The 124,511-nt window shown below is 54.2% G+C and overlaps 2 protein-coding genes across 3 annotated transcripts; one reads left to right on the top strand and one right to left on the bottom strand.

Moving 5' to 3' along the window:
* Window positions 1–33,895: 33,895 nt before the first annotated feature.
* Window positions 33,896–90,633, top strand: PTPN1 (protein tyrosine phosphatase non-receptor type 1). Of its 2 annotated transcripts, none has more exons than XM_056106940.1 (9): window positions 33,896–34,010; window positions 75,995–76,085; window positions 78,185–78,285; window positions 80,811–80,909; window positions 83,785–83,922; window positions 85,685–85,894; window positions 86,199–86,360; window positions 86,810–87,033; window positions 87,662–90,633. In XM_056106940.1, exons 1-9 carry the CDS (start codon window positions 33,948–33,950, stop codon window positions 87,846–87,848), a joined length of 1,275 nt encoding a protein of 424 aa, XP_055962915.1. In that variant the 5' UTR covers window positions 33,896–33,947; the 3' UTR covers window positions 87,849–90,633. The 2 variants fall into 2 exon arrangements, with proteins under 2 accessions (XP_055962915.1, XP_055962916.1); XM_056106941.1 differs by having other exon boundaries at window positions 33,904–34,010; window positions 75,995–76,065.
* A 1,668-nt stretch (window positions 90,634–92,301) lies between these two features.
* On the bottom strand, window positions 92,302–117,567 carry RIPOR3 (RIPOR family member 3). The gene is made up of 22 exons (XM_056106942.1): window positions 117,458–117,567; window positions 115,072–115,086; window positions 109,677–109,808; window positions 108,739–108,817; window positions 106,159–106,182; window positions 105,578–105,631; window positions 104,991–105,140; window positions 104,320–104,383; window positions 104,020–104,063; window positions 103,777–103,902; window positions 103,448–103,593; window positions 102,422–102,554; window positions 99,894–100,418; window positions 97,790–97,881; window positions 97,425–97,584; window positions 96,730–96,865; window positions 96,240–96,401; window positions 95,759–95,920; window positions 95,432–95,634; window positions 94,024–94,107; window positions 92,718–92,808; window positions 92,302–92,405 (listed from the first exon to the last, which is right to left on the bottom strand). Exons 1-22 carry the CDS (start codon window positions 117,565–117,567, stop codon window positions 92,302–92,304), a joined length of 2,796 nt encoding a protein of 931 aa, XP_055962917.1.
* Window positions 117,568–124,511: the final 6,944 nt, after the last annotated feature.

Below are 124,511 nucleotides of genomic sequence, written 5' to 3'. Positions count from 1 at the left end.
CCCTCTCTCTCTCCCTCCCTTTTTTTCCTTCCTTCCTTCCTTCTTCCCTCCCTCCCTCCCTCTCCCTCCCTTCCTTCCTTCCTCCCTCCCTCCCTCCCTCCCTCCTCCCTCCCTTCCTTCCTTCCTTCCTCCCTCCCTCCCTCCCTCCCTCCCTCCCTCCCTCCCTATTCTTCTGCAGAGGCAAGAATTGCTGCAGCTCGAACAACAGCCCTCAAAACAAGTTTCCTGCTCCAAGGCTGGGCAGGCTTTACTTTATTTGTTTGTTTGTTTTGATCAGTTTGGGGGCCACACCTGGGGTGCTCAGGGCTTACTCCTGACTCTGTGCTCAGGGATCACGCCTGGCGGTTCTCGGGGGACCACCGAGGTGCGGGATCAAACCTGGGTGTGCCGCGTGGGAGGTCGGCGCCCTCCCCGCTGTGCTACAGCTTCAGCTCGGGCTGGAGCTATTTAAAAGGCAACTCGAGCGAGGGCCACCCGGCAGCCTTGCAAACATAGCATCTGTCCCCTGGATATTTTAGGAGTGTCCTGGGGCAGAGCAGGGCGGGAACCACGGGCGGGCAGGCGGGCGTGTGTGGGCACTTCTTGGAGGGCATACCTGAGAAATGCCTCACTGGCCGCCCCGTGACCCCCGGCCCCACCCGGCCCCGAGCTGTGTCAGCAGCTGTATAAATGGGGCAGAGATAAAGATATTTAAACGCCCAGAAATCGTCTTCTAATTAAGGAACAGAGCTGCAAAGTAGCTTTCCCCCTTAACACAGCAAGCCGGGAATTCAGAGTTGGCATCTTCGCTTTTTGCCAAGCAGTCGGACGTCTTCGTGTATTAATAGGGAGCACGCGCCAGGCCTCGCCAGGCCTCGGGGAAGGAGGGCTGCTGGCCACGGGGGTCTCCGCACTCCAACTCGCACCCTCCCTCCATCACAGGCCGCCCTGCTTGCTCCTGACCTGGTCTTATCAGCGCCTCAAACGAGCTGCTTTGGTTGCCGTAATTATCAAGCACTTTAACCCTTGCCAGGGCCTGGACCATTCCTTCATTACCTTTCTCCCTGCATCACTGTCGGGAGTGAGCTGGGATTGTTCTCCCTGTTCTGCACAAAAGAAAATGAAGGCCTGGGTGAGGGAGCAGATGTGAGGTCAAAAAAGTGTCAGCGTGGGGAAAAAGAAGGTGGGGAGGGCTGGAGCCATAGCACAGCGGGTAGGGCGTTTGCCTTGCACGCGGCTGACCTGGGTTCAATTCCCAGCATCCCATAGGGTTCCCTGAGCACCGCCAGGAGTAACTCCTGAGTGCAGAGCCAGGAGTCACACCCTGCACATCGCTGGGTGTGACCCAAAAAGAAAAAAGGAAGTATCAGAGTTGGGGAGTCGGCAGGGCGTGGGGGGGGGGAGGAGCAGGCAGGCACGGGTTCTGGAAGCGCTCGCAAGTCTAAATTCCATTCTTGAAGCTCCTTGGGCGTAAACCCCTATTTTTCACTGTCACTGTCACTGTCCTCCCGTTGTTCATCGATTTGCTCGAGCGGGCCCAGTAACGTCTCCATCGTGAGACTTGTTGTTACTGTGTTTGGCATCTCGAATACGTCACGGGGAGCTTGCCAGGCTCTGCCGTGCGGGGCGAGATACTCTCGGTAGCTTGCCGGGCTCTCCGAGAGGGGCGGAGGAATCGAACTCGGGTCGGCCATGTTGGCTGCGTGCAAGGCAAACGCCCTACCGCTGTGCTATCACTCCAGCCGTAAACCCCCATTTAAAGAAAATAAAAACCGGAAGGGTCCGAGTGATAGCACAGGGATTGAGTCAATTGCACCCCACCAAATCCAGTTCTTTCCCCAAAACCACGTATTGTTCCCCCAAGCACCACCAGGGGTCACTCCTGAGCACAGAGCCAGGATCAGCCCCTGAGCATCACCAGGTGAGGCCCAAATCAGGCCCTTCCAAAAGACTGAGTGATCGGTTATTTATATTTTTTTTTTCTGGGGGGCGCACACCTGACGGTGCTCAGGGCTGACTCCTGGCTCTGCACTCAGGAGAGTGGGGTTGGGGGACCCTAATGGGTACCAGGGAGCGGACCCAGGCCCAACACGTGCAGGGCCAACACCCTCCTCGCTGTACCCATTGCTTCGACGCCCCCAGGCAGCCGCTTTTCAAAGATGGGACGTTGCAGATGAAATTCTGGATTTCCAGGGGGCTGGAGTGAGCACAGCGGATAAGGCATTTGCCTTGCACACAGCCCACCTGGGTTCGATTCCTAACTTCCCCTATGGCCCCCCGAGCACTGCCAAGAGCAATTCCTGAGTGCATGAGCCAGGAGTAACCCCTGAGCATCGCTGGGTGTAACTCAAGAAGAATTAAAAAATGATCTGGATTTCCAGATTTTCCTGGAAATAGTCAGCTGGAGCGATAGTACAGTGAGTAAGGTATCCGCCTTGTACGTGGCCGACCCAGGTTCAGTGCCCTGAGCACCGCCAGAAGGGATCCCCGCCTGCAGAGCCATTGGTAAGCCCTGAGCGTCTCCAGGTGTGGCCCAGAAAACTAAAACAAACAAAACAGAAGTTCCAGGAACACAGACCCCAGTGCCCTGGGGAAGAAGGCCGGGAAGGTCCTGGCCTGCCAGGGTCCACCCTCCCCTGTTACCCCCCCAGGGTCCACCCTCCCCTGTTTACCCTCCCCCCCCCCGCCCCCAGACTATTCTCCCCACGGCCCACCTGTGCCTCAGTTTCACCCTCCCCCCCAGGAACTCCCACGTCGTCACATCTCCAGCTTCTCCTGACTCTAAGTTCCCTGGGTGTTTCTCACCGAAGCAACTTTGACCCCCAGAGAACATTGGTCTGAGAGTTTGGGTCCCCTCTGGGGCTGGGGGAGGACTACTGACCTCTAGTGGACAGAGGCAGGGCTGCCGCTCTGCAGCCTGAGAAGCCCAGGGGCCCAGAGCACTGTTCAGGCCGAGTCTGAGTGTCTCTAGAGCCCAGGCGGAAGGGACAACCTTTGGAGGTAAGAGTTGATGGGGCCGGTCACTCGGCCCCAACTGTGGTGCCAATGATGAGAGCAGCGTCCAGCAGCCAGAGAGGCCTGTGCTGGGCAGAGCGGTTGAAGGACGATGCTTGCTAGTGGCCAGCCCCATCCTGGCTCGTCGCTCCTGCCCCACGGGCCCGATCCCGGGGCCTGCCTGGCAGCGTGGGCCCCAAAGTCAGGCCTCAGTCCAACGCCACACAAAGGAGCCAGACGGGCCACTGTCCCCGGAGGGAGGAGGCTTGGAGCTGTGGGCTTGCGGGAGAAAGAAAATGCAGCAAGACGGTGCCGGGTGGGACAGACAGAGCGAGGGACCAACTGGGATGGGCACATGGGAAGCAGACACCGCCGTGGGCACCTTCCATTTTTCCAGGAGTTGGAGGAAGTGTACCTGAACTACACGGAGAGAGGGACGAAGGGACACTGCCTTCTCGGACAAGAGCTGAGGGGACAGAAACTATTCTGACACCCCATGAAATCAGGTGGCAGAATAGGGGTTCTTTTTTCCTTTTTGGGTCATACCTGACAACTCACAGGGGTTCCTCCTGGCTCTGCATACAGGAGTTACTCCTGGCAGTGCTCAGGGGACCCTATGGGATGCTGGAAACCGAACCCAGTTCAGCCGCGTGCAAGGCAAACGCCCTACCCGCTGTGCTATCGCTCCAGACCCCAGAATAATTTTTAAAAATTGTTATTCCTTTCTTGGGTTTGGGGGGGGTCACACCCAGCGGTGCTCGGGGCTTACTCTTGGCTCTGTGCTCAGGGATCACTCTGGGGGGTGCGTTAGGGGACTCTCTGAGGGGTTGGGAATCAAACTCTGATCAACCACATGCAAGGCAAAAGCCCTCCCGGCTGTGCTGTGACTCAGGTACCTCCAAATTCTCTGTTATCTCCTCCAGACTCGACAAAAATGCTACAGGATCTGAGGGGGGGGGGGGGGGGAGCTTCTGCCTCCTTCGCTGTGGGGGTGCTGAGCTCTGCGAAGGAATTCAGGAATTCAAGCTTTTCCCTCCTGTCTCTGGACGCTCGGCTCAGAGATGACACTGGCTCCTCCCCGCGGACAGTTAGCTTTACTCATACTCATAAACTTTGAGTTTTAAAAGTCAACTTTGGGGGGCTGGAGAGATAGCACAGCAGGTAGGGGCGTTTGCCTTGCACGCGGCCGACCGGGTTCGAATCCCAGCATCCCATATGGTCCCTTGAGCACCGCCAGGAGTAATTCCTGAGTGCAGAGCCAGGAGTAACCCCTGTGCATCTCTGGGTGTGACCCAAAAGAAGCTAAATAAATAAATAAATAAAAATAAAAGTCAACTTTGTCTTGTTTAAAAAGAGAAAAACACTCAAGAGATAGAACATAAGGACATAAGGAGTCCACCTTGTATCCAGCTGACCGCACTCTGTGATCCCCGGTACCACATGGTCCTCCAGGCCACGACTCGGAGTGACTCACCCCCAAGTACCACCAGGGCTACACCCCCCCAAAGAAATTCATTTTTTTTCATTTCATCATCCTGTTATTCGTCGATTGCCTCGAGCAGGCCCCAGTAACGTCTCCTTCATCCTAGCCCTGAGATTATATTCAAGGCTCTTTAGGAGAATGAGACCCATCATTGTTACTGGTATTTGGCATATTGGGTACGCCACGGGGAGTTTGCCAGACTCTGCCGTGTGGGCAGGCTACATTCGATAGCCTGCAAGTTTGTCCAAAGTAGGAATGAGACATGTCTCATTCCCCCCAAAGAAAAGGTGAAGCTAAATAAAAAGTGGGGTTATAGGTCAGCAAAAGGCGGGTTTGAGACTTTTGAGTGGGTTAGTTCTCTCAACATGCCTGCTTCTCCAGAAGTTAATTGTAAGGTCTGGGGCTGGAGTGATAGCACAGCAGGTAGGGCATTTGCCTTGCACGCGGCCAACCCGGTTCGATTCCCAGCATCCCATATGGTCCCCTGAGCACTGCCAGGGGTAATTCCTGAGTGCAGGGCCAGGAGTGACCCCTGTGCATCACCAGGTGTGATCCAAAAAGGAAAAAAAAAAGTGAAGTTTGATGGACATCCTTGGAATTTAAGAGGACATTTCAGAAGTAAAATTCTTTTTTTTTTTTTTGTGGGGTGGGGTGGGGCCACACCCAGCAGTGCTCAGGGCTTACTCCTGGGATCTGTGCTCAGGGCTCACTCTTTGCAGGGTTCAGAGGACCGTATGTGGAAATGAAATTCCCAGTGAAGCAAACAAACAAACAGGAAGGAAATGGAATATCCCCAACATCAGAGAACCACCTCGCTGGCCCCTAGGAATGCCGACTTCCTGTCTGCTTCATTTTTGTGTTTTGTCTGAATGGAGGTCGACGCAGAACATTGTACTAGTTTCAAGTGTACAATGTAATGATTCGATTCTGGATATATCATGACCCACGATCCCAGTGATAAGTCTGGCCAGATTCTATTAGCTCATTCACTTAAGTTTTTTTTTCTTTCAATACGAAGTGAAATTTTCTTTTTAAATTTTTATTAATTCACCGTGAGATACAGGAACAAAACTTTCATGTTTGAACTTCGATCATACGGTCATCAAACACCATCCCTTCACCAGTGCACATTTCCCACCACCAAAATCCCCAGTGTTCCCTGTCCTACCCCCCCCACCCCCAAATTCCACACGTCCTGACGAAGGGAACTTTTCTTGGGGCCAGAGAGATAGTACAGCAGGTAAAGAGCTTGCTTTGCATGAGGCTGACCTGGGCTCCATCCCTGAGCACCGACAGGAGTAATTCCTCTGTGCAGAGTCAGGAATAAGCCCTGAGCATCGCTGGGCATGGCCCAGGAACAAAAGCATGAACCAGAGGGGAAGTTTTCTTGCAAGGAAGCTTTGACAGGCTTCTCGCTTAGACACTTCCACACATGCCACCAGTCTCATGAGCCAGATTCCTCTGCCGCACATGCCATCCCGGTGACTCACTGGTTTTATTCTGGAACTTTCTACCTTGTGACTCCTTCACCCATTTTCCTTCCACCTCCTCTTCTGCCTCTGTCACCCCCAGTCTATGCTTCATACGTGTGTCTGAGCTTAGAGGAACGGAGGGGGGCTTGTTTGGAGTCCCCATGTATAAGTGACAACTGGGCCTGGGTGAAAGAGACATATCTCTAAGAGAAAACGACTCTAATAAATATTTGCTTAAGCCACTGGGATATATCCAGCCAAGTGCAGTTTCCTAATAATTTTTGTCTGTGCCCTGTTCCTAGTCTAGCTGGAAAAGAAAAGAGGGATTAAAGGGGTTCTTGTTTAAAGAAAATTAGAGAGCCAGAAAGGGAGAGGAGAGGAGAGGAGAGGGGAGGGGAGGGGAGGGGAGGGGAGAGGAGGGGAGGGGGAGGGCAGGATGGGGGGAGGAGACAGAAAGAGAGAGAGAGTAATAGTAGTTAAGGTGTTCACCTTATACACAGTTAAGTCTGGAACCATCCTCGGCACCACATATGGTCCCCCAGCACTGTCAAAAGTGTTCCTTCAGCCAGGACTAAGCCTGAGCAACTCTGGGTGTGAGAGAAAGAGAGAGAGAGAGAGAGAGAGAGAGAGAGAGAGAGAGAGAGATAAAGGCAGGAAAAGGATACAGGACAAAGCCTGTATCCTTCCGGCCGTGACCCCCTCCCAGTGCTCTCATTTATCCACCCCTGTGGGGACTGCGGCTACAGTTCCTGGACCAGAACAACCTCTCACTGTAAAGAGGAGGAACTGAGCCCCCCTCCCACCCTGAGCATGACCTGCAGGGAGGCTAAGTCACCTTCAGAGGGAGCAGTGGTAGGCTCCTCCTCTTGTCAAGAGTCTAGACCCAGGGAGTAGGCCCAGGCCTGGTCCAAGGAGACAGGCCTGCCTTGTCTTCAAACAGCAGACAACTGGTCTACCAGCCCTGCGCCTATAGGCAGACCCTATTCTCTGCCTCTCACCTCTGACCTTCCGCCTCATCTCTGAAGCGTGAGGGATCCCCACCAATCAGGATGAAAGGGAGATTGACAAAGGCGTGGCTGGGACCCTCCTGATGACTCCAACCACGGAGTGCTAAAGAAAAGCATCTCACCCCTCCCTAACAACCAGCAACTAGGTGTTCTCCCCCTAGGCCTGGGGGACAGAGAAGGGGAAGGGCTAGAGAGAGAAAAGGGTCCCCTGGGAGTGACTGCCTGGGGGGAGCTGGGACCTTCCTGTGAGGTACACAGTGGCCACGGAGACCCGAGCCAAACCAGGGCATCAATGCCCACAGCTCCCGACTCCCTGCTCCCTCCAGATCTCCTACCAGGATCTCTCAGACCCAAGCCAGGAGAAGTCTCCTATCCTTTGCCTAGTACTCCAAGGACCCCTTCAACGTGGAGAACGTGGAGGATCTGTGCTTGCAGCGATGTCTGTGACAGCCAACACCTGGCTCGGATCATCAGGAGGAACCAGAATGCCTGCTCTCACCACTAACCCTCATCCCGTGGGCAAGAAGGAATATAGACATGATGGCAGGAGCAAAGCAGCCCCTTTAGACCACACACGGAAGCTACACTGGCTGGGGGCAGGGAAGGGTGATGGCAAGATAGCAGGAGACTGAGTCCCAGATACGGTGGGGTACCATGACTGACAAACATGACTTTTTCATATGAAAGAATCAGGCTTGGGCTGGAGCCATAGCACAGCAGGGAGGCCATTTGCCTTGCACGCAGCCAACCCGGGTTCGAATCCCAGCATCCCAGATGGTTCCCTGAGCACCACCAGGAGTAATTACTGAGTGCAGAGCCAGGAGTAACCCCTAGGTGTGACCCAAAAAGAAAAAAAAAAATAAAAAGAAAGAAAGAACCAAGTTAAGGCTAGTTTTTTTGTTTACCTGTTTTGTTGTTGTTGTTGTTTGTTAAGTTGTTTGTTTTGCAGTGGTTTTGTTTGTTTTTTGGGTTGGGTTTTTTGTTTGGTTGTTTGGTTGGTTGGTTGGTTTTTATTACAGCAGGTCACCAGATATCCTGCCCAGTGCAAGATTTAAATCTGATATTTGCTTCAATTTGGGAACTCGTTGGGGCTGAAATTTTAGAAATGAGCGAAAGTGAGTGGTGTTACAAACGGCTTAAAAGAACTTCGGAGGAATCTGCTCTCCAAGGAGCTTCGGCAAAACACAGCAGGGAGCAGTGTTCGGTTTCAAGAACAAACCCGTGAAACAAAAAACGGGTTGCAGAGCTGGACCAGAGGGAAGGCGCCTGCCTCGTGCGCAGCCAGCCCTGGTGCCCACCCAGCACCCTGTGCTGGTCCCCAAGCACCCCCCAGAGCGATTCCTGACATCGCAGGGCGTGGCCCTAAAAGAGGAAAACAAAGAACTAACAAACACAGCTGAGGTGTCAAACACACAACATCAGCTCACACCAGGACAACTGACCGCGTGTCCTCCCGGCAGCTGCTGATTGGACCCATCTAAACTCCCAGAACCAACCATTGTGCAGCCGTTGCACATCGGGAACTCTGATTGGCTGGTGTTAAGTCCCATCTCTCCGTTGACGTCACCAGAAGCTCCCAAAGAATTTCTGGAAACGGTGTCTCCCCAGTGGGCATGCAGAGGGTTTGGTTCAGAAGAGAATGGGATCAGTGTAGGAGCACCCCAACCCAGCAGTCCTGAGACCCAGCGGTATGAAGTCAAAGACATCTTAGAAATAGTCAAGTAGTGGGGCTGGAGTGATGGCACAGCGGGTAGGGCGTTTGCCTTGCACGTGGCCGACCCGGGGTTCGATTCCCAGCATCCCATATGGTCCCCGGAGCACCGCCAGGAGTGATTCCTGAGTGCAGAGCCAGGAGGAACCCCTGTGCCTTGCTGGGTGTGACCCAAAAAGCAAAAAAAAAAAAATAGTAAAGTAGTATTATTACATATAAGTGTAACTGTAAAATAATAAAGTATTATTATATATTATCATTTATTATTATTATCACCATCATCATCATCCTGGGGCTAGTTGCTGTGGGATTTCCCACCAGCCGCTCAGCAAAATTCCTTTCAGGTAGATGCAGGTTTTGACTCTTCCCTGCTCACGTTCGGCATAGATGACAAGCCCCCAAAATGGCAAGATTAAAATCACCACAAGGGACGGCCCCGAGCTGGAGATCCAAGGAATGTTTCCTGAGCTCCCAAAAGAGCACCCTCTGTTTTGGGCACTTTCTGTGAAACCCAACAAAAGGTTCAGCGAAATGTAGTGGGTGATTCTGTAGCCAAGGGTGGGGTGGGAAGCTTCTTAAGGCCGGGAAAGGAGAGTCCATCCACGTGGCAACTGAGGCCAGAGGCCTCCTCTGACTCCTGATGGGAGGGAAAGCTGAAGAACGCATGCTCCGACTTGGATTCTTGGCGGGGGGCATTGAGAGCAAGACTGTTTGCCGTGAATCTCACTGATAGTTCCATTGGGAAATTCCCAATATCAGACTTTGTCTCTTGGCTCGTGTTTCCCAAGAAGCAGACCAAAGAGCCAAAGATCGAAGCACGGGTAGTTTGTTTAGAAGGGAAAGGAAAGATTGACAGGGATGCAGCGAGCACGAAAGAGCCAACAACCAGAATGAAGCCAGTTATGTGGCCAGTTAGGGGAGGACAAAGGGGACCAGTGTCCCCCCCTCCTGGAGGGGCTGGAGAGCCCCTGGGCAGTCACAAGTCACCTACTTCCCTGCGTTGCTTCATGTCTGCTGAGGGGAAGGAGGAACCATTGATGGTCCAGTTCCCCTAGTCTCTACTTGTTTCCAACGGGGGGTGGGGCGGGGAGTTGTAAAAGTCAGTGCAAAATAAATAAATAAATAAACGCCATTACCAGCAGCTTGGGACTGGGCGAATGGCCAAGCCCGAGGGACACAGACCACAAGGTAACTAGCTTTTGTTAGCCCGGGTAGTTCATTTGGGAGGAATTCAGGAAGGAGGATGGAGGGCGTGGGAACGGCAGGAGGCCAAGCGATAAAGGGTGTGTGAGGCTGTTTACCTGCGGGGGTGACTGGAGCTCCAGCCCAGTAGGGCCCCTGGGAAGTGATATGGAGTAGCTTCAGAATTTCTCGGGGGGTGAGGGTTCTGCCTGGGTACAGCGAGCACCCCTGCCTGGGGAGAGGCAGATATGTTGGGGGTACCAGGGCAAGTACACAGCTGCCCACAGTGCTTCAGGGAACCCACGAGGAGGAAGGAGGGAGGGAGGCACAGAACTAGCAGAGAACTTGACATCCGTGAGCGCGTTCGCTCTCATCCCTGTAATTCCCATTTTACAGCTGAGCAAGCTGGGGTCCAAAGAGCGGGTACATCTCGCTCTTAGTTACTTGGCAAGTGTCTCTGCTAGGAATCCACCTGGTGTTGACTCAGCAAGAAACACATTCTCTCTCTCTCTCTCTCTCTCTCTCTCTCTCTCTCTCTCTCTCTCTCCCTCCCTCCCTCCTTCCTCCTCCCCTTTTCTGTCTCATTCACATGCATTTAATTAGAAGAGTTGGTTTGGTCCACACTCAGTGGCGTTTAGTTGGGACTTACTCCTGGCTCTGTGCTCAGAGGTCATTTCCGGCAGCAGTGCTCAGGGGACCCTCTGAGGGGCTTGGGGATCGAACCTGGGTAGACCACATGTGAGGCAAGTGCCTTAACCCCGTCCTCTCTCTCCAACCCTCACATGCATTTAATTCTCCCCAAATCTTTAAGACTCGTCAAGAGATACCCCCTGCTGTCCTCAAATTTTTAGAAGATGCTTGATGAAAGATGGTTTTCATTTGCTTTTTTTTTTTATCTTTCAACACATTTTATTCTATGCAAGAGAGAACAAGAGAGACAAAATCCTTTCCCTCATAGCTGAGAAAGCCCAAAGGGGGAGTGCTTGGGGATAAAGAGCTAGGACAGCCCATTTAATGATGCCCTAAGGTGCCAGAGAGGACCACAGTACAGTAGGTCGGACATTTGCCTTGCACTCAGCTGACCTGGGTTCCATCCCTGGCCCCTCCCATAGTCCTCCTAGCACTGCCAGGAGTGATTCCTAACTACAGGGCCAGGAGTAGCTCCTGAACATTGCTGGGTGTGGAATTAGAAAAAAAAATATATAGGGGCTGGAGCAATAGTACAGTGGGTAGGGCTATTGTCTTGCACGCGGCCAACTTGGGTTCAATTCCCAGCATCCCATAGGGTCCCCCGAGCACCGCCGGGAGTAATTCCTGAGTGCAGAGCCAGGAGTAACCCCTGAGCATTGCTGGGAGTGACCCAAAATGCAAAATGCAAAAACTGTATATATATATATATATATATATATATATATATATATATATATATATAGTGTCCTTGAAGTCAGGATACACACTCAACAAGATCCAGCCAGTTCTCCAAATGAGCTGACCTGTCCAAACCTGAAGCAAATCAGGGTTTCATCCTTTCCAATGAGCCCGGTACTAATTAAGACTAATGAGTCACTGACCCTGGCCATTTCCAAACTGTGGTTTTCATCTTAAGGCTGCAGGACACTTCCACAGAATCACGGCGTCAATGCAGTTGCAGTACAGAGACCTGGACCAATGTCCGTGTGTATTGACACAAGCGTGAATAAGCCATGTCGTAGTAGGATTTGATGAGTACAACCTTAAGTGGCAGGGCCAGCCTTGGTCCCTGGCCTGTCCCCAGCTCTGCCTTTTATAGCTGTGTGGCCAGAGGAAGTGCTTTCAACCCTCTGAGCACCAGCTTCCTCGTTTCTAAACTAGAGTCAATAATATTCCCTGCCTTACAGGGTTAGTATAAGAAGAAAAAGATTGGGGGCCTGCCGGAGTGGTAGTACAGTGGGTAGAGCATTTGCCTGGCACGCAGCTGATCAGGGTTCAACTCCCAGCACCCCATATAGTTCCCTAAGATTGTCATAAGTGATTCCTGAGTGCAGAGCCAGGAGTAACCCCGAGCATCACCGGGTGTGACCCAAAAATTATGTAAAATACTCAATAAAGTCCTTTCCTAAGGTTGCCATAACCAATTCTGACAAATGTAGTGGTTTAAAAGCAACTTTTAAAACTAAGTCTTTTTATTTTTTAATGTATATGCTCATCTTTATTTATTTATTTATTTATTTTTCTTTTTGGGTCACACCCAACGATGTTCAGGGGTTCCTCCTGGCTCTGCATTCAGGAATCACTCCTGGCGGTGCTTGGAGGACCCTATGGGATGCCAGGGATCGAAGCCAGGTCGCCCACATGCAAGGCAAACGCCCTCCCTGCTGTACTATCACTCCGGCCCTAAAATTAAGTCTTACTGGGGCTGGAGCAATAGCACAGTGGGTAGGGCACTTGCCTTGCACGTGGCCGATCCGAGTTCAATTCCCAGCATCCTATATGGTCCCCGAGCACCGCCAGGAGTAATTCCTGATTGTATGAGCCAGGAGTAACCCCTGTGCATTGCCGCATGTGATCCCCCAAAAAAAAGCAAAAAAAAAAAAGAAATTAAGTCTTATTGTTCTGGGTATCAGAAAACAAACGCTGGGTCTTGGTTGGGAAGAGGACTCCAAGGGCTAAGCTTGTTTTGCGGCTGTTGCAGGTTCAATTTCTACCTCTGAAGGGTCCTGTAAGCATCAGCCTGGCAGTAGCCCTGAATTTGATGGCTGGGAGCCCTCCCTGACAAGCAAAGAAAAATCATAAGCAAGCTGGAGCTTCTGGGGCGAACATTCTGGCATTGGCAGAGCAGCGTTCTTCTGGAAGCTGGAGGAGAGAAGGGCCACCCTTGCTAGCTTCTGGTGGCCGCAGAGGACGTGGCTCATGGCTCAACCCCCCTGCCCGCCCCCTCCGTGGCCCCGCCAGCATGTGGCTCTACTGTCCTTCACTGACTGCTCTGTTCGTCCATCACCGTCTCTGACTTTGACCCTCAGATAATCCAGGGTAACCTCCCCCCATCTCCAAAGCCCACCCAAGTCCACCTGCAAGCTCAGCTTGCCACGCATGGATGGATTCAGGGAATCACAGTCCAGATGTCGTTGGAGACAGTTCTGAGCTATACATCAAGTAGCTATTTATAGCATTATTAGTGTATTTTTCTAGTTCCAGAAACCCTCTAGCCATGTGGAACACTAATGATGACATCATGGTGAAGAAATCCCACTCAAGTTTCTGTGTGGAAAGTACACACAGCAAAGAGGGGAGAAAAAAATTCAAAAGCTAATTGTGGGCTGGAGAGATCATAGAGCGGGTTAGGCACTAGCCTTGGATGTGACAGGCCCAGATTTGTCACCCCCCCCCCCAAAGTCCCATGAATCCCACCCTGATTGATTCCTGAGCACAGAGCCAGGATCAAGTCCTGAGTATCACTGGGTGTGACCTCTAAACAAACAAAAAGCTGATTATTGGGGCTGGAGCAATAGCTCAGTGAGTAGGGCATTTGCCTTGCGTGCATCAGACCTGGGTTCGATTCCCAGCATCCCATATGATCCCCCAAGCACCGCTGGGAGTAATTCCTGAGTGCAAAGCCAGGAATAACCCCTGTGCATCGCCAGGTGGGACCCAAAAAGGAAAAAAAAAGCTGATTATGAAAGCTGATTATTATTTTGATTAAAGTTGAATCTGTGCGAGTAGGAACCATTTGTCCTCCATTTCCATAAGACTTTCTACTTTTATAAGAAGAAATTGGGGGGTGGCGGGAACACACCCAAGTAGTATCCTGAAAACTTCTTTATGGCTCTGTGCTTGGGGATTGCTCAGGGTACTTTGTGATGCTGAGGCTCAAACCCGGATCGTCTGCATTCAGGGCGACACTTAACCCCTGTGTCATTTCTCCAGCCTTAAAATAGTCTTTTAGTGAAAATATGAATAAGATCAGATTGTCCCAGCAATGTGTGAGCCCCTGGGTTCAATGATCAGCACTTCCCCTTTCTGAGAGAGTAGAGAGGAAACTAGAAAGTCCCTCATGATACAAAACATATTTATATATTTCCCTGGCTGGCAATCATAAACCCAAAACTAACTGGTCATAAAAGAACTTGCCCAAGGTACCATAAGTCAAGTGTTTTTTTTATAATTAATTAAAACTGTATTTGTATAACTCACAGCTCTGTGAGAGGACAGAGCTGAGATGTGTTGCCTGGTCACTCACGGGAAGTTGCAGATGGATGACTGCTGGGGTTGATGCCATCTTGACTGGAACTGAACATCCAAGATGGCTTCCCAGGGTCAACCAGTGAAAATAGCCTGAATTCTTTCCATACTGTTACCAGGTTACATGGGGCAGGTAGCCCAGAACATATCCAACATTACTGCCATCATGTTCTGTTAGTCAGAATAAATGCAAGGTCAAAACCATCCTAGAGGGGCTGGAGCGATAACACAGTGGGTAGGTCATTTGCCTTGCAAGCAGCCAGCCCAGGTTCGATTCCCAGCATCCCATATGGTCCCCTGAGCACCGCCAGGGGTAATTCCTGAGTGCAGAGCCAGGAGAAACCCCTGAGCATCGCCGGGTGCGACCCCCCAAAAAAAAATTTAAAAAAAAAGAGAAGAGCTTGATGACAATTATCTTTTGCTGTGTGTGTGGGGTTAGGGCCTCACCCCAGTAAGGCAAGTGCTCTCTTGCTGAGCCAACGCTCACCCAACAGCCACCTTGGTAGTCAAGCTAAGGCGTGTCTTACTCTTCTTCTACCTGACCTTCCTCCCCATCACCCTAGAATGCATTCCACTTCCTTTCCATCATTCCGGGATCTCTTTATTTCTTGAAAGGTGGTATCATTGACAAAATCACAGTTTCACGGGTTTCCGTTAGAACATAAAACTTATCCCCTCAAGAGTGGATTTTTTTTTTCTTTTTGGGTCACATCTGGAGATGCACAGGGGTTCCTCCTGGCTCTGCACTCAGGAACTACTCCTGGTGGTGCTTGGGGGACCATATGGGATGCTGGGAATCGAACCCGGGTCGGCTGCGTGCAAGGCAAACGCCCTACCCGCTGTTCTATCGCTCCAGCCCCCTTAAGAGTGGATTTTCTTAGAGACGCTGAGGTGGATTTGGCTTGGTTTGCTGACAACTTTCCCACTCCCTGTGTTCTCCTCCAACTTCCTGTGGAAGAAACCACCGGTCAACCGTGGTACCTGAAACTCTCAGCCTCCGGGTGGGCAAGGGAGACGGGCCAAACCAAACAAACTCAGAAATTCGAATCTCCCATGGAGAGATTTTCTTAAAAATCTGAAAAAAATACAGTTTGCAGTGGGTGCTGTGATTCCACATCGTCTCTTGAAATCCTGATTTAGCCTAAAGCCTAAATCAAGGTCTCTCGACCTCTACACCACTGTCACTTGGGAATAGGTGGTTTTCGGGTGTGTGAGGTGGGGTGGCGTTGTCATGGGCATCGTAGGGGGTAGAGCTGCAGGCCTGACGTTTCACCTTTGCTGCCCCCCACACCTTCATTGTCAGACCCCCAAATCCCTCCTGACCTTGGCAGCTGCTATCTGGGGAAGCCGTGTACCCCCTGTGCTTCGTGCTAATGACTGGTTCCGTTTGACCAATGACACAGCAAGATCAAAACCCAATGGGGTATTGGCGGCAAAATTTTAGAGTCCAGGGCCAGCCACTCTCTCCCCCTCCGCCACCGGATGGCAAGAATCTTCTAGCATGATTTCGACTGGCGGCCCCCGTGCAGCCGCAGAGGAAACCAGCTCTCAGATGCCGCCCATATGCGGGCGGCAGAGGGAATCCGAGAGGTAACCTGGGTTCTCGGTGACATTCTTGAACCTCTGAGTCAACCAACCTTGACGTCCTCAGAACAACCAGCTCCCCAAGTGCTGACTCTGGTTTCTGTGGCATTTTCTGTTACTCGCAGCCGAAGGAGCCAAAGTGGGTGTCACCGCGAAGCTGCAGAGAAGTTCGCTGGTTACTTGATGGAGCCAAGATCCCCCGGATATTCCGTTTCCAACCAAACCTGCTTGGGGGCTCTCCCTCACCGCGGCTGTGAGGTGCCCTTCCCTGGTCACAAATCTCCCTTCTTTCTCTCTTGGCCAGAACCAGTTTTTTGTGTTTTTGTGATTTGCAGTGGGTGAATTCTCTCACCTCAGTTGACCTCTCACTTCGGCCGGAGAAGCCCCAGCGTTTTCAGACACCTCACATCTGCCTGCGGGCTCCAAGCCACTCCCCTCCGCTCTCCCACAGACCCACAAGCAGGCCCGGGCCGTGTGTGCACAGGCCAACGGGAAACCAGCACTGAAAACATTCCAGTAAGTTCCAAAGGCAGCAGCACATGGGGTGAGAGGTCACGCCAAGGGGTAACCTCATGGGGATAGTTCTGGGGTCGGCCAGTTCCTGCAGATGAGTACTAGGCAAAGGGCCAAGAGAGGAGGAGGAGGAGCCTGTGGTCAGAGGGGCCTCAGCTTCCCATAACTGGCTCTGTGACCCTGAGGGGGTGGGTTCTCCCTGCAAACCTCAGTTGCTTCATCTGTCAAATGGGCATTTTCTTACTGACTTCTTTAGCGTGCTCACCAGAGATGACGCACGCCTAACCGGTTCCATGATCCGTCCCAACTCGTTGAGGTGTCATGCTGGAATCATTTTATTTTTCTCCCAACAACTACCACCTCGTCGCTGTCGAAATCTGCTTTTCCCCTCTGGGTAAGAATAAACTGATGAAGTTGTGCTAGAGCCAGTCACTGGGGCAGGGGGAGGGGTAGCCATGAGTGCTCCTGTGGTGCTCCTCGAGTCCTCCCACCCTGACACCGCCAAGATGACTGTGATTACCCCCATGGGACTGAAGCAAGAAGTGAAGTCATTGGCCCAAAAGTTCTGCCCTGGTTCAGCGGCTCGCCAGAGGCAACAAAGGGGTTAACTGCCACACCCACAAAGCTGAGTATTGGGGTCACCATGTTGACCAAAGAAGGGGTACACAGCATGCATGAAACCATGCATGAAACTTTGATACATCTACACAATGGAGTACTATGTAGCTGTTAGAAAAGATAAAGTCATGAAATTTCCATGCAAGTGGTACTACATGGAAAGTATCATGCTGAACGAAATATGTCAGAAAGAGAGGGACAGACATAGAAAGATTGCATTCATCTGGGGGATATAAAGTAACAAAATAGGAGATTAATACCCAAGAATAGCTGAGATCAGCACCAGGAGGATTACTCCATATCTTAGAGGCCAGCCGGGCATTCTAGAGGAAAGGGCAGCTCAGACAGAGAAGGGAGCACCAAATAAAGGGTGTTTGGAGGATCCTCCCAGGATGGGACATGCGTGATGAGAGTAGACTATGGACCGAACATGATTGCCACTCAATGCCTCTTTTGCAAACCACAGCACCCAAAAGGAGAGAGAGAACAAAAGGGAATGCCCTGCCACAGAGGTGGGGCGGGGTGGGGGGACGGGGGGTCTGGGGGGTGGGAGGGATACTGGGATCCGTGGTGGTGGAAAATGGACACTGGTGGAGGGATGGGTACTCGATCATTGTATAATTGAAACTCAAGCACAAATGTTTGTAAGTCTACAACTGCACCTCATGGTGTTTCACTAATAAAAATTTAAAAAAGAAAAGAAACCATACATGGTTTCACTTACATGAAGTGAACCTCCACACTGGAGGTTAGATCTTGGGACGCGACTCTCCTGGAGGAGGGAGTGTGATGGCCTTTGGGGGGCTGCTGGGGTTCCCTAGGCTCATGGTGGGTTCCCTGAGCATGCTCGGCTGTGGGGATTCTGAAGACTGTCCTCATTATGTGCTTGTTGTTCTCTATGTCTGTGACATGCTACAATAAAAATGTACGGGAAAGAAATATTCCACCCGTAGATTGGGGGTGTCACTCTGTGGGAGGGATCATGCTTCCTTCACCGCCCCCCCCAAATCAAAGCACAAACAAGCTTCTGTCTTGGATCTGATTAGGGTTCTTGCGTATACTGCCATCCTTCCAGACCCGAGGCTCAAGGACAATGGCAGCTGGGGGTCAGAGTGGAATGGGGTGCCATTCTGTTGACCTGCGCCCCAGAGACTGGCGCTGGTCCCCGATGCTGGGTGACCTCGGAACTAAGAGCAACCCAGAGGGCCCGACCCTCGGTGGAAAGCAGCAGGGCACTGGCTCATTCTTGGTTTCTGGTTTCTTTTGCAGTACCAGGAATTGAACCCAGGTCTCCCGTGTGAAAGCGTGCGCTTAACCGCAGAAATAGGTGCTTCCGGGCCAGAAATGAGCGCTCACAATAAAATGGTATTTTATTTATTTCTCAAATAAGCCTCAGACATTTTTCTTTGTCTCTGAAGATTGTTGTTGGCTGAATTTTATCATATATATTAGAAACATATATATACATAACAAATAGATTACAAACTATATACATAAATACTGAGAGATGACACTAAAGCAAATGATGCCATCTTAGCTAAAGAAATTTAGATGCTAAATTTCTTTCTTTTTTGTGGGGGGGAGGTCACATCTGGAGATGCACAGGGGTTACTCCTGGCTCTGCACTCAGGAATTATTCCTGGCAGTGTTCGGGGAACCATATGGGATGCTGGGAATTGAACCTGGGTCGGCTGCGTGCAAAGCAAACACCCTACCCGCTGTGCTGCTATTGCTCCAGCCCCTAAAGGAAATTTCTTCTTTCACCAAAATTTTTCTCGAAATTTCCTGCATTTGAAGGTAAGCATGATCCAAGTCATTCAATAATTGAGCTGAAACATGCCCCGGAGATCATTTCTTTCATGCTCGAGTGATCTTTCGTTTCCTTTCGTGTTTCAGTGACACTTGCTAGGCTGAGACCCAACATTCTTGACAGCCGGAGGACTGGAAGTTGGGCAGCCGTGCTCGTGAGAGGAAGCCATTGGCCTGTGGATTCGTGGATGGTTGGAGACTTTGAAGTCTTTCAGACAAGAGGAAGCGCCGAGGGGCTGGAGCAATAGCACAGCGGGTAGGGCGTTTGCCTTGCACGCGGCCGACCCGGGTTCGATTCCCAGCATCCCATATGGTCCCCTGAGCACCGCCATGGGTAATTCCTGAGCACAGAGCCAGGAGTGACCCCTGTGCATTGCGGGGTGTGACCCAAAAAGCAAAAAAAAAAAAAAAAAGAGGAAGCGCCAAAGCCTGGTGCCTGGCAGGAGTTCCCCTGAGCTCAGGATCTGGAAGTCGCAGCTCTGAGAGGGGGTCTTCTGAGGCAGCCCTGCACAAGGCAGCGACGAGAGGAAGGAAGAGCAAGACCAGCTGGGCAGGTTGCCCCTGGAGACAAGTAGGGTGCCGCTCCTCTTGGGGACCCTGGGGAGACTGTATAGGCACCCCCGAGTTGCCTACCTGAGGAGCCAGGATGAGATATTCTTCTGCCGGTGCCTATTTGTCAGTGGTTGAGGCTGTCACTAACACCCAGTCTTGCTCCCAGGCCCTCTCTCTGTCCTTCACTCCTCACTCTCACTCCTTCATCCCTCTGTCCTTCTCTCACTCCAGGCCTCCACTCCCTCAGCCCTGGTACTCACTCCCTACTCCAGGCCTTAATTCCCTCCCTCTCCCACTCCCTCATTCTATGTTTTTATTCCTTACTCCTTTCTTCTCTCACTCTGTTACTTCCTCGTTCTATGCCTCCCTTACTCTCTCTCATTCCCTCACTCTATTTTTTTATTTTTTGGCTTTTTGGGTCACACCCAGAGATGCTCAGGGCTTACTCCTGGCTCGTGCACTCAGGAATTACTCCTGGCTGTGCTCGGGGGACCATCTGGGATGCTGGGAATCGAACCCAGGTCAGCCGCGTGCAAGGCAAACACCCTCCCTGCTGTGCTATCGCTCCAGCCCCCCTATGTTTTTACTCCTGATTCCCTTACTCTCTTACTCCCTCACTCTGTTTTAACTCCTTAATCCCTTATTCTCTCACCCTCTCACTCCAGACCTTTTCTCCCTCACTTCCTGTCCTCACTCCCTCACTCCCGAATCCCTCATCCTCTGCTCACCTCCACCCCCACCCCTGCCCCCCCCCCCACAACACACACACACTCCCATCTCTGTCTCCCCAGACCTCCAGGCACCAAGGTGAACCGAGGGGCTGTGGGCAGTCCTCTGTTAGACCAGGACTCACCTACGCTCAACTCCTTCTGTGGGGGAAATAAACGCTGATCTGCTGGAGCCTCCTTTGAAGTTTGAACGGAAGCTCCGTGGCCAAGAGTGACACTTGAGGAGCGCAAGAGATGGCGAGGACAGGTCGGGGCGACAGAGGCTCAGGCCTGGGACTTCTGCAGAAAGCAGTGTCAGGGAGAGGGAACTTCTGTTCCAGCAACTTCTTAAGAGGGGGCCAGGCTGGGTGGTGAGGTGAGCACAGGGTGGTGACATCCTGAGGGTGAGAACTTTGACAGAAAAGGAGACAGAGGATCCAGAGACAGACACTGGCAAGCGAAGGGCTGAGGTCAAAGCCAGAATGGCACCAGGGGGCCGGAGCAATAGTATAGCAGGTAGGGCGTTTGCCTTGCATGCGGCCGATCCGGGTTCGATTCCCAGCATCCCATTGGGTCCCCGAGCACCGCCAGGAGTAATTCCTGAGTGCAAAGCCAGGAGTAAGCCCTGGGCATAGCTGGGTGTGACCCAAAAAGTGGAAAAATAAATAAATAAATAAATAAATAAAAAGAATGGAACCAAGTGGAAGAGGCAAAGAGTGAGGAACTGTGCAAAAACCGAAAATAATGCAAGGGCTGGGGACAGAGCACAGCGGTGGAGGCCCTGCCCTACATCTGACTAACCCCGGTTCGAATCCCTGGAACCACATCTGGTCCCCCAAGCACTGCCAAGACTGACCCTGCGCGCAGAGCCAGGAGAGATACCTGAGCTCTGGCAGGTGGGGCCGAAAAACCGAAGAAGTGTGGAAAGAGCTCTGTGTCACCCATCCGAAGTGACCATCACAAGGGGTGTGGCAATAAGCCTATTTTGTTTCGCTCATACCCACCTCCAATTTTGTTTTGTTTTCCTTTGGGGCCACACCTGGCAATGCTTAGGGATTACCCCTGGATTTGCACTCAGGAAATCACTCCTGGCAGTGCTCAGGGACCCTATGGGATGCCGGGGATTGAACCCAGGTTGGCTGCATGCAAGGCGAACGCCCTCCCCGCTGCACTAGAATTCTCACCTCTACACCTACAATTTTTTAAAAAAATGTATTCTTAAAGTTTAGGTTACATGTTTGCAATAGTATTAACATACGTGATCTTGATGTACCGAGTGACCGCATGTCAACTGTCATGTAATTTTTAAAGGTGCTTTTCGCTGATGTGTTACTTTCGTGGTTAGAAAGAGGATTAAGAAGAATAAAATTGCTTCCTCTCCCAGAACTTACAACCCTGAAGAGAATGTCCATTCTGAATGTCTCTCTCTCTCCTCCCTCTCCTCTCTCTCTCACCCTCTCTCTCTTTTTCTCACTCTCTCTCCATCTCTGCTTCTCTTTCTCTCTCACTTCACTCTCTCCTCTCTCTCTCTGTTTCTCCCTCTCTTTAAGTTTTTTTTTTATTTATTTTCTTTTGGGGATTTGGGCCATCCCCCGACTGTGCTCAGGGATCATTTTTGCCTGTACTCAGGGGAGGGTTTGTGAGGCTGGGATGGAATTCAGAACAGCTGCCTCCAAGGCAAGAAACTGGACCCTCTGTCTGGGCCTTCAAGGTTTTCTGAAATAAGTTAGAGATATTTAAATTATTTTAGAAGGGAGCTTTCTTCTTGCCCTCCTTTCTTCTTCCTTTTTTTTTTTTTTTATTTTGAGCTGCCCTAGATCAGAACCTTAGATGAGGCTGGTGGGTGGATGAAAGGTAATTCAAGGAGAAGGATTAGAAGCAGCTTTGGAAACGAGAATTGGATTAGCTCCTTCCTGCCCCTCACTCTGCAAGAACTGGCTTGTCCTGAGTCATGTCACAGGGCGAGAGGGGAGGGACATGGGCTCTGTTTAGGGAGGTGGAAAAAAATTGGGTTTAGATGATTCATTATTTCATAAAGTCACTCAACAAACATCCAGGGAGCACCCGGGCTACCCCGACCTGAGCCCTGTGGACACACACAGGGCACGCCCATGTGGCCACCTCAGAGGCCGGAGAAAGGACATGAAGACCAGGACACCTCTCCAGGGGGATCAGCTCAGGCCAAAGGGAGCACTGCTCGGATGCCAACCTCGGCTCACCACTCAGACACAGGTCTTGCTCCTGAGAAGTAAGGGGCGGCCAGGGAGATTCTCGCTCAACTTGCCCCTGACCTCGGTGGTTTTCTGAAGCACTTGACTTCCAAAGCAGTTGGGCTCCAACGAAGGGAAGGGAGGGAGTGAAAGTTTACACTCAGAGGGCCGCAGGAAGGCGGGGATGGCTGGGTGTCAGTATGGGTCTGTCTGAAGTCACAAAGATGCAACCCCAAGTGATCTCCCTCACGAAACCCAAGGATGAGTTTTGCAAAGCGGTTCAGATAGAGGGGTCCTGGAAGACGGATCAGGCCCCCAGTGCTGTCTGTGGCCCAGTCTCCACTCTGCAGGAGAAGAAGAGCAGCCCCTCCCCCTCCTTCCTATGTCCCTGTCAACAGCCAACTCTTTCCCACTCTGCCTCCTGCCCACTGGCCAGGACTGAGTCCTCTCAGAGCAGGAAGTGCAGAGGAGGCCGGGGGAAACATCTGGGGCTTCTCCAATCTCTCGGAGAATCAGGGGGCTCCCTGGACCATGAAGAAAGGGGAAGGGAATGACAGGAAGTAGGTAACCAGTTCCCTGGAAGGGGGATTAACATCCCCCCCCCCCCCCGCACCCTTTATGACTGCCGCCATCCCCCAAATTTCCAGCTTCCCCTTTGCTATCTCACGAGAGGACCCCGTGACTCTAAGACCAGCTTCTTTCTTTCCTCCTCACCCAAGAAGATCAACTGTTCTCAGGTTCTTTCTACAGGCTCCTACTCAGACCTGCTGGGGGACATTCACACGTCCCATGAACTGTCCTTACAGTTGCTTGGCATCGAAAGTAAAGCAGCTCTTCCAGGACTTCAGCCTGGGACTGCCAGCTTTTATTTATTTATTTATTTATTTATTTTTTGCTTTTTGGGTCACAACCAGTGGGAGATGCACAGGGGTTACTCCTGGCTCATGCACTCAGGAATTACTCCTGGCGGTGCTCGGGGGACCCTATGGGATGCTGCGACTCGAACCCAGTTCAACTGCGTGCAAGGCAAACGCCCTCTCCACTGTGCTATTGCTCCAATCCAGTTTACCAGCTTTTAAATCTGACACCAGGCCATCAACCCTGCCCCTGCCCCTAATACCATTTTCCCTGGAGGTGGCCTTATTTCTGAACAGCCCCTGCATAAATGCTTGGGTTCATTTGCGTATAATTCAGTGACGGTAACGGAGACAGCTGCACTAACAGTGGTTTCAAGACAGCACTGTTCGTGTCTCACACTTAGATTCTCCTTCTCAGAAGGATGCCTCGGAGTGGGGGAGCTGGGTCTGTGCAGATCAGTAAAATGATGGTTGGCTGGCTTATTATTTATTTATTTATTTATTTATTTTATTTTTTGCTCTTTGGGTCACACCCGGCGATGCAAAGGGATTACTCCTGGCTCAGCACTCAGGAATTACTCCTGGCGGTGCTGGGGCACCCTATGTAGGATGCTGGGATTCGAACCCGGGTCAGTTGCATGCAAGGCAAACACACTACCCGCTGTGCTATCGCTCCAGCCCCACATGGCCTTTTTAATAGCCCCCACGTAATAGCCAGTGTGGTCAGTCTGGAGTCAGGGGCTGAAGTTCCTTCGCGTTTGCCTCCATCCTGAGCCTGCAGCCCTCGTCCCCTACAGTTCAGGGTGAGGTTCACCTTCCAAGCAGCGGGACGGAGAGGGTGAGAGGAGGATCTTCCTTTGCGCCCCCTCCTCAGCTCTTCACCCCTCACGTCCACGGGCCAAGACTTAAAGGCCTGACTTGGAATGGGCCCCATCACTTCCTTCCTCCTTCCCCTGAGTGTGGTGGGTTGACAGACCTAGCTGCAAGGGAAGCTGGGAAATGTAGTCTTCACTGGGCAGCTAGCCACACAGGGGACTACGATCCTATTCCTACGAAAAGAGAAGAAAATTGGCTCCTTTTAGATAGTACACTCAGATCTTGTCCAGCGTGATAATTCCCAGCTGTAATGGTCATACTGGTCTCTTCCCCATCTACCCTCCTCCGCCCCACACACACTTGTAGTTGATTCCAACTTTCAGTGTCAATATTGCAAACCACAATGGCCAAAGAGGAGGGGGGGGGTGGAGAGAGAGAGACAGAGAGAGAGACAGAGAGAGACAGAGAGAGACAGAGGCAGAAGAAAAGCCCCTGCCATAGAGGCAGGCTGGGGGGCAGAGGGATGGAGGATGATGGAAGGGAACCTGGGAACATCGGTGCTGGAAATGTACACTGGTAGAGGGATGGGTGTTGGAATACTGTGTGACGCAAATCTAATCCTGAACAGCTTTGTAAGGGTCTCTCTCACAGTGATTCAATTAAAAAATTTTTTTAAATAAAAAAATATAATTTTTTTAAAAAGTTAATTTTCTTTCAAAAAAAAAAAAGAGGAAAATTGGTATCTGAGGATGGAGCCTCAAACAGCCTCAGGGGCAGTGAGAAAGTCTAGATGCTTCCAAGGAGAGCTGTCTCCTGGCAGCCAGCCCCGAGATGAGGCTAGGGCGGAATGGAAGGGTCGGGATGGAAGGTCGTTTGCGTGACTTCAAGTACTACGACTAAGGCAGTTACCATGCGACCAGAAGATGCACATCTCTCCCCAGGCCTTCAGAACACTTCCACGGAAACGTCAACCCAGGAGTTGGTTCTTCCTCTCTAGAAGGCTCCCGACCAGCTGTTCCCCCACCTCAGTTCGGACCAGACAGGAATGCAACAGGGCAGCAGTGGCCAGGCCTTCCAGACCTGGTCCCTGGCCTGGGAAGTGGCCCTAATGACAGACTGTCTCTCAGCATCCTCGGGATGCTGTGAAGTGCTGACTTAAGTGCTGACTTAAGTGCTCCTGGAGCCTGGCCCCTACCTCCTGCCCTAGATGCAGAGATCCAGTTACCATTACTTAATAAGTCACCCTTTGCTGTTGGCAACCAGGGCCGGCCACCTGGCTCCGGATAATGTCACCACTCTAGGACCTCCCAGGAACTGTGGTTTCTTCCAGAATAAGGAGGGGCCCAAGGGGGAAAACTATTTTTTTTCCATTAAAAAAATTCATTATATGATTTACCAAGTCGTTCATAAGACAATTGTTTCAGACGTTCAATGTCCCAGCACCAATCCCACCACCAGTGTCAAGAGAGAAAGATGTTCTGTGTCTTCCCAGATGTGAACTACTTCCGATCCCCTTGAAGAATTTAAAAACACCCACCTTATGTTTGGAACCGGCTTCCTCATTTGTGGAGCCCAAGATAGACTGAAAACTCCAGCCTCATTGCCAGAGCAACAGCACAGCGGGGAGGGCGTTTGCCTTGCACACGGCCAACCCGGGTTCGATCCCCGGCATCCCATAGGGTCCCCCAAGCACCAGCAGGAGTAACTCCTGAGTCCAGAACCAAGAGTAACCCCTGAGCATCACTGGGTGTGGCCCCAAAAGCAAAAAAAAAAAAAAACACCAAAAAACCAAAAAACTCCAGCCTCTTGTTAAATACATTACTATCTGGGCCAGCAGGGTGGCACAATGGGTAGAGCACATACCCAACAGGTGCAAGGCCCTGAATTCTGCAGTTGGTTCGGTTTCCGGGCCACACCCGAAGGCACTCAGGGCTTGCTCCTGCCTTTGTGCTTAGGAATCACTCCTGCCGAGCTCCGGGGGAGACCCTCTGGGGTGCCGGAAACCAAACCTGGGCTGGCCGTGTGCAAGGCAAGCACCCTCCTGCCCCAAGACCCTGAACTCGATCCCCAAAACTAGACGGCCCCTGAGCACAGCCGGGTGTGGCCCCGTGGCCCCTGAGCACTGCTGCACGTGGCCGCTATTAACATACATGTGTGTGGGTACGTCAGAGAAGAGTTTCTGGAGGAGCTGATTGCGAAAGCCGGGGCGCGCGAGTGATTGCACCGCGCGGCCCACGCAGCTGGCCCCGCGCCCCTCCAGACACGTGACAGGGACGGAGAGGAGCGAGTTGCAGCAGGTACCACGAAAACATCTGGAGTCAGGCTGGAGGTGGCTGGGAGCTGCAGCCCGGGACACTTCCTGCAGCTTCCTGCAGTGAGCCAGAGCCCAGCTCCACGTGGCCTTCTGGGCACCAGGGGAGAAGGAGCACTGGAGGATAGAGGACCCCCAGCCCGGGTCAGCTCCCAGGAACCCTGGGGAGGGCCCAAGAGCGTCCTCCAGGGGCCGGAGCAATAGCGCAGCCGGGACGGCGGTTTCCTTGCACGCAGCCCACCCAAGTTCAATCCCCGCCATCCCATATGGTCCCCAGAGCACCGCCAGGAGTAATTCCTGAGCAGAGAGCCAGGAGCAACCCCTGTGCATCACTGGGTGTGACCCAAAAAAGCAAAAAAAAAAAAAAAAGCATCCTCCATCCTCTAAATCGGAGGGTGCAGGGGTCTCTGCACAGCCCACCTGGCTCTTTGGATGCAGCCTATGAGGGCCCCGTCTTGCTCCCACCCTTGGGTCTAAGTTCCCTCCTCCTGTTGCCCCCCCCTTCTCCTGCTCTCCTTTCTCAGAACCCCTGTGCTTCCCCCCCTGGCTCCCACCAGCCCGCCCTTTCCGCCTGGCCCCACAGGACAGCCAGCTCCAAATTCCCCATGTGTGTTCATTTCTACTTGAGTCCAGTGGTTTGGCACAAGAGTTAAAGATATTTTCTGCGGGTAGAGTGGCAGTGCGGGGTGGGTCTTGGGGGACGGGGAAAGAGGCCAGTGGAGATATGAAGAGGAGGGACTGGACGGCTGCCTGCCCACAGTTCCCACGCAGCACAGACCACCCCCCAGGTCGGTGCAGAATTTCAGAGCCGGAAACAGAGCCTGGGGGTTGACTCCTGACTCTCCCCGGTTTGGGAGCTGGGTGACTCTGGTCGAGTGGCTTCACCTTCCCGTGGCTGAGTTCGGACCGGTTAGTCCCCATCACAGGAGGTAGTTGGCAGTGACAGTCTCCTCATTCTTAGTGTTTGTGCAGAGCTCCTGAAAGTTCTCACAGAGACCCCCCTGGCATCAGGCGGGAATGCTCGAGGCTGAAGCCAGATCGCCCAGCTCAAAATCCCATTCCAACCCTTGTGCCTGGATGACACGCAGTTCCAAAATCACCTCCTCGACACCCCCACCCCGTTACCACAGAGTAACCGGCCTAGAGCTGGCCCCTGAGATTCAACCAGATCTAGGAGGTCAATACAGGCTCACTGGCCACAGCTACCCATTGGGGTCACAGAGCTGCAAGGGTGAGCTTGTCCCATGGACACTCTGCCCAGGAAGCGGGTGAGAGAAGTGCAGAGTCAGAGTGACAGTGCTTGGGCCCCTGGCAGAGCTACCCATGGTAAACCACCTTTATTTATTTTTTTACTCCTGGTGGTGCTCGAGGAACTATATGAGATGCTGGGAATCGAACCCGGGTTGGCCACGTGCAACGCAAATGCTCTACCTGCTGGTGCTATAGCTCCAGCCCCAGTAAACCACCCTTAATGCCCCCTTCTCATGCCAGGAAACTTCGTGCATGAAAAGCCACTTGAGTTTTGAATCCAGGACATAGAAAAGAGCCCCATTATCTCAATTTCTAGAACCTTCCAAGGACTTGTGGGCACACAGGACAGCATCAGACAAAGTCAACTCCGTCTCTTTCCTTTGTAGATTTTTACATTAGTGGTGGAGATACGAGATTACCGCCTAAAGCAAACAGATAACATCATGACACGTGGGAGCAGCTGGGAGAAAATGTGTCCCCAGACGCTTGGTCAGGACAGGGCACTATTCATTTGCAGAGTCAGAGGGTCACTCCCAGGAAGTGACATTTCATCAGTTTGGCGGCTTGGGCTCCGAGTCCCAAGCGCTGAGCACTGGGCACGCTCCTACGAAAGAGTGCCAGGTGGTGTCCCCAGGAACCTCGCTGACGTTGCTAAGTGATGGGAGAGACCCATGGAGACTCGGTAATGAGCCACTCTTCTCCGCTGGCGACTCTTTGGGGCCTGTCACAAAGTTTACTGGGTCACTGACTTCCTCTGTCAGCCAAGGAGAGACCAGAGGAACGGCAGTAGCTAATGAGACACGTGCCCATTGGTTCCGCTCGAAGCTGTCATCACTCCAAGACCACCTTCCCCAATAACCACCTTCCCATGTCGGGACACCTGAGCTTGGCTGGGTGCAGGCCAGGCCTTGGCAAGAATGCTACAGCGAATCACAAAGGACGATCAGGCCCTGCGGCCTGGGCCACAGAGGGACCCTGCTCCCACCCTGGGCCAGCTGCCGGGGGCAGAGACCAGCCGGCGAGGGGACTTTATGGTGAGGGGCAGGGTGAAGAGAACAGACAACAAGTGATACACACAGGACTTTGGTCTCGGGATGAGGGGTGGCATTTGAGGCCACACCCAACTGTGCTCAGGGCTTACTCCTGGCTCTGTGCTCAGGGATCACTCCTGCCGGGCTCAGGGAACTTACCCCGCTGTAGTATCTCCTTGGCCTTATTTTATATTAAAAGGAAAGTGGGGCGGAGAGATAGCACCGCAATGAAGGCATTTGCCTGGCACAAGGCCCACGTGGGTTGAATCCCTGGCACCCTCCATAGTCCCCCAAGCCCCGCCAGGAGTGATCCCAGAAGTGAGAGCCAGGAGTAAGTCCTGACCACTGCCAGGTGTGGCCCAAAACACAAATAAAATAGAAAAAAAAATTTTTTTTTTTTGCAGTGGGAAGGCTTGAACCTGGGGACTAACACATGCAAGGCAAGTACTGCCTGAAGTACACTCCCAGCCAGAACAATATTTGCGTGTGTGTTGCAGGGGGGTGTTGAGGGGGGGGGCCTTACTCTTCCTGGCAATGCTTTGGAACTACACAGTGTCAGGCCTCGGACCCAGGTCTTCCACATGCAGAGAGACAAAATCACCTTTCCTGGATAGCATTGTAGCTTGGTATAGACGCTAGGATCCAAAGCCAGGGTTTGAAGTCCAGGAAGGGCTTGCTTTGGAGCTATCTCCCTGTCCCTCGCATCGAGGCTTTTAGATACGAGAGGACTGTGAGACAAAAATCAAGGTCTGTAGGAGCCAGAGCCATGGTACACCTGCTAGAGCACGTGACTGCCCTGGGTTCGATCCCCGGCACCCCTTAAGGTCCCATGAGCCTGACAGAAGTGATCCCTGTGAACAGAGCCAGAACCCAGTCCTGAGCACCTCTGGGTGTGGTCCCAAAAGCAATAAAGAAGTCAATCAAGGTCTGCAACCAAGTGACATGGACAACTTTAGAGGTGTTGGGAGAGGACCTGCTTGCAGGTGTGACCTTGGACTCAGGCCTGAAAGGGGAGAAGGTCTTGAAAGAATCTGGTCCCAGGGGCTGGAGAGAGAGCACAGTGGGTAAGGCGTTTACTTTGCACACAGCCGACCTGGGATCGATTTCCAGCATCTCATATGGTCCCCTGAGCACCGCCAGGAGTAACGCCTGAGTGCAGAGCCAGAAGTAACCCCTGTGCATCGCCAGGTGTGACCCAAAAAGAAAAAAGAAAAGAATCTGGTCCCAGCAGAAGGCCCAGATGGAACCTTCCTGCAGTGGAAATCTGTGCTGTTTAGAATGGCAGGCGTACAAGGAAGAAAGGGAGGCTGGGGACATGGGTTGGAAGCAGGGTCTAGACCGAATTTCATTCTGAGGTGGTTGGGAAGGCGTCGGCCTCAAACTTTCCAGGAAAGAATCTGACTGTCCTTGTGCTTCTCCACATAGCAGGGAGGAAATGGGAAATGGGTCAAGCTCTGGCATGAGGGCCTTTCCTCAGGATCAATGTTTGGGACAAAGTTTCACCATCTGCATTATCTGACCGAGTTCCTGTCCAACTAGACGCTTTCCTATCGGAACCCCCTGTCCCTGGACGACAACCTTAGTCTGGGGAAGAGTCTTTACTGATGGAATTCATTCCAGGACATCCAAGTGAGCTCATCCAGGTTTACCTGTATCACTGTTATCACTGTTCACTGCCATCCCATTGTTCATCAATTCACTCAAGCGGGTGCTAGTAACATCTCCATTGGTCCCTGTCACATGCTAGTGTAGCCCAATGGCATATTGGGGGCTCTTTCAGGGTCAGGGGAATGAGGACCATCATTGTTAACTGTGTTTGGCATATCGAGTACGCCACGGGGAGCTTGCCAGGCTCTGCTGTGCAGGCGGGATACTCTTGGTAGCTTGCTGAGCTCTCCAAGAGGGACGGGCGTTCCAGGAAATATTGCCTGGTTTACCTGGGATTGTCAAATCCTCCCAGAACAGTGAGCTGTTCTGATTGGAGTGAAGCAGAGGGAACTCAGAGCCATGGTGGCGGAGGAGATTGGGGGAGACACCCCACAAAGACAGGGGCAGACACGTGATGCAGGCCACTAACTTTGTGGTAATGTGTCCTGCCTAGAAACATCTTGAAGTCTACTTCAAGTCTCCTGCAGCTCCCCAAGAGCCTGGACACAGACCTGGCCCCACCCCAAACTGGCTGCACCCCTGCTGGCACTCCCGGATTCCATACGGCATCTGACTGATTTACTCACTGGCCCTAGCCCTCAGGCTTACAAATGAACCAAGCCTGCTCTCTGCTTCCCCCAAAGAGTTCTCAGTTCTGGGGCCTTCAGACAGACACACAGATCAATGAGCGCAGGGAGAGAGGAAGAGTCGGAAGTCTGGAGAGTCATGGGAAAGGATAAAAGCTGCTAGCAGGGGCTGGAGCGATAGCACAGTGGGTACGGCGTTTGCCTTGCATGTGACGGGCCTGGGTTCAATTCCCAGCATCCTATATGGTCCCCTGAGCACCGCTAGGCGTAATTCCTGAGTGCAGAGCCAGAAGGAACCCCTGAGCATCGCCAGGTGTGACCCAAAAAGCAAAAAAAAGAAAAAGAGAAAAACCTGCTAGCCACAGGGTCAAGATGCATAGGTAAGTAAGCCCTGAGCACCTCCAGGTAAGGCCTTAAAAACAAAGCAAAAACCAAACCCAAACAAAAAGTTCAAACAACCAAAAAAACATTAAAAACAACCTGCTAGCTGGCTTCTTAGGGTGGGCTGCCAAACTTTCCACAACTCTGGGCGATTGTCAATATCCTCTCCCTTGGACAGTCCATTGAGAAGCTCTCTCTAGTGAGTTTCACCTCTTCCACACAGAATTCATTCACCATCCCATCTGCTGTTATTTGGAGACAGAGTGCAGTGACGCTAATATTTCTTGATCGACTATACTAAAACATTGGGCTGGAGTGATAGCACAGCGGGTAGGGCGTTTGCCTTGCACGTGGCCGACCCGGGTTCGATTCCTTCATCCCTCTCGGAGAGCCTGGCAAGCTACCGAGAGTATCCCGCTCGCATGGTAGAGCCTGGCAAGCTTCCCGTGGCGTATTCAGATATGCCAAAAACAGTAACAAGAAGTCTCACAATGAAGACGTCACTGGTGCCCGCTCGAGCAAATTGATGAACGACGGGAGGACAGTGCAACAGTGGTACTCTACTAAAATATTATAGAGGCAGAGCGGTAGTTCAAAGGTCAGGACTATGTGCCTTGTATGCACGAGGACCTGTGTTTGATTCCCAGAACCACATCATCTTCTATCCCCTGCAGTGCCTCTGGGGATAGCACCAGGGGCCCCTGAGAGACACTGGCAATGCCAGTAGTCCTGGTGGTCCCCCCAAATGCTGAGCCACACCTCACCAGGTCCTAATGTTAAACAACGACCAACTTAGCCAAGTACCACTAGGACTCCCTGCCACCCCTGAGCACCACTAAGGAGCCCCTCCCTCAAATAAGTTTTACGTCCTTTCAGTCTTCACACCACCTCTATGAGGCAGCAACGGTCTTTTGGTCCTTATTTTACAAAGGAGGGAATGGACGGAGGCAGAGAGAGATTACGTGTGTGGCCCAAAGTTGCACCGCTAGTATTAATAGTTGGAATTTGGACCCAGGTAGCCTGGCTCCAAAGCAAGTCTTCCCCGGACTTAAACCCTGGCTTTGCACCCTGGCTTCCACACTAATACACTGCTACTCTGGACAGGTGATTGTGGCTCCTGGTGACTCAGTTTCCTCCCTCATAAAATGGGAACATTAACAGAGCTAACAGTGTAGTGATATTGTATAAGTGAAATGAGAATATATCCTTAGAATGCCTGGCGGTGTGTACTGCAAGAATTCAAGGAATAAACTGGAACTTAATGAATAACTGTAGGATGTAGCTTTTGCCATTTTATAAGCGATAGCACAGCGGTAGGGTGTTTGCCTTGCACACAGCTGGCCGGCAGAGCCAGGTTCGATTCCTCCGCCCCTCTTGGAGAGCCCGGCAAGCTACTGAGAGTATCTCGCTTACATGGCAAAGCCTGGCAAGCTCCCCATGACGTATTCGATATGCCAAACACAGTAACAACAAAATCTCCAATGGAAATGTTACTGGGCCCGCTCGAGCAAATTGATGAACAACGGGAGGACAGTGCTACAGTAATTTATTTATTTTGGTTTTGGGGCCAGAACTATTGGCGCTGAGGGCTTACCTCTGGCTCTGTGCTAAGGGATCACTCCTGGCAGGGCATGACAGACCGTATGCAGTGCCAGATAGATTGAACTGGAGTCAGCCACATGCAAGGCAAATGCCTTCATCATTCTTCGACTTTTCTGGCCCTGCTAAGTTACTGTTTTGAACAAGTTGAGATGGAAACAGGGGACACAGAGAATTAGGTCCTCTGTGCTCTCTGACCCCATGAGTTCATGCTCTCTGTTTAATGTGCCAGAGAGAAATGGGGGCTTACTAGAGCCACAGGCAGGCAGGCACCCCCTGCCTTCCCCTTCATGTTTCAAGGATCAGGTATAGAATTAGCTGCGGCTATTGGTTAAAAGAAAAGAAAAATACAGGTTCCTGATAGTGAGTCTTTGGTAGGTGGGCCCAGAAAACTGCAGCGTTCAACACCCTAACGCAGCCTGTACTTCACGCTCCCTCCAAGCCCATCCTGAGTTGTCCTTGATCACTCTGGAAAACGCAGAAAACGATTCCAGAGCCTACTCCCTTTATTCCTGCAGGGAACAAAATCGGAAATTTCAAATGGGCTTCTTGCAATATCAGACGAGAACAGCTCACTCGGAGAGCGGTGGGCCTGCACCCGGAGGGGCGGTACAGTGGGTAGGGCACTGATTGCTTGCACATATGTGGCTGGCCAGGGTTCCATCCCTGGCTCCCCATATGGGGACCCGAGCCCGCCGGGAAGTGATCCCTGAGTGCAGAGCCAGGAGTGAGCCCTGAGCATCACCAGGTGTGACCTTAAAACAAAAACCAAAACTGAAGAGCAAGTGGGCTTGCCCTGGCCAGCAGACTGGAGAATCAAGTTTGCCGATTCATGAAAAATGGGTGGACAGGATCAGGCCCTCAAGCCCATTGTTCCGGTTCGGATCACTGAGGCCAAGAGCCCGGTGCTGCCGAAGGTTTTGGATGGCTTCAAGGTCAACCAGTGCCTCAATCACGCGGATCGGGACTCGAACTCCGCTCCGCGGTGGGGGGGAGGAGGAAAACCACGTGCTGTGGGCGGGGCGCCCCGGGGTCGCCTAGGCAACGGCTCCCGCCACGCCCATCCGGGAGCCGCGCGGGGAGGCGCGAGCGAGCGCGGTCCCAGCTCTCGCGGGGCTGCGTCCGCTTCCCGCCCCGCCTCCCTGCGGCCCCGCCCCGCGGAAGTGCCCGCGGAGGCCGCTCGGGCGCTGATTGGCCGTCGCGGCGTGGGGGGCGGAGCCCGCCGCGGAGCGGTGCGTATTTCCGGCTGCCGGCTTGACATGAAGAAGCAACGGCTGCTCGGGCGGCGGTAGCGGCGCGCGGGTTCGGCTGGCGGCGGCGGGTCTCGGGGCCGAGCGCTCGTCTCGACGCGGCCTAGGGCGGCAGCCGCGCGGCACTGCCGGGGGGCGCCGCGGAGGGGGGCGCAGCAGCCGGGCCGAGCTCGCCGCCATGGAGATGGAGAAGGAGTTCGAGCAGATCGACCGGGCCGGGAGCTGGGCGGCCATTTACCAGGTGCGGGAGCGCCCCGGAGCGCGTCGGGGCCGTCGGCTTAGGCCGCGCGTCGCGTCTCCTCAGAGCCGGGCCGGGCCGGGCCGCGGGGGCGCGCAGCGTCTCCTCAGAGCGGGGCCCGGCCGTGCCTCAGGGGCGCTCAGCGTCTCCTCAGCCGGGCCCGGCCGTGCCTCAGGGCGCTCAGCGTCTCCTCAGAGCGGGCCGGGCCGTGCCTCAGGGGCGCTCAGCGTCTCCTCAGAGCGGGGCCCGGCCGTGCCTCAGGGGCGCGTTCTGTCTGTCTCCTCAGAGCTGGACCCGCCGTGCTTCAGGCGCGCAGCTTCTCCTCAGCCGGTCCGGGCCGTGCCTCAGGGGCGCGCAGCGTCTCCTCAGAGCCGGATCAGCCGTGCCTCAGGGGCGCGTCGCGTCTCCTCAGCCCGGCCCGGCCGTGCCTCAGGGGGCGCGTCGCGCACCTCGGGCCTGCACCCGGGGCCGCCCGCCCCTTCCCCGGCGCAACGCCTTTGTCCGGCGGGTGGGCCTCGCACCCCGCGCGCCCGCCCCCCACCCCCACCGGCCGGCCTCGCCTCCCTTTGTCCCCGGGGGTCGCCGCTTCCTTTCCTCGAGGACCACCCCAGGCAGCGCGGAGGCTCCCTTTGTCTCCCAGGAGGAAAGGGTCGCCCCCCACCCCCACCCCCACCCCCGCTTGCGACGACGCTTCCTCTCCCCGCCGTCGCGCGAGCGTGACAGTCCCCGTCCCCCTTCCTGTTCATTCATTGAACGGCCCCGCGTCGGCGCCGCTTGGGGCCACGGTGGGGGTGGGGGTGGGGGGGGGTCGTGGCGTCCGGACTGGACCGGACCGGACCCCACCCCCGCCCGGTCCCTGCGGGGCGCCCCGGGCTCGCGTGGGTGGGCGGGTGGGTGGGCTCCCGCGGTGTGAGGGGGCCGAGGACCGCGGTGCGACCCCCAGCCGGCATCGCCCTTCGCCTGGCCCTGGTGCCTGAGCGCTCGGGACCCCCAGCTGCAGCGTGAGCGCGACCCCCGGGGTTGCCCACCCGGGGAGGACGGACGGACGCGCGCTCCCCGGGGCAGTGTCCGCGCGGGTTTGCGGGCATCGGCTGGCCGCAGCCGCACCCGGGTGGAGGGGGCTCCTCCGAGGCGCCCCCTGAGTCCCGCAGCTGGTGGCGTTCAAGGTCTGTTCTGAGCCCCCCCTTGCAAAGAGCCTCGGCAGCTCTTTGGTAGATGCTTGACTAACAAAAGCCTCTCGGCGGGCCGGCCCGGGTGCTGGGGGCTTCCCCGGCTGGCTGGGGGGCTTCGATCCCCGGGGCCGCAGTGCCTGGCGGTGTGGCCGGTGATCGCACCCTGGCAGCTTTCTGTCCGCCTTCTGTCACCGGTGCCTCCGCCTCCGCCTCGGCCGAGGGACCCCAGGGGTGACCCGGAGCCCATCCTGAGGCTGGTCGCGCTCACGCTGCAGCCCGGGGATCCCAGCAGGGGCGGCCCCCCGGGAGGGAGCGCCTTTTCCTAAGGGAGCGGAGCTGGCGACGACATTCATTCGTTCACAGTTCTTGGTTGAATTTGATTTTTCTTTCTGATTTAGACCAGAAGTGTCCCCGAGTGAGCCCAGCGCAGGGAAAATGTAGTCAGCTGTCACCCACAGGGAGCTCGTTTGTACCCCCCCCCCCTTTTTTTTTTCTTCCTCCTTCTTTGGTTCTTTGGGTCTTGGGAGTGTGATTGACTCCCAAGAATTAGGCCAGATGGCTGCACGCAGTGTGAGTGGATTTCCACATTTTTGGAGGTGATTGCTTTAGAGCTCAAGAGAATTGTGCCCCGGGACTTTCTTATGTGCACCTTACCGGTAGTTTTCTTTCCTAACATTGAAATCAGAAGCACTTTTTCTTTTAAGTTTATAAAGTGGCTTTGTATTAGTCAACTGAGGCATTGAAAAAAAACACCGGAGTTTGAATGACTTGAGTGTAATGTGGCCAATTTTCCACAGTGTGTCAGTTTACCAAAACCACTGTTTTTCAAGAATTCACAGAAATGTGTTTGTTTATAGTGGGTAGGAAATGAACCTCAAAAAAGCTAATCCTTTATAGCATGTCACAAGAAGTGAGTACTTTACACAAAGTCATCTTGTGATGAATACTGTGATTACAAAAATAATGTACAATTTTTGTTTAAAATGTGTAACATGGTAGTGCAGTTATTTCTTACTGTACTGACTTCTAACAGGAACAGACAGATGCACAAGCTAGGGAACAGTTGGGAAAAGAAGTAGACTTTTGAGTGCTGAGGAGTGTGGTCCCTTAAAGAAAAGTATCAGCCAAAGATTCTGCCAGCTCAAGTGATAGTGTTTTTAAGGATTGATATTAATAAACAGCACGGATATCAAAAAACATTTTTCCCCCTCTTTGGTTTTTGGCCATACCCAGTGGTGCTCAGGGGTTTATCCCTGACTCTGCGCTCAGGGATCAGTCTTGACAGTGCTGGAGGACCGTAGAGGATGCCTGGGCTAGAACCTGGGTTGGCCATGTGCAAAGCAAATCCCCCCGAACCATTCAGGACTATACAACGTCTGCTTTAGGTGATAGAGACAGATGACTTTAAAAAGTGTTTTCTGTCGTTTAAACAGTTGTGCTGTCTGGTTTGAGAAGTAAGAAATACTTAGTCTGGAGTTTGGAATTAATTCCTGACTGTTCCGAAGGGGAGGGAGAGGGAACAAAGCACAGAAGAATTGGTTTTTGGAGCTAGAACGGAAGAAGAGTTAGTGGGCCTGAATGAGGGAGAGTAATTGGCACGTACCCTCCATCAGGATTGGGGTTTGATCTTTTGCTGTGTCTCTGACTCTTAAGTTCTTTTGATTTCTCTGACATTTCAATATGTGTCAGTGTGGATGGCTTGGTTGTTTCAGATCAAGAGATTGCAACACTGGCTTGTGAGTTGAAGGCAAGATTTATTCCATGTTCGAGGCAGGCTTTGTGAAATGAACCACTCTTCCAAATTGACATTTGTTTTTATAGCTGCTTTCATGATGAAATACGATCTGATGCCTGATATGGTTACAAGCCATGTTCACTGTAGTTCACTAAAATCTCTCACTACCATATACTGCTTATGCTGTTGGAGCTCAGGAAGGAGAAAATGAACGTTTCCCTATTATTTTCGTCCAGTATCATCCTCTGCATTTTGAGTAGCAGAATCCAGACCTATACACTGTGACTCAGATTATTGGGGTGGGGGTGGGTGGCGAAAATGGGAAATGGCATAGAGAGATTGGGAAGTTCGGGTCATCCTGAGTGCACCCAGTCTGTTGGGGTGTTCTTCTTTAGCCTTGGTTCAAAGGAACTAAATTTAGGTGTCTGGTCACCACTTTGGAAATGGTTTAAAGACTTGTAATTGTTTGTACTCAAATTACCTGGGAGCACAAGTAGAAGTAGTGGCAGGAAGATAGTTTTGGGTTACACCAGGAGGTGCTGGGATGGGGAACTCCCAGAAGGTGTTCGGGCTTGGGGGAGAAGGGAATTGAACTGGGGACCTCCTGGATGCAAAGCAGGGACTCAGTTCTTGAAAGTTCCTCAGCAACCCCATGAGGAGGAATTTTTGCCATTGGTGTTTGTTTGACATCCCTGGCATATTTATAGGAATGCTTTGGGACTTTTAGATGTAAATAAAACCTTATCAGATGGGCTTTATGGCCTCTGTCTTGCCCTTTTCTTTTTAGTAACAATGTTCCCCCTCTCACCCCCCAAAATTGATCACAGTAACCGATATTGAATAATGAAATTAGTGTGTCCTGATGATCATCTTGATTGCAATGAATCAGAAATTTTCTGCTAAAGTACCAATTTCTTTCTCTTCCTTTTGCTTTTCCCCTAATTTTTGAGCTGTTCTTCATGATGACCGGAAGCTGTCCTTTTGGATGACAGGATCTTTATTTGGCAGTTTGAGACCGAGTTGTGCTTTGAATTGCAGGTACTTTCTCGAGGCCTTTCTGAGCACATTTTGCACAGTCTGACTTGCCTCCCCTCAGAGTCTATGTAAATTAATATGTAAATTAATTGGGTTACCAATTAGTCCTGACAAATGGGCAGGGGCCTCTTTCTTTCTCCTATCCCCCCTTAATGACAATGAATGGGAAATCGGCTGGGCCCTTGTTTCTGAGACTGAGAAATGTGGCACCAGTCTCTTTGCAAAGAACACTTCTGAGTATCCACAGTGGTAGGAATTTGAGAAGTTGCTCTGGTTTGCCTCCACCTCGTGTCACTAATGGATATCATCAGAGCCCACTTCAGAGCCCCAGTTCTTCAATTTTGCCTGTAATGTTGCTCTTGGTTTTAGTTGCACGCTAGAAAATGAATGAACCAGGGACTGGAGAGATAGCACAGCGAGTAGGGCGTTTGCCTTGCACACAGCGGACCCGGGTTCAATTCCCAGCATCCCATATGGTCCCTGAGCACCGCCAGGAGTAACTCCTGAGTGCAGAGCCAGGAGTAACCCCTGTGCATCGCCACATGTGACCCCAAAAAAAGCAAAAAAGAAAATGAATGAACCAGTTATATGGGACATGGTTCCTCAGTAGTTTCTCTACCTGCCTCCGAACGTGTATATCCTTCATGTTATCGCAGGAGTAATATTGTTGAATGCAGACCTGAGCCGGTGACTCCTCGCTGCCTTCTCGTGCTTTCTTGGTATTGGCGGGTCCAGCCTCCTTAGCACGGCAGCCGGGTTCCAGCCGTTGTCTCCTGTGTCCCTTTGGTTCCAGCCACTCTGGGAGAGGTGTCATAGTCCAGACATGTCCTTCTCTTTCATCCCTAGCACCAGTGCTTTGCTCAGATCTTTTCTGCTCCCTCGACCCAGACATGTGCCTTTCGCCGTGGAGTTTTCTTTCCCCTCTGTGCCTGTGCACCACCATGCATGTCTCCTGGAAGCCCTGCAATTGTCCTCTCTGGAGGTCAGCCACACACACTACCTCTCCCTCTGAGTGGTGCTCTGCTCCTGGGACGAGACTGAGTGCCTGAGATTAAGACTGGGCTGGAGGCTTGCTCTTCAAGCCTGATGATCCTCCTCGTCTTTGCTTGCTCTTTTCTGCTCTGGAGAAGCCCTGCTCACTCTCATTGCACTTCTCCTTTATTTTCTGCACATCCTTCTAAATAAGTTTCATTTAAAATTGTTTTGCTTCACACATACACATGAACAAAAAGACAGGAATTGAATTGCTTGTCCACACTAGCTAGGTTCTGATGATACCATGTGCCTTAGACATAGTCCCCAGTTATCATTTTAGCAGGGAGGAATGATAGAAACAGAACAGCACAAATGAGTATGAGTAGCAGAGAGCTCTCTTGGAGGAAGCCCCCACAATTTTAGTTCTGATCACGAGGAAATTTTTTTTAGTATTGTCCAGTGTGGTGGCTTGAAAGAAAGGCTTGGATTCTTTTTGTTGTTTTGTTGTTGTTTTGTTTTGGTTTGGGGCTATGCCTGGCAGTGCTCGGGGGTTACTCCTGGCTCTGTGCTCAGGGATCACTCCTGACAAGGCTAGTGGGACCATATATGGTGCTGGGGTTTGAATCCTGAGTAGTTGCATGCAAGGTGAGCATTTTGCCTCCCGTACTATCTCTCCTGGGCTGGAGCGATAGCACATCGGGTCGGGTGTTTGCCTTGCACACGGCTGACCTGGGTTCAATTCTTCCATCCCTCTCGGAGAGCCCGGCAAGCTACAGAGAGTATTCTGCCTGCACGGCAGAGCCTGGCAAGCTCCAGTAGCATATTCGATATGCCAAAAACAGTAACAACAAGTCTCACAATGGTGCCCGCTCTAGCAAATCAGTGAACAACGGGAGGACAGTGCTACAGTGTTACTATCTCTCTGGTCTCAGGTTTAAATTCTTAAACCCAGTGGAAACCATTAAACCTTTTTGGGAACTGTATTACCAACAAATTTGTCCTTGGCTGGGGTGATCTTAATAGGAAACTTGTGGGCTGTGATCTACCTGTTAAGAATTGTTGAATTGGGGCTGGAACAGTAATACAGCATGTAGAATGTTTGACTTGCATGCGGCCATATGGTCCCCCGAGCACCATCAGGAATGATTCCTGAGTGCAAAGCCAGGAGTAATCCCTGAGTATCAGGGGGTGTGACCCAAAAAGCCAAAATCAAACAAAATTATTGTATTACTCTATCATCCTGGTTCTTACATACCTTCTTCTAGAAGGGCTTGGCATGCCATGGATTTGTCAAATACAAAGGCTGAGGTTCTTTTCTAAGTGCAAGGGTAAAGATGAGTCTCTTGCGGTTTTGAACAGACCACCCACAGACGAGGAGAATATCTTCACCTGGCATTTCCTCTAGCCTTGGTGTGGCCACTGGCAACAGAACAAGACCCTTTCCGTTTTTGGTGGGCCATGATAAAAACAATCCCAGATTAAGTGATCACTAAGTTCAGGTCAGTAATAAAAGTCTTGAGTGTCCTCACCATAGAAGTTCACGTTCCTAAACAGATCCTTGCAAATATGGCATCGTCAACCAGTTTTCCAAGGGGTGTGGGTGTTGGTGGGTAAAATGAGGCATTTGGTGGGTAGAGTTAAAGGGTCACTCTCTTTGCACTGAGAGGAACTACCTTTTCAGTAAGTGGGGTTGGTGATGTGGGAGAAGGAAGCAGCTTTCAAGTTGCCTGAGTGACACTTGGTTTTTGCTCAGTAGAGATTGGGTGGTTTTTCCTGTAAAAGATAGAGGAACTGATTCTTGAGAATTTACGAATGATTCAGCCAAAGCAAGGTACATGCAGAGTAGCTGGCCTTTATGTTGTAATTTTAGAAAGGGACCTAGGCTGGCCCAATCTTCATTTGAATGCTGTGACCCTTTACACTTCTGCCCTCTTGGATAGGAAAGTACCCAAGTCTCCAGCATCTTACAGAGAATGCTGGACTTTGTGTGGAGGTGGCCTTCCTCTGTGGTCCTGCCTCCCCGCCCCCCCCTTGTGAAAAAGCAGCTGCCTGCAGTCATGGCATCAGCCTGAAGTTTGTCTGAAAGCTAGAAACAAGACTGACGTCACATGAAAGGCATTTTCCCCTCCCAAATCAATAGTTGAAGAAAAATCTAGCTTCTCTGATCACTTGATCTTTGGGTTATATTACAGGTCACATAACAGCGAAAATAATGCTTGCGTGATTTTTTATTTCAAAAGGTGATCATGATAGGATTTAGTTTGCAGCCTGATTGCTAATGATTCTATCAAGGCCCTCAAATTGTATGGGACCCCTGGAATGTTGCCTAGAAGCACCTTTGGGTGCTTTAAGAAATTAATTCACTTTAGACACTCCTGAAGGACCCAGGGCTTAGACGTTAAGTGACACCTAAGATCTGTGCGTTCTCTGGAGAATAACCATATTCAGGTCTGTTCATAAGCTAGTACTGTGCTCAGGAAGTCCGCAGCCCTGGCTCTGGGGTCGGCCCTGGTGGGCTCATGTCCTGGGCTGCTTCTCTTCTGCTTGTTGGAGGTTCCCCCCTACAGAAGAAGGAGAAGCGTCTTCTGTTTTTGTGGCTTTTGTGGTTGAGCGACACCTCTTGCAAAGATAAGATGAGCTTAGCAAAACGAGGTTTCCAAAATTGTGTCTTAAGTGCATTAGTGAGCGATTAGAGAAGGAAAACTTGCCTGTATCTTTGTTGCTCAATTTTGAAACATCCCTCTCCCTCCCCCCCTTTTTTCTTTCTTCCTGGCTCTGTTCTTGGCACATCTCTTCCTTTTAGAGAATCTTACTTCAAAATTGCCACACTAGGTTCCAGCAAATAGCTTCATAACTTTTCACTCTGATGAGCATAGGTTACTGAGAGGATTATACTTCTGTGAACTGCTTACAGTAAAGTGAATAGCAGGTAGTCTGAGATTGGCATTCACTTAGGAAGATGGGGTACCAGCTCTGCAGGTGAAAGCACTTTTGACTGTGACTTCGCTCCAGAATGAGCATTGAGAGTGATACACTCAGCTTGTGATTCTCCTGCTGGTTCGATGCTGGTCACTGCTGCTTTTCTCCTTTTTTTGATGACATGTTCATTATTGAGACACAGTGGTGCTTGTGCTTCTACAGGGTCCTTACAGTCAAAAATGTTGGGGTGACTTCCTTTTGCCCGCTAAGAGAGTATTCCCCGGGCATTGCAGGGGTACAGGGAGGTGTTTTGCTTCATTATGGTGTTACTGTTCATTTTTACCTGAATTGAACTACTACATGTTTGCAACATGTAGAGGAATGAGGGGCATGGCCAGTACCACCTGGACACCACCCATTGCTAGAGTCTCTTGGGGTGAAGGGGTGAAGCAGAATGATGCCACCTGGGTTTCCAGATACGATGTCACATTTTTGGAGCAGTCCCTGTAGACCAGCTGAGAACTGGAACCCCACATGGCACCCCTTGTTCATTCCTTAAGAATCATCCCGTGAAGTGTGATCTTGACGGCCCCTTGGTTTTCGATCCTGGTACCATTTGGAAGTACTGCGGTATTTCATGGCTCCCCACAGATTTCCTCCTGTACCCTCAGGGTGTGTGTGTCAGGGTGGTTTTTCTGTTCTCCCTAGAACCCAGGTGGACTTGCTCTCATTTTTCTACCAGCTAGTCTGGTAAAAATCACTTATGCATCCGTAGGTTCTATACTTCCCTTTATTTCACCACTGGTTCTCATCCTTTCACCCTTAATTTTCTCTAGAAAACATATCAAGACCTAGTTCTGCAGAGGGCAAATCACTGTAAAGTCACTGGAAGTTTAACAAACCTAGTTTTCTTTCTCATGAATGCCTGTGTCAACTAAACTTCCTTTGACATCTTGTTCTTTTACTTGGTGTTACAAATGCTGGCATTTCTCAACAGACCTTGTTGTTAGAAGTTGCTTTTGAAAGTAGGAAATGAATGACCCCAAGGCTTGCATGAGCAGGCATCTGCTCTGTCTCTCCACACTTCGTGAGCCCAGCTGGGGATGGGTGTGGTCCCATGGGCTAACATTTCCTAGCTTTAGTTTGAGGAGGTGGTTACCATTCTAACCACTTTAGAACTGCGTGGTACATGCTGTTTTATTCACCAGCCAAAGCTGGTGCTACGGTTTCTCTTGTATATGTCTTCAAATGAACAAAATGCCTTTTTGAGGTAAGGGCCGGCTGTTTATGTGCCAGTCACATTTTGGAAGTAGGGAAGAATCCCGCAGAAGTTAAAGGATTTAGTTGGCATCACCTTTAGTTTTGTAGATGTCTCTAATGTTTGATTTTTGTAGGTCAGTTATAAGGAAATAAGAAGTGTGTTATTTGGTTTGAGCTAATTTTAGTCGCCTGTTCACAGCTGGCTTTCTATCCTTTGACATTAAGACATGCTTTCTAGAAAGCCATATTTTGAATGTAGGACACAACCTATATTCTACTTTTGGCTGTATTTCAAAAACAATTTACTTAGTTGGACAGTTTGAATCGAAACATTTTTCTAAAATCATTGATCCCGACTGGAGCAGTCATATAGCAGCTTGTACACAACTGACCTGCATCCCATTTTCAGCACCAGATATGTCCCCTGAGCCCCTCCAGGAGAAATTCCTGCACACAAAGCCAAGAGTAAGCCATGAGCACCCCTGGCCCAAAATAATAAAATCATTGATTCCTTACTTGGGGAAGGAAAGTAATTCCTTTACTTATCTACAAAGTAAATTAGCTTATATCATACAGATCTGGAATTCCTGCCCCAAAACTAGGGTCTCAAAGGGCAGAGCTGATACCAGAGATTTTTTTTTTTAAGATTCTGCCTGACCCTGATTTAATTTTTTTTTTTAAAATATTTGTTAAACCATTGCATCCAGAGATGGTTTTGAAGCGAGGAATTGAATAGGAAACCTGAGTATTTCGCTTCTGAGGGCTGGGCCTTCTCTGTATCCACTTCTGGATAGCGTCCACACAACTGTTTGGTTTCAAAATGTTCCCCCAAGCTTCCCTGCTGCCCTCGCCAGCCTGGTGCACATGGTTTCCTACCAGGGGCTCATGAAGTCATGGTAAAGGGGACTCTACAAATGGGATTGGGGTTCTCAGTCTGCCCTGAATTGTTGGGTCTCGAAGGATCTGTCTGGTGTGATCAGACCCGGAGCCGGTGGTATAGTGTGAGTCTCACCAGCTCCAGCTACCGGTCAGTCACCACAGGGAGCCAGAGTGGAGCAACTTTTCTGGGAAAGTCAGGCTCAGGGCCAACTCAGACTGGATTTGGGAACCTTGTGTTTTCTTTCTTTTTCTTTTTTCTTTTTCCTTTTTGTGTCACATCCAGCAATGCTCAGGGTTTACTTCTTTTTCTGCACTCAGGAATTATCCCTGACTGTGCTCAGGGAACCATATGGGATGCTGAGGATTGAACCTGGATTGGCTGCATGAAAGGCAAACATCCTATCCACTGTACTATCTCTCTGGCCCCAAGAAGCTGTTGAGTGCTCTCTCTGGCACATTTTCCCCGCCTTGAAGGAGTGATAGCACAGTGGCAGGGTGTTTGCCTTGCGCGCAGCCAGCCCGGCTGAGCCAGGTTCAATTCCTCTGCCCCTCTTGGAAAGCCGGCAAGCTACTAAGAGTATCTTGCCCACATGGCAGAGTCTGGCAAGCTACCCGTGACGTATTCAATATGCCAAACACAGTAACAACAAGTCTCACGATGGAGATGTTACTGGGCCCACTCGAGAAAATTGTTGAACAACGGGAGGACAGTGAGTGTTTTCTGGAATCCCTCTTCTATGCAAGTTGGCCAGCGCTTTAAAAATTTTGTATTAGCTCCAGTTAAAACTACATATATTACCGTGCTCTGAAAACTGAACCATCCAGTGAGGGCATAACTCTGATAATTTGGAAAAAGCACGGATACCGTTGCCTTTGCCATTCCTCTCCTATCTAACGAAGATCACTGTGCTTTGTGACATTTTGTTGTTGTCATTATTTTGGTCGGTAGTGCTCAGGCTCTGCACTTGTGGATCACTCCTTAATGCCAGGGATGGAATCCGGTTTTCCCGGGTCAGGTGCGTGCAAGGCAAACGCCCTATCCTCTATTGTATCGCTCTGGCCCCTATTATGTTATGTAATTGGACTGAAATCTCCCATTCGAGTGAGTGTGATGCTGCGTGATCCTTCTCCCTGTGCTCCCCCTTTCACTATTTAATCCATTGGTGATGCGCAGTGATTGAATTGTTCTGTGCCCTGGGCACTGTGCAGAGTGCTTTACCTGCCATGGCATTTATTATGGCCCCATAAATTGGTCTTTAATAGCAGGAAATGGGCCAGGACAGTTATGTGTTCAACCTTGGTGCACTTCCCAGCCTGAGTTGAGTCTCGTGCCCTTTGTCCGATGGAGGACAGCTTCCCAGCTGCAGGGGACTCAGGCTAGCGAGCTCCGATGGTCAGGACAAAGAGGGTTTGTTGTAGAGTTTGACCTTTGCCCAGTTTTCTAACCTCTCACCTAGATGTCATACACTGGTCACCCACAGGCAGATTTCTCTTGGTCCTCACAGTATTTTAAAAATGATGAGTTTAACTTTTGCCATTGTTTATAAATCATAAGGTCACACACCAGTCTAGGCTTCTGCCTCTTTTTGAGAGCTCTGAAGGTCCTGCGGTTGGTGCCCACCACTGCAGTCTGAGCTGAGGGCACCATTCTTGTTGGCTGGACACACATACTTCATACTGGGCCAGCTGTTCCTGGTCCCCTGAAGTGTCCCCTGTTTTAAGCTGTGTTTGTTTCTTGGAGTTTGGTATGACTGTTAGAATTAATGTGGATATGGGGGTTGTGGGTGGCGGGGGCCACACCTGGCAGTTCTAAGTATATACTCTTTCCTCTGCACTTGGAAATCACTCCTGATGGGCTCAGGGGACCTTATGGAGTGCTCGGGATCAAACCTGGGTTGACCACCTGCAAGACAGGAGCCCTTCCCACTGTGCTATTGCTCCTGCCCAGAATTAAGGTGGTTTAAAAAACCTACTTGGCTGGGGCTGGAGCAATAGCACAGTGGGTAGGGCTCTTGCACGCAGCCGACCCAGGTTCGATTCCCAGCATCCCAGATGGTCACCTGAGCACCACCAGGGGTAATTCCTGAGTGCAGAGCCAGGAGTAACCCCTGTGTATGTGCATCATCAGGTGTGACCCAAAACGCAAAAAAAAAAAAAAAAAAAAAGATTTAGCCGGTGTCATTTCATTGCATAAAATCAAAGCAGCCAAAGGAAGATCGGGATTTGGTGGCTAGTATAAAAATACCTGAGGGCAGGCCCCAGACTTTCTAATCCTGGATAAAGTTACTGTCTTTCTCCAGCTGCTGCTTTCCTCCCTGCCCTTCCCTGTTCATTCCCTTCTCATCTGCAGTGACACTATCACTGTGTTTTTCCACCATAAGCCACTGAGAGTTATTGTGCTTTGTCCCGTGTCCAGTTATTTCCATGAACTATTTTTAATGGCCAACTTGGAAATTCTATTGGGTGCCTCTGGGAATTGATTTTAAAAGAATGACTTCCTCAAAGATACTTGTGCTGACACATCCAAGAGGCGTTGTTTTGAATGACTTGCTCTGTGCCGTGGTTAGCTAGAATGATACCATTTGTCATGTGGCTGAGCTCATGATTTGATGGTTTCTCTACTAAAGAGAGGAAATAAATGATAGCCATGATTCAGATAAACCATAGAGGCTGAAGGGAATACGTGCTGCTTCCGGTCTGCCCCCCTGTCTGGTAACACAAGTTCATATTGATCCTTCTTGAACATCTGGTGTTTTGGTTTTGGTTCTTTGGGGGCTCTCCCCAGTGGTTGCTCAGGGGCTACTCCTGACCCTTGAGGGTGACTCAGGTTGTGATACTGGGGGGGAACCATGTGATGCCAAGGATCAAACCCAGGCCTTCCTGCATGCAATCCTTTGAGCTGTTACTCCCAAACATTTGTTATTTTATAGAGGCAGATTGTATAGGACAAATAAGAACAAGCAGTAGATAAGGGAAGATTCTTTGTCATTATGTCAAACAGTCAAGGTCTTTGTTCTATACTTTTTTACCCGCTCCCTAAGTCCCCCAAGGCTGAATCCCAAAAGCACAAAGCCAGCTCAGTGACTAATGTGACAGGATGGAATTATCACTTAATACTGAAAATCAGTAACTGGAGACCAGTTTCTCCATGGAGCTTATCATCCTCCTTCATCTGTTGTGTTGTAAATCTCAGTCTCTTGCAGGCCCAACTTCATCCCTTCAGGCAATACCGAATAACTCTTCTAGGAGTGTCAGGCTCTATTCAGTGGACCACACCAGCTTGGCTATTTTCTCTAGGAAATCTAAGAGCCTAGCCAGTGTTCACAAACCTTTTGATACCTGTGGACTGGCCAGTTCATGGACCAGCAATTAATAACCACGGTGGTAGGCCGCTGATTTTTAACTTTGCAATTCCTGTGGGCCAGCACCTGTCCACAGACTAGAGGTTGAAGACCACCACTAGCCAGCAAGGTTGAGTTGAGACAGTCCCAGGTTGGAGTGATAGGAGCCTGTAAGAAGAGTAGCTCCTTAGGGCTGGGCCCAGAAGAGCCAAGCAGGGCACTTGTCGCATAAAGCTTGTCTTTGCTGCGACCAGCAGTGGGCACGAGAGGCTGTCCAGAGCCCTGATCTGGGGCTTGCTGCTCCTTGCCCTTCCTGGCCTGCTTCTCACCAGACTCAGTGTGGCCAAGGGTGCACCCCCTGTGGGGCCCCTGCCACAGCGCGTCACTCTTGAGGCAGGTTGACTTGGTTGTGTCTCTGTCAATAGTTTTCTCTTACTAGGTCCATCTGTACAAAGAGCATTAGGTGCATTTTAATATGTAACATAAAGAGTTTCGAAAATAATCTTTCCATGGAAGCCTGACTCACTACGAGTAAATTGAAAATAAGCAGCTAGCCCCCTGATTTGCAGCTGATGCTGGGAGGAGAATGGGCTCATTTATTCATGGCAAGTTTTAAAGGATATTTTTAATGATGTTGGCTGCCTGACCACATTATGTGGTCTGCATGTTAGCACACAGATGGCTTTGTGAGAATGATTCTTTCAAGTCAAGTACCTTGTAAAAGGACAAGTTTATGATAAGTCTCACAACTTTTCAATGACCCGTAGGTAGTCTCTTTTAGACATTGTAACATTTTAGAGATTATACATTCTGAGACTTCATTGTTACTTCATTTTTTTTTCTTGTAGAGATAATTTAGGTTTACAAAACCTATGTCTTACGGATAAGGTTTCCCACCTCTTGAAGATGTTATGTTACCAGACCATACCACCAAAGTTCCTAGCCTTCTCCCAGCCATGGGTCCCCATCTCAGTCAACCCAAGAGGTCACCTGAGTTCTGCAGAGTCCAAGGGTTTGTTTTCATTGGACACGTGTATTCCTGTGCTTGGCATCTCTGTCCCACAGATGAGTGAGATTATTGAACATACATCTTTCTTCTGATTTATTTCACTGAGGTGACCCCCTCCAGTTTCATCTATGTTGTTACAAAAGCAAGATTTCACCTTTCCTTATGGTTGAATTGTGTTTCATTGTGTGTTATGTGTCTCAACCCCATCTGTAATCTCTGTTTCAAAGCACTTAGGTTGTTACCAGACCTTGGCTCTTGTAAAAAGTGCTGAATCGAAGTGTGTGAATGTGGTTTCAGATTAGTATTGTATTCTACAAGTAGATGGACATAGGAATAGAATTGCTAGATCACATGATAGCTCGAAATATTTTGAGAAATCTAACTTTGTCATAGAGGCTAGGTCAGTTTCCATTCCTTTGAGAGTGAATGAAGGTCCCCTTTTCTGTACTCCTCTCCAAAACGGTTGTTTGTAGTCATTTTGAAACAGGCAGCCTCACTAGTATGAGTTGATAACTATCATTGTCATTTCCCTTATAATAAATGAGAATGAACGGTCTTTCATGAACCTCCTGGCTAATATGATTACTTAAATTTAAACACAAAAATTATCACCTTGAGTCATTCATAATGATTTGCTGATTGTAGCTTGTTTCTACTCTGTACTTAGATTTTTCCTTGGCATAAAGAAGCCATCTGCATACCAGGCTGTGAAATTCTCTCCCAAGTCCTGACTTCAGCTATGAAAATTATGTATAGTAGTCCAGGATTAGATTTTAAATCATTGTAGATTATTAACTACGTAGATTTGAAAAGTGAGGGATGAGATGACTCAAAGGACTGGATTGTTTGGTTCCTGGCACTGTATGGTCCCCAAGCATTGCCAGGAGGGGACCCCCCTCCGCCCCCATTGAATTGCTCCTGATGGTTATCAGAGGACCCTTCTCAGAGCTGGGGATTGAACCTGGTTTGGCCTCATGCAAAGCAAGTGTCTTAATAACTCCTTCTCAGTCTCAGTGGTTGCACTTTAAATGGGCCTCTCAGCATCCTTCTGTTTTCCTTTTTTTTTTTTTTTTTTATCTGACTCTGTTCAAGGCTGCTGTCTCCCCTCCCTCAGGCTGCTGTGTCCTGACACCCAGGCCTTCCCCTCCGCCTTGGCCTCCTGCATTCGACTCCTCAGCACCGGCTTCTCCAGGCCTCCTGGTCCTCGTTGGGCTTCTGCATACTTGGTTCCTCACCTGCTCTCGTACTCCTGAACCCAGATTCTGGAGTGCTGCTGGGAATAGAGTGTTTTTGCTACCCCTAGCTTGGTGCTGGGTGGGGGGGGGGGGGGGAACGCAGGGAATGACGACACCTTACATGCACTCCAGCCCTTGGAGCCTTCTCCCTGGCCCTGGAAATCCCATTTTTAACCTCAGCTCTGTATTCTGCAGCTTCTGGTTCAGACCTCAAGCTTCTTCGCCAGGCTCCTACCTCACTCTCATGAACCAGAGGGGCCCTTCCTTATATCGCCTGTGTGTCTGCGTGTCTGCGCTGGAACTCCTCTGCCCCTTACTTGTTCGTACTCCTTTGTGTTTATTTAGGTTTTGGTTTTGGGGCCACACCTGGTGGTGCTCAGCGTCTGTGCTGTGCTGTGCTTCATGGCCCCAGGGAGTGTGACAGGCCTGCTGCCTAGCTCTAGTCCTTTGGGCTTTCCAGGTCCTGCCCGGGCCTCTTGTTCTCAGGGCTTGGGACTCCCTCAGTAATGTGCAGCCTGCTCTGACCATCTCCCAGCACCATGTCCACCTTCTCAGGCTTCCTCCAGGGCCCACCTCCCCACCTCACTCCCCGGCCCACCGTGCCCAAGCCTCTGCCTCCAGTAGAAATGGTTTTTATTCATTTTGGGGGTTTGTGTCTTGTTTGGGAGTGTTTGTTTGAAGCTGGCAGATGATGGTGGTGTCCTTGTTGACACGCCCCAGCCTCTGTTAGACCTGGGGAAGTTAAGTTTCACCCTATCAAGCCTGGAAAAAGTAACTTTTGACCCCGTCACTCTCAGCTTCTGTGTTGCAGCTCCTGCGGGCGCGGTGCGTCTTTGTCAGTCACTCCGTTTCTCACAGGTAACTTCTCTGTGCATCTTGAGTGTTTTCTAACCAACCCTGCGCTCTGAAGCCCCTTTGTCTGCCATTTTCCAGGTCGTTTTCTCTAGGTAGCTCTAGCCCCCTCCTTGGACATCTCTGTCTGCCCTTCTGCCCCCAGCTGCTCCTTCCTGGACTGGCTCAGTTTGGCCGAGGAAGGCACAGGCGCCCTTGAGCTCCCGGCATGCCCATACACATTCTGCCACCACAGCCTCAAGAAGCACTTCTAGGTCCTGAAACAGGAGTGTTGTTTCTCCCAAACTTCTTCACATGCTCTTTCCTCAGCCTGGAACCACATTCACTCTGCTTCCTTCCAGTCATCTAGGCCTCCTCAACTGAGGCTGTTCTCACTGGTTCTCGTTTTCCCAGGTCCCAGTTGAAGTGCCTCTGTCCCGTCCTTCCACAGCCCCTTGTGTGATTATCCTGCATTTATACCCCTTGTTCAGTGACTACCTGTTTACTTACCTATCCACAAGCAACCTGACAAGGTTTAGAAGGGGCAGGCCTGCTTTTGTGCCAGTAATTGAAGTCTCAGTGTACCCAGGGAGCATCTGGCACTTGAGAAGTACTCGAAATAGTTCCTGCATAGAAGAAACTAGCTGTGCTCTGTAGAGGTTCTTGAATCGGAAACTGGTCAGTAAGTAGGGTGGCATGGCGTACAGAGCAAGCCATAGGTTTCTGAAGCACCATAAATTTAGTGCGCATTTGAGTTTCTCTATTCTATTAATTTTCTGTTTGACAACCACCCCCATCCCATCCCCCAGAAATTCTGAGACTTCCAAGTGAAAATAATTTCTTTTTCATGTCCTTCCAAGGCCCTTGCATGTAGCTGGCCTTCTTTTCAGTGGGCCTCATCTCAGTGTTTGTACGGATGGATGTACACGTGAGTGTATGGTGTATGAGCAAACTCAGTCGTCTGTGGTAGGGCCTTGCCTTCCTCACCCACTCTGCTTTTGTGCCATGCAAGGACTGTGCCATTCTGGAGGGCCACTGTCCCTGTGGTTTATGAGCACTTGTGTTCCAGTGAACTGGCCATGTGCAAGAGATGCCGGGTGCGGGTGCCTCCCTCCTTCCAACTTCGTAGGTGTGGTCGTTGGGCTGACCAGTGCTAACAGGAAACGGAGGCATTTATTAAAAGCCAGAGTTGTCAGTATGCAGGGAGCAATGCTCTTGTTACCATGTGATTTTGTGGTGGTTTTGGGGGTCTGGTAAAAGAAAAGAACTGACCACACGGGGGAGGCTCAGTGTGGTCAATAAAGCTAGAGACTTTTCCTGAAGTCAGTTTCATTTCTTTGGCATTTCCTGAGATTTTGATCTTGCCAGAAAAGCTCACAGCAAAAAAATTCAGGGCAGGTGAAGCATTTGCATTTGAAATGGAATCACTGTTTTTGTTTTTAACTTTATTCTTAATGTGGAATCCTTGGATCAGCCACAAAGACTGTTCTTTTATATGCGAAACTCAACTTTGGTTCAGGATTTTTAAAAATGAGTGGTGGACTTGGATGGCAAGGAGAAGAATAAAACAATCGTAAAAACATGTCTCAGGCCCAGGCAAGTGTAGCTTTAAGCATTGGTGCGCAGTAGCTCATCTGGTCTGGCCAAGAAGAGAATTTTTTTGGGGGGGGGTGGTTTGGCTTCTCTTATTTTTGTTGTTGCAGGCTTGTCTTTTTTTTTTTTTTTTTTTTTTTGCTTTTTGAGTTACTCCTGGCAGTGCTCGGGGGACCATATGGGATGCTGGGAATCGAACCCAGGTCGGCCACGTGCAAGGCAAACGCCCTACCTGCTGTGCTATCGCTCCAGCCCCAGGCTTGTCTTGTGAACTGGAAAGTGTGCGTGCGCATTTGTGCACATGTACTCAATGTTAGAATAAAAAGACATTTTATTTCATAATTTTCAGAGCACTTTCCTGTCACCGATTTTAGTGTGAGTTCTGGTGGTAAAGGATGCGTCATGTTGCATTGCACAGGGACAGGTGGCTGCCATGGGTGGGAGCTGAGGAGACCCTACCTGCCTGTGCTGTGCAGTCCAGGTTTCTGGCTCCCTGCCACCCCTCCCCCCCAACCTCCAACCCATGGCTACCATAAGCACCACCAGCAAATTAAGGACATATTCCGTATAAGCAGGGCAGTGGTGTCGGTGTTTGGGGCTGGTAACCAAATTGGGGTTCTCTGCCTGCGTGCCTCGTGCGTTTGCTGCTTCTGCTGCTTTGCCTGTTGCTTCTTCGCTGCCTCTGCATTGAGGGGCTTGCCTGTAACCTCCCAAAGCCAATTGAAGGGGTAGGTTGGGAAAGATGTTGGTAAATAAGCTGTCAGAAAACTCACTACAGAATCTTGTCGGTAAAATAGGTTTCTGACAAAACTGCTTGCGAGAGTCGTTATTGCTTTATATCTCATAGTGACTAAGCCTGTCTAAGGTGTCGTGGAGGATCTGGCCTGTGAGGCTCCAAGTTGATTGCTGTCCAGAATGTTCCCTTAAATCTTACTTGAAGCGGTTCACAGGAACGATGAACTTTGGGGGCTGGCCTGGCATCAAAATGGTAACCAAGCATGAAAGTACAGGCAGTCCCCAGTCCATGGATGTGCCTGCCTTGGAGGGCTGGAAATGGGTTCACTGACCTGAATGTGTTTTTCTGTAGAATGAACATTGTGAGTGGTGGTTGAGTGCCAAGCTTAACTAGAAAACCTGTTTGTTTTCCCTGTTGCATACCTGCGGTACTCCAATGAATATACTATGTAATTTCCCCAGAGAATTACTCCATATGATAATGACTACTACTGTAATGTTTAATACTATGCATAATTATGATTTTACGAGTGAAAACCATAGTCAGGGCTACTATGTTTAAGGTGTGTCTGGCTGTGGTAGTGTAGCCCCTTCAGGTCTCTCCTTGGCTGGAATGTAGAGTTAGTGGTGGGAGGCCTCTTCACTCCAAGGAGCACTTGGGTTTGGGGTTGGAGCCTAGATTTATGGCCCAGGGGCAGGTGTCAGGGTAGACAGTTGCTCCCAGGGGCAATAAGAGTCTGGCTGTTACCCTCTTTTGTTTGCTCCTCGGATCTTCCACTCTTTTTTTCCCCCTTTGTTCCTTTGTTTTCAACTTGTAACCAGGGTTTTTGGTCTCTGCTCTGTCACTGAATAGTCTCTGGAAATCTCCCATTTTTTTAAATAAATTGATTGTCCTTGGGAGGTTTTTTAAAATGCTGTTTCTGAAGTTACATGTTAATTAACGGGCACAAGCTAGTCCATGTTAATTTTGCTGACACCTTATCACTAGCATCCCAGATGATTCTCCCTTAGAATTGATTTGTTTCCAGAACACCAGCTTGTTTTACTTGCCTTGCCTACCCTGACTGTATTTCATATCGAAGGTTAGTTTTTGGACCAGACCGGACAGTGTGCTTCCTGGGGAAACCCTCTAAACCAGTTCATGGGGCCATAGTCGGGCCTCATTCCCTTCCTCCAGAGTTCACCTAACCTTTGCCTGGCTCATCTCTCTTTCCTGATGCTGCTGCTTCGGGATGAGGGCTGGCACAAAGACAGTCTGAGTGGCACAGCACAGCCGGGCCTGAGAAGGTGCTGGGAATAAATGGTTTGTCTGTGACTCTCTCACCCATGAATACCATATCCCCTTCCAGCCCTCTAGCAAGGCTTCCGTCCTCTTGCTGGTGTGCTGATTGGACCCCGAGCTAGTGGGTCTGGAGAGTTTCCGTCCAGCCACTCCTGCTTCCCACTGGCGTGTGGAGTCTGCAGAGCTGGAGAAGCCAGGCTTGTTCACACGTGATCCTTTCTGTCCCCGACTTGACAGCTGCTGTTTCACTTCTCAGCAGAAAGGGACACCCATGCACCCCCAGAAAGGCAGCCTTTCAGTGCCAATTCTGTAAGCTTCAGTCTGGCATCTTGTGGCCAGAAAGATGAGTCAGGTAGGGCTGGAGGTGGGTGGCGGCTGCTCAGAGTCACAGATCGTTCCACAAGCACGTTTGGGCATAATGTGACAGGTGCTTCTGGCAGTGTTTCCCCTCCCTCCCCCCATAATGGTTCTGAGCACAGAAGGGGGTGCAGAGTGTTGTCTAGCCTTAGAAACTGTTCTACTAAACAGCACTTCTTGCTTTTAGCAAAATTTATCCATGTGAAACTTCTCTCTCCTTAATTTACTGGCAGTCCTTCTGGAAATGTCTGATTTTACCAGAAAATCACTTAAGCACTTAAGCCATTTTTCACCTGTGCAGATATGCTATAGTCTCTTAAAATACATCAGAAATGAGTTCCTTGTAAGGTTTTATATATTATGCTTTCTTTTTCTGTTAAATAGGTTGCTGTAGATGTTCTCGTGCTTTTTTCCCCAGAAGCTGCGTTCTGTAGGCATGTAGAAGCAGTACAGTGGGTAGGATACTTGCCTTGCACATGGTCAACCTGGTTAAATCCCCGCGTCCCATGTGGTCCCCCGAACCTGCCAGGAATGATCCCTGAGCCTTGCAGGGTATGACTCAGAAAACAAAAGAGAAATTTCTTTTTGTAGTATGGAGCATTGCTCTGTTTTGTATGCTTTTTTACATGCTAGCATGTTGCTCTCTTAGTTGCACTAATTCAAGGTCCCCAGTAATTTTGAGCTCTTGCATTTACCCTCCTTTCCCTTTGGTGCAAGCCTGCAGCTTTAGTCGCAAACAGCCTCTCCTCTCCTCACCTTACCCTCGTCTGTGCTTCCCTTTGTGCCCATCTCGGCCCTGGCATTTGTAGGCCCCTTAGGCTGCTTCAGGCTCTTCATTTCCATCCTGTTCTCTCCAGGGACAAGAAATAATGTTTATGTCCTTGAAAAAAACTCAGCAGTTGAGCATTGCTGTAACTCGAGCCCCCAGATTCTTGGCTTCCCCAAGAACACAGGTGCACAAAAGCTGGATTAACATTGCTTCTCCCACCAGTTCCTGACCTCCCCCCCCACCCCGTCACAAACTGCCGTGGTGAGGCTGTGTGTCATCCACCCTCTGAGCCCCCACCACTCAGGCCCTCTCGCCCCACCCCTTCCACTCACTAGATGCTGCTAGCTGGAAGAACATCTCATGCCTTCCTAGCAGACTGAAGTCTCAGTCGTGACTGAAAAGGCCTTCCAGGCATGTCAGTACTAGGCTGCCTGGAACTGGTGTAGAGCAGAGTAAGGAGAACAGACACGGAAAGTTCCAGTAACAAAGGAGGCTCTCGCTCAGGTGGCAAGAGACCCACCCTCTCAGCTCTAACTGTCCTTCTGGGGCTAGAAAACCAAGGAGACACTTGCCACCCTGGTTCTTCATCTGTGGTCAGTGGATTTTCAGTGGTTTTATATTTCTCATATGTGGTCCGGTTTTCTGTCTTGCTTTAATTTTCTATAAAAGAGTCATTGCCTTTGTAATCAGAGAAAACTTCTCCTATTTTCATTTCTGAGGTGGAAAGAAGCCCTTGACATGTGAAAAAGTTAAGAAGGAAGTTATTTTAGAGCACTGAGTTCAGAAAGGATGAAGACAGCAAGCAAGAGAGAAACTAGAGTGTTGGGTGCCTGGCATCGCATTGTTTGAGGTAGTTAAAAGCACATTAAAAAACAAATGAAAAGACACAGGAAGATAACTGCCTTGGCTGGAGCCAAGCAAGCCGAGAACCTGGGGAGGAAGTCTCTCCTGCTCCTGTCAGGCAGGGCTCCTAGTAGGAGAGCCAAGGGGGCGCTTTCTGCCTTCTGAGGATCTCTGGGCCGTCACACTTTCCCTAATAGAAAGTGACAAGTCCTGGCTGGCTGGCTGTGGTCAGCTGCCCTTGGTAATTAAATCATGAGACTAGAAGGAAGCTTTCTGAACAGGAGAACGTGTGCATCAGACCTGTTCCAAGTGCGGATTTTTTTAACTTAATCCAGCTTTAGCTGAACTTCAGGATCAAGTTGTCTGATGAGAAAACAAAATCATTGCTAAAATATTGGGAACAGTTTCTTTGGTTTGACATTGTGCTTGGTGTGCCTAGAACAAACCCAGTTTTTTTTTTTTAAGAAAAGCAAAGAAAGGTAGGTTAGATGGTTAGATAACATGATCAGATCAGAGAATAATAGTGCATGCCTGCACATATCTGTGTACAAACCTGTCATGACAATTCATTGATGTTTGCACATCCTTGGAGAAAAGCTGGGAAGGGTGATCACTGCTAGACCATCTACCTTGGTTATTTGTCTTCTCTTGCATTTTTGTATTGTATACCCTATGCATGGTTTCTTTGGGAAATTGATTTTGCTTGGGGCGCACACCCAGCAGGTGCTCAGGGTTTATCCCAGATTCTACATTCAGGCAATCACTCCTGGCAGTGCTTGGACACCATATGGGGTGCTGGGGATCTAACCCAGGTCAGCTGTGTGTAAGGCAAGCACCTTACCACTGTTCCATCTTTTCAACCCCTGTTCTTTTTTTTTTTTTATCATTTATTTTAGTTCGGGGGCAATACTCAGTCCTCAGGTCTTACTCCTGGTTCTGTACTCAGGGATCACTTCTGGGGAAACAGGGACCGAACCAGATCAGCTGCACGCGAGGCTGTACTATCTCTCCATCCCAATTTTTAAAAATTATTTTTGAGGAATTTTTAAAAAGCGATTCTTTTGGCTTTAAGAATTAATAGTATTTTATAAAGGCTGCTTATATACTGATGTCTTACTATGTTCTTAGATCTTAGAACTGTCTTTATTTATTAGCGTCATTCTGCTCTGAGCAGTATTAAAGTTCCTAGTAGTCATTTCTTCTCCTTTCCTCTGCCCCAGCATGATTTGAAGAATTCTCAGCTGATGTCTTTAAAACCAGGCCCCAGATGATTTCACCTTTTCAGACTTCCTGTCTGCCTCCCACACACCCTTTGGACAGTTACACTGTGCATCAGACTGTCTCTGCCAAGCTCCTTCACCTTGGCTCTGCTTGGAACTCCTTTCCCAAGTCTCTTCAGCCTTTTGGTGGCTTGACATTCTCTTCTAGATTCGGGATGGGCTCACGAGAATTGGATTCTGTGAATTAATAGTGTGTTTGTTTAGAACTTTATATTCCAGGGCTGTTTTGCCCGTATTTTTTCCTTCACATTTTAAGTTAGTTACTTCCTTGTTTCATTGTCTTTCAGTCTAAAGTATTAGTATCAGTATTTGACTTTTTAATTTACTTTTCTTTATAAATTGAGTTGGTCTTCTTAGTTTTCAAAAGGATTTTATTGTTTAGGTCAAAAAACAGTTTTCTTCAAAAAAAATGTGACAGAGGTGTTCAGGAAAGAACACAGACTTTGGGAAGTAACCCCATAGATATTTTTAGATCTTTTGGATAGCCTTTTATTTCAAGATCATCATTTGTTGTGCCATGTTTGGGGCCAGGGATAAGGTGCAAGTGGTAGAGCATGAGCCTTGCACGAAGAAGGCCTCGAGTTCGACCCCAGGCCCACATGCCCTGCCCCCACCATGCCAGGTGTAGCTTTGGTGCCCCCAGGGACCCAAAGTCATGGTCCTGCCGTGCCTGTCCCTGGAACTGAGCCATGGGACTCCCCTCCACCTCCCTGCCCCACTGGTCCTGGTTCCTATTAAAAGTGAAACAGAACCGTCTCGCATTGGCCATCTGGTAACAGTTGGCTCGCTGAAGGGGCTGAGGCTTCGGTGCTGCAAGCGCCTCTGCTGCTTGCTCCAGGGCTCGGTGGAGTATGTGGTGCCAGGTGTAGTCTCTTGTCCTGATCTCGATTTCTGTTACCTCTCTGCCGTCTCTCCTGGCCAGCTTGTTTCCTGGTGTTCAGGTGTGCTGTTCTCGGGTAGCCTTGATCTTTTTCTTTGTTGCTTTTGACTTGTTCTCCACCCCTCCTCCCCCCCTTGTGTCGGTATTGGACTCCTTCCTAGGTGTCCTCAAACCATCATCTCCTGTCTGTGGTTCAGGGCAAAGAGGCATTTTCTGTGTCTTAGGAAGGGGGGCTCAGGGTAGGGGTCCTGGCCCCAGCACTTGAGCCCCTCTTCCATTGTCTTTGTGAAGTGATATAGCAACTGGCTTTGTCCCTTCTAAGTGCTCCTGCCCAGTTCCCTGCATCCATCCTCCTTCTCATCAAATCCTTTCTGGTGTTGGCCCCTTGGTCTACGTTCTTCTGTTCTAGAAATTTCTCCTCTGAGCTTTGTCCTAGGAACTGTGTGTGGTTGCTTAGTTTTTAGAATTTGGGGCCCGAATGTTAGTAGCCAGGAGGGCGTTTGCCTTGCAAGCGGCTGACCCTGGTTTAATCCCTGGGACCCCATATGATTTCCAAGCAACCCACAAGAGTAATTCCTGAGCACAGATCCAGGAATGACACCTATCACCGGGTATGGCCCAAAAACAGACAAAACAAGCAAACAAAAAAAAAACCAGAATTCTCGCACCTGAGCCATAGTGTAGTGGTACAACAGTTGCTTTGCATGCAGCTGACCCGGGTCTGACCCCTAGCACCAGTATGATCCCCTGCATACACAAGTGCATAAAAAGAATTCATGGAACTTAGTGTATTGGGTGCGCCGGGGAAGGGGAGCCCAGTCTGTGCCCCATTTGGCTGCTGGCAGAGTTGCTGGCTGTAGCTGCACTTTGCAGCGTGTCTCTGGAGCTCTGCTGTGCTGAGGCGGCACCTCACATGCCTCCTTCCTCCCACACCAGTGCTCATTCCACCGAGACTCAAGGGCCCCACCCCACCATGCTTTCCTGCATAAGGGGCACTTGGCCTCTTTTGGTTTGATTGGTTGTCTCTGCTCCCTTCACGCTCCCTGGTGCTCTGCTTAGTTTATTTTTATGGAGGAATTCAGGGAGAGTCCAAAAGTATGTCGCTGTTGCCACCAGCTTCCCAGAATCAGAGAACCAGAATAATCTCTCAGAAACACACACATCTGTCACTTCCCCTCCTTGCGAAAGAGGCATTTGTGAGTGTTAAGACTCGATGAGTGCATGTAAACCTGGAGGAGGGGAACTTCATGGGGGTCCACTACCCCCACCATCTTGTTCTTGTTCAGTTTATTTATTTGGGTTTTGAGCCACACCCGGCTCTGCTCAGGGATCACTCCTGACAGTGTTAGGGGTTGAATTGGGGTCGGCAACATGCAAGGCAAGTGACACCCCCTCCACCTTAAAATCCGCAGTGCCCTAATAAGTACTTATTTCTGAAAGGAAACAAAATTAGACACCAGACACAGAAAATGCCTCTGCCTTGGGCTCAGAGAGGAAGGGAGCGGGGCTGAGAGCACAGCAGCCAGCTGCAGGGTGCCCACCGTGTATTGGGGGGAAAGGGGGGCGCTTCGCCCTGTTTGGAGTCTCCCGCGCCTGGCTGTGGGCTCCCTGTGCAACTTGCAGCCTTCACCTGCCCCTCTACTTTCTAGGCGGCGTGGAGCCTGGATTCCGTCTTTTAAGGAGCAGTTCCTCCTTCTGAGTTCCCTGCCGCAGAGCTGGGTGCTGCCTTCGGGAACTGGAGTGGGAAGAGGCAACTTCTTCCAAGAAGCATTTCTCTCCCACCCCGCCGTTCCCTGGGTATCACTGCAGGGAATGCCTTATTTCCGGAAAAGTACCCAGAGCTTTCTGTTGAAGGGTCCAAGAAAAGGAGAGGACTCGGAGTAAGTTTGCTCCTTATTTTTTTCCGTGGGCAGGGCTTGATTTTCCGTCGTCGTCATTGTCGTTGTCTTCCTGTTTCGTCTCTGCTTTCAGTGCCAGGTCCCTGGGTGCCCAGATTCTTTCCAGGGCGAGTCCCCGCTGAGGGCCTTCTGCCTGCAGGCTCACACTGGCTAACAGCTGCTCTAGCCTGAAGAGGCCCAGAGAGCATGTCTTTGGGGCGGGGGGGGGGCGGAGAGGACTGACTGAACCGACCTTCCGTCTGTCCGTCCATCCATTCGTCTGTCCATGCACCATTTCAAGTGCGGGCACATGACCCAGCATCTGGTCTAGCTCCACCCTGCCCAGTCGGCTGCACGTTCCTTCCAGGCAGCAGAGCTGGGGCGGACGGGGCAAAACAGCCCGGACACAGCTGTAGGATTTATTTCCTCCCATCAGTACTTGCCAAAATCTGCAAGGAGTGAAGACAGGTAGGCAGTGCCAGGAGGCTCTGCTCTGTGTCTACCCTGGCTCCTGCACCGTCTCCTGGGCTCTCTTTCCCGCTGTCCTTGGTCCATGCAGTGGTCTTGCCTCCCACCATTGTTCACAGCAGTCTCTGGACCGTAAGTAGCCCCCACTAAGGCAGTTGTTCTCACTGGTCAGAATGGGATCCCGAGCACATCTTGCTTGACAAGCAAAGGACACACTTGGCTAGAAGAACAAGATAATCTTGGTTCAGAAGGTGGTTTGTATCTTTCTTTTTTTGCTTTTTGGGTCATGCCCGGGCATGCTCAGGGGTTACTCCTGGTGGTGCTCGGGGGGGCCATATGGGATGCTGGGACTCGAACCTGGGACGGCCGCGTGCAAGGCAGATGCCCTACCTGCTATGCTATCGCTCCAGCCCCCTGGTGTCTTCTTTTAAGCGTTTGCTTTAAACGTATATTTTGGTGGTAAAACCACTTCCCTTTAAAAAAAATCTCGTGACTCTTAACTACCTTGTCCTTTAGTGAAATTTATCTCAATGGAAGTTGCTGTTTGCTCCAAATGATCTTGTGAAGATGGCTCCTCCCCCCTGCAGGGAAATGCTCTAAGAGTGAATTTTTTTTTTAGGTTTATTGTAATGACATGAAAATGTGATTAGGTTGATTTTTCTAGGGTTCTTAGCAAAATCTTTGATCTGTTTTATCCTGGGGATTTGTTTTCCTGCTAGCCCATTTGGTATGCCACGGGAGGAAGAGGGTCTGTCTAATTGTAGCATCTTTAAAGGCTCTTAGCTCTGCAGTGCTTCAGTTATTTATGTAATGATAGTGACCCGAGGTCTGTATCTAGCAATCTCTGTATGGATTTTGGCTCTATATAGTTTTAGTTGTGGCGTTGAGGTATTGAGCAAACCCTCTTGAGGAAGGATTTGGCATCCGTCAACCTTCAAAAGCTTCTAAAAATTGATCATATGTTATTAGCAAAGGTTTCCTGCCTCCTGGCACTGTAAATATATTTTTTTATGTATTCAGCTCTAATGAGGCAGAAGACCAAAAGTGCATGAAGTTGTTGCCCAGGCTTTTAGCTGGAGAGGAAGAAGGGTAAAAACCCCTTAAAGATCCCCTCATACTAGCATTGTGGAGCGTGAAAGGTGTGCCCATTAATGTGTGCAGAGCCGCTGCTGCTCTTGTCTATCGTTTTTGGTTTGGGGACCCAAACCTGGCAGTGCTCAGGGCTTACTCCTGTCTCTGCTGAAGGATAACTCCTGGTAGGCTTGGGGGACCATATGAGATGCCAGGGATTGAACCTCGGGCAGCTGTGTGCAAGGCAAGTGCCCTACCAACTGTCTCGCTTTGGGACTGTTTATGCTGAGTGGTTGTTGAAGCCATTACTTTGAAAGCTGTTTAAAAGTAAGTAACTTACAAGAAAACTGCTTTTTTAAAATAGAAAACAAAGCAAAACCAAAAAAGACCAACCAGCTTATGACTATGGGAAACAGAATTAATGTCAGTTTTCTCTTGTATTTCACAAGTTTGTAAATATAGTGAGATACGCCAGTGACACGTGTGGGAGGAAAACTTTGTCCAAGACATCCTGCCCCATTTTTCCTTGCAGAACCTCAGAAACCATTTTTTGTTTTGTTTTGGGGACACATCCAGCTGTGATCAGGGCTTACTCCTGGCTCTTTGCTCAGGGATCAGGGATCAGGGGGCCCCATCTATGCCAGGGATCAAACCAGGGTTGGCTGGGGCAAGGCACGTGCCTTACCCACTGTTGCATCGCTCCAGTCCCATTATGACCACATAATATGGTCAGTCAGCCAACATCATTTTTTGGTATTTAAAATTCTGCATTTTTTAATCACTTATGTTCATCTCTCTCTTTTTTTTGGGGGGGGGGCTAAATAGTGAATGAATCTGTCTAAATGAATCTTCCTTAAAAAAACCACACTCCTCAGTTGGAATGGTTCCTCTGTCTCTTGAGATACAGTGATTTAGTAGCTTTGAGATCAGAATTAGCAGATGCAGATGCATTTTGGTGCTCTTTGCATTTGTATATACTGTAGTATACAGCAATGACACGGAACCCAGAAAGTGACCAAATCAAGGGGCTACAGCAGGTAGGACATTTGCCTTGTATTTGAAAAAAAAAATCCATTAAAAAAATCAGAACATACATCAAAAATTTTAATGTGCAAATAAATATATTGAAAAGGTGATTTCCAGACTGAGTTGATGGCTTTAAAATATATAAAAACTTATGTGGTTAAAAAAAATTAGTGGGGGCTGAAGCATAGTGGGTAGGGTGTTTGCCTTGCAAGCGGCCAGCCCAGGTTCGATTCCCAGCATCCCATATGGTCCCCCGAGCACCACCAGGAGTGATTCCTGAGTGCAAAGCCAGGAGGAACCCCTGAGCATTGCCAGGTGTGACCCAAAAAGAAAGGTAAAGGTAAAGGTAAAGGCCCTCCCGTTGATCGTCGATTTGCTCGAGCGGGCCCAGTAACGTCTCCATTGGAGACTTTGTTGTTACTGTGTCTGGCATATCGAATACTCTCGGTAGCTTGCCGGGCTCTCCGAGAGGGGCGGAGGAATCGAACTCGGGTCGGCCATGTTGGCCGCGTGTAAGGCGAACGCCCTACCCGCTGTGCTATCACTCCAGCCAAAAAGAAAAAGAAAAAAAATTAGTGATAATCAAATCATTTTCAGGCAGAGCATAAAAGCTTCCTTCCCGCTCTCCAGCATCCCTGTGCTGCCAGCTGAGTGCTCCTGTTGCAGTGCTCACTGCACACATAACCAGTTGTTAGGTTAGGCACCTCCTGTTGTCTGTATTTCATTGCAATATTATAAAACATAATAAGACACAAAATGTGCTGAAAGACTTATTTTCTTCTTTAGTTGGACTTTCTAAACTAGTATATAGGAGTGTTTGTTTATGGACTTGGAATGGCAAATGTTTCTCAAAGAACCCCCCACCACATCTAATAATAGAGGAGGAGAATAGAGATCCTTAACATTAGGTTCTGTACAGAAATAGCATCAAATTCCTTCCAGTCTTCTGCAAGTTGCTCTTGAGCCTGACTCCCAGCAAGTGGTGGAGAATGACTTTTGGGGTCCCCTGATCCTTCCTGGTACTACTTGAGCCTGGAGACTGCTTCTGGCTACCTGACCCTTCTAAGAATCACTTCTGAATTGGTGCTTGGCTCTGTGCTTTACAAGGCCCTGGCCCTAGTTTGCTGTTTTTCAGGATTTTGCACCCCATTAAGTGCACAGGTTCAGACTAGCCTAGTGGGTGGCCAGCACCCTCAGTGACCTGCCACCCCTCATCAACAGCCATCAGATATGTGGGGGAGGCCAGTGGTCCACAGCAGGGCACAGATGTGTGTGTTTACCCAGCTGTTGCCGTGTGGACTGAAATGAGCCTTCTCCACTAAGGCCAGACCAAAGGGCCCATCTCTGGAATCGGATGCAAATAAGTAATAGTTGCCTGTGAGGCACTAAGCCGTGAGGTGTTTTGATATAGCACACAACAGAAGCCACTTGATAAAGATAATTCGTGTCAAAAAACTTGGTCTAGAATATCATAAGGAGCTCTGAAAGTCATTAGGGGGAAGAGTAACCTTTTAGGGAAAATGTGGGCTACAATATGATTCGCGCTTCTAGGGTCCTTCTGGAAAAGGCAAAACTATAAGGCGGTAACGTGATGGGGGTTACTGGGTACTTGAGAGGAGAGAGGGAAAATAAATGTCCTACAGAGGATTTAGGATGAGTAACTATGAGTAACTAATACTGTACTAGTGGATATACATCAAAGTGCTTCTTAAAAGCATAAATTAGCCTGCCCAATACCAAAAGCAAGCCATTCTTCAGAACACTTCAGTACTGTCACCTGGGCTAGTGGCCTCTTGCTCACTTGTGCAGATGTCTCGTGAGCAGGGTGACCTGTGTTAGCAGGGCATGCTTCTGCACTTCCGCTCTGGGTAATACTTAACAGTGACCGGAGTATGGTAAGGTTGTTTCATGATGTTCCTTGCTCCTTGCTGCATCCAGATTTGCATTCTTGGGTAGAAATGTCAGGTCCTAGTATTAGAAAACCAGAGGCTCTGGGCTTAGAGTGTCTTTTCTTTTGTTTTTCTTTCTTCTTTCTGTTTTTGGTCCCTTAGACCCTCATGACAGGGCAGGCATGTCTTGGCAGGGTGAGCAAACTGGAGGGATTTCATTCTCGATCAGTAAGCCCTTCCCCACCAGCCTGACTCCAAAAGGTTTTTTCTTGAAGCCCCAGTTTGAGCCTTGGGCTGCTGGTTTAGCCACATCCTGAGTTAGCTTCATCTCAGTCGTGGATGAGAGCCACGGTAAGGGTAAGAAATCTGTCTAGAGGCTGAGCTCTCTGGAAGTTGCCCTTAGTGCATGATGCCCATGGGTTCCTGCACCAGCCTGGGGCCGCATTGCTGGACACAGCTCAGGGATACAATACTTGGGAAAAGGCAAGAGAGAGATGGAGTGCAGGTAGAGAGAGGCCAGGGCTCTCGACCACTCGTTCTGCCTCTCCAGAGGAAAGGTCCTTGGTGTGTGTCAGGGGCTGCAGGTGGGGACTTCAATCATTCGGATTTTGTTAACCAGCTGACCTTGCAGAGGAGTCATGGTTTCTGGTGACTGAACTGAGCACTGTTAAGCTGTGGACTTGCTTCCCTGGGGAATTTGTCCCTGCTTTGTCTATCATCATCTCCTTGTGCCCGCTACATTGTCAAGTGCTCTGAGAAATGGATGGACTTGAATACACTGACTCTAGAACTTGCTTCCTCAATCCAGACATGATTCTTTGTAAAGCTGTGTATGAGAACTTGGTCTCCTCCTTCCTGTCTTCTCAAATTGTCGTTGTATTTTGCGTGCGTGCGTGCGTGCGTGTGTGTGTGTGTGTGTGTGTGTGTGTGTGTGTGTGTGTGGCCTTACTGAAGAATTGTCACTGCAAATGCTTCTAGGCTTTGATAATACCTTGCACTTTGTTCCCCCTACCCTGTGCTTCCCTGATCCCTCAAGTGATGTGTAAAGAAGTTTATTACATCAGGACCAGAGAGGTACGACGGGGGATTAAGGTGCTTATTTTGCATGTGGCCAGTGCGGTTCTCTCGCCATCGCTACATATGGTCAACTGGACACACCACCAGGAGGGATCCCCACGCACAACTGTATATGGCTCAAATACCACCCCACTCCCCCCACCAAAAAAAATATATCACAGCTAGAAATTATTTAGAAAACTCATTTGATTGATAATAATGCAAGAAGCCTTTCCTTACTTGTGGGAACAGGATCATATGTGGCTCTTGGGATATTCAAGAAATTCTTAATCAAAATTTGTTTTATTTGGCATGTTTTCTCCTATTCATAATCCTAATGACGCTCATTTTGAACTGTGTCTCTCCAGTATTTTCGGGTCGAATACCATGTGGGTTTCCAAGGCCTCTCCGATGACTGAGCTTAGGAAATGAACTTGGAAGGGGGCCTGGGAGGGAGCTGGGACCGGCAGGTTAATTTCCTTGCCAGCCCCAGCTTTGGTCCTGGGCCGCCAGGCCTCCTCTAGACTTTATGGAAAACAGAGTAAACTGGAGTGAAAGTGGATTCCGATTTTTACACTGTTCTCTTACAGGAATGGTTTTGTGGTTCTCAGTGTTTAAAAAAGATACTGATTCCAATAGGTTTTATTGACATCAATTACTGTAAGTCTGCTTCATTCATTTTCTGCCTATTGATTTCTTCCCAAGGTGGAATTCGTGACATTTAACAGAAAACATAAGTGGTTTTTAAAAAGGATACTATTATGGATGGGAAAATACAGCTTAAAGTCAATGACACTTGAGAAAGCAGTTTCTGTATCTCTTTGTAAACAGTTCTGTTGATCATATAAGGAAGGCATTCAATAGCTTGGGTATGATTAACACAGAATGCAATTTCCAAATTCTAGCTTCAGCCCCCCAATTCTCTTGAATCTGCTTTAATGGTTTCTTAGTAGTAGAACAGTATAAAAATAAAGTTTTCACTAATCACACAGTTTTCTTGGGACCAGGAAGACGGGTCAAAGGGCTGGGGTACATGTAGTTGCCGGGATCAGCTGGTACCACATGGTCCTTCAGGCACTGTCAGCTGTTCAAAAAAAAAAAAAAGGCTAAGCTCCTCCAATTTCAGTGAATCTACTATATTATTATTATACTGGAAAAGAAATGTATTAACCACAAATATAAAGTGACCCTGCTCTTACTAGATTTAGGGTTTTCATCAATGGTAGAGTTCCCTTTGAAATGGAGGATCTTAAGGTTTTTAATGCTAGCATCTCCTTAGAGTTCAAAAAAAAAAAAAAGGACCTTAAGTTTGTTCAGTTTCCAAAAGAATCCCCACACGCCAGTGGTTTCCTGAGCACCAGCAGGTTCACTTAGACCCCCACCCCCATTAAAAAAAGAAGATATAATTGATCTGGAAGAGTCTTTCTAATAATACGCACCTTTACTTGTGTCCTTGGCTGTCTGAGTACTGACTTAGTATTTTAGACTAAGGGGCTTCTCCTTTCTCCATCTCAAGCTCCTTCCTTCTCCCTCCTTTCCCTCCTGCATTGCTCTGTCCTCTCATCCTTTACTTCTCCCTGCATTCCTTCCAGACTTTTATGTCCTCTGTCAGGTGTTTGGCTTTTTCTTCAATTTTTTTCCAGCTAATGTCAGTTTCATTTCCAAACTCTCTCATTAGTCCTTTACTGTTACTGTCTTCTTCTGGTTCAGAAAACTTTTTGCTAGTTGTTTTTATTTATGACAGTTTTTTTTTTTTAAGGGACACCACAGTGCTCAGGGATCACTCCTGGCCTGCACTCAGGGATCACTCCTGGCAGTGCTCAGTGGACCATATGGTATGCCAGGGATCAAACCTAGGTTGGCCACATGCAAGTATTTAAAAAAATGTACAAATGGACAGATAGTGCCTGACAGTCATCCCAGCCAGGTCATGGGTTTATTTTGTTAGTTGATGGGTGGCCATCTTGCTCAGAACTGGTGGTCTTCTGTGTTGGGGGGCACCACACCTGGGGGCCAGTGTGGGTGGGAGCTCTCTGGCTTCCCTCCCTCTGTTGTCACTCTGCTTTTAGCCTCCCTGTGCTCTGTGCACAGATCAGAGAGGGTTTGTGTCAGCTGCCTGAAGCATCCCATCATCCCCACCTGATTCTCAGGCCAGCTTGATGGGGGGTGCCATCCCTCCCTTCTGCCCCCAGCCTCACACTTGTGAGGGGTTCTAAAGCAGCTGGGTTCCAAATGGATGTAGTTGTTGCTTTCATGGTTGGATACTCCTTTTAACCTGGCACTGACCAGAGTATGACATGACCCTACACTTCCTCGAGCTCTGACGGAGATGCTTTTGTCTCCTCTCTTCAGATGCTGGCCAACCCGACCCTCCTTCCCTCTGCCTGTGTGTCTCTCTTACAGTGACCACAAGGGAGTCTTGGAAGACTCTTAGAGACTATGCCTGGTTTGCTTTTCAGCATCTTTTCAAAATTTAACGTGTAATCATTTAAAATTTTTAACCAAAATAGAATGGGTATTGGTTAGCTGAATTTTACATGTTTCATGATGCAAGCATTATAGTTTATCTTAAAATTTAGCAGTAGTGATCAGTATGATTCTCGGGTGCTGGATGTTTTAAGTGGATAAGTATGATGCAAAATGTTTTCTAAGATTTTCGTGCACATGAGATCCCACGAACTTCTGTGTGTAAAGGCTGCCGCATTGCTTTCCACTTAGAGACATTTGACCTCTGGCCTCGATGACAAGTGCTTCCTAGAATGCCCTTTGTTACACAGAAATGGTATGTTCTCTTGCATGAGATTTGTGATTTTAGACGTTGGCTCAGCACACCTTCCTTTGAAGATTTGGTTTCTGCACTTTCAGGCAGCCACCCCCTCCCCCATCTCTGTAGCCCGGATTTGGTGGTGACTCCTGCAAGCGTTCCAGGAAATGTGCACCCTGTGATGGCTTGTGCCGCAGCGAATACTGCCTTTACTGTACTGAGGCTTCGCCCTTCAGTCCCACTTGCCCATTTCTGAGTGCCAGCAGCTTCTGTAAAGCACTTCGGAACCACTTGCACAGTTAACTAAGATGGGCAAAAATTCGCAACACTCTTGGTGGGGAGTTATGAAGGGACTTTGTTAGGTGACTAGGAGGTGAGGGGCTAGTGGAGCTTTTTCTTTTTTGGATGTTTAACAGATAATTCTCTGAAAACCAAACTGTGTTCCTGTAAATACTTGGTGTTCCTCTAGGGTGCCTGTGTGACCTGGATGCAAAGCAAAACAATTCTGGCAGCTTCCACTTTTTAGTAGTTGTGAGATTGAAGCAAAAAGGGTGTTAAGCCAGTATTGCCGTGTTGAACTTCACGAAGTGCTTTATTCCAAAAATAATGCTGTGAGACTTGGACTTGCTTTCGTACCTGTGTGATTTCAAGCAAAAGAGAAGGCTTAATAAAAAATTGTTAGCTCTTCACCCGTGTTTTAACTTTTGGCTTCATTGAAGGGGGGAGGAGGGGGAGCATATTTGAATAATGAGTGATGAACAGTTTTCTTGAAATAACACAAAACTGGTTTTGCTCTGGGCCCTAATTCATTGTGTTCTGAGTATTAGGTGTATATTCTCCTTGGTGTTCATTAACAGATTGTTGTTCTGTTAGCAAGTGAAGAATGGGAAGGGAACTAGAGCTGACAAAATGAATCGTTCCACTTTTTTTTTTCTTCCTGTCACTGGCTTGCCTCTTCTCTGACTCCCAGTACTGGCTTGACCAAGTATTTCTAGCCTGACTAAATCCTAACTCTGTAAGAACATGCCTTTTACTCTCGTAAAATGTTTTGCTGAAGAGAGAATTGAGATTGCATTGGTGCCCAGTGCCTTTCTAAGATGATAGAGTATAATGAAGACCTGGATTTTTTCATCATCTTTAGGCCTGCTTCATTAGCACTTTCACCACCCTATTCCCTAGGAGGAAGCACACTCCGGGCCAGTATTTTATATATTCTCTCACTCTTCTGGAGTATGTGCTCAGAACAGTAATTTCTTCCAAGCTAGTAAAGAATTGGCAAGGGATGGCGGGAGTAGGCAACGAATTAGTACATTTGTTTGTTTTTAAACTCTCCTGCTTAGCCAAAGAGTTTCCAAAGTGATTCCCAGCCCTGAAATGCTGAGGTGTATTTGGGATGATTCTTGAAATGTCAGGTGTTTTTGTTTAAGACACACTTCTGAGAACCTGCTGTATGACGAGTTTATTGTTTCCTTTTTGGCTTTACTCCTGAATTTGCTTAGCATTCATTTTCCTATAAGGTTGATTCACCCTTAGTTTACTTTTGTTTCTCTGGGGAAATGTTGTGTGGATGTTGGTTTATTTAGTTTTTGATCAGCACTGTAAAAGATCTAGGAATGTTTTTTGCTTGTGATGGAGGTCTCATGAAACTCACTCGGACTCCATAAATCTGCTCTTTCTAGAGCTTTTGGAAAGTAACCTCGACAACTTCAGAATACAGAAAATTTAATAGTGAAATCATCCACTTTCTTCCAAACCACTGTTCTTCTTTTATTAATATTGCTTGGTGGTGCCAAAGATAAAAGCCTGGGTTTCTCACTTGTGGGGCCTGCGTTCTGCCACTAGCCACATTCCCGGCCCTTCATTAATTTTATTTATTTACCTATTGTTATTTTGGAGGTCTCTGAAGTAGTGCTCGGGATGCCCACGGCCCCCTCCTGACAATTCTCAGCCGACCTGACCAACAGCTTAATATAAGAGCTCAAGGATGCACACTGCTTGGGTCCTATGGATACCCATGCAGTTTGGGGGGGTTGTGTGTTGCTGGGGTCAAACTGGGGCTGGATGCATATCAGGCAAACACCTTAACCCCTACATTATCACTCAAGCCCCGGTTTTATTTCATTTATATATTAAAAAAATTTCTTTTGGTTTAGGGGCACACCCAGCTGTACTCGGGGCTTATTCCTGACTGCACTCAGGGGATCACTCTTGACGGGCTCAGAGGACCATATGGGATGCTGAGGGTCAAATCTGGGTCAGCTGTGTACAAGGCAGATGCCGTCCCCACTATACTAGCCCTCTGGTCCACTAGCCCCTGATTTTAAGAGGTACAGTTTCACTTTTGACCTTATTCTGGCATGGACCCCTGAGTACTGCCAGGTCAAAAAACAAAAGAGAAAGAAAAAGGTGTTCCAAAAGTACTTTTCAAAAAAAGGCTAGAATTTGCCTACCAGAGAATTCAATCAAGAGACCTAGAATAAGCTAGGCAGAGGAAGACCTTTGAAAGTCTGCATGAGGATTACCTCGAGGCTTTGTTTGGTTTGGGGGGCCACATCATTCGATCCTCATGGCTTACTTCTGGCTTAGGAATTAAACCCGGGTCAGTTGCCTGCAAGGCAAGTGCCTTACCTGCTGCTGTATTATCACTTGGACTCCTATCTTAAGTCTTTTGCTGAGTAGAATGAGCACATTATAGAGTGAATTTTATATTCAAGTGTTGGGGGAAGGACAGTTTTTTAAAATTCATGTTTCCTCCAGCAAGAATGGAAAGATATGGGCAATTCAGGAGAGAAATGGCTAAGAAAAATGATTCTATATGCCCTACCAGACATAAACATAAGGAGAACAATTTGTCACTTAAAGACAAGAGAAGACCCAGAAACAACAGTCTTTGAGTCAGCAAATAAAGACATTAAAATAACCGTAATAAATATCATGCTAGTGGATTTAAAGTAAAACAGCATAAGAGGATTAAATGACAGATGTTAGAGCTAATTACTTTGGTGTTGGGGGAGGGAGTGGACAGGGTAGAGGACACACCTGGATGTACTCTGGGCTTATTTCTGGCTCTCTTCAGGGGTCACTCCTGGCAGGGCTCAAAGAACATAGGTGATGTGCTGCCAGGTCTGGTCCTGGACGCATGGTGCAAGGCAGAAATGCCCTGCCCGCTATATAATTTTTCTCTCTGACTGCCTAAGTACTATTTTTAAGGAGGAAATCCACGGACTTGAGAGTTAGCTCAGGGGGCTGAGCACAGGCTTTGTGTGTCCACCCATTGGGCCATGCTGTTTCTTGTTAAGCGTGTCCCATGGTTGCCGGGGAGATGGCTCAAAGGTTTGGCATGCATTCCTTGAAGTGTGGTACCCAGAATTTGCTTCCCCATCATCCCTTTGTGCCCCTTTTCAAAACCCCAGCACCACCAGGTGTAGCAGTGGGAGTGGCAAGCATTGAATTGTCAGGCCAACTGCCAGGTTGAGTATTTCTGTGAGTGGCCCCCGAACCTGTAAGCTCTGCTGTGGATGCCCCGGGGAAAAAAGAAAATAGGTCAAGGAAGTAACGACCTGTAGTTGCTCATTGCCTCGTGTTATTTGCCGTTTTCTTTTGCTGTTGCTCGTCCTTTCCACCCTGCTGGTGGCCCCAGAAGAGCTTCCCACCAGCTCCCTGAGGCCTGCCCAGGAGAGCTGCACTGCAGCCCCATTAATCTGGAGGCACATTAATGTACTCCTTCTTCTTTTTATCTTTGGAAACTTTTTAAATTGCCTTTTTATTTTTTGTTCCTACTCTTCCCACCCCTCTCATTGTTTAACTGCCTTTAACTGCCTAGTGTACAGAGTAGGTGAAACGAGTCGTATGCTTTGCAGTATGCTCAAAGTACTATTTCAAGAAATAATACTTGGGGCTGGAGCGAGAGCACAACGGGTAGGGCGTGTGCCTTGCATGCGGCCGACCCGGGTTCAATTCCCAGCATCCCATATGGTCCCCTGAGCACCGCCAGGGATAATTCCTGAGTGCAGAGCCAGGAGTGACCCCTGTGCATCGCTGGGTGTGACCCAAAAAGCAAAAAAAAAAAAAAAAAAAAAAAAAAAAACCTTAAATATTTGAGGGACTGAAGCAATAGTACAGCAAATAGGGCATTTGCCTTGCATGTGGCTGACCTGGGGTTGATCCCTGGCACCCCATAGTGTCCCCCAAACATCACCAGGAGTGATTCCTGAGTACAGAGCCAGGAGTAACCCCTGAGCATCACTCGGTGTGGCCAAAACCAAAAGCAAAAAAACATGAAAGTGTTTGCTTGTCTTTGGGTCCAAGTCATCACGCTGGTGTGTGTGTTTTTATACCGTGTCTCTTCTCACCCTCACCACATCTTAAGTTTGCTTGTTTGCAAGTGGTGACTGCTGCCTTTGGCAGAGAGGTTTCAGGTAATTTCTCAGTTTCGTTTTGTTTTAGAAAAATCCGGGGGCTGGAGCAATAGCACAGTGGGTAGGACTTTTGCCTTGCACACGGCCAACCTGGGTTCGATTCCCAGCATCCCATATGGGCCCCCAGCACTGCCAGGAGTAATTCCTGAGTGCAGAGCCAGGAGTAACCCCTGTGCATCGCCGGGTGTGACCCCAAAAAGCAGGGGAAAAAAAGAAAAATCCCTGTAGAAAACCCTCATCCTCCTAACTGCCATGGTGGGTCAGTAAACCTGCCTCTCCCTCCCTCTGACACTCTTCAGCTATCAAGTTCAACTTGTCTGCTCTATTCCACTGTGTTCCTTATTTCCTGGATTTCTATCTGGTGGCTTTGTTTGATCCCACTGTGGCGGACAGAGGCCTTGGGACACACACATTCTGAGTAACTTGATTCCTTCTCATCCACTTGACGCCTCCTGGTTACCCTGGGTGTTCTCCCCTTCTCAAACTGGGGGAAGTTTCCTTTGCCCTCACTCTTGTGTTGGCTTTTTCCTTTGTAGAGTTCACATCTCCCGCTTTCCTTGAATTCATTTCCTCACTCACTTGACTTCCGCCCCAGTACGTCAAGTAAAGGGAGGCTAGACAGAGAAGTTTGGGGAGCTTTCATCTCTGAAAATGTTTTTATTTTCCAGAATGTTACTTCCCATCTCACTTGATGGTTATTGGGCTGGATATAGAATTCTTGGTTGGAAATCATTTCCCCCCAATATTTTAATCTCTGGCTCCTTTGCTCTCTAGAATTCAGTGTTCTTGTGAAGTGAAGTCTGAAACTATTTGGATCACTTGATTCTTGGAAATCATCTCCCCCTCCCCCCCTGCAATATTTGAATCTACGGCTCTTTCGCTAGTCTTCCAGTGTTCTTGTGAAGTCTGAAGCCATTTAGATTATTTTATCCTTGGAAAGGGAGTTGTGTTTCTTCCTAGAAACAGAAAAGACATTCATGTACTGAGAATGGGTGCTTTTTATCTTTGGAAACTTTTTAAATTGCCTTTTTATTTTTTGTTCCTACTCTTCCCACCCCTCTCAGTGTTTAACTGCCTAGAGTTTAGGTAATAAGGTGACAGCGTTGTCAGCATATTGATGTGCATTAGTGTTAGTGTTGATACGCCCCACTGTCATCGAAGTGTCTGGAACCCCCATGGCATGTGCCCTCCAGCCCACATCTTCTTTTTTCTCCCCTGCCCCCTCCCCCGGTTTGGTAATCTGAGTTCTGTAATCCAAGGCTAAGGGTTTGTCATCTTTCAGCACAATCTAGTCCCTTGTTTTGCCTCTGTACTGCGAACACATGGCCTCGTCTGCTATTTGTCCTCCCTCTGACTTTCTTCGCTTACCATGGTGCCCTCCAGTTCCATCCACACCATTGGGGTGAACTGCAAGATTTCATCTTTTCCTCTTAGCTGAGTAATGTTGTGTATATATGTGACAGCTTCTTTCTCCACTCATCTGTTGTTGGACATTTGGGTTGTTGCCATAGCCTGGCTATCGTTCAAAGCACCACAGAAAACATAGGTGTACATATATCTTTCTGGATTTATATTTTGTGGTTTGGGAGTAGATGCCAGAAACTTTATTGTTTTTGCAGTGGCAGGGATCAGACCAGACCCTGAGACTCGTGCTCCTCCACCAGGCTGTATTTCCGACTATTTCCGACCCTGAAGTTGTTGTTTCTTATGATACTTTGGAGGGTCTCGGAGGTTTCCTTGAAATGACTGCGGTGTTTTCTTTCCTTGCGGTGGTTTTGTGGGTGATCTTTTACCTTGTTTTCTTTCCTCCCATGATTGGCTCTCCGTGATGTCATGACAGAGAGCAGGGACTTGGCAGGTGCAGGGAGATCTCGAGCAGACGCTGATAGCCTGTGGAGGCTTTCTGTGGTCTGCCCTGGTGCCAGAGTTTGGTCTAACTCTTGTCTGCTCACGTCATCTCTGGGACACTCTGCCTCCTGATTGATAAAGCTCCAGATTGTTCTGAGGCGGTGAGGTGGCGAGACCCAGTCACGCAGAGGGAGGGGGTGGAGGTTATACTCCAGCTCTTCTCAGACAGCCCCCACCCCAGCCCGGCCCTCTGGGGTGAATCCCACCACCTTACCTGAGGGGAGCATGTCCTGAGCCTGTGGAGTTTCTCTGGTGGAAATCGGTGGTTCTTGGAAGTCCCCGCTGCTAGCTTGGCCTTATCAGCCTCCTTGTCAGCTTCTAAGGTTGTGGGGCTGTTGGCTTTGCTCCTGAGGAAGGGGAGGAACACTCTTTTCAGTTGCAGTAAAATAGGCATAGCATATAATTTTCTATGTAGGTATTTTAGGTGTCCAAAGTAGTGGCTTTAAGGCCGTTCATTCGCATTGTTGTGCAAATTTGTCTTTTAATAATAATAATAAGCTACAAATTAAAAGGCTTATTGGGGGCCCCGGGATGTGCCTTAGTGCCTGTGGGAGGCCCTGGCACTGTCCTCCATCACCGAGTGTGGTACCCCACCCCCAACAACAGAACGAGAAAGAGCAAGAGTTTTCAGTGTGTACGTGGTGCTGTGTTCAGGGGAGCAAACTCAAAGCAGTGCAGCATGATGCGGGAGTAGTGCGAGAGCGCCGTGCAGGAGCAGAATTGATGTGGGAGCGGCGTGGACACCGACCAGCAGAGGCGCACAGGCTCCTCACCGGCCACTTCCTGTCCTGACAGTCATCTGTCACGATTTGTTTGCCATCTCTTTGGGAAGCATTTGGAGGGTGCTCGGCATCAAGGTGCCTTGTGTCTGCTTTCACTGTTGCCGACTGGAAGGGTGCAGATGGAACCCCCAGGCCCTGTGTGCTCTGCTTCCCAGGCTCTTGTGGGCTTGTGCTGCCCATTCCCTGCTCCTTGGATACTATGTGGACACCAGCCCTCGGGCTTTCTGTGCTGGGAACTCCCATATGGAACACCCCCCCATCTCAGTCTCTACCCTAACCCACATTGAGGGGTGGGGAGAGGGGTGAAGGTTGGGGATACGCCCAGTGGTGCTCAGGGCTTGCTCCTGGTGGGCTCAGGGGACCGTCTGTAGTCCTGGGGATTGAAGCTGGATTGGCCACATGCGGGGTGAGCCCCACATTGGCCTGTCACTTACACAGACCAAGGCAGCCTTGGTTCAGTCTCGCCGGCGTCCCCCAGGCCCTTGTGGCCACTCCCAGATGTCACCTGCCTTTCCCACACTACGTGGCTCTGTCGTGGGTGCTTGTGTCCAGGATCCTAGTGCCAGTTTCAAAAGACACTTTCTCCTCTTCCTCCTAGGATATCCGACACGAAGCCAGTGACTTCCCATGTCGAGTGGCCAAACTTCCCAAGAACAAAAACCGAAACAGGTACAGAGATGTCAGTCCCTGTAAGTATTCTCTCACCACCCTGCTCTCACTCCTCATCGCCCCCAGGAGGCCCAGCCTCCGGGGTTCGGTAGCAAGCTCCTGACTTGTTTCCTAGAACGAAGGCATTAGAGACTTTGGGTTGTGGTTCATTTCCACCACGTTAGAGGGGTCAGGTTTCCGTTTCTGGAAAATTCCACCCATTTCAAAGCCCATTTTTGAAAAAGCTGTGACTGTTTTTTATGATGAGTCATTTTCCCGCCAGCTGAAGCAGAGTGAGGCAGAATGGGTTGACTCGGCAACTGAATGCGGCGCACCTGGAGCTTGGGATCGAGCTGGAAGGCTTCCTGCAGGGGTCCTACCCACCCCCTCTGCTGCAGGCAGGCGACAGCCCCTAGGTAGCGCCCCTCGCCTCAGCTCGCTGCCTGCTGGTCCCTGGCAACTGCCCCCGCTTTTGAGGATAGTTGCTCAGAGCTGCAGAGTAAACGGCACTAAACGTGCTAGCAAATGTGGCAAGCCAGGAAAACCACGGGAGGGACAGGAGCTCACTGTCCACTCTAGCCTGGAGGCCTTCTCTGCTCACCTCCCTGCTTCCAAGCCCTGTCGCTGCCCACAGCTCCTGTGGCCTGCATTCTGGTCGGGACCTGGAAGAACCTCGGTTGTTTCCCCCACGGGCCCTTTCCCAGGTTCCCTTCCAGTGCGCATGGTGCCATCTGGAGAGCCCCCAAGCTCGTGGGAAGGGACAGAGCTGCCGTGGGCCTGGGACTGGTTGCCTGGCTCCCTGCCTGGGTTGGTAATCTCAGCCCACCCCTGAGCTGTATGTCTCCGGGCACGCTGGTCCCCTCTCTGAACTTCACTGGAACAAGAGACCCTCCAGGTAGAATTGTACGCAGATGAAAGAAAAAACAGAAGCCACTGTGTGTGTGTCCCACCCACAAACCATGACCCCATGAAATGGTGGCTTGCTATTCGCTCAGGTGTGCGCCAGGGACATCTAAAGTGCAGTTCCAGTCCCCCAGAAGCATGGGACACACCCTGACACCCTCTCCCCATGACATAGCACACCCGGTCTATGGACAATGTCTTCCGGGTGATTCATTCCCCCCTGGGGTTCCTTCGAGGCGGCATTTTCAGGTTTCAGGCTTATGCTGACATGGCTCAGAATAGTAAAGCGGGTCCTGTGATGGAGCTTTATCGGCGCTCAGCCAGGTGACTTCGGGGAGCCAGTTTTAGAGAACGGGGCATGTATGTAGTTAGCCACCATCTAGCAACTCTCAAGCCTTCCCATTGCCATCTTCAGGGCTTCTTGATCTCTCCTACTCTCCCGTAGAGAACGTCCTTTGCGTTTTAGGTTAGGGGGTCTCCGAGGGAAAAATTAAGGGGCTCACTGTCTTTGTTTGGCACCTGGAAAGTACAGCCCCCCAACAGCTGAATTGTCCACCCAAGGTCACTACAGAGTTGTTTGAACCTCCTCCTATTGCACTGTTTGCAGAATTTTTATTCCCACGGTCCACTTAGTATTACCTAAGTATTTGTATTTGAATAAAGATCGACAGGCGCTGCTGCTGCTGATGCTGTGTAGGTCTCTTCTCCAGACCACTGTGGGGACGAGATATGTTCACAGGCCCTACCTGATGGCTGGGCTTAGCACCCTGGCCTCAGGGACTGGGTATTTTTGTGGTGTATTTTGTTTCCTTGTAAAGATAAAGCCTCTCTAATGTTTTTCCCTACCAGAGTGTCTGTTCGACATCTGAATCTCCACATCTGTCCCACTGTTCCCCCCACACCCTGTCGGGTTGCTCATTACCCTCGGGGAACTGACCCAGGAACCTTTCCCCAAGTGGGATGAGATTTTGTGTGTACTGTAGCTTCTCTCTTGCTATTTAGCATTCTGTGAAATCCTTCAGGAAGCCTTTCCGGAACACTGTGCTCCCCCGACTTGAGGATGCACCTCAGTTACAAGAGCACATCCGCAGCTGGTGTGGACGCCTTCACTTTCCTGGACTGGCCGCACTGTCTGTGTGGACACTGGGATTCTGCAGGGCTGACCTCTGGGCGTGCACTGCAGTGTGGACTCTGAGATTCCACAGGGCTAACCTCTGGGGCCTGCCTTGCCTTTCAGTTGATCACAGTCGGGTTCGGCTGCATCAAGAGGACAACGACTATATCAATGCTAGTCTGATCCGGATGGAAGAAGCCCAGAGGAGTTATATCCTGACCCAGGTAAACGACTACCTAAGGGTTGTGTGGAGCTTTGCCCCACACACCGTTGACTAAAGGGTGTTCAGGCATCCTTGAGAAAGGTGGTCGTTGGGCCACCAAAAGAGCAACCAGGGGAAACCTTTCAGGGATTCAGTTTGGCGGGAAGCCTGACACTCTGGGAGAGCAGGAGCAGCAGAGTAGCCTGTGGGCAGGGGCCCAGAGGGGCCTCAGGGAGCACTGGGCCTCGAGCAGGGCAGGGCCAGGAGCTCTTGATGAAGCTGGCGGTGAGCAGTAGAGCAGGGTTCTTGGCCAGGCGTCCATCCGGATGCCGCAGTGCCAGCCCAGCTCTCTGGCTGGAACACACATGCTTGGGTTCAAACACAAGCATAGAGAGTATTTAGAATCCTCAGTGACCTCAGGGTTTACAGCTCTGGGGGCAGGGGAGCACGACATGCTTGGGTTCACATTATCCCAGAGCATTTAGACTCCTTGGTGACCTCAAGGTTTTCCGCTCTAGGGGGGTTTGAGCAGCAGCTTGAGAATGATGCTGGGGATGAAAAGCCTTTGGGGAGGAGGGCGGTGAGCAGGAACGATAGTACAGCAGGTCGGCTGTTTTGCCTTGCATGTAGCCAACCCGGGTTCGATCCCCAGCATCCCAATACCGTCCCCTGAGCACTGCCCAGGAGTGCAGATCCAAGAGTAACCCCTGAGGTGTGACCCAAAAAGCAAACCAAACAAAAAACCTAATGAGCACAGGCTGCTTTGCGGTGCGTGGTGCTTCTTCATTGCCCCGGTTCCTTTTGGTCATCAGCCCAGCAGGACTCTGTCCTGTGAACTGCCGGGTTCATCCTTGCTGTACATACGGTCTCTGGCCTTTCCCAGGCCCTCACTGCCCGGGTCTTGGGCCAGGGTGACAAGGAGGAAGGGGCCTGGTGGTAGCCGAGTGCTCGGAAGAGGTAGTGGCCAAGATGGCTTTTCAGGGACTCTCTTTTTAGATGCAGGTTTCTGACTTCCTGGTTGCAGCCCTTCAACCACCCCCCAGGGTCTGGAGGCCACAGCCAAGTTTGAGAAGGTGCCTGATGTTGAAACCACCATGGAAACTCATGCCCCATTGTCGTCCCCCACCCTGCTCCCTCCCCAGTCCCTGGCAGTTACTTGGCACCCCTGTTCCGTGGGTTTGGAAGGTACCTGCCATGGTTCTGACTGTCCACATGCTGGGATTCACAGAAGGGAGCAGTCTGACCACACTGCTGCACCCTTCATCAAATGACTGAAGCTTTTCCCAAGGCACAAAACCAAGAGAATTTTTCTTAGGGTTTTAGTTTCCGTATTTGTCTCTATCTTTCTGAATGCTAGAGGTGTAGAAATATAGAGAATAACAGCAGAGACCCTGGCCCACATCCCTCAAGAAGGATCTGTCGGCTGCTGGGACTGGAGTGTAGAGAAGTGGGGAGGGCACTTCTTGGATGGGCAGACCCAGGTGCAGTCCCTGGCATTCCATAGGGTCCCCTGTGCTCCGCCAGGAGTGATCCCAGAGTGCAGAGCCAGGAATAAGTCCTGAACCCCCCCCCCCAAAAAAAATGCTGCATTTGGTGTTTCCTTTTAAATCCCAAATGATCTCTCAGTCTCATTTAAACTCGGGTTGGGATGGGCAGGAAAGGCTCCAGCTGCTGAGAAAGCCAAGAACTGCAGCTGTGGTAAACCCTCTGATTGGTCCTCGTGCCCAGATGGCTAGCGAGGAGGCTGCAGGGGGATGGCCATCAGATGGCAGCCCCACTGTCGGGGTGCCCTACCACGGAGGCTCAGGTGCAGGTGCAGGTCCAAGGTGAGCTCTGGAGGAAAATGAGAAACTCGAGGCCTCAGGATGTGTGGAAGGAATTTCAGGGGAGAGAGGGAAAGATGGAGAAGATTCCAGGTGGGCCTGAGCACCGTCCTCAACGCAGCACCATTGGAGGAGACTGTAGGGGTGCCCTCCCAGCAGTATGAACCTCACACAGAAGGGACGCTGGACTCGTGACACCCCTCCCACACACACACCCCAGGTGTCCACTTCTTTCTTCCTTGGTCCAGGCTCTCTGAGCCAGGTGATCAGGTCTCCCCGGATCTTCGTCCCCACAATTGGATGTTTCCAGAGGCTGTGACGCAGTTTTGATGTCTCTGAACATAGTTAAACTTTCATGGCCCTGTGAACAAAATCAGTGAGATTGCAAGGGAAACTGAGGCTGGAACAGTGAAATGACTTGCCCCCAGGCCCCAGCTCAGGTGCCAGGTCACATCCAACACTCCCTGGCTGGAAGTGTTCCCTTTTGAATCTGTTAAAAACCCAGTTGTGTCCCACATGCCATGCCCCCCTACAGGGGACACCTGGCAGAGCCCCTCAGCCAGCCCAAGGCAGAGCACAGAGTCATGCTTCTCTCCTCGCTTGGCCAGCCCTGCACTGAGAGTGGGCGGAAGTGACCCCTCACCACCTGGTAGAAATAGAATTGTGGTCCCCGGCCCCGCCCACTGGCTGCTGTTGAAATGATGCCTTTGTGGACTGTTTGCAGGGCCCTCTGCCCAACACGTGCGGCCACTTCTGGGAGATGGTGTGGGAGCAGAAGAGCAGGGGCGTGGTCATGCTCAACCGCGTGATGGAGAAAGGCTCGGTAAGTCTGCCCTGTCCGGGCTCTTGCTCTGCCCCTGGTTCCAGGGCCCCGCCGCCCCCTGACCCCAGGGAACTGTGCTGCCGCTCTTGTGTCATGGAACCGGTGGGAGCAGTTTCTGTCTATTCCCGATGCCACCGCAGCCATCTGTGTCACATCTGCTTTTTGGGTTGGCCCCGGCGTGCCACCTGCTGAGTGAGCCCGGGCCACTGGGTTCCGGGGCTGCCTATCACATGTTGGCACTGCCTTGCCCATGCCTGTGCTCAGGGCCCTGTCAGCCTTCTGCCCCCATGCAAAGTGTATTTGCTTCTCGAAGTATATTTGGGCTGGTGGTTGGTCGTTCCCTGGGCCTCCCCCCTGTGTCCCCCCCTACACACACACCTGCACTCCTGCCTCCAGAGGGTCTCTCACTGCAAACCAAGTATCCACACCCCACTTTTTTGCTGAGTTTTGCCTCCCCCGCCCCCAGCTTCCTCCCTTCCAAACTGCAGGCAGCCTGATGTTTTTCTGTTGACGTTTCTTGCCCTGTTTCCTGGGTTCAGGAGCAAATCCCAGCACCCACTTGTACTGTGGCCAGTATGCCTCCTGCCCATCACTCCAGGCCTTTTGCATGCCTGGCTCCTGAACTCCCTGTGGGGTGCAGGGCACCTTATGGTCCACAGTGAGTTTCAGCACCAGTCAGTTTCCACCAACTGCCAGAGGAATGTGGAAACAAGCAAGAAGTTGGGTGCCCAGAGCAGAGAACCAGGGGTACGCAGGCCTCCAGGGGCTCCTCTGGGCACCCACTCTACAAACTCCTCGGGTGCCTCCAGCACAGGACTCTGGGGAAGCCACCTGCCCCTCCCCTCCCAAGAAAACTATCAGGCATGGTCCAAACTCGGGGCTTGATGCCCCACTTCAGAGAGGAAAGTGTTGATTGTCCAGCGGTTCCTGAGGGCTTGCCGAGTGGTCAGCGATGAAATCATGCCATTTGTCATAGAAGAAAACATCTCCGGGAATCTAGGTTTTCACTCTTCCTCAGCTTCACCAGCTGGGTTTGTGAAATGCGAAGTTTTAAGTGTCACCGCTCTGGGCAGCGACTGGGTTCCTGCAGCCCAGGGTCTGGGCAGCAGTGAAGCTGGGGGTGGGCTCTGTGTGCAGCTCTGGTCTCTGCCTGGGATAATCCCCAAACTGAGAACCCTGCTCTCAGGCTGGACAGCTGGCCGTCATTGGAGATGGCAGGTTTTTTGTTCCGGGAAGTGGAGGCGAGAGCTCTCCCTTTAGCACCAGCCTCTGCTGGCTGTGCCTGCGCCACCCTGTGGTGGCTGGTGCATCCCCAGGCCCTGCTGCTTGGCTGGGCTCTGGCCACCCCTGATCACGTGCCAGCTGTCCCTGTTTCCTGTCTGACTCTGCTTCCCACACGGGGCCCCGGGACATGCAAATTATCATGAAAAGCAGCATACAGATGTGATTCCGCAAGTTTTCTGGGGATCGACGTTTTCTTTTTGGCGTCAATGTCATCACCCCCGGAGAGCTGACTGGGGAGCTAGAGGACATTCATTGCCTCTGGGCGCAGCTCGATGACAGGCACAGTCTGCCAGGTTTGTTACCTGGCCCCAGCTTCTGAGCAAGGATGCGCCCTCCTTACTGTTGGCTAGCCTCCGTGTTTGCCTCAGGGACCCCTTGCATCCTGGGAAACAGTTGTGCAGGAAGTTTCATGGGGTGGAACAGGGTCGTCTGAAGGGTCTGAGCCTGTGGGTTTAAGCCCAAACTTGAGTTTAGCCATTGGAGGCGGCGGGGTGGGGACTCTGATTGGCCGCAGGAAGTTGGTAGCTTCTGTGAACCAGATCTGGGCAGGATCTCTCCTGAATCCTCCTGATGAAGCGCAGGGCAGCAGGTCCTCAGGTATCCCTGCCTGCCGGCTTCTGTGTCCCTCAACCCTAAGAGGTTTGAGTCATCCTCCATGATGCCAGTACAGAGTTCTGGGGGCTGGCCTGGCCCCAAGGCCCCTGTTCACTTGGGAGTACCCGCAGTTGGCCAGCGTGCTGCCTTGCCATCTGGGTCCTGGTGAGGACGGCTTACTAACCAGGTCAGCGGGCCCAGGCCTGTGTGTGCCCCAGAGGCTTCCCTGTGAAAGGCAGCATGGGGCTTGGCTGTGGTCTGAAAAGCAGCCCTTGGCCCCAGCCACTGAGTTGTCATTGCAGCGTTAAACTGGGTTCCAGGTGTCACACATGTGTCCCCTTGTCCTGGGGCTGTCTGACGTTGGCAGTTATAATCCCTTAGGTGTCTGTCATGATCATACTGCCACTCCCTGGCCAGAACAGCCCACCGCAGTGTCGGCACCTGGCCCAGAATCCTGGCAGAGCAGAGCAGGCCACAGACTCTGACGGGCACTTCCTAATGCCTACAGGAAACCGGATCTTTGGGTGTTCTCTCTCACTTCAGAGAAACATGGTTTAGTGGCTTACATTTTAATCCAGGCTGTCAAGTAATTTTGAAGCGATCTAGAACATGGGAAGAATTTGGATAGGACCAACAACAGAATGGAAGGGGGTTGGGCAGGGCAGTGGGGGACCCCAGTCCTCAGAGGATGCCTCCAGCATTCAGAGACCAACTCCTAGAGGCTTCTGTCTCCATCCTCACCCCAGGAGAAGGAGCGGTCAGGAGTTTCAGGGAAACAAGCGGGCCATGCCCTCTAGCCTCACCTCTGAGGTGAAAGAAAAGAATCAGAGCCCAGTACTTTCCTCCAGGTAGGGCCAGGGGACTGGTCAGCACAGCTCAGTCCCTCCCTGTCCACCCAGGAGGAGACCAGTTGGCCCCAACGATGATGACGGTCAGCCTGGGCCTCCGAGAGGCCATGGGGGCCCAGTAACCCTATGGAGTGTCCTTCCTCCCCCAGTTAAAGTGCGCGCAGTACTGGCCCCAAAAGGAGGAGAAGGAAATGGTCTTTGAAGACACCAACTTGAAGCTGACGTTGGTCTCGGAAGACATCAAGTCCTACTACACAGTGCGGCAGCTGGAGCTGGAGAACCTGACGGTGAGGGCTGCGCCTCCCTGTGCTTGGGTGGCACCACCGTGGGCCGGGTGTCCTGGGGTTTGTCTCCCATCAAGCAGGGAAGCAAGTGCCTGGGCACCAAGGCAAGCAAGGGAGGGAACTGCGTGCTGGGCACTGTGTTCAGTGGTGCCTTCCCAGATTGGCATGTCCTGGGTAAAGGAGTCTTCCTTGGTGCTCCTGAGCACTCGCGAGGATACTCCGCCGTTGGAGCTACAGATGTTCAGAGTGAACTTTGGCCAGCTCCAGGCAGCTCGCCCTGCTTGTTGAGGGAGATGGAATTCAGACTGCGTGGGACTCGGTGCTGCATGCGTGACTGAACGCAGTCGCTTGGTGGTCGCAGTGTGGAGAGCTCTCTGTTTGCTCTTAGGAGACTGTTTTATCAGAGTCTTTCTCAGATGTGTTCAAGCCCAGAGGAGATTCCTGGGGAAAGAGCCGGGGTATGGTCATGGAGGGGGATGGGGTGCAAACAGGAGCAAGCCCCACTTTGTCAAGGTGTAAATGAAAGAAGTTACTTAAGAATCCAACATGGATTCTTAATCTGGTTGTTAAATACATTTTCAGGTGCTTTTCTGGAGTGTCTGGGTAAGAGTGTGTTTTGCCAGGTATTCAACAGGAGGGTCCTGTTCTACTGCTCAGCCCAAAGTGATGGGAGGGGGGTGGCAGGGGAACTCCCAAATGGTGTTCAGCATGTCTTGGGGACCCAACAGTGATTCCCGACCATCCAGACTGAGATGCTCCAGCCAGCCCTTCAGTATTCGGGGCCTCCGGGGCCGGGGTTTTGGGGAAAGGGCTACACCCGTTGAAAGTCCATGTGGTACCAGATTGGGTCCTGGTAGGTGTGCACCCTAACCACTCTGTCTGCTCACCCCAAGATAAAGGGAATGGGGTGCTTGGTGGGGTGAGGCTGTTGGTGCGTCCATAAATTTGCATCATCCAGGCCTCAAGCTATGCATGTTGTGAGAGACGGTGCCTCTCACCCAGCCCAGCCTGGCCCGAGACCTCTGGGAGATTCTGGCCAGTTAAAGAAAATGTTGATAAGACAGATCTCTGGTCTGAAGCATTTTGCCCTTAGCCCTGTAGAACTGGTTTGGGTCCTGCCTGCCGCCACCTTCCTATGCCCGCCATCGCAAAGCGAGCCCCCTGCCCGCCTTCCCGTGCTTGCCCCTTTGTGCTGGGTGCCCTGAGAGAAGGAAGGAAAGATCTGCATGCACGCCCGGGGACCTGCGCACTGCCCGATGCCCCGGGAGTGGACACTCTGGGCCTGACTGGAGGACTGAGCTGAACTCTCCCCAGAGCCCCTTCTCTCTGTTTCTGGGGAGCAGTTGGGGCCCCTAGGAAAACTTCCAGAGGCGAGCCACCCTCCATCTGGTGGGAGGACCCCAGCTCTGGAGTGGAGAGTGAGCCCCAGTTTGGGCCATTCATGGTCAGCTTTGCCGGCCTCAGCTGTCTTTGGTGACCTGGTTAGCTCCTTTTCTTTCCATGTGCCACATACGTGCCACACATGGTGTGTCTCTTCACCTCGACGTGGAGGGGGCAGGGGGCTGACGAGAGCAGAGGAGGGGCACCCTGTAGAACAGAGGCAGCTGGCGGGTCTGTCCCCAGAGCAGGGGTGTCCACTGGGAGGTTGAGTGGACAGGGCGGGGGTCCTGAGAAGCTCGTCAGGAGATGGGGAGAGGCACGCAGGGCAGGGGGCAGTGAACCTTGGGGCCTGATTCCCAGACGCAGAACGGCTCTCTCCTTCCAGTCTCAGGAGACTCGCGAGATCTTACACTTCCACTATACCACCTGGCCTGACTTTGGAGTTCCCGAATCGCCAGCCTCGTTCCTCAACTTCCTTTTCAAAGTCCGCGAGTCGGGATCCCTCAGCCTGGAGTACGGCCCCATCGTGGTGCACTGCAGCGCGGGCATCGGCCGGTCGGGCACCTTCTGTCTGGCTGACACGTGCCTCCTGCTGGTAAGGGGGCCCGGGCGCCGTTGCGCCTCTGCTGCTCTGCGGCCCACACGCTCTGCCCTTTCTCGGCTGCGGTCCAGGAAAGGAGCTTGTGCCCAGAGTAGCCCTGGTGAGGGGACTGCTGTCATGCTTGTGGGGCTCGGGAGGGGCCACAGCCCGTCTTCCTCTTTCTCTGCCCTGTACTCAGCGGCTGCCAGTTTCATGCTCTGGGTTTTCCTTAGCAGAAAGTGGAGCTCGCCTCCAGAACCAAGTCCCACTGCCCTTGTGGGCAGAGTTGGCCCGACGGTGCCTCTTCCCTGTCTTTCAGATGGACAGAAGGAAAGACCCTTCATCTGTCAACATCAGGAAGGTCCTGTTAGAAATGAGGAAATTCCGGATGGGGCTGATCCAGACAGCGGACCAGCTCCGCTTCTCCTACCTGGCTGTGATCGAAGGTGCCAAATTCATCATGGGAGACGCCTCCGTGCAGGTCAGCGTTGCTGTGGTTCAGCGGGTGGGTCTAGGGTCTGATCCTTTGTACAGGCCCCAGTACTGTCCCGCGTCCGAGAAAATGGCCAGAGAGCCCTGTTCGTGCGCAGGGAGTCCTGTTTCTGCCGCGATGATGCACGCTCGCATCCAGCCTTGGTAGTGGTAGGAGGCTGTTGGCAGAGATTCTCTCCCGAGTCCCTGTGTGGAGCCCCTCACCTAGGAAGGGGTGGGTTTCCGAACCAGTCAGTGGGGCTTGCCTCTTGCTGCCCTTTTTTGGGAGGGCTGGGGAGGGGGGACCGCACCCGGCGGTGCTCGGGGGTTCCTCCAGGGCCCTGCACTCAGTGATCACTCCCAACGGGCTCCGGGAATTCTCTGGGGTGCCGGGGATGGAACCCGGGTCAGCCTCGTGCAAGTCAAGTGCGCTGCAGCCCCGCTTGCCGCCCTCTCCAGGAGCAGTGGAAGGAGCTCTCCCACGAGGACCTGGACCCCCCACCCGAGCACTTGCCCCCTCCTCCCCGGCCGCCCAAACGCATCCTGGAGCCACACAACGGCAAATGCAAGGAGTTCTTCCCAAATCATCAGTGGGCAAAGGAAGAGCCTGAGGCGGACAAAGTGGACGGCCCCATCAAGGAAGAAACTCGAGCCCCCTTAAACGTCCCCCCGAGCCTGGAAAGGTAGAGGGGCAGGCCTGAAGGCTTTAGGGTTCCTGGGGCCCTTGCGAGAGAGTGGCTGACTGGGGGCGCTGGCGCCACCTTGTGGTGCCGGCCAGATCAGCTCAGGCCTACCCTGCTGCCTGCAGCCTCCTGTCTCCCCAGAGGCCCGCGCGTGTGTGTGTATGTGTGTGTGTGTGTGTGTGTGTGTGTGTGTGTCCCGTGTGTGTGTGTGTGTGTGTCCCGTGTGTGTGTGTGTGTGTGTGTGTGTGTGTGTGTGTGTGTGTGTGTGTGTCCCGTGTGTGTGTGTCCCGTGTGTGTGTGTGTGCGCGCGCGCCCTTCTGGTGGAGGTGAGGGGAGACGGGAAAAGCTTGGGAGGCGAGAGGTGAGAGGCAGGCCTCCCTCGAGACAGCCCAGGACCTAGAACATGGGTAGCCTCGCTCCTGGGGCCAGCAGGCCTGTGTGGGGCCGTGGCTGCCGCCTGAGGCCAAAGTAGCCAAAGTAGTCGTGGGGGGTTCTTCAGGCAGTCCCCACCTCTTCAGTTCTCGTCTCAGGGCTTCCTGGGGGTGGGGGCTGTGGGCAGCAGACCACCAGTTTCCCCTTCCTCCCACTTCCTTCAGGCAGTAACTCGTCTTTCCACCTCCTTTGGCAGCACGAGTCAAGACACTGAAGTCCGACGGCGGGTGACGGGGGGCGAGCATGCCCAGGGGGAGCCCTCGGCAGCCCGTGAGGAGCAGGAGCGGGCGGCCGCTCCCTGGAGGCCCTTTCTGGTGCACATGTGCGTGGCCGCGGTGCTCTCGGCCGGCGCCTACCTCTGCTACCGGGTCTGTTTCCACTGAGGACAGCGATACGACTGAGCGCGGGCACAGCGCTGGCGACAGCCCGGCCGCAGCATCGGCGCTGCAAGGATCTGAGCCCATCTCAGAAGCGGCAGCTCCAGGGCTGAAGGCGGGGACTGCGAAGGGCTAGCGGAGGACCGAGGGTCGACCCCGGGGTGTGAGGCGCCCTGCGGTCGCAGGACACAGAGACTAATCTCAGGGCCTTCCCTTTTCAGGAGTAAGTAGAGAAAATGCCAAATACATCTGTCTCTCTCTTCTTTCCTCTCTCTTCTTCCCCTCCACCCTCTCTGTCTGTCTCTCTCTCTCTCTCTCTCTCTCTCTCTCTCATTCTCATTCTCCCCCCCCCTTTTTTTTTTGGAAGAGAAAATAGAGTTACAACACATTGTTGTTTTTAACCTTTATAAAAAGTAGCTTTGGGTTATTTTGGAGGTGGGGGAGACTAGGCACTTAGGGGGCTCTCTTGTACTGTGGTAGTATCGTGAGAAAGCATGTTTCCTCATGTTTCCCGGGAGCCTTCCCTGGGGGAGAGGTGCACCCTGGCCCCCCTAGAAACCACGCTGGCTTCCGCTTCTGCTCAGGGGCCTCCTGCCTGCTCCATTGTTTCTCTCCTCCCTCCTGCACATGGCAGCCGGCCCGCCCACGGCCCTTCCTGCCCCTTCCCCAACTCGGGATCCTCGAGGCCCCTGCTCAGGTGCCAGTCGCTGCAGGGCAGCTGCTGGCCTGGCCCCCACCACTGAGGTCTGGAGGGAGCGGTTTGCACTGGGTTGGGAGTTTCTGTGCCCGCCTCGGAGGCCATTGCTGTTCGTGCAGGGAGCCGGGAGCGGAACACCCAGGTGCTGGGGAGGAGTCGCCACCCTGGATGTCTTCTGGGCTGTTCCAAGTTTTTCCCTCTTCCCAGGCGACCATCTCGGAGCATATCCGATGGTTTTGCTGTAATACCCACGATTTTTTTCCTCGGAGGCAAGTTTTGGGTAGGGGGCCCCAAGTGTAAAAGGAGAAAAAGCGAAAAAGCCACTCCCCCTTCCCGAGGCCAGTGTGAGGGCCACGTGTCAGCCGGGGAAGGAAGTCCTCGGCTCCGCAGGGCAGATCCAGGCTCATTCGAAAATATTTGGTTCCGTTCCAGTTCCTGCTCAGCAGCAACCCATAATCTGACCCCCACCCCACCTCCGCTCCACCTGCACCCCGCTGTCGGTCTCTGCTCCTAGAACCCACACCCAGCTAGCCGGCCTACCGCAGTAGGGAAGGGCTGAGGGCTGCGTGGGCAGCGGGCCTCACAGAGCCACCTGCCCACTTCTCCTCGCCCCTCCCCCGGCCTGTGCTCCCACACCCATCCACAGCCAGTCGCAGAAGAGAGAGAGCCCCCTGCTGGGGGCCAGGCTTGCCCCCCAGGTGCTACCCTGGACATGTCCTGGTGCCTCCCAGGTGGTTGGCACCAGCATCCTCCCTGGAGCACCCTCCTCGGAGTGGGAGGGAGGGCGCCTTCCACTCCGTATTTATTTTTTTATTCCCTCCCCCCAAAAAAGTGTCCATAGTGCACTAGAATTTTCCTAAACCAGTAATGTATTAAGACTTTTTTGATGTCAGCCTTGCATCAAGGGCTTTATCAAAAAGTACAATAGCGAACCCTCAGGTAGGGCCGGGCACGGAGCACTTGGCCGCGCCTGCTGCGGCCACAGGCTGGGATGGAGGACGGTGGTGATCAGTTGGCACACGTGGCTGTGCAGGCCGCGCCGGAAGACGCTGGGATAATGTATAACGGACACTTGGGTATTTAAGACGCGCGACGTGAGATGAGTTTGTCCCGATGAGGCCCCTCCCCTGGGATCTGCTAGAACCTTCCCTCAAACCCCACTTTCCCGTATATTAGCACGCATGTGCGTCCTCTCGTTGCCCGGCCCCATCCCCCTTGCTTCAGAAACCGAGCGCTCTGCTCTCCCGTGCATGTTCGGCCCCTGGACTGGCTGCGGAGGCCGGGCTGGAGCGCGCGCCACCCACCCGCGGGCCCATGTTGACACTCCCTGGTCTTGGCCTGACTCCCGGTACGGCACCTCGGTGACTTTCCCAGCGACTCCCAGCCTGGCCTCGTCCTGACATTCCACGGGTCCATAGGCACCCCTCCTACCCTGAACATTGAGGCACATGGAGCCCCCACCCCTAGCCCTGCACTTTGGGGACCAGCCTCGACTGTCCCATGTCCATGCTCTCCTGGGGCAGCCGGGATCTGAAACCACACATCGGAGACAGCCTGGCTGACAGCCCCGGCGGCCGCCGCTGACTGCTTGATCCGGGGGGCCTGGCCAGGAGACCCCAGGGACCGATGGTGCTCACGACTCTTCCTGCGAGGGATCTCCAGACCTCCGCCCTCAGTGGCTGCTTCAACTGAACCAGAACAACACCGTGGCAGCCGGAGCTCCGAGCTGCCTTTGGCCAGCATTTTCACCTTTTGCCTTTCACGTGCAGAGGAATTCTGTGGCGGGAACATTCGAGGCGGTGCCCTGCAGAGCCGGGGGGGTGGGGGGCGGCCAAGGGCCGGGTCGGCGTGGCCACAGCCCTGGAGCTCGGCGTGTACATATATCTAGATCTCTGTAGTAGCATTTCTCATGGCTAGACTGGTTTCCCCTCCCGTCCGTGGGAAGCATGGGCCCCTCTCGTCCCATATTCGATAGAGAAGTAGCGAGCCGCCCTGCTCTATGCCTTAAGCCAATATTTACTCAGCGGGTCATTCTTTTCCACAGTGGCCATGGAATCAACCGTTTGTACGAAAATAAAAACAAACCGAACAAGCGAGGTGTTTGTAGCCTGCCTTTCTGGGGTGTCTGCCAGCAGAGGTGGGGGCGCTGAGAGGGAGGCAGGGATGCTCTCGGGGTCCTCTGTGCCCTTCCAGAACCACCCAGCTGTACCATTCCCACCTCATCATGGAAATGGCTGCTTTGCCGTTTACTTGGAACGATAAAAATGTTCTTGTCAAGAGCATGGATGTGGGGGTCTCTCACTGCATGGCCTGTGGCTCCAGATCAGGGTGGGCCGTGTCCTCCTTTCCCTCCCTGCTGATGGGGAGTAGATGGGGCGGGGAGTTGCCAGATCCCCCCTTACGGGGACTGGCAGATGGTTCCCGCACCAGGTTTCTGCCCCAGCCCCCGCCCAACCTCCCCCCCTCGTGTGTGTCCTGCCTGCACTGTCTGAGGGCCAGCTCTCTCCCGTCCCCCCCGGGGACCTGTGTCTCGTACCGAGGCCACGGTGAGATGGAGGCACGTGTGCAGGCGCCCCTTTCCCGTAACCCATCCAAAGCCCGCCTCCCCACACACCTGGTGATTGTTTTTGGGGAGTTTGATTGACTTAACTTTTGGGCTTTGAAATGATTTCGAAATTGTGACATATCAAGAATGAGCTTTCTAGGGGGAAAATAAGCTCTTTGACCTCTCGGGCCTTGTGGCAAGCTAGAGGTGCTGGTGCCCCCAGTGAGGGCCGTGGAAGCCCAACTGCACCACTGTCACTCAGACCTTGGTTTTAAAGAAACTGCATCCAGGAAGATGTGTGAGGCCCGTGTGGAAGAAAAGCCGTCCAGGAGTCGGAGGGGCCCGAGACCGGACTCAGCTCTGGTGCTCTGCCGACCGCAGGCTGCACTTGGGCCTCCGAGAGCCAGAGGGAGGTGGGAAAGTGCCTCCTCCAGGCCACCACCCTGGATCCCCCCCAAACAGGGTCACGCCGGAAAGAGGCAGTCAGAGCAGGGGGCATGTGTAGGGAAGAGCCGGGACTCGGAAATGGTTTCTCTCTCTTTAATGGGAATTCCAGAAAGTTCAGCACGTGAACGTGGCAAATAAATACTAAGTTCAACTGAAAAGCAGAGTCTTCACGGCCGTGAGGAGGCATGACGCGCCCCCCCCACGCCAGCCCCCACTCCACGACTTAAATCCTTTTCTTCAGAGCGACCCACTCTACACACCAGCTCTGGAGGCGCACGCACATACACACGCAGTCACACTCACACTGGCTCTTGTTTGGGTGGGGTGTGATCAGAGCCCGCCTTTTTACTTCAGCCCGGGCCCTGCCAGCACCCCCTTCTCTCCACTGCCCAGTTCCCCAAGACAGCTCACTGCACCTGAGGCGCTCAGCAGGGTCGCCCAACTGGCCTGTCCCCCTGGTCCCGGTCCGGACGGGGGGCTACTTGGGCTCTGCTCAGGGCATCTCGTGGGGCACGGAACCCCAGCCTGCGTGCAGCCCCCCGTGCTGCCTTGTGCAGACCTCACTTGCTGCCCACGCCGCAGCCTGCCCCAGGCCTCTGCCTGTCCGAGGGGCAGGCCGGAAACCCCCACCCCCCGTGCCAGAAGCCCCTTTGCTCGGGCAGGAGCCCCGCCGCCCATGCAGATGGGGCACAGTGCCCCTGCTCCAGCCGTCATGGCTGGGTAGCGGGCAATGTAGAGAAGCCAGGGGTGAGCGTGTCGACCGAGGCTTCTTAAAATACTGTGATTTCAACGTCTGGCTCCTGGCTGAAGGCCGCTGCTCTCTGCTCCCAGCAAAGTCGGTCCATCTTCTCAAACGCGAGGCGGCCTTTTTCCCCTGAAATGGAAAAGGGGCAGCTGATGGCGTTCCCTTGGGGACCCCTGCCCGGCTTGTGAGTCACAGATGGCCCTGGGGAGGGGAAGGGATGGGGAGGGAGCACTCAGGCCCTGCCTGGCCCCCGTCCTGCACACCCTCCCACCCCTGCAACCCCCATCCAATCCATAGTCGTTCAAACCCGGCCTTGCCGCCTCCTCCAGGAAGGCGACTAGCCTTGGCCAGGTGCAAGGACATGGGCCCCAATGAGGACCGAGCGCCACCTTCCTGTGGGGCCCAGGCCTCGGTGCTCCCCGGGCCTGACAGGGACTTTACCGAAGGACAGCGTGGCTTCCCGCGCCGCCGAGCGCACGGCCTCCAGCTCCGACAGGCACAGGCTGGCGATCTGCTCAATGCTCTCGACGGCCTGGGGAGAGGGGGCCAGGCCCATGAGGGGCACACGCACCCTGAATCCCACCCTCGAGAGCTACATCACAACTGCACTCAGCTCCTGGTAGTGGATGCGGCCGGCTAGGTCAGCAGGCAGCGCGGGAGGGTGTGTGGACACCCTTGGAGTGGTGTGACCTGCTGCCCACCCCCACCCCCCACATCAGGGCCTGGTGCCCGTCTGGTTCTGCTTCCAGGGCACCAGGCACCCTGCCCCTCTAATGGCTGCTCCAGAGGGAACCCCAGGGGGTAGGGGGCGGGAGGGGGGTGTTCATCCACCCTGGCTGCCTCTGCCAGATTCTTTTCATCTTGCAGGTCTACAAGGATTTGTTCTAAACAAGAGTTCCGGGCGCAGGGGCAGGTGGAAGCAGATCAGGCACCCAAGTGGGGGTCGTGTATGAGGAAGTCTGGGAAATGCGGTAATTCATTCCCTGAAGAACATGAACCTGGCTAAGGAGCCAGGCAGTCTAGATTTCAGAGCTTTCTCACAGACGCGCGCCATGATATTCGAGTGAAAGATGGGAAAAGACGCTTCATCCCGGGGCTGGAGCGATAGCACAGCGGGGAAGGTGTTGGTCTTGCATGTGGCTGACCTGGGTTCGATTCCCATAGGGTCCCCTGAGCAACGCCAGGAGTAATTCCTGAGTGCAGAGCCAGAAGTAACCCCTGTACACCGCCGGGTGTAACCCAAAGAGCAAAAAAAAAAAACCATGAAGCTCCATCCCTACGGTGCAAGGCCCTTCAGGACCCTCCTCCGTCCACACGCCCCCTCCCCCCACTCCCTGGCTGATCCACAAACGGTCGTATTGCTGTTTGGGAGCTATATTCAGGGGCCGGAGAGAAAGGACCCGGGTGAGGTGCTGACCTTGCATGTGGCCGGCCCTGGTTCAGTCCTCAGCACCACATGGGCCTCCAAGGACCGCCAGGTGTGGGCCAGGCCTCCCCCACAAAGTGTAACTACTGAATAGAGAGCCCACTCTGAAGTGCTCAGACACAATAAGCATGAAGATCGCGGGGCATTTCCGCATTTCTCTTATTTGAGAAATGAGAAATTTCTCATTTCGCTTTTGCTGCCTCATATGAGCATTTAGAAGACTTTCAACCCAGGCTCCCAGACCGTAGCCTCCAAAAGCTCAGAGGGGGCCCTGGGGAGCTGCCCGCCCCGCCCGCCCCGCCACCGCGAGGGGACGCTCACCCCCAGGTGCTGCAGCGCCATGCAGGCCGCCTGCTGCAGCCGCGTGTCTTCGCTGGCCAGGGCATCCGTGTAGAAGAGCAAGGCCTGGGGGAAACGGGCATGAGGCCCCGAGAGCAGGACTCGGCGCACCCCGTGTCTGTCTCTGTGAATCGCTGGCCAAGACATCCCAGCACCTCCACGCAGAGAACCAGATCCCAGAGCAGGCATCCAGGGGGGCGGGGCCCTCCCAGGTCCAGTCTCGGTCCTGGGCCCACCTGCCTGCCTCAGCTGTCTCGTCGGGGGGACACCCCTGCTTTCATGGGTGACCTAGCAGGCATGTAACTGGCCTAACCGTGAGAAGGTGGGGTCGAGTTTCTCAAGGGGGTCTGCCTGCTGCTGGAACTGTCTGACCCCTGGGCGGAGCGGGACCCTGGGACTCCGGGTGTCCTGCTGTCTGTCCTGGGTGCTGGCACCCCGCTGCCCTCACCTGCCTGATGCCTGCCCGCCTGAAGGCCGGAACCCTGCACCCCAGCCCGGCCCCTGGTCTCTGCAGTGAATCTGAAGGTGTTTCTGCCACGGTAAAAACATCTACCACCCGTCCAGGCATGGGTGAGGGGCCTGGCGGGCGAAATGAAGGTGGTTTTCTGAAAGTAAAGGGCAGTAACTATTCCAGGCAGACTCAAGGAGTCACAGGGAAGTGAGGGGCAGGGGTTCAGGGTGCAAGGCGTTCAGCCCCATGCCATGGCATCCTCTGATTGCCCCCTGGGACATCTGGGCAGCCCAAGAGAGAAACCCTGCGATCCTAGCTCCCCGGGGTGCCACAGGAGACGAGTCGGAAGCAGTGAGAAGGTTGGGGCGCCGATATGGGGGCCGGGGCCAAGGCACTGACTCAGAGACCCGGGATACCCACAGTGGCGATCGTGAGGCCAGGGGCGGGGGGAGGGCAGCTGGTGGCCACCACGGAGGGTGTGGGGGACAGCTACCTGCATTCTGTCCACACCTGTCTGTCCTTGGCCCCTAAGAGGTGAGCCACGAGGCGAGGCCGATGCCCACAGCACTCAGCACCCCCAGATGCGCAGGCGGGTGACCCCAGCAACACCCACTTCGTCACGGAAGTTTCGGAAACCTTTAAGTGGCCTTGGGCAGGGGGGGTCACTCTGGCTAAACCGGCGGACGGGGCAGCCCTTGGCACACGGGTTCCTTGCCAGGAAATGAGAGCGTTCGAGAGAAGCTTCTGCGTGACTCGGGGATGAGAGAGCTGGAGATGCCTCGGACATGGGGCTGGGGGGGTGGGGGCCCGCAGGGCGTGCCACGCTGAGGACCCCTACAGCTATAGCCTGACCCCCCCCCCCACGCTGCACTTTCCAGGAGAGAGCACCTCACCCACCTCACCCGCCACCCTCCACACCCGGGCCCCCCGCAACGCTACCTTCTCCCGGAAGCTCCTGTGTCGTGCAGCGCTGGCCAGGCGGGCGCTGGCCTTCCTGCAGGTGTGCGGGGGCCCGTCCAACTGGAGCAGCGCCCAGACGCGCAGGGTCTGGGGCAGGGGCTGGAGCCGGCCCAGCCGTCTGCCCCTCAGCTTCCCGAGGGCCTTGGCCTGCCGGGCGCACTGCAGCTCCTCCACGAGCGTCACTAGGAGAGGCCAAGGCTAGGGGCGCCGCCGCCGGCCTCTCATCCCCTCCCATCCCTGCCCGCTGCCCGGCCAGCTGGACAGGCCTCGACTGCCCCCGGAACAGGGGTCGCGCAGCACCCTTACCTTCCTTGGTGAGCTGGGCAAAGTGCTTCTCCAGGTCGGCCACCCTCTGCCGCAGCAGGTAACCGTGGAACTGGAACCAGGTGACGGTCTGGTCCTCGGGGAGTCCGGCCCGGGGGAGCAGCCCCCCACAGCTCAACACCTGCTCAAGCAGCCTGCGGCACGCTGCGAGATAGGGGGACTGCTGAGAGCCAGCCGGGCACCCACCCACCCCCAAGGCCCGTGGCACGAGGGCAAGCGCTCTCTCCCTCCCGCCCCACCGGGGGCCACCTCGGGGTGCGTCTCCGTGTCCTCCATCATCCAGGGGGCAGGCACGAGGCCCGGGGTGGCAGGGCCCAGAGTTGCCGCCACTAGTCGGGAAGGTGACCGCCCTCCACACGAGCGGCCTCCCCCAGAGACGTCCCCAGCAGCCGCCCCTGCCCCCAGGGCCCTGCTATGGCTCACTGGGAGACGCGAAAGCCAGGTGAGCACTGGGACGGAGTACCTATTTCCAGCTGTCCTGGGTACTTCCCGCGCACCCTGTGCACGAACGTCCTCTTGAGCTGGCCGAGCAGCGTGGGGGCGGGGCAGGCCAGGACCCCGCCGCGCTCCGTGCAGCCCCTCCACAGCTTCAGACACCCCTTCCTCCGGGTGGCCTGGGGGAGGACTGAAAGCCCAGCCTCAGTGACCGGACCAGGGAGCCGGGGCTCCCCCCGATGACCCGCACCTGCGCGGGCCCCCACACAACCCGGGTGTCCTGCCTGTCCTGTGGGCAGGCTGGTGCCAGGGCCCAGTCCCATCCGTTGGAGCACAGGACAGGGGCCTTGGGGGGACCCCCAAGGCGGAGGCCCAGGGCGGGCTCAGGGACCCCTTGGCCCGAGACACAGGCCAGACTGCAGAGCATCCCCGCAGCCCCCCTGCCGTCCCCTGGGGTCCCTCTGGGCTGTGGCCAGCCGGGCTTCGATGTCCAGCCCCACGTGCGGGTGGGCACTTACTCTCTTCGATGGATGTCGCCTGGCGGGCCTTCCGGAAGTCCAGCCCGGACAGCGTCTCCAGGACCTGCTTCTGCTGGACCGCCTCTTCCAGCAGGTACTCTTGGACTATCCTCGACAGGTTGGGGGAGGCCAGTTTCTGGGGATCAGCCAGGTCAGCAACAGGTCAGCAGGGAGCTCTCAGGCCCGGGGCCCCCCACGCCTCCACGGGGCACCTGCCCGAGGTGGGCCCTTCCCCACTGTCCAGGGGATGGGGGACAGGGTGCTGCTGACAGGAGCACGGACCCGGCAGGAAAGAGGGGATGGGGAGGGACCGGTCAGGACCCCTGAGCCTGGATCCAGCTATACCTGAAGCCCACCCCTGAACCGTCTCAGATCTGGGCCACTCCGCCTGTCTGTTGGCGCCACGGCCGGAGGGGACCCACTGCCGCCTTGGTTTTCCCCAGGATGCAGCAGCTCCGAGCTCCAGCGACAGCCCCCCAGGCCCGGGGGCCCGCCCGGGAACCCTTCAGCCTCACTGGCTCTTTGGGTGGGGTCTGCATATCCCCACTCTTGGTGGGGACACACCTGGCAGTGCTCAGGGCTTCCTCCTGATGCTGCATTTGGGGGTCGCTCCTGGCGGGGCCCAGGGGACCGTGCGGGGTGCCGGGACCAACGCGCCCTGCCCACTGTCCTTCCCTCAGCGCCCCCTCTCCGACCTGCAGCAGATCCTTGCACACTTGCAGGTGGACCTCGAGCAGCGTGTCCAGCTCGGGGGTGCTGGCCGGGAGCTCCCTGCATGCACTCGGCGACGGCGCTGGGGTTGGGGTCCTGTCCTTTCTGAGTCCGGAGAATCGAGCGAGCCTGTGAGCCGTCCGGCTCCCTCTGGGCCAGAGACGCTCCTTCCCCGGGACTGGCCGGGGTGGGGGGGGGGGGGGCGGGGGTCGGCCCAAATCCCCGGAAGAGGGGGTGGTGGGGAGAGAAAGTTCTGGGCTTGGGCTGTGACGGGGCCCTAGTCCCATCCCCGGGACGCTCCCCGCCAGGCTGGCATGGAGAGGGGCGCACTCACCGGGGATCCCCGAGCAGGGCCAGGTCTGCGTGGAGGAAGGCAAAGCTCTCCAGGATGCATTCCACCAGGCTCTCGGTCGAGGCGCGCTCCGGACCGGCCACGCGGGGCTGCGGGCGAGGCCACACCTGAGCCCAAGGCAGCCCCCCAAGTGAGGGGGGCCAGCACTCCCCAAACCCCCACACAGCCACGGCAGGGACAGGGGCGCCTGGAGGAGACAGAGCTGGAAGACCAGTGTAATCACGTCTGTCCTGGGAGCAGGGAGTGAGCCCTCGGTGGGGCCCTTCCCCAGGGGTCACCTGCCCGGGGTGGACTTCAAGTCCACTGGCCACTTGGTCGCTGCACTTAACCCTTCCCAGCGGAACCACCAAGGCCCCGGGACCACTGGGCGCAACAGTCAAAGTCAGCGTGTTCGGGGCCAGAGTGATAACACAGCGGGGAGGGCATTTGCCTTGCACGTGGCCAACCCGGGTTCGATCCCCGGCCTCCCATAGGGTCCCCCAAGCACCACCAGGAGTCATTCCTGAGTGCAGAGCCAGGAGGAACCCCGCAGCATCGCCAGGTGTGACCTCAAAAGCAACAAAACCAAACAAAGCAAAACAAAAAAAGGGCGGTGTGTTCCCACCTGGGAATGTGACTGTGGGTGATGTGTGGCCCAGAGTCCCACTGCAACCTCGTGTGGGTGGGGAAAAGTCGTGGGGCCACCTAGAGGCTCGGCACTGTCCCGTCACTGCTGCTGTGACCCAGCATTTGGCCACCGGCCTCAGGCTCAGCCTCTCTAACAGGACAAACATTCACTCGAGCCGGACCCTGCGCTTCTGGCCCCCAAACAGCAGACCAACAGTGGGCAGTGGAAGGCCATGACCTGATGGACAGGCCAGCAGCATTCTTGAGCGGCGAGGGTGAGGAGGGGGATCCCCCTAAGCCCCTGCCCACGAGGCGGGTCGGGGAGCAGCCTGCGCTGAGCCAGTCGGAGAACGGGCAGAGACAGAATCATGCACGCAACGACCTCTTTAGAGGGGAAGTGAGGCCGGGTGTGTGCGAATCCAGACTCCATCCCTCGGTAAAGCGAGGTATTTATTTGCTCTGTGTGTGTGTGTGTGCGTGTGTGTCTGTGTGTGTGCATGTGTGTGTCTTTGTGTGTGTATCTGTGTGTGTCTGTGTGTGTGTCTGTGTGAGTGTGTGTCTGTGTGTGTCTGTGTGTCTGTGTGTGTGTCTGTGTGTGTGTCTGTGTGTCTGTGTGTCTGTGTGTGTGTGTGTAGTGCACAGGGGTTACTCCTGGCTCTGCACTCAGGAATCACTCCTGGCAGTGCTCCAGGGGCTGTATGGGATGCCGGGGGTCGAACCCCGGGTGGGCCGCGTGCAAGCGCCCTCCCTATTGTCCCATCAAAACAGGCCCCATGTTGCTTAGACGTTTCTCTTGAAGGTTTTGGACAGGTCGTTGTTAAAGCCCAGAGCCACGCCCGACAGTGACGATCTTAAGTCTCTGGGTCGAAAATGACAATTTCACCTGCCTCTCGCCAGTGCTAGGTGGGAACGTCCTCCTGGGGTCGAGCGAGAAGAAAAAGCCAAAAGCAGTTTTGTTCTGTTTTTATTGTCGTGAGGCCACGCCTGGCCGTGCGGGGTCACCCCAGGAGCTCTCCCACTGAGCCGCACACCCCCCACGCCCCGCGCACACACGGTGGCGGCGTGGCTGAACTAGCGTGCCGGGAGCTGCTGGCGGCTCTGCGTGATTTCACCTGCATTTCAGTTTCTCCAAGCCCCAAACTAATCATCCCCCCAAGAACGGCCTAGGCTGCCCTCTCTGGAAGGTCCTGTGGGGCGCGTGTGACCTCTCGCTCTGCCAGCTCTGACTCTGGGGGTCCGTCAAGGTGCGGCAGCTTCCCCGTATTCCCACACGGGTCAGAGGCCTCGAGCCGGACCCCAGTTCTGGCCTGGCGGGGAGCAGATGGGCCGCGCCTCGACTTCCCCTGGTGGTCTTTCTCTCCGCCCAGCGCCAGCCACTGCTGACCCCACCGGACAGATGAGCAAACTGAGGTCCCCTGGGGTCCCCCGGGGCTAAGGGCAGGCTGCCCGCACCATCGGCAAAGTGGGGGCGCTGCCCACCCGGGCCCGGACCTACCTTCAGCCGCTCCCGGAAGCCGAGAACCTGCTTCTGCAGCTCCCGGAGTGGGGGCGGGGCGGGCTCCATGGACCCCAGCAAGTCCAGGACCTCCTGCAGGGGCCCCTCGAGGGCCGCCCCCGGCCCGTCCTCTCCGTCCCCCATTTCTGCGTCCTCGTGGCCGCTCCCCAGGTCGGGGTGGTCATGGAGCGGGGGGCTCTCGGCGTCCAGCATCCTCCAGCCAGGCTGTTGTGTCCAGGAGCACCCGGCCAGGTCACCGATGTCCGGCAGGAGACCCGGGGCTGGGGGCCTGTCCAGGGGCCCCTCTTCGACGGGGGGGTCGGGGCCGATGGCTGAGGGCAGGAAGCCCACGTCCAGGGTGGATGCCGATGTGCTGGTCTCTGTGTCCCGGGGGTCCTCGGAGCTGAAGGAACCCATCTCGGGCGGCCCCTGGCTCGCTGGGCCGAGGTCTCCGTCCGACGGGTAGCTGAGGAGGGACGTGGCCCTGGGCATGGCTGGCAGCGGCAGCAGTGGCGGCAGGACAGACTGGAGGGGGGCGGAGGCCCAGCATCAGCCAGTGGCGCCCAGAGCCCCGGCCTCGGCCACCCACCTCCAGCGACTCCTTCCTCAGGGCCTGGGATTTCAGGGCAGCCCGGGCAGGTGCTCGGGTGCAGTTGAAAGGGCAGTGGACTTGGGCAGAAGCTGTGTCCCAACCCCTCAGAATCCACCAGGGCAGAGAGCCATTAGTCTCCTTTCTCCGATACAGAGATGGAAGCCCAGAGAGGCTGAGTGACTTGCCTAAAGTCACACAGCATCAAGAAGTGCAAGGAGAATTCGAACCCTGACCTAACTCCACAGACTCTGCCAGAGATGACTTTTTTTTTTTTTACAGCAGAGTACAATGGGACCCACCAGGGCCAGACAAGGAAAAAGATCTCTCCAAGCTAGCCTGGGTGTAGAGGGGACAGGAGCTCTGCACTGTTACGTTGTCACCCTTCCCCTGGGCTCAACTCAACCTTCTGATTTTTGTCTCTGGTCTTTAAACCCCTTATCCCAAACGCCCCCTCACCTAGAAGGAGACGTCCCTGGGACAATTCCTGACCATCCCCTAAAAGGAGATGAGCTCGGGCCTGGAGGAAGAGCACAGGGCTTAAAAGCATGTGGTCATGAATTCAAACCCCCAGTGCCCCACATGTGCTGAGCAGGATGGGGCAGCCCGTGTGCCCATGATCCTGGCACCAAAGGCGATTTTGGCATCACACACGTGAGTGTAAGAGCCACAGATGGGTGCCAGGGGCAGCGGGAAAGATGGGACGTTAGGGAAAGCCGCTGGCTTGCACCTGGCCGACTCAGATTCCATCTCTGGCATGGTACACCGTCCCTCAAGAAGAGGGGGATCTGAAAGTCTGTAAGTCTCTAATGTATATCTCACAGTGATCTATCAAAATAATTTATTTTTCTTTTTGGGTCACACTCGGCAATGCTCAGGGGTCACTCCTGGCTCTGCACTCAGGAATCACTCCTGGCGGTGCTCAGGGGATCCTGCGGGATGCTGGGAATCAAACCCAGACCAGCTGCATGCAAGACAAACGCCCTCCCCGCTGTGCTATCACTCCAGCCCCTCATTAAAACAATTTTTTTTTTTTACTTTTTGGGTCACACCTGGCGATACACAGGGGTTCCTCCTGGCTCTGCACTCAGGAGTTACTCCTGGCAGTGCTCAGGGGACCCTATGGGATGCTGGGAATCGAACCCGGGTCAGCTGTGTGCAAGACAAACGCCCTCCCCGCTGTGCTATCACTCCAGCCCCTCATTAAAACAATTTTTTTTTACTTTTTGGGTCACACCTGGCGATGCACAGGGGTTCCTCCTGGCTCTGCACTCAGGAGTTACTCCTGGCAGTGCTCAGGGGACCCTATGGGATGCTGGGAATCGAACCCGGGTCAGCTGTGTGCAAGACAAACGCCCTACCCTCTGTGCTATCGCTCCAGCCCCTCATTAAAACAATTTTTAAAAATTAAAAAAAGAAAGAATTCCACCACTAACCCACAATAAAAAAAAAGAAGTGGGGGATCCCTGCACACAGAACCGGGGTAAGTTCTGAGCACAGCTAAGGGTGCCCACCCCCCAGAAAAAAAATGAACACAGGAGGTGACTTTTGGTGAGTGCAGCGACCACCACGAGAAGAGGCACAACCCAATCCCCAGCTCCCCAGGGCTCACGCACGCAAAGGTGGGAGGGGGGCCTCAGGCCTGTGGGAGAGCGCCCTCTGCTGGGCGGACATCTCATTGCCACAGAACAAAGCTCCGGGGTCTGGGCAGTGAGAGGGTCCAAGGGCCCGAGAGCGGCCCCTCAGGGGGCCAAGCAGGACCAGCACCTCCTGCAGACACCCCCAGGACACGCAGGAGGGGCAGCATGAGGAAGAAAAGACAGGCCAGCCCCCACCAACCACAGTGCAGGGGATGAACCCAAAGTTGCTCCCTCTGGAGGAGCCACAGGGCCCGGCCCGGAGGTCACCCTGGTCTAACAGCCCCCAAGGGTGCACTCACCAGGTAGTACCTCTCCCGGAAACTGGGGGTGCTGGGGGGCGTCCAGTTGTACAGAGACCCCTTTCTGCCACCCAAGGAGGACTTGCTCGCTGGGCTGGGGGTTCCCAGGCAGCTGTCGGCGGCATCCAGTGGACTGTGGGGGGTGGGGAGGGCACAGGGGTCAGCCCAGGGGGCTTTGCTTGCTGTCCTCAGGGTACCAAGAACAACAGGCTTCGCCGAGCACTTTGGGTGCGGGAGGAGTCCCACAAAACCATCTCTGGGCTGGAAAAGTAGCTTGTTCACAGAGGTCAGACACCCACCAGCTCGGCCCCGTGGGTCTGGGGCCAGTGGGACCCCATGCCTGGACCGCGCCTGGCCAGTGCTGATGGGTCAGGGATGAGGACAGCTCCCTGTGCCTGGCACCCTCAGGCTGGGCTGAGACAGGGCCAGGGACAAGGGTCCAGTGGGTCTGTGGCGCCCACCTAGCCCCGCCCACCAGCCTGATGATGGGAGGCAGTGAAGGGCCCTCACACTCGTGAGTGACACCATCTGGCCGGGGACAGGAGCTTAATGCCGAGACAGGACTGTGTGTCCATCTCAGTTACAGGCAGGTGGGGACCCCTGGCTCAGGCCCTCTGGGAAGGCCCAGCCCCCTGCAATGCCCAACCTAGGAGACAAAGCTTGGGACCTGACATGGCACAAGGGACCAGGGCCAGGCCCGGCCACTCGCCAAATGCCTGCAGCTCTTGGGGGACAGAGCACATGCACACACACACGCACATGAACACACACATGCACACACACGCACATGAACACACACATGCACACACACGCACGCAAACACGCACACACACACACACCGGAAAGGGAAAACAGTCTCAGTGGGAAAAGGCCACGGGGCCCCCTCACTCCGGCCGTCCCGGGACCCCGGGGATGACCAGGGAGGTGCCCGTGGTTGGTGCTCAGTACTATCAGGTCCCAGAGGCGCAGGGGAAAGCGGGAGGACAGTCTGTCCCCTTGCAGGCAGCCGGGACGCGCCCCACTCACTTCCACAACACCTCCAGCTGGAGCTTGATGGTGCCCAGCTCGGTGATGTCCACCACGATGACCTGCGGCCTGGTCGTGAAGAAGTCGGTGATGTCGCAGGTCACAGCACCCACAGCCAGGGAACTCAGGCCCCGCAGCTCCGTCACCTTCAAAGGGGTGCAGAAGAGGGTGGGGCCCAGCGCCTCGGCCCCGCCCTCCCAGACCACGCCCTCTGTGGCCCCGCCCCTTAGCCCCTTTAGGCCCCGCCCCCAAGTGCTTCTGCTGCTGTCCTGGTCACGCCCCTCGCAGGCCCCGCCCACCCAGCCGTGGCCCCGCCCCTCCCCACGCACCTTGATCTCCAGGTTGTCGTGCAGGGTCGGGGTGAAAGCCTTGTCCTCCTCGTCCCAGGTCTGGCTGTCGTCAGACTCGATCCGGCCCCTCAGCTTCCAGCGCTGGCGGCCCAGGCGCATGAGCACCTGCGGGCCAGGCGGGCGTTCAGGCGGCCAGCGAGGCGCCCTTCCCCCAGGACCCTGGTTCCCGGCCGCTCCCCACCCCGACCACCCGGCCCCGGGGCCGAGCTGCGGAGACCCTACCTCGTACTGGTCTCCGGGACAGAGGCGCGCGTAGCCCACCAGGCCTGGAACAGAGACAAGCCAGCTCCCCGCTGCCTCCTGCTCCCCCCAGGACCCAGACCTCAGTGGGGGCCCCTCTGCCCGTGGGGATAGCGTGAGGGGGAGGGGAAGCCGTCACGAGGGACAGTGGTCAGGCCAGGACCTCACAGCCAATTCACGGGGGCAGGACTGGCCTGAGGTCACAGGTCACACCAGACCTGCATGGGGCTGGGATCTTCCTGACCCAGGGCCGGTGGAGTCCCGGCCTCCCGCTCCTGTCACCTTTCATCCGGATGTGGAACTCGCCCAGGTGCACCTCCAGGGCTCCCTCGATGAGCCACATGTCCTGCAAGGGCCACAAGGGGTCAGCACCACAGAGGCTGCAGACGGCACAGTCTCCCTCCTTCCCCTCCTGTGGCTGTCACACACAGACACACACACAGACACACACACAGGCACGCACACAGACACACACACAGGCACACACACGCACATGCACATATCTGAACACATCTCTGCAGACTGTCACACACAGGCGCACACACACAGACACACACCAGACACACAGGCACCTTGGTGCACTCCTACAGCCTGTCACATGCACACACACAGACACACAGATACACAGACACACACACATGCACATATCTCGGCACATCTCTGCAGGCTGTCACACACAGACACACACACACACACACCAGACACACACACACACCAGACACACATGCACCTTGGTGCACTCCTGCAGCCTGTCACATGCACACACACACACACACACATGCACATATCTCAGCACATCTCTGCAGGCTGTCACACAGAGACACACACAGAGACACACACCAGACACACACCAGACACACACCAGACACGCACACACCTCTGTGCACTCCTGCAGGCCATCACATGCACACACACACACACACACACACACAAACACACACGCACGCACGCACCTCGGCGCACTCCTGCAGGCTACGCCCCAGCTCCTGCAGGCTGTCCCGGGACGCGCGGCTGGCCGGGCCCCCCGAGAAGGCGCGCTGCATGTTGGCGGCTCCGGCCCGCAGGCGGCACTGGACGCAGTAGCCTTCGTAGAGCTCGTCCACCTGCAGCGGGCACCCGGCGGACGCTCAGTCGTCGCGAGGGGCCTGCTCGCGGGAGCTGAGTCTGCACCCACCCAGCCCCAGGCCCGCGGGGCCGCGGCCACACTGTCTGTGCTCGGAGTCGCCCTGCCTGCGCCCCCAGAACGGGCAGGAGGGTCTGTCGGTACCTGCCGCTGCTCCCCGCACCCCGCACCCGCACCCCGCAACGGGGGACCGAGAAGCAGATGGGAGAGTTCACGGACCCGGATCTGAAGGGACCTGCTGTGCGATCCGGGGCCAGCCTCAACCCTCTCTGGGCCGCTGCCCTCCCGTCTGCACAGCCGGCACCTGAGGACTTTGGTCCAAACTGAGCCTGGCACAGCACCCACCACCAGCCCTGCCATCCTGGTCGTCGTCCCGGCACCAGAACCCCCCGCCCACGGCGACGCACCCAGGCCCACCTTGCTGATGTGAAACTCCATCTTCCGGATGTGCCTGTCCACGGCGCGGGTTTGCTTCTCGGAAACAGAGACCAGCTGCTGGCTAGGTGGCCGGATCGGCCACGCCCACCAGCAACAGCCACGCCTGCCCACACTGCCACGCCCATCCACTCTGGCCCAGGTTCCACGCCCACTGTATAGCCACGCCCACGATGTGGCCACACCCAACACGTAGCCACGCCCACCAGCAACAGCCCCGCCTACTCGAACTGCCGCACGCATTCACGCCCATAGCATAGCCACGCCCACGGCATAGCCACGCCCACTTCACAGCCACGCCCATCGCACTGGCCGTGCCCAGAAGCACTGTCACACCCACCTGCACCGCCACTCCCATGTCCCGCCCCTGTCTCAGCAACCCGTCACTGAGCACTGGACTCAATCCCAGGGCAGCCCCTCCCTACCCCCAAAACAGGGGTCTCATCGTGGAGCCTCCATTTGCAAAATGGGCCGGAAACCCAAGTGTTCCTCCGGGAGGAAGGGGCAACCAGAAGGACATGCCTACCGCAGCCCCCTTACCTGTGCGCCGACCGTCCACTCACCTTGTCCAGGTCATAATAGAAAGCCTGCAGGGCGAGAAGACGGGAGGAAGTGTCGGGGTGACCGCAGGAGCCCCCAGCCCAGCAGGCCTGAGCCAGCGCCTCCCCCGAGACTGCCCTGGGCCCAGACTGGTCCTGGCCGACGGGGAGCGCGGTCAGCAGCAGCACCTGGTTGGACGCCGGACCCTCGCTCCCGGCTGTGTGTCCCGGCCAGGGGACTCAGCCTCCCTGCGGGGAACCAGCACCCCCAGTTCAGCGCTTCCGGAGTGGCGCAGTCCCCGTGCCGGGCACCAGGGGGCGCCAGAGGTAAGCCTTTGGGGGGGGGGGGACATCGTACAAGGAGCCAGAGGGAACATTGGGGGGGAGGGAGGCCCCACCCTGGTGGTTGCGTGACCCTGGCGCCGGGGAGGTCAGTACTAGGCTGCACTCTGCCGCTGACCGTGTCCCAGTGAAGGAACTTAAAGCCCCGTCAAGGAAAGAAACAGGCGTCCCCAAGCCTTGGAAGGAGAGACCACGCAGCAAGGTCTCCAAGGGGTGGGACCCGTCTCTGTCTCACCAGGTGGCCCCTGGGCCATTTCCGCCCGGCCCTGGCCTCAGTGTGCCCTTCTGCAAAATAGAACAGCTGAGACTCTGCACCTCGGTCACTCGTCCACCCTAGGGCAAGCAGGAGCCTTCGGGGAGTGGGACAGGGACGGGGCCTCTGCCTGCTGTCCAGGCTGAGCTGGCCATGCCCAGGGCTGGCACAGGAGGTTGGGTGCTGCCTTTCCCTCCCTGCCCAGCTCTCTCTCTGCTCTGTTGAGGCCAGGTCCAGAGGTGACGATGCTTACTGGATGCAAAGATTCATTGGTCCTTCAGCTACGTCCTCAGTCAAGCCGGGATGTTATACACTCGGGGGCTTGGGAGGAGGGTCCCGGGTGCCCTGTCCCTGGGGTCTGGGGTGCCCGTCCCTAGCCTGTGTTTCTGAGTCTTTTTTTTTCTTTTGTCTTTTTTGGGTCACATCGGTGATGCGAAGGGGTTACTCCTGGCTCTGCACTCAGGAATCACTCCTGGCAGTGCTTGGCAAGGGACCATATGGGATGCCGAGGATCGAACCCAGGTCGGCCGCGTGCAAGAGCAGAGCCAGGAGTAAGCCCTGAGCACCGCCAGGTGTGGCCCCCAGACAGTAACACAGTAAAAATAAAATTAAATTAAAAAATTTAAATGCTCTCTGGCTCTCTGATGGGTGACCAAAGCTCAGAGCAGGTTGAGTTTTCCAGGGCTCAGGACAGACCAAAGACGCCCCACATAGCAGGAAGCCCCCCAGCCCGTGGATGTGGGGGAACATGCTGGCTGGACTGAGGTCAGAGTGGGGGTCACTGAGATGGGCACTGAGCACGCCAGAACCCGCTTCCACGCCTCATGAACCACCAACTGCGGGGGGGGGGACATTGTAAAATCAGGGTGACCTGAGGGTCAGAGTGATAATACAACAGTAGGGCTGACCCGGTTTAAGCCCCGGAATCCCATACGGTCCCCCGAGCCCCACCAGGAGTGATTCCTGAGTGCAGAGTCAGGAGGAAGTAAGACCTAACAACTGTGACCAAAAAGAAGAAAAAAAAAAAGAAAAGAAAAAAATCAAGGGCAATCAAGCTGGTGGCCTGAAATCTTCCAAGACTGACACTCTTTATTTATTTATTTATTTATTTTGCTTTTTGGGTCACACCCAGCTGATGCTCAGGGGTTCCTCCTGGCTCTGCACTCAGGAATCACTCCTGCCGGTGCTTGGGGGACCCTATGGGATGCTGGGAGTCGAACCCGGGTTGGCCGCGTGCAAGGCAAACGCCCTATCCGCTGTGCTGTTGCTCCAACCCCAAGACTGACACTCTGAGGGGCTGGAGTGATAGCACAGCGGGGAGGACGTTTGCCTTGCACACGGCCAACCCGGGTTCGATTCCCATCATCCCATAGGGTCCCCCGAGCACCGCCAGGGGTAATTCCTGAGTGCAGAGCCAGGAGTAACCCCTGAACATCGCCGGGTGTGACCCAAAAAGGAAAAAATACAAAAAGACTGACACTCTGAGAAAGAAAAGGTCTGTTCCTGACAGTAACTTCTAGAACCAAGGATAAAGGTCTGCTGGGGGCCAGAAGTCTGAATATCTGGGGTCGGGAGGAGATGTATGGGTCTTAGGGGAAGACGCCCCGACCAGCCTGTGGGACAGATTCAGCTAGATTCCGTCCTGAATGAAGCCTGTTCCCGGGCCCGGGCTGGGCTCCGTGGCAGGGAAGCTTCGACGACCTGGGTTCGATCTCCGGCTCTACCCCCATCAAATTCTGAGACGGAGCCTCCGTGCCAGGAGCCGACGAGAGTGAGGGAGGGTTTGTATTTGTTTGGGGAGGGGGTTGTTGTTTAGGCTTTTTGATTTGGGGTCCCACCCGGCGGGGCTCAGGACTCATTCCTGGCTCAGTGCTCGACTTCACTCCCAACAGTGCTCAGGGGACCCTGTGTGCTGCTGAGGATGGAACCCAGGTCACTGCCCTTCCCGCTGTGCCGCCCCGCCCTCAGCCCAAGAAGTTGGAGCCTGGCCGCGCCAGGCAGACACTCACCAGCCGGGAGTTCCTGTGTGTGTTACTGTGGCAGCCCGACAGGTAATCCAGTTCCGCCTGCTGGGCACAAAGGTGCTCCCTGCGGGGAGGGAGCACGGAGACTTGGAGGACTCAAGGGAGGGGTGCGAGCGGCGAGGGGCGTGCGCCCGGCCCCCTGCACCAGCCCAGCCCTCACGCACAAGAGCTGCAGTGAGGCCTGGCAATGTGAGGGACCTCTTGGGACCTCTTTTTTTTTTCTTTTTGGGTCACACCCGGCCATGCACAGGGGTTACTCCTGGCTCTGCACTCAGGAATCACTCCTGGCAGTGCTCAGGGGACTATATGGGATGCTGCGAGTGGATCCCAGGTCGGCCACATGCAAGGCAAACGCCCTACCCGTTGTGCTATCGCTCCAGCCCCGTGGGGGACCTCTTGGTGATTCCCCGGGACCCCCAGCGGCCAGTGCAGAGATAAACAAAGCAGCCCCCACAGAGGTGTGGGTTCCCGTGGGCTTGGGTGTCACTGCAGCCTGAAGGGCCCTGAGTGATGGGCCCCATGACCAGTGAACCTGGGGACCCACCCTGGGAAGTCCAGAGAAGGGGGCTGGGCACCCCCAGGACTATTCCCACTATACTTTCCAGCCCATCGAGGGTAGACAGGAGATAACTCGAAGCTTGGGGTCCCGGCCAGGGCACCCTCTTCTAGTGTTTGCTGGGCTGCCCTGGGAAAGTGGTTTGCCCTCTCTGGGCCAGCTAGCATCACGGTCTTCCAGATCTGCCTCTCCCTGGGGGCTGGGTTCTGGAGAAGAGGGGGTGCACTGGCCCCAGACAAGCCTCTCACGGGGCACCTCGTGCGACCCGCAGCAGGTAAGCGCCCCCTCCCCCAGCAGGGCACAGGGTGGGAACGGCCAGCCCAGAGTGAGAGCAAAGCCCCGTGAAGGCAGCAGGAGCCTGTCTTACTGGAGGCCTCTCCGCAGTGCCTTGAAGATCTTCTTCACCTGCTGGGGCCTGGGGTCGGGGCACACGGGGCCCTTCCTCAGGGTGCCGTACATCCTGGCCGGCTTGGCGGACGCCCGCGCCCTCACGGAGTTCCTGCAAGCAAGACAGAGGCTCAGAACGGACTCTGCACCGAGTGCTCAAGGCAGGGGGCGTGTGGGAGCAGCAGCCAGTGCCTGACGGTCAAGAGGCTCGTGGCGTCCACCTCAGCCACGTGAGTCTCAGAAAGTTACTGAGACTTCTGGGGATTCGGTTTCCTCCTCTGTACGCGCAGGGCTCGGGTGGAAGATTGGAGGGAGAATCCCCTCAGACATGCAGTGACCAGGGAAGACCGTCAGCCAGCGGGCAGCTCGGCCCGCCCAGGCCCTGGACACGCCGGAGCCCCCTAGGGGGCCAAACAGTGCATGGTCAGCCCTGACAGGACCACAGCCTGGCCCCCGGACCCTCCTCCATCTCTCTGGGCACCTCCACACGGGGACCGGAGGGGGCGATTGACTGTCACACACAGGTGCTTACAGTAAGCTCACGCACTCATACCCCCAGACGCTCAGGTACACGCACACACACTCACACACACACTCACATACACCCCCAGATGCTCAAATACACTCACACACTCACTCACACACTCACATACACCCTCAGATACTCAGATACACACACACACTCACACCCCCATACGCTCAGATACACTCACACTCACACACACACACACTCATGTACACCCCCAGATGCTTAAGTACACTCACACACACATGTTCACATACACTCACATACACCCCCAGATGTTCAAATACACTCACACATGCTAACACACTCACACAAATACACACTCACATATCCACACCCACATATCCACATTCACACACGACTCCCCCATACTCGTTTATTCTCAAACTCATACGCAGACACACAAATAACCACACGCTCCCAATGTACTCATGCACCAATACACCAGTCTCTCTCTCTCTCTCTCTCTCTCTCTCTCACACACACACACACACACACACACTCATATACTCCCACACCCAGACTCACTCTCACACTTTCACACACTCACATATATCATATATTTACACACACATGTACTCAGTTGTTCCCAGGCTAGCCCATGTCCTTGCTCTGTTCCGTGCTCTGATCCAGGGACAGGAACGAGCCACTTCCTTTCCAGGTTCTGGATTCACGGGAAGGATTCTTGGCCCCAGTTTCCCCAGGAACCTCCTCCTGCAACTCCCAGCCACCTCCTCCTTGTCCCCTCACAGGAATCTGCAGCCAATGCGAAGAGGAACAGACGGGGACTGGTCAACTCCATATGCAGTGAGTTCCTGGATCGAACCATGCCTGCAGCTCACACATGCTACTGTGGTGTGAGTTCCACGAGCCCACGTTTCTGTTTGTCCCCACTGCATTTAAGCTCCTCGGCGTAAAGGTGCCAGGAGAGCTGGCTCAGGACGGACGGGGGGGGGGGGGGGTGCCTCTTCTCAGGCCCCTGCACTTGGGGAGGGTTCTGTGTCAGCCCGCGAGGCTCTTCCCTGAGCCTCCTTCTGAGGCCCATCTGCCGTCCTGGGCACATGGGACTCGCTCTCTGCTCCGTCCTCAGCTGTCACACGGGAGCACTGGAGCTTGGGGCTCTGTTTAGAGACTAGGTCCGGCCTGTGGCACTGTGGAGCATACCGTAGGCGCCTAATAAGTGTTTGCTTCTCTGACAGTTACGGCTGCCCGGTCCTTCCCCCACCCCCAGCCTTAGGGGGTGACCCGGAAGCACAACACTGGTTCCAAGCAGGGGGCCGGCTGTGGACAGCGTTTCAGCGAGATCCCACGGGAGAGCAGGACAAAGGTGCTCCCAAGATGGCCGCATCACGTAAGGGGACAGAGGACGGGGCCGGGTGGGCACCAGGAAGCGGGGGGGGGGACCCACGGAGAGGCAGAGAGGCTGGGAGTGGGGGTCCCGCCTGCCTTTGGGAACTGGGCTGGGGGCACCCAGGGAGAAGAGCCCCAGAACCCGCACAGCCAGCCTGCAGGCAGGGACTCGGCCCCCTGCTGCTCACCTCCCGCCAAAGTGCTCAGCTGTGGACAGACCAGGCCAGGGATACAGACCCCTGGATGCAGGGGGACCCCGGGCACCGGGGCCGTGTCACTGCACCAAGGAAAGATCTGGAACCTGGAGCCACAGAGGGCCCTCGCTGAGCCAGGAGGCCAGGAGTTCATGCGGGGGCCAGACCCCAGCTCCTGGTCAGCCACTGCCTCCCTGTCCCAGCCCCAGGGGCCTCAGTTTCCCCATCTGTAAAGGAACAACGATTGCTCAGTCTGCCGTAGGTTTTCCTGACTGTATATGCCAGGGGCTGTTCTAGCAACTGGTGAGTGAGTCCAGCGGGCACCCCAGTCACCAATGCCCCTGAACAGCCCCCAGGGGGGTGGCCGTGGGGGGACACGACAGGAGATAACAAGTGCAGACCCCAAACCCAAAAGCCAGGGCTCTCTCCAGCTCGCCCGCCTGCAAGCTGTGTGACCTGGGATAAGTCGCTCACCCTCTCTGTGCCTTATCTGTTCTCATCTCTCAGGGAAGCAGAGCAAGGACGGCTGAGTCGCGTGGGTTAATAAATAGAAAAAGGGCTTTAGAGGCGCCTGGCACGGGCACAGGGGCTGTGTCTGCCCTTCACTGGTTCAGATACTTTAAAAAATGATCAGAAAGAGGGTCCCGAAGGATGGTACAACAGGGAGGGTGTTTGCCTGGCACGAGGCCAGCTGGATTCGATCCCCGGCACCCCCGAAGGTCCCCCGAGCACCGCCAGGAGTGATTCCCAAGCGCAGAGCCAGGAAGAAGCCCTGAGCATCACCGGGTGTGACCCAAACAAACAAAACAACAAAACGACCAGAAAGAAACTGCTGCCGGGGAAACCAAGGCAGAACACGAGCGGGGAGGGGCAAGGCCGGCCGGGGTGTCCTTACTGGGTGCAGGGGTGGGCATCAGCCTCCGTAGGGCGAGGTCCTGGCATCAGTCCTGGGAGCCCCCCCCAAAACAGTCTCACTGTGAAGGCGATGTCCCACCGGCCACTGCGGTGACTCCGCGGTCACTCTGCGAGCCCAGCGGGTCTCCCTCCGCCCTCCCCGGGGTGTCACCCACCTTTTGGAACGGGCCCTCCACAGACGCGGCATCTCCGGCGGCTGCAGATGTTGGGTGGGAGGGGGCAGCAGCCCCAGAGGGTCTCAGAGCAGGAGGGACCAGGAGGGGCCAGGCAGGGAACCGGGGGCAGGGGAGGTGTTTGGAGCGGGGGACTGCAGGAGTCCCACTCACCTGCCCGTTCCCAGGCCCAGCTTTGTCCAGCTCTGCCAGGTGGACGCGCCCGACAGACGCTCCCGGGCGGGCGGGATGTGAAACCCGCGTCTGGCGTCAGGCCCGGGTCAGCGCGGCCAGGTCAGGAGCCGCCTCTGGGGGCGGAGGCGTCGGCGAATATTCAACAGCCCCTGGCGCCCAGACCTGCTGCTTCCCCGGGCACGTGCCTCCGCCCCCGTGCCCACGGAGGTGGCGCGTGTCACGTCGGGTGGGGCCGGACGGGACCCCCGAGCCTGTCCCCTGCTGCCCTGCCCCTGCCGGGTGGTGTGATTCCTGCCAGTGGGGGGGCTCCAGGTGGGCAGGGCTGGACTTAACAGCCCCGCCCCTGCCAGGGTCACACTCAGCTGGCAGGAGGCCTCTCCTTCTCTGCTCTTTTTTTTCTCTTCTTTTTGGGTCCCACCCAGCGATGCACAGGGGGTTCCTCCTGGCTCTGAACTCAGGAATCCCACCTGGCGGTGCTCGGGGGACCCTATGGGATGCTGGGAATCGAACCTGGGTCGGCTGCTTGCAAGGCAAACGCCCTCCCTTTTGTGCTACTGCTCCTGCTCTTGCCTCTCTCTGGAGAAAACGGGGCTCAGTAACTGCCTCCGCCCAGCACCTGCCCCCAGGTGCCTCTCCCGTCCCCCCCCCCACAGATGCCCACGGATGCCTGAGAGCCTCTCTGGGTGCCCACGATGATGGCGACACCCCAAGACTCCTGGCTCAGTATGGTCCCCTCCGAGGGAAGGGGGTCCTGGCTGGGGGGGGGGGCAACTGTCCATGTAAACCCTGGGAGTGGGGCCAGCTGCCAGCTTTGACCAGAACGGTCGAGCAATAGCACAGCGGGGAGGGTGTTTCCCTGGCATGTGGCCCACCTGGGTTCGATCCTCATATGGTCCCCTGAGCACTGCCAGGAGTAATTCCTGAGTGCAGAGTCAGGAGTAAGTTCTGGGCATTGCCAGGTATGACCCGCCCCCCCATAAAAAAGTAACACCCCGGAATGTGCAGGGTGAGGAGGGCATCCGCTGCCCAGCTCCCTGGGCATTGCTCCGGAGGGCATTGCTGCCTTCCCCTCCCCCGAGACTCCTCCCTGTGGATTCAAAGTCCTCTCCACGGGGGAGGGGGGGAGGGGGGGGCTGGGGTGGGGGGAGGGGGGCTCAAGTGCCAGGATGGGGTGGGACAAAGGGGACCAGCGGGGATCTGCCCGTCTGCCCAGCCAGCGCCTGGGTCAGCCTGGTTGGATTAATTACCTGGTGAGGCTGAAACCCAATCCAGGCTGGCCAGCAGGAACCCAGACCCTGGGGGTCGGGCGGAGGCCTGAGGGGGGCAGCTCCCCGGGTCCTTCCTGTTGCCCAGGGCCGCTTCTCCCCCGCCCTCAGGAAGGGGGTACTGAGCTCTCCGAGGGGCCCCACTGGCTCTTAAAATCCTGATTCAGAAATACAGACCCTGGGGGCGCGGGACTCTGAAATGTGGGTCCAGGGTGTGGGTCAGAGGTGGGTCGGCGGGCAAGGAGCTGGCCTTGGGAGCGGCCGACCCAGTTTTGGTCCCCGTCACCACCCCCCCGAGTCCCCTGAGCCATACCAAGAGTCAGCCCGGAGCACAGGGCCAGAACTAAGCTCGGAGCACTGCCAGGTAGGGCCCCCAAATTCAAAAGCAACAACAATAAATGGTTCATTTGAGAAATAACAACTATGGCTTGGCTCGTTTCTACTTAGCCCCTCTCTGCAGCATTGATGGAGCACCTACTGTGTGCCTTCCTCACTGTGTGTGGGTGGAGCACCTACTGTGTGCCTTCCTCACCGTGCATGGGTGGAGCACCTACTGTGTGCCTTCCTCATTGTGCATGGATGGAGCACCCACTGTATGCCTTCCTCACCGTGCATGGGTGGAGCACCTACTGTGTGCCTTCCTCACCGTGCATGGATGGAGCACCTACTGTGTGCCTTCCTCACCGTGCATGGATGGGGCACCTACTGTGTGCCTTCCTCATTGTGCATGGATGGGGCACCCACTGTGTGCCTTCCTCACCGTGCATGGATGGGGCACCTACTGTGTGCCTTCCTCATTGTGCATGGATGGGGCACCCACTGTGTGCCTTCCTCACGGTGCGTGGGTAGAGCACCTACTGTGTGCCTGCCTCATAGTGCATAGATGAAGCACCTTCTGTGTGCCTTCCTGGCTGCACACATGGAGTGCCTACTGAGTGTTTTCCTCATAGTGCAGCCAATTGGAAGCTCAGGCTTGGGGCACTGGCCCCACCTCATCTAGGACTTGCTGAAATTTCTTTCCATTCATGGGTCAGTTTCTCCTGCTCTGACCCTCCCCAGGGGGGTCCTTGCTGTTCGCACGGTGGCTGTTTCCTGAGGCGGGCAGTGCCATCCCGGGTGCTAGAACGACCCGGGGGCGGGGGTGGGAGGCGCGTTCAGTGTGTTCAGAGAGAGACTGTTTCTGGGGGTGCCAAGTGGCCCCCGGAACTCCTGGCCTGGGAGAGACCCCCTCACTGCCAGCCACAACCCCCCTTCCATCCTTGAGGATGACCCCCTGACCCACACTGACCCTCCTCGGGAAAGGGCCCCCCGCCCCGCACCCCAACCGCCCTTCCCTCGGCTCCCGCCTCCTGGGGCCACGCCCCTGCTTCCGTTCCCTCATCTGACAGCAGAGTGCGTCACCCGTGGAGAGTGACTGATGGTCACAGTCACGGAGTCTGCCAGGCGGGCAGAAGGGGCGGCACCTGCCCCCATCCAAAATCTGATACTATTCCGGAAGCTGGGGTCCTCCACGCTGCGCTGGCCACTCCTCCCTGCACCCTCCCGGGCACTGAGCAGCCAGGGGCTGCCCACAGGGGCCAGGCTTCAGGGGGGCCCTTCGCGTGGGGTTGGAGTCCACAGAAGGAACTGGAGGAACCTGCCTGGCCCGGGCGGGGAGCCAGGCCTGGGGGGAGACAGGGGAGGGGGCTTAGGGGGCCAAGGAAGGAGAACGTGGGGAGAGACGCCGTGTGTGTGTGTGTGTGTGTGTGTGTGTGTGTGTGTGTGTGTGCCGGGGGTGGCCGCTGGGCTAAAGTCAGGCTGCTGGGGCCAAGACCCCCGGGGCTCAGGAAGCAATCCAGGGCTGCAGTGGGTGTTGACTGACTCCCTGACAGCCTGATTCAGCCCCGCTTGGCTGTGCCCTGCGCCCCCCTCGTTTCTGTTTGGGGCACATGTTGGGGTCCCTCGGGCCAGCTGAGTACCCTGCTGGGACACTGGAGTCTGTCCGGGCAGCAGCCGCGGAGGAGACACACGTGACTGGCCAGAACTCAGTCACAGCCAAGCGGTGAGCTCCGGGCCAGCGGGTCCACAGAGCTCAGAGCCTGCTCTGCGGTGAGCACTGTTGGTGAGCATCCCAGCAGACCGTCCACGTGCCTGCTCAGCCAGTATGGACCGGCTCGGCCAGCGTCCACTGGCCTGGCATGCAGCAGCTCAGCGTCACTGGATTGCACCCCACGGCCTCAGGGGAGCAGCCAGTCCTGATCCCATTTCTCAGAGGAGACTCAGACGGGCCATCACCTGCCCCCGGCCACAGGGCTGGGAGATGAGGCTCCACTTCCTGCTCTGCCAAACAGGAAAGAATTCCATCCTCATCCCGCCCTGAGGAATAATTAAGCGCCAAGTCGGCTGATCTTCCTGTGTGCCCTGGGCCGAGTGACCTCACCTCTCTGGCCTCAGCGTTCCTGAAGTCGAGTCAGGCAGACAGAATTCTGGGATCAGAGCCTGCGCGACGGCGAACGCAGGCCTCAGGGCCTTTGCAGGTTCTGCCCACACAGAGTATCTGTCACACACACATGCCCAGATGCAGAGTCACTGGCACACACACACACACTGTGGACAGAAACACTCACAGACACATAATCACACACGTACACTTACATGTGCACACACACGTGTTCATATCTCACGTGCACGTGCACAAAGGTGTATACACACACGAACACATGCATACAATGCACACCCGGAAATACGCCACACAAATGCACTTGCTACGTAGAGGCATACATGGACATACACCTCCAAAATTCACACGAGTCATATGCACATGTAGACACACACCCACACGTACCCATGCAACCAGAATGCGTGCACACACAGACTCATGCACCCACACATGTACATACACGTATGCACTCCTCCACCTGTGGACACGCACACAGAACCACCACCCGTGAATGAGCACACACAGACACACACACACACATTTTGACACATATACCTATGCCCAAACATTCATGTACACATGTTCACACACACACACACACACACACGCTCATGCCCACATGCACTCATGCACTCATACACACGTGCACACACAGACATGTGTACATGGCACACACTCACTACAGGCGCCTGAACCGCGGGGTCCCCGTGGGGTCGCGTCCGCAGGGACACAGGGTGGCACTCACGCGATCCTCCGGCTCTGGGCGCTGCTGAAGCCGGCGAAGGAGGCGCTGCGGCCCACGACGCCCACGGCGCCCGCGTCCCCCGGGGACAGGAAGCGCAGCCTCACCGACATGCCGGCACCTGCGGAGAGGACGGTCAGCCCCGGCCACTACCCGCTGCCCGCGCTCAGAGGGTGCCCGGCGGCCCCAGGACGAGGAAGCAGTCAGGAGGGTCGAGGGCGAGATGCAAACCCTCGTTTCCTATGGTGGTGACCAGCCCCTGCTGGGTCCAGCTCCGCTCACCCCAGCCCAGGGCCTGCGGGGGCAGCTATGGGCCAGACATCGCTGGGGGTGGGGGGACTTGCACGGGGCGGGCTGGGCCTCCTCAGGCCCCCGTTGTTGGGGAGGTCGCAGCCCCCAGTCACCTTCGGGAGCTTCCACTGAAGTGACGCCAGCCCAGGGGAGCCAGGCCAGCACGGAGGAGGCGGCCAGAGAGGAGAAGAAAAGGCTGCAGGGGGAGGAGGGGAGGAAGGGAAGGGTGTGGAGGGCACAGGGAACAGCACGGGCAAAGGGCCGGTGGTGCAGAGGACTCGGCGTAACGTGAGACAGAAGAAGCCGTGACCCGCTGCCCTGCCCTGACCCGGCCACGGGGCGCCGGCCTGGCACGCGGGGGCCGCCGTTTCCCAGAGCTTGGCGAGGCTGGACAGACGCCTCCCGACCATCGGAAAGTTCGCCGCAGTATCTGACCTCAATCTTGGCCGCTCTGGTTTCGAGCCTCCCTCCCGGGCCCGGCTGGCTTGATCCAGGGGTGCCGGGACCCCACTGCCCACACTGACCCCACCACACCCAGCGCGGCCCCGCACCGGCCCCCATCACTGTCACCCACCACACCCGCCTCTGCTCTCCTGCCTGGGTCCCGCTGCTTCCTGTCAGCCCCTCCCCCCGCCCCTCCCCCCTGGAAACCACAGTGATCCCAGCGTGCGCACAAGCTCCCTGGCTCGGGGCCTCGGTGATCCCATCTGCAGAATGGACGTTCAGCCAAGGCCAGAGGAGACGCAGAGGGGGAGCAGGCAACGCGGGCGCCTCTGTGCCAGGGCCTGCCAGAACCCCGCTGCCCATCGGCCAGGTGTGTGCCTACAAAGTCCACCCGCGCTGGTGGCTAGAGGCTGGGTGAGTGCTCAGAGATGCATTGGGCTGAGGGGGAAACTGAGGCTCAGAGACCAGCAGAGCCACGAACTCAGAGCCCGCCTGAGGGCTGGGATGCCCTCACTCTGTCCCCAACTCTTGTGCTTTCTAGAACGTTCCCCCAACTTCCCCCGGGTCACAGTCTTTAGGGTAAAAGGGAAGGACTTAACCACAATGTCCGTCTTCCTGGGGGGCCGGGAGAGGAGCGTGCAGGCTGGGGTCAGCACCCACCCGCACTCTGAGGGTCAGTGGCCCCACTTTGGGTAAGAGCAGAGACTCTCGGGCAGAAGAGGCTGGCCCAGGGCGATCCCATTTTTCAAACTGCAGTTTCCTGGTGAGCCCCCCCTCCTCGTCCTGTTCAGATGCCTCCCCCGCCAGGCAGCCTTCGGGGGCTGCCTCGGCCTCACCTCCCTTCCAATCCCTGGGTCTGAAAATATGGTGTGTCTGTCTCCCCACAGAGCCAAGGGCTGGTCTTCTCTGGTGCTTGGAATGTTCCAGCCCATTTTCAGGAAACCAGACCATGCCGACCAGAGGCTAAGCGGCTTCCCCATCGCCAGACTGTGCAGTGCCAGGGACCGGCAGTGGAATAAACAAGGAGAAGGGTGGGAATAAGGTTGAAGGAAGAAGAGCCAGTGGGACACTCGGTGGCCAGAGCAACTGCCTTGCAAACATGAGGTTCTGAGTTCGATGCCGGTGCCTCCCACATGCGCTCACTCTCCCAGGGGCTCTGGGCCCCGTGGTGCTGCACTAGCATGTGTGCTGGCGTGCAAGCATGACCCCTAGTGAGCACTGCCGTCAAAGAGGGGTCAGAGGCACACCCCTGCAAGCACGTGTGTGCTCCCGCGAGCACTACAAGCAGACGATGTGCACGCGGCTAACGGGTGTGCACCTGCCCCTGGCCAGTGTGCGAGTCGCACAGACAAGCCTGCAACCCCCTCCCCCCACTCTGCAGTCACCACCAGAGACCCGCCCCTCCATCCCGCAGTCACCAGGGCAGAGGCTCTAAGGGGTAGGTTGGGGGTGAAGAGTGAGAGGTGCTGAGAGTGGGTACGGGGGTCAGGGTCCCTGGCACCACCGAACCCCCGAAAGCCCTGGGAGTCCCTGAGCACTGCAGCCCTGAGCAGCACCACATTCTCGCTGCCTGAGCCGAGGGACTGAGAGTCACCAGGTGCGGCCCCCAGATACCTGAGCACTGCCTGGAAGGAGCACCCACAAAGTAATATAAAAAGAAGAACAAAATTAGGCACCTCCACTCGGCGCTAGACTCCAAGGCAGGGGAAGACAAGCATGTTCTCTAAAAAGCCAACGAAAGAGCGCAGCAGGTCACGTGATCCGTCACCCTTCACCCCGACTGCCTCAGCGCAGAAGCGGCCACAGTGTGAAGACACACGCTTGGCAACGGCCAGTGAACTTTCTTTAAGAGAGCAGCAATGGTGGGGCCGGAGCGATAGCACAGCAGGGAAGGTGTTTGCCTTGCACGCGGCCGACCCGGGTTCGAGTCCCAGCATCCCATAGGGTCCCCCGAGCACCGCCAGGAGTAACTCCTGAGTGCAGAGCCAGGAGCAACCCCTGAGCATTGCCGGGTGTGACCCAAAAAGAAAAAGACAAAAGACAGCAATGGCTAACAGCACCCTGCTGACCCCTGAGTAGCCAGCACAATCTCTGACCCTGGGCTGCCTTGGGACCACCAGGAGGGTCCCAGAAAGCTGGGCAACTACAAAGCGGCCCGCCCAGCAGGCTGGAAGTCCCCCAGGCCCCCCAGGACCCACGCGCGGCAGGGGCGGGGCCAGGCGCTTGCACCCGGAGACCCCTAAGTCCACTCCGAGCCCGCGAGGCCGGCTGCGCCCCCTCGTGGCTGATCCCGGTAGGGCAGCTCTCTCCCAGCTCTTTCCAAGTCATCCTCAAGGAGACCCAAGACAGCGGAATCCTGGGGTGGCCTGAGACCCCAGAACCCAGGAGCCTGTCGGGGGTGCGACTCCGAGGTAGATGGGGCCTGAGTTGGGGCCCAGCACCAACACCCCCCCTCCAAAAAAAAAGCCCTTCGGTGGCTGAAGACATTCCTGATGAGCCCAGGGCTGCCACCGAGGGTCCAGGGGACACGTCCTAACAATCTTTGATCCCCGCCACGAGGGACAGAGGGGGGAGCACTGAGTCTGGGGGGTCTCCCACCTCCCGCGAGACCCCCCACGCCCCCCTCCTGCTGCTGGAGCTGGGGGAGGGGGCTCCTGGCCCCTGGGCAGAGGGTAGGACCCAAACCTTAGGTAACGGCAGTGCAGTGTCTCGCTCGTGGACGAGGGGTTGGCCCGGCTGAGTGGGCCCCGGCGACCCGGGAGCAGCAGGCAGGGCTCCCGGCCGGACTGTCCCTCCCTCCCTCACCCGCGGCCCCTCTGGCCAGAGGCAACCTGCAATTTCACCTTATTTGGGGGTGACGCGTCTAAATTTAAGGCGGCAGCTCTGCCGAGCCCGTACTTACAGCTCCTGCACATCCGCTGCAGGGCCAGCCTGGGCCCCGCCTGCTTCCAGGAGCTTCCAAAATAGCCCCTTCGCTGGAGCATGAAAGGGAACGGCCGGGCTGGGTTCAGACGGCGCGGACGGCGTCCGGGGAGGGGGCTCTGGGAACTGGACTCTGGGCTGACGGAGTCCAGCGCCCCGGGCAACGCGGATGGCCGGCCTGCAACCACGTGGCAGGCGCGATCCCCCAGGGGGCCTGGAGGAGCCAGAAAACCCCGATTCCTGTTCCCCCTCCCGGCCCCCGCATAGCCCTGGCTCCTCAGCCGCGCCCCCAGCCCCGCGGGCTGACAGGCAGTGCTCCCCCCCACCCCATCGCCGCCCTCCATAGCCTCAACAGCTGGCAGAAAGCTCACCTCCTCCGAGAGGCCCTCTGGGATTCCTCCCCGCCAGCCCCGGCTATAGCAGCCTCACCCCCTCACCCTGTCTAAGCTCCTTCCGAGAACTGGTGCCGCTTTGCTCCAAGCCTCTTGCCAGTTTGCGGGGAATGAGGGGCCGGGGCTGGGGGTCCTGCCAGTCTCGGCGCCGTGGGGCAGGGCTTCCTGCTCCTCTTCCTCCTCCTCCTCCTCCTCCTCTTCCTCCTCCTCCTCCTCCTCCACCCGGGGGCTCAGAGCCTCCCCCAGCGAGCAGGGCTCTGGGATTGTCACACAAACAAGCAAGTGACCAGAAGCAGCTCCTCAGAACTGCCTGGCCAGGCCGGGTTGGGCACCTGCCCCCGCTGAGAGCCGCCTGCAGGCGCGGCCTGGACACTGCCCTGGGCCCGGGTCTGGCGGAGAGACTCGAGACACACGATGAGCAACGGACTTCGTGTGATGGGGAGGAGCCAAGTCTGGGGAGCAGACCTAGACCCCCGCCTGGCCCAGCGGAACTGAGTGGGCGAGAACCCCTGGGCTTCACTGCGGGAATCAGCTTAGCAGAGGGAGAGGACGGGATGGAACAGTGTGGCCGGGGTAGGGAACAGCATGTGCAAGTACTCAGAGACCAGAGAACACAAGCAGCAGAGGAAGCGCGGGTCTGTCTGTCTGTCCCTCTGTCTGTCTCTGTCTGTCTGTCCCTATCTCTCTGTATGTCCCTGTATGTCCCTGTCTGTCCCTGTCTGTCTGTCTGTCTGTCTCTGTCTCTGTCCGGAGCCTCAGGTACAAAAGATCCCAAGGGGTGAAGCCCCCGTGGGGGAACAGGGGGACGGGGTGCAATCTAGCTGCCTCCAAGGAGAAGTGGGTCGGGGGCCGTCAGCACCTCTGTGTCCACACTGTCCCCTCGTTGAGCCGACTGTATACCTGGCCAGAGACGCGTGTCCCAACAAGAAATGAGCGCCTACTGCATGCAGGCCAGGGGCTCTGAGGGGGCACCTCGGCTCGACCGCAGGCTCAGCACAGAGCACTGTTACGGGGAGCCCAGACCCTCTGTGCTGCCTTGATCACTGCCTCCTGCTCCCCCCGAAACCAGACAGCCGAGGATCTGATCCCCCCAGGGCTGAAGCAGGTGACCACCGGTGCCCAGGTCAGATGCCCACGGCCGGGGCGCCTGGAACCCTGCTCACACCCTCGGCTCCCGCACCAGGGAACACGTTCCTTGCTTCCCGGCCGGATTCGGCGACATGATTCCAGCTGTCCCGACTCCCTCTGGGCCACGATCCCCAACCACATACACACCAAGTGGCCTCGACTCAGGCCCGCACAGCAGGACACCGGGGCCAAGGAGGACACGCAGCGCCCCCTGGGGAGGGAGACGCCTTCACACACACACACACACACACACACACACACACACACACACACACACACACACACACCATCCCCTTCCCCACCCCGGCAGAGAGATCTTTCTTTGTGCCTTGCAGTGTTACTTGTTTTGGGGGCCACACCCGACAGTGCTCAGGCAGGGCTGACTCCCGGCTCTGTGCTCAGGGATCACTTCTGGTGGGACTCGGGGGACCATTTGTGGTGCTGGGGATCGAACCCGGGTCAGCCGTGTGCAAGGCCAGCACCCTCCCCGCGTGCTCTCTCCCCAGCCCCAGTCCTTCCATCTCGTTGCGTTTCTGGGATGGGGAGGGACCTTCCCCTCCCGGTAACCGTCTTCTGCGACTTTTGGAAGAACAGAATAGAGTCGGGGGCAGGGCTTAAAGGGGGAGCAGCACCCCTGGGAGACCCCGGTCCCCAGCACAGGCCCGAGTAAGCTCCCCACCCCCCTGGGTGTCGCCCCAAACCAAAACAAGAATCGCAGCGACGTGAACAGGAAGAAGAGCAGAAGGATACTCGGGGGTCTAAGCAGATGGGCAGCAGGGAGGATGGTCGGGTCCAGCCAGAGAGGAGGCCCCAGCCAGCCTGCCCTTCAGCTGGGCACCAGCCAGGGGGCAAGGCGGAGAATGCAGGTCTTTCCCACCTTTCCTTGCCCCTCCTTAATCCTCTTTGTGCCTGGTGGTTAAGGCACTGATAAGGAGTGTTTCCACCCGCAGAAGCACTCCTGGCTTTCCTGGCTGCAACCAGGGATCCGCGTTCTTCACCATGGGGAGACGACCCCTAGAGGTCTCCCGGGGTACTGCATCCTGGCTGACGGCGCCCGCCCCCCCCCCCCCCCCCCAAAAAAAAGCGTTTTCAAGCCTCGCAATTCAGGCCCCGTGCTCCACAGCTGAAATGAACAGCGTGTGCTGGAAGCGTGACCCGGGAGCATTGCAAAACACCCGGGGCCACCCTGGCCTTTGCACAGGCTGCTTATCAATTAAGGAAGTCCGCCTTTGCCAGACATTCTTGGTGGGGTCTGTTGGGAGAGGGTTTTGGTGGGAATGCGTCTCCGACTCTGTCTTGAAAATCGCCAGGGACAGCCAAGATTTATAAAGCGCTCACGAGGCTCAACAACAGAAAAATCTGCCGTCCCGTCCAGGAATGGGGAGAGAAGAACAGGCTCTTCCCAGAGAAGACCAAGTAGCCGCAGGGGGAAATGGTCATTGTCACTTCGGGTCACTGTCATACTGGGGAAATGCGAACCAGAACAGCAGTGAGACGTCTCCTGCCTGAAGTGAAAGCTCAGGTACCAGACAGGGCAGGCAGGAACGGTGTCTGCTTCAAGGACAGGGCAGAGACGCCTCCAAACAGTGAGAGTAGCGCTCCGTGTCACCCACTCACGTCACTTGGTGGCATCTGCCCCTCAAACGCAAAAGGATACAGGCACCCAGGCACTCGCCGCAGTGCTTAAGTGCCAGAGCTGAGACGCAGAACAGCCCGAATGTCCGACGACAGCTGAACAGAGAGAAGTTGTGCTCTACATACATGGTGGAATATTACACAGCTGTAAGAAGGAATGAAAGCCTGTGGTTCCCGCTCCTTGGCCGGCACCATACTTGACTAGACACCTGGTACCCGACAGCCAAGCAGAGCCCAGCTGAGTG

This window comes from Sorex fumeus, unplaced genomic scaffold, assembly GCF_029834395.1.
Source record: "Sorex fumeus unplaced genomic scaffold, SorFum_2.1 ptg000150l, whole genome shotgun sequence".
In the NCBI taxonomy this organism is placed as follows: domain Eukaryota; kingdom Metazoa; phylum Chordata; class Mammalia; order Eulipotyphla; family Soricidae; genus Sorex; species Sorex fumeus.
Note: the sequence above shows the minus strand (reverse complement) of the source record. Positions and strands in the feature narration are given on the sequence as shown.

Coding starts and splice junctions, on each gene's coding strand:
- RIPOR3 (XM_056106942.1), bottom strand. CDS start 117,567: ATGTCGGTGAGGCTGCGCTTCCTGTCCCCGGGGGACGCGGGCGCCGTG. Junction 105,141..105,577: donor TGGAGTTTCACATCAGCAAG/GTGGGCCTGGGT, acceptor TGCCCGCTGCAG/GTGGACGAGCTCTACGAAGG. Junction 97,585..97,789: donor CTCCACGCAGACCTGGCCCT/GCTCGGGGATCC, acceptor GCCCAGAGGGAG/CCGGACGGCTCACAGGCTCG.
- PTPN1 (XM_056106940.1), top strand. CDS start 33,948: ATGGAGATGGAGAAGGAGTTCGAGCAGATCGACCGGGCCGGGAGCTGG. Junction 76,086..78,184: donor GTACAGAGATGTCAGTCCCT/GTAAGTATTCTC, acceptor CTTGCCTTTCAG/TTGATCACAGTCGGGTTCGG. Junction 80,910..83,784: donor GCGTGATGGAGAAAGGCTCG/GTAAGTCTGCCC, acceptor TTCCTCCCCCAG/TTAAAGTGCGCGCAGTACTG.